The sequence below is a fragment of the Ammospiza nelsoni genome, chromosome 3, assembly GCF_027579445.1.
Source record: "Ammospiza nelsoni isolate bAmmNel1 chromosome 3, bAmmNel1.pri, whole genome shotgun sequence".
NCBI lineage: Eukaryota > Metazoa > Chordata > Aves > Passeriformes > Passerellidae > Ammospiza > Ammospiza nelsoni.
In genome coordinates, this window is record NC_080635.1 from 27,918,879 (window position 1) to 28,063,057 (window position 144,179).

Below are 144,179 nucleotides of genomic sequence, written 5' to 3' on the forward strand. Positions count from 1 at the left end.
CCATGAAATGATGGTCTGATAACACAGCCTGGGCACACTCACAGTTTGATGATTTATTCTCAATCCTGTAACTTGCAGCAATCCACCCAATCACTGCTCCCAAAGTTCCAGAGGCTTCAGCAGTTTCCACAGCAGGCAGTCAGTGAGATACATTTTTCAGGAAAAGATTTTTGAAAGTAACAGCAGTGACGATAATTGCTGTTGGAACCTCAGCTATTGCATTTCTTACCTTATAGTTTCCTTTAAAATTATCTACTAATCCTTTCCAGGGCTTCATCCCACCAACTAGCTTCTACATTCATCTTAGAAGTGGTCAGGGTATGCACTTTTAAAAATTTGAAATGCTCTTCTTAAATGTAGATATCTTAATTCCTATCTTCTAGCAAGTACACTCTCTCACACAGGAGCATGCAAGAAAAGCTTTGAATGAAGCTCCTCACTCCAAATGAATCTTTAGTGTGTTTTTCTGGCAGAAAGGGAAGCTGCTGCCCTGTGAAAGGATGTCACGTGGTGGTGAAGCATTCAGGGCACTGGTTGCTTCAGCTGCATGCACAACTTGACACGGAATCCGAGATCTTAGAATTCTAGTGCTACTGCTTATATGGTTAACTACTCTTATAAAAACATAATTATTGAAAATAGTAATAATTATTATTGAAAGAGGGCTGAATATGCCATTTTGTATTGCTCCCTCTTTAAAACAAAGACTGTTTTTTCTTTGCCTAAAAGTGTTTCTTTTTAAATACGTCATGAATCAGAGCAAGACTTTCTTAAAACTAGAGGTAGAAGAGAATGGGAAATTACTTTTTCCAATAATGAAAAAACAGGTTTTTTTACAATTTCCCTTTGCTTAAGAAATATCTTTAGAGAAATGAGTTGGAAATTAAGGATCCAGCCAAGTGCAAGCACTGAAGTGCACACTTGTGTTCAAGCAGGAGTCATTATGGGAATTGCTCATGTACTTTAGATGGAGCATTGTGCTTTATGCTGCAGAGCAAAGTGAGCCTGCCTTTCTAAATTCAAGACCATATTTACTTTATTTATTCATTTCTTGTGGTGTTTTTTTCTCCTCTTATAATGTGAAATAGCTGCTTATGAACCTGACTTAACTAGCGCAGCCTTATGTACTGATGCAGGCACATGCACAAGCTCCTACGTGCAGATGACCCTGAATCTTCTTGTGAAAATGAGGACTAGGTCTACCCAAAATGCAACCTTTACCCAAATGCTCCATATATTGCCCCTTACTTGCTCTGTTCATGGAAGGATAAAGAAGGTATCACCTCTTCATGTCTGGCCAATGATCTGGCTTAAAGTGAATATTGACCCCATGACAGGAATGCAAAGGACTGAGATGCTGCTGGCATGTGTTCAGGAGCAAACCTCCTCTGTAGCTGCCCCACCAAGTCTTGCCAGTCCCATAGGGCTCTGCCAGCGGGGTTCATGTGTGCTCCCTGAAAAGCAGCAAAACTACCTTGCTGGGGTAAGATTTAGGGCCTCATGGAAAGCCTGGAAGCTGATGGCAGCTCTTCCATCAAAAGTACTGTGAAGTGGGCTGGTTTGCCTTGCTGCTGCTCTTAAGAGGCCTATGGTAGGAGCTCTCTCTTTGCTGAGAAATGTGGGTGATGTCAGGATGGACAGAACTCTTTTCATTCCTTACACTATTATACATGCATATTCCTTGTTCTGTTGTTTCTGCTGTGTGCAATGATAGGTACTTCCAAAGAGGCAAAAGGGGGCTTCTTTTCTTATGGATGTGATGACTTAAGTTTCAGCTTTCCTATTTTCCAGATTCTGTACACCATTAGTACATAACTCTGAACTTCATATGAAGTGTTAGCGAGTTCTCTTCACAGTTTAGTTAGAGAAAACAGCCCTCTTCCAGCCTGAGAAACAAGGACACTGTTGCAGCCTCAGGCCCAAAAACCATAAACAACAGTGAATTGAGGAGAGCAATCTAGAAGGATGGGACTTCATAACCTGAAGCTGTAATTGAACAATTAACCCCAATACGTAAATAGATGAAAACTTACAGAAGTGTGAAAACTCATGACCAATGGTCCGTCTTGGGCGTAGCCTCAGCTGGGCTCTTGTACTGCCCAAGGTGTATCCTTGCCCAAGATGTATCCTTTGGAGGCCTTTTTAACAAATACCTACTTTATTCCTTTAACACTGTCTAGCCTCTGATCTAGGCATCAGCTGAGTGAGAGACACTCCAACATAAAAAAACCCCGTGTGGTGTGGTACAAATAGTTAACAGTAGTCAATACTCCTACCTAGTCACAAACATATTGGTTATCCCACATCAGAACTATCAAACCTCTTCTTCTGACAGCCTCACACCAGAGCTCTTCTTTAATGCCTGGTAGTCCATTTCTTAAACTGTTGATGAATAGCTACATGTCATAAACCCTTAACTAACATTTTAAAAAGTAATAATTAAAAAAACTCATAGATTTCTTGAGTCTTTTGATCTGCTGTAGGCACGTGTCCTAAAGGGACATTCCCTTGACCAACGTGGTTGTATTAAGATTCTTTAAAAAGTCTTAATTGACAATTTTTCCATGCATTGAGTTTTGAGGGTAAAGTGAATCAAATCTTGGTTTTCTGCAGAAAACGGATTCATGAGACAGAAGACAGCAATTCTAGGAGATGGATTTTTGTTGGAGAATGTGTGTGCACTTCCTATTTTTATAACGGTGCTGTCTTCTTATTCTTTACCATGTATTCACAAGATTTAAACAAAATAATAACAGCAACAAAAGGCAACCAAACAAAAAAACCCCACAATCAGTCTTTTACTGTATCAGTGTAGTTGTAACAACTCTCATATTTTGGTGCTCTTGGAGTTAGTTGATATAAATTACTACTGGTGGGAATACGACTTTAAATATTTTCTAAACAAGAGAGGCATCTGTCTCTAAGGATGTGGGTGCACAGATGGTGAACACAGAAGGCCAAGATGTGAGCACTGGGAGACTCCTGTGCATCCACAGGCCTCAATCCAGAGAAGTGCTCAATGTTAGTGTCTCTTTTTCATGGCCTCAGCCAAAATACCCCAAGCTTTGGGGTAAACTATAGAAGTTACCAAATCTGCTAATCTTCTGCCTGATGTATCTTTGTGTGACTCCATGCTAACAATGCTTTAGACTTGTGCATTTTAAAAAGCAGAAAGTTTGGCATTTCGGTGGCAGGCAGGCTTGTAATGCTTTTTTTGGAATTGCTAAAAGTAAGCCAAGGTTAGTATGTCTAACACAGGGCAAAAATAAAGTTATGGGTACATAAAATAAATAAATAATGTTGAGGCATACTTGTGGGATTTCCATTGATTCCTTGGGTTACATATCAAACTGGAAAAGTAGGTTTAGATTAGATATTAGGAAGAAATTCTTCCCTGTGATGGTCATGCGGCAGAGGAATGTGTTGCCCAGTGAAGCTGTGGATGCCCCATCCCTGGGAGTGTTTGAGGTCAGGTTGGATGGGGCTTTGAGCAACCTGGTCTAGGGGAAGGTGTCCCTGCCCATGGCAGGGGTGTTGGAACAAGAAGATCCTTAAGGTCCCTTCCAACCCAAACCATCCTGTGACACCACAAACAGGTGAAAATCATGGTATCTGTTCAAAGAGGTGTGGAGGAAGCAGATGCATATTTGTAGTGCGGTCTTACTTACTGAGCTAGAAGTATCTATATTGAATTCTTCCACAGCAGGAAATTCTGACCTATGGTAAGTGAATTGAGTTCATTTATTGTGAGGTTGCTGAATTTAAAGGAGGCACTGGATCTACAGCAATTGGGTAGCTGCATGTATTCAGCCTTCCTCTGCCTCTGGCAAAGGAGACTTGTGCAAATAAATAAAGAAGAAAATGCCTTCTTGTACTGTAGCCACACACACTGGACACCTTAGAAGAAAGTTAAGAAAACTTAATTTCTACCTTTGTTTTAATGCTTTACATGAACAAAGGGTTAGTCTGTATTGCTATTGGAAGCCATTGCTTTTAGACAGAGCCTCTGCATTCATAGTATTTATAAAGTTGGAAATAAAGTGCTATGAAGGAATTAATCCATACCTCTGTCAGAATTTCTCAAAGTAATAAAAATCTTGTGTAAAACTGTACCTGCTGCCTGCTTGTGGAATTTGTGCCCCTGCAATGTAGTACTTAGGTTTGAGCTAATTCCTACTGCAGTCAACAAGAATGTTCTGACCTATTATTTTTATTTGATAAGCGGTTAAAGCTGCACTCCCTTCGTCTTACCATGATAACTGGGTGATTGCGTAAGGAAACAAACTCGGAGATAATCCTAAACTAGAAAAATCAAAAGAACAAAGGATTATTGTGATAAAGCATCAGTTTAATTTTTTTTTTCCCATCTAGCTGGGCTTTTTTAACCTAAAATAAAATTAGATTTTAAAAAAGGTGATAGGGTGACGAAGAGCATTTTAGAAGCTGAGGATTACAAGAGAAGTTGCAGAGACTGAGGGCCAGTTCCTGAGGCAGAGTAACTGGTGTAATGTCTCTGAAGATTTCACCTGTTGCATCTTAACATTAGCTATGTTGATGACATGTAAGCATGGGTAACTCTGTAGAAATCTATTTTTCCCTTATGTTGAATGGGAGGATGTGTGTGACAGATGTGCAACATGAAGCATATTAATGCAATGTAAAAGTTGACAGGAAATAGTTAATAATTCATGAGTTCTGCAAACTGTGGTACCAAGTATTTAGATGCCTGTTTGTCTCTGTTTCAGTGCCTAAAAGACAGTACCAAAATGTACTGTAAACAAGAGATAACCTTCCATGAGACACCTGTGTTAAACTCCTCCTGGGAATTTGTCTTATTACCAAAAGAATTACAAACAATATTCTAAGTGACAATCTGTCCTTCTAGGAAAATGCCAAATAATAAAGAAGTCTCTCCTTTCCCCCTCTCCTTTTTTTTTTTTTTTACTGATTAAAAAATACTTCCTGGTGCAGTTGGAGAACTTGGCAGGCAGTCTGCATTTCAATTGAGCACAACTGCTGCCTTTTCTTCCCTTGGATTCTCCTCTCAGCCCAGCTGTAGGAGCTTCCTCCCTCCTCTGGCTCTGCTCCTTGTGCATCCAGGACCAGGTGGAGTCTGGGGCTGTGGTTATTTACATCAAAGCTTTAATGTTCTTCTGGCAAAATGTTATGGAATTTTTGCTTCCCAGATCTGAAGTCTTTTACATTTGAGAGCTGAAATGTTTATTAAGAGGCAGTAATAATTATTAGGAGACTTTAATAGTATAAATACAAAATACAGTGAATTTAAACAGAAATAATAAATTATAGCCTGAATGGAAACCAGAACATGCCACATTACAATTGTACAGACAGATGTGCTCCCTGCTGCGTTGGCTGGTAATGGGATTAGTCATAGCTAGAAAGTTATCATTGGGATAAGTTTTGTGGCAAAGGCACTCTGAAACCAGTTGTGAAGTCTCAAAGGCTGGTGCTCTATCACCAGGAGGCAAGGTCCCCTCGTGGTGTTGACATTACACCTACATAAATAAGTCCACTGACACATGCTGCTCTCCTTGGAAACCGGTTTTTCAGTACCGCGTTCTAAGGAAGAGTAAGCAATAAAGTAGGCAGGCACCAGACTGACAGTCCTAGCTAAGCAAACCAGGCAATTTCAACTTGGTTATTCCTGGGTTGTTATAATTTCAAGGTTAGGTTATCTCAAGCAGTTATTTCTAGCATTGTTCTCTCTTTGAAATATGCCTTCCTGCCCACTCCAACACACACACACCAGATTCCTTGGTAAGGCTGCAAAGAACACTGACAGATCCTCCTGTCTGTGTGTACAGTTCTCCACCACACAGCTCACTTGAAGAGAAGCTACAAGTTGTTAAGCCCCTGTTTCAACATGGACAAAAAAGCACAAAGGAGCACAGCTCTTCTGATCCAGCACCAGTTCAGTGCCTCAGAAACCTCTTTTTATAACAGCCTCCATACAATTGTGCATTTCATGTAGTAAAAATAGGCTGAATTATATTTACATTATTTTTACATTCCATAGGTCTGTAGCCCAATAAATTCTCCCCATAAATTGCTGCTTGTAAAACAATAAGGGGAAAAGGCTTCCTTCAATATATTTGCTTGCTTTCAGAAAAACACAGGACAGTTTTTGCCAGTATGTGTGTGAAGATCCATAATAATTGATTCAATTGCCCTGAAGTGTATAAGGCTCCCTTCTTGTTTCTTATTTTGCTGTTTATTGGGATTTTTTTTCGTCTCTCCTCTCTGCTTTTTTTTTTTTTTTTGATCTGTGATATTTTATTTGTGTCATCTTTGCAAGTTTTTCTCTGGAACAGAGAGGTTTAGAAATCTGTTTTAATGAACAGATTAAATCTGAGATTTTATATCACTTCTAAAGCAAAAATTATCAACAGTAATGATATGAACAGTAGAAGTAAACATTTCAGTGTTCTCAGCTCATAGGGGCATAGACTAAAAGAGACCTCCTGACTCGCCTAAACTGCTCTTTGTTACTGCACACGAATGTCATAAAATCTTTTTGAAAACATACCAAGTGATATGTAAACTGTTTAGATGTTTCTTGCCAAATCCTTTTGCTATACAGCTATTTATGTTGTTACTCCATCAGGGACTGAGCTCATTCTTCCAGGTGTATACCTAACACTAGGGAGAGGAGATGATGCATGTTTGAAAATAGGTTCTGTAATTCCTCTTTTTTATAAGATTAATAGAGGGGGGAAAGTTTGTTTTAACTCTATAACATTCACACAAGTTTGTGAGCAGTCTCTTGCCAGTCTCATACTGCTGAATCTCTGCCTTCCCATGCCAGCTGCAGGGGGAAAACCAGGATCAGGACCAAAGGCAGAACCCCAAGAAAGGAGCTCTCTCCTCCTATTAGTCATTACTAAAATCGAAGTCTATATAATTTAAGTCTCACAGAATTATAGAATTATTCAGACTGGAAAGGACAATTATGACTGAGTCCAGCCATAAATCTAACACTGCCAAGTCCACCAACCATTAAACCATGTCAACCAAGTGCCACATCTGAATGATTTTCCAATACCTCCAGGGATGACGACTCCACCTCTACCCTGGGCAACACTGGGCAACCTCTACCTCTGTTCCACTGCTTGGCAACACTTTTGACAAAGAATTTTTTCCTTATATTCAATCTAAACCTTCCCTGCTGCAGCTTGAGGCCATTTGCTCTCGCCCTATTGCGTCTTGCTTGGGAGAAGACATTAATCCCTGTCTGGCTACACCCTCCCTTTAGATAGTTGTAGAGAGTGATAAGGCCTCTCCTGAGCCTCCTTTTCTCCAGACTAAACAGCCCCAGCTCCCTCGGCCACTCTTTGGAAGACCTGTGTTCTAGAAATCTTAGTCTCAGTTTTGCCCTTTGCCCAGCAGATGATGATTACCAGGTGATTACTTTTATTTTTGCAGAAGCTTTCTGGTGTTTAGGCACTTTGACCTCCTTGGCATTTGAGGAGTTGATTGATGATCTGAAGTCATCACTTGTTTTTTTTCTTCAGACTTTCTTACAAGAAGTTTTGATAGGTGCTCAAAGTCTACTCAAGGTAGCTGCAGTAAGGAAGCTGCCCAAGCAGGCAGAATTAATGACTGATGCAGATGAGGCTGTCAATGACAGAGAACATGAAACAAAAGGAAATAAATGAAAATGGCCATTGGTGGAGCTGTGAATGGAAAAGCATAGGAAGCCTAGGGATTTAAAAATATGAATGAAGAAAATGTTATTAGTTCACTTGAATGTAAAAAGAGAAGTGGTGATGTTAAAGGGCTAAACATTTACATTTGTGCTTTGCATTGAGAGCAACCTAGTAATGTAGAAACTGCAGGATGAAATAAAGTGTTTCAGTATCTCTCATAAGAGAGCAGCATACTAAAGAGGAGTTTCTTGACTTGTATATTGACAGGCTGAGATGACTTGCAGCTAAGAGTTTCAGAATGGATGGGTCTCTCAGACAGTGACTTCCTCCACAAATAGGTATCTGAAATCATGGAAGAGATTAAGAGATTTGACACAAACTTAACATTGCAGCGGCATTTTTAGAAAGATAAATTATAGTCTAATTCTGGAGAAGAGAATGGAGCAACTAATATAAAAACTGGTAAAGAATGAACAGGGGAAGTTGGTACCACACAATAGTTCTCACTAGCCAATACCTTTCTGGAAGTTTTCTTCCAGAAACCAGGAGTGTTCAAGCAATATGTTCTGAACATCATTTCAATTGATGCCACACACAGTTTACATTGGGACCTAGAATAACCTAATTTAATGCAAAATATGCTGAGTGTATTAAAACCATGTATCTGACGGGTCTCAAACCAGACCTCAGTATCAGGTATGTTTGTAACTTCAAATACTAATGTGATCCTTAAATTTATGAAGTAAAGAGTTTCAGGCAATATCAATAGAACCTACCTTGCCTTGTATTTTACACAGGAGATGCTTTTATGGTACTTTCCAGTTGGTCCAAGAGATCCACCTGGGAATAATTAAAAGAGCCAAAAACTGCTTGTAGTGTGCCATAGGGAGAAAATACCTGCCTGAAGAGTAAGAAGCTGACTACACTGCAGGTCATTAATATCTCCCAGGCAAAAGGAAATAAAATTGAAAAAGATTCCTCTTGATTTTGAAAAATGTGTAGCATGTTATAGGATGTAGAAGTCAGGACATTTCATGTTTACTATAGGCTTTTAACTGGGAGGATAAGATGTGAGAGCTTTTAATGAGTTGTGATGGATTCTCGCCAAGAAATATCTTAAAGATACTATAAAACTTCTCTGTGACATGCTGGTTTATTGGCTTATATCTACAGATTTATGACAACCAGATTTAATGATGCTGTTTAAATGGAGCATTTTGAGAAAAAGTGAACTGTCAGTTTCAGAAATGGATGAAGAGTGACATGGGGAAAAGCTGTGAATGGGGAGTCTTGGGTGGGTCTGTGGGAGAAAACGGAGGGAAGGAGGAGAACCAGGGAGGACTGGAAGTCAGAAAGGAGCTGGAATTTCATCATCAGACTCCTGCAGAACAACAAGCAGTTAGGAAACAACGCTGACAGTGTCAGACAGCAGACAAAAACATAGGAGCCTTTCAGTTTCACTGAAAGGAAGAAGTGCTGTGGTAATTCCTAAAGAGCACTTTGCTTCCTCCCAGCTTGCGTACAACCCCAAACTGCTGAAAATCCCACTTGCTTCTCTGTTACTCCAGAATGGACATGTCAGACTCTTCCCAGAATTGCAGAATTAAGTCTTTTGAAGGATGCTTTCATGGACATCTTCTAAAGCATGAAGATTAAAATTAACTCTGACTTCACAGGGCAAAAAAGGGAAATCCCAAGAGAAAAAATAATCCCAAACCCATTTATAAGGTATGGAATCTCTTGGTCAGCCTGAACAGTACTTTGTGTTTTTCTTTTCTTTTGCCCAGTCTTCTTCCTCCTGTGACTGAACTTTTCATATCACAAAACAAGTGTTTCACAGCCCACTTTCTGTTTGAAGCTAATAGGAACTAACCATTCCTGTTGTCGTTCACAGACCAAAAATCTCATCTAGAAAGTGAAAGTTATTCTAAGTGTGAGAGAAGACACAGAGTAACCTTTGAGCTCAGGATTTGCTAATCCTGCTTTGATCATGACACTTGCCTGTGACACTACATGCCTCATGACAGGAGCTGAGCAGCAGTTTCCAACCTCAGTACTTTCATATCATTGCTTCATAATCTGTCTCTGTTATTTATTGAAGAAATTTAGGGTAATGACATAAATGACTTCTCTCAGGAGATTAATTCCCTCTTTTGTTTGCCAGGTCTCACTGGAAAAGAATTCAAATCTTCCTTACAGAACTGATAGTTCAGGCTTGTCTCTGTTTTCATTCTTTAAAGTTGCATGGTAGGGATATTGGGTATTTTCTGCTAAGAATGACTTTTAAAAATATTCTGCATTTTTTAATGTGAACGAGCTTTTCATTTCAATAGAAGCTCCCGTTGAATTTGCATGTACTCAGACTGCAAAAATTACTATTTCCATCAAAAAGCATTCATTCACAAACACCTTTGCTTCCAGAATATTTTTAGGAGATAAAACTACAGAGCATAAACAGAGAAATGAAAAGTAAATAAAACTTGTAAACAGAAATATTTATGTACAAGGCAAATGCAGTATTAGTAATGTGGACACTGAGTTAATTTAGCTTGTTGGAGAACTCTGCTGAAATCATTTACGAGCCTGTATCTATGGAAATATACCAGCATCCTGTGTTAAGCCAAATCATGAGTATCCAGTCAATGAGGGACTTAGAAACTTAAGTTCTTTACTGTGTTCAGGACAAAACATGATTTATTTAAGTAGGACACTGAGTCCTTGTTGTTACATTGCCTTTGGGCATTGCTACAAATTATTAATGTCCGTTTATTTTGCTGACAACACAATATGTAAAGATTTTCCAATGTTTTGCTGAGGATCAGGTGCACTACATCACTCAGGTGGAAAGACTTTTAATAAAGCATACAACTGTGTAACTAGATGAGTCTCTGTGCAATCAGTCTTTGGAAATGGTTAGCTTCCAGGAAAAGCTTTAATATCCAAGAGGGTTTTGAGATGAATTGTTGTGATAACAGCAATTGGTGTGAGGATGATTTTATTGAAAACTGGTGTCATTGGGGACATTATGCTCAAGGATCACTGGTGGAAAATCCCATCTGTGATCATTAGGCATAATGAAAACAACTTGTGCTGATGGTGAGAAATATCTCAAATTGACTGATGCAGGTGCCTTTAGTGTTGATTGGGAGAGTGGGCAAGAGGGCCTGTTCTCAGTTTCACAATGTGCATGTGTGTTCTGCAGGACTCTTTCAGGAAAACTTCCACCTGCATCTCTGGAAATTTGAACGGGGTGCTCCTGTGTCATTCATTGCTGATGCAAGGCTTGTCTGGGACTCTGCTGTTCTTGTCTCTGAGTTGGTGACACAATTCAGGTAAAAACCTGCTGAGCCTGTCAGGCTGGCCAAGATTTTGGGCCTTACTGGTCTGACATGCTCCACTATTTGAAAAATGTAATTGGAGGTTTTAGCTGTGTTCCTGAAGCCTTGCTGTCAGAGGAGAAAAAGTTCTAAACACAGCTCTCTCCTTTTGGCTGCTGCCCTTACCTTGTCTATAGGACATGTCACATAAAACCAGTAAGTCAACAACTCACACAGCTTAAGCAAACACCATTTTACAGCTGTTCTGAAGTAGAGGGTAGATGTGGAGCTCTAATAAACTTGCTAGAGATGGGGATACAGAGGTTTTGGCACTTCCTGAAATTAATTTAGACTTTTGAAAGGCAGTGTGAAAGTTTGGACCAGTTCCTTTGTGACTAGTAATGAAAGAAGAAAAAAACCCCCAACTATCTATAACAGTGTCTCAGATTCCATGTTGCCAAACAGGATTTTCAGATATTTGTAATCTGACTGTAGCTATCTGTGGCAATGTAAAGAGTCATTTGGAATCAGTGACTGTATAAAGGTATTTATATAGTCCCCACGTGAAAATTTACCTACCCTTGTCAGTGCTCTGCTGCTTAATATTGGTTTTGAATATGCAAAAATAGGATGATGCACTCTTATTTGAATGTATGTGTTGTGAGCAAACTCACTACTAGATTAAATGATCTTGGGTTCATCATTAATGTTAATTTGGAGCAAGCTGTAATGGTCCTTTTAAATTCTTATGACTACTGAAACTCAAGGGTCAAGGGTTTGGAGAATATTAAACCATTCCCATATCAAAGCAACTTGCAATTAAATTAAATCTGTTTCTCCACATAAGCAAATGACTTGGGATGTAATAGTTGCAGTTTCTTCCTATTTTTCCTTTTTTCCCTTGGTGAAATGACATGTTATAAGTTATATATTACAGTATAGTGACAAGAAGTATCCCTTAGTGTGCACAGCCAGGGCCATTATGGATAACAGATGCCTCATGCAACACATAGACATGGAAGGGGAACACAAAACACAGCAATGGCTTTGAGGGAAAATGGGGGCTGACTCTCCAACTCCTTGTCTCTGTGTGAATCACTGTACTGTTACCAATATTTAATCTTTTCTCTACTCAAGAGCCTATAAATACTTCTAGGAGCTCATCTACTTGAGAAACCAGTGTTAGACCCCATGGCAAACAAATTTTGGACTAGTTCTCAGAAACAGAACATGTTTCAGGGCAAAGAGGGGGAAAGGTGACCTTTGCCAGCACTGTAGGTAGTGGTACACGAGGTTTTTGTGACTTTTCTCTGGGCCTTCGAGGAGGGCACTGGCGAGCATCAGGAGTGTGCTGGGTGGGTGGAGGCTGGCCCAGGTGTCTCTGAGGACTGAGTTAGACTCATTGCTACAGGTCTCACCCTCGGGGAAGTTTTGTTTCCATCCCTGACTCGGAGGGAGCACAGGAAGACTTGGTCACAGTTATTCCCTGTCGGTATCTGGGGCTGCCTCAGGTCAGCCAAGGTTTCTGAGCGCCGAGGATGCACTTGGGAGTGGTACACCAGTTCCTTTGGGCTGGGATTTCAGTTACCAAGAACTTCACCTATTAAAAAACTAACCTTCCTTCAGGAGAAAAAACCCAAGTATCTAGAAGTCAGAGAGCTTCAGCAGTAATGTGTGATTATTTCAAAGGATGCAGTGATAAGGAAGTTATCTTTTAATGAAAATTTTCTGTCCCCAGGAAAGGGATCCTTGGCAGGGATTTGGCATTTAGTATTGGAGTGGCTGAAGAATTTAGGATTGCTCTGCATATTTACAATAATTTGTCACCTTCTTTAAGGAGTGTCCACAGGGTTAATGGGTTCAGTGGCTTTGTTGAAGATCGGTAATTTAAGGACTGTTTAAACAAACACTTTTCAAAACCCTTTTAAAAGTAAATTAGTCTTTCCCTAAGAATAAAAACAAATCTTAAATCTATTTACCTGAATTAGGCTTAAATTAGAATTTAGTGTTGGGATTAAAAAGAGATCCCATTGCTTTAGTTTCGTCCTAAACTGAATTTTTATTGAGATTATGATGGGAATTCAGTGCTCTACAGAATGTTACCATAAGTTTGAGCATCACTCATGTGCCCTGCAAACGCTCTAGAGGTAATTGCTAGAGATTAAAAGATTTAACAGCTGTGCTGTAGTAGAAAGGGTTGTAAAATCAAATAAGAATTTTTAAAAACCCAAACACAAACCTAAAGCAAACAAAACATAAACAAACAAACACAGCAACAACAACAACAAAACAAAACGCAACAAAATTAAAAAAACAAACACACCCAAAAAAATCCCAAAACACAATCTCTTGGCTCTTTTTAAAAACTCAATGGCCTGTTCTGCAATGGCCTGTTACACTGCCTCCAAATAAATATTTGACAAGTGACTGCATGTTTACTACTAGGCATTGGTATCGGCTTCAGTATTGCAAAAATCTTCAATCACAAAATCCCTTCTCTCTCAACGTTCATCCAGCACTCAGTGCTTTTGCTCCTGTTGATAGGGTTCCTCTTCCTCCTCTGTGGTGATAACCTCCTTGGGGATAGGTGACAATGTGTGCTAACAATATTGCTACAAATTTTGGCTTTTAAAATCCACTTAGAGGAACCTTTACCCTTCCCACCCTTTAAATATTCCCGTTACTGTTGCTGGCTTTGAGAAAAACATTCCTCTTCTAATCTGGCATCCAGATTTCCTCCTCAGAGCTGCTGTCAGGGAGCAGCAAGAGGCTGCAGACCTCTTCTGCCCGGTGCTGGTGCTGACAGCTCCTGTGGGTGATACAGAGCGGGAGGCAAACAGGTGGAAAGGGAATAGGAGGCAATCATCAATATTACACCTGCAGGGTGCCTAACTTCCAGAAACATTGCAAAGGAATTTATGAAAATTAAGTGAAGGCTCCATCCACTTCACACTTCATTAACTTGGACTTTACTGCATTTTATACCAAAAGCATTCATTGATAGACTATATTCCTAGATCAACCTCATTCCTTTCAGGGTTTTTCTTAATATGGTGGAATCTTGTTTGCATTCTACATGATGAGACAGGGTCCTGCTTAGCAAATGTGTTCAGCTTTTACTGTGTATGGAACAATTTTTTAAAAAGTCCACCTTGGAACCATAGTATTTCTAATAATTAAGATATTGAAAGTCAAGAGGAAAACACAAAACAGAACTCTTCTCCATTTAATAAGCTGGATTGCATCAGTTTTGTCCCTGGTTTCTTGGTTGAACTTTCCTAAAATTTCAAAATTATATTTTCCAATATCATGACAGGAGCATTTCTGTGTACTTCATCTTGGGTTTTCTTTCTAATCTGATTGTATTGCAACACACTTCTGTGTGAATTAGACTTTGTTTGACCACCTTGCCTTGGGTTAGGCCTAAGATATCCTCAGTGTGTCATTTTGAAAAAGGTAAAGAGATAAGCAGAGTAATTTTAAGCTTTTTAATATTTACAGGTACATTTCCAACATTTTGGCCATCATGTCTTTTTTTTGCATGAGAGTGTGATGGCTGAAACCTCTGGAATGTGTCTGTAAGTAATCAATGCCTCAAAATGCTGGGGCTTATCTGGAAGCCTTGCTTGAAGGTGTGCACTCAGTATTTGGAAGCTCTCAAAAACATCTTGGTGTCTCATTCCCTCAAAACTACATTTTAGACTGGCTGGTCCAGGATATGTATAGACTGTGTATTGCTTTCTGCCTAGGGCAGTGCTGCTGTAAGATATTCTTAATATCTGTTTATGTGTAAGGGCAATCTACATGTCCTGTTTTATAATACATATATGTATATTTTTATTGTTATTATTATAACAATAATAATCTTGTTATATTATTCTTTCTTTTCCCCACAGTTCAGGCATATTTTTCTTATATTTCCACCTGAGTAGTCCCTCCTTTCTCTTGTAGATCTTCTTTATTCTATCTGTGTTTCTTAGGGATCCCTTTTTCCCTGCTAACAAATCAACCTGAAGTTTGAAATTTTACTGTCTCGCTTGCTATTGTGCTTAATAAATGTTCTGTGGCTTTAACTTACTCTGCTATGAGTAAGTAAAGAATTCTGTCTCCTTCCTCCAAGGCATCAGCTATGTTGAATAACAGGGCTCTCTTTTCTCCCCTTCCTTTCCCATCATGTCATTATTTGTTATTACAAGATTCAACTTTTTGCTTTTTCAGTATTGAGGAGCCAGAAAAAGAAAGAAATCAGACAGGGATTATCAATGAAGCTAAAACACTTTATCCTCTCAAAAAAAAATCTGGTTTTAAGAGCTGCTTTTAATTTTAAAAATTATGCCTCTCCTGCAAGAGATGGAGCACCCATGTTTTCTTCTGACTACTCTGGAGTATCAATTGCTGAGCAGTGTCAAACTTTTGTTTCACCATACTCTTCAGTCAGTACAGTGCCAGTAGCATGCATACATAAGTGGAGCACTGGAAGTGCTTTCACTTGGCTGATGAGGGCTATGCGCATCCAAACTGGTGTAAGTGCTGATTTGGATGGTGGATTACATCCATATGCATATCCTTGGGAAAAAACAATGCAGCATAACTGGTCCTAAATCACTGGTGTGTTTCAGAATAAGTGGCAGTAATCAGGAGCTTGCCAGCATCATGTTTGGGTGATGGGGTGCTCCCCATGAGCACCAGGGACCCTGTCACTACCCTGTGCAGATTTCCTAGCTTGTCAATGTAGTTCAGACTTCAGTGTGGGCTGTGAAAGTTGATCTCACACCACCCGGGTTTCTTCCTAAGTCTCTCTTTTCCCCCGAGTTTAGTCCAGACACAGCTGACATAAACTGGTCCCCTCTAGAATTGAAGGACCGTTCATGAACCCATTTGATACCAAGGCAGATGTCAATGACTTTTCAAATACATCACCTGAAGGCTGCCTTTAGAAATTAAAAACTTTGTGTTCCTATAGCATCTCCAGAATAATTCACATAGGAACAATGTGGGCCACCTTCTCTAATATTTTCCAGAATGGAATGGATAAGACACAGCAGCTTGTATTTTCTCTGACCAGCAAAAGTAAAGAAGTCCCATCTAGTATGTTGATCCTGCTGAAATCTTTGATGGGGGGAGAAAAAAGAGGAGTTAACACCTGTTAAGTTCAGTTCATGAAGTTTCCTGAGCACTTTTTCCTCTTACATGAGATTTTATCTGAGTTATATCTACTAAGCAAAGTGTAAAATGTAGCAAATACAAGGTAAAATGGAAGGAGTAACACAGGAATATGAAATGGAAAGAGCCATTACAACGGTGATAGTAATCAAGAGAACAAAGTGCACTTACTGTCAGTTTAAGGCTTTGTTTGGCTTTTCTGGTAGCTGTATCTTCTGTGGTTAAATAGAGCAGATTTGTAGAGTAAATGCGCTCACTAATGGTGCAGTTCCTATCGAAGCTTCTGAGCAGTATAAGGTTAGAGAAAGTCCACGTTATGGTGGGTGCTGCTGTTAATAAATACTGACTCATCATAAAGGAAATTAAAGTAGTAGTAGATGCATTTGAAAACACAATTATGTGATTCTCTCCACTGTTATCCAGCAAGGAGAAACTGCAGCAAGCCTCGCTGAAGGTGCTGTCGCTTGTCACCACAGAATGCATCTGTAAATTGACCGTGGTATTAAAGACACATTTGATCTTCCCCTCCCTGAACAGTCCTGGGAAAGAGAATGAATTAACAAATAAAGTAAACTCTAGAGGACAGGCCATTTTCCCCTTCATTTTCCCCTTCAAGATGGGGAGCTCATTTGCCAGAAATAATAGCAACAATAGACAACTTCAAGAACTGAAGCTGTGAGGGAGCTGTAAGAATCACTCAGTCTTTCTTGCTTCACCTTCCTGATGCAGCAGCACGATCCCTGTTTTTCTGGGCACTGGCCTGTGCTGAAGCCCACCAGCCTGTCTGTGCAGAGGACAGCACAGGTGCTTGAGTGGCACTCAGATGTGAATTCTCCCGTTGCCAAAGCACCCTCAGGCCCTGCTGGCCAAGAGATTTACACTGTTAATCAACTACACAGTATCCATGCAGGCAGAGCCAACAGGAGTCTGGCCAATGAGCTAGATGTGAAATAATTAAAATTTACTGAGTGGTTTAGATTTAGTCAGTTTGAATACTTTTCTTGTCTGATTTTTGAAGGCAAGTTGTTTATCCAAGTGAAGTGCTTTAAGATACAGCAAGGAGCACTGACATCAGCAGAGATCAATGAAGGACGAAGAGGTCTATTTTATCTAGGAAATGAGTGACTTGGGTCTTTGATCCTGTTGCATTCTCATATTCCCAGAAGGTTAAATTTAGTCCTGCATACACAAATTCTGTTTGACTAAGTTTACTTAGGTTTTAAATATTTGCGGGTTTCTTTTGTTTAGGTTCTCTTGTATAGCAAGAAAAAAACCCCAACTGTTACCACATAATTAGGCTGTTGCTGTGTAAGCATGTGTAGCTCCTTTCAGACTTGAGAGGAGAACATGCAAATTCAAACCCAAATGCATTTCTTTAAACTTTCATACTGTATAAAACACCCTCTGACCTATTGTATAGAAACCAGCCTCTGAAATGGCATGGGGGAAATGGCTCAAGTTTGAATTAGCAAGAAATAAGTATTGTTTGGCTCATGTTGCCTACATTACTTCCATTTTCCACATGTAAAGAAAACCTCGTGCAGCCTAATGCAAAGGTCTGCGTTTGGTTCAAGATATAAAAATGTAAGGTTAGCCTTAGAGACCATGAGGATAAGGCTGAAGTTTCTACCATGCTGAAAGACAAGATCAGGAAAAAAATTTCATAATCCCTTGTCTAGGAATGTTAGTTGCTTTGGTGTAAAGTAAACAGAAGTCAAAGCAAGTTGTTTTTTTTTTTATTATTTACATTTATCTTAACTGCAGCAAGCCATAGCAGGTGCTAGCATGAGATGAGCTTTGGCACTTCATGCCACAGACTCGCTTCACCGTGTGTCATCAACCACGAGTTTTAAAAGTGCCTGAATTGAAATATCCACTACGGCACAGAAAATAAAATCGAAAAAACAAGGAGAGGAAGGAAGTGCCATCAGGGAGGCAAAAGAAGAGCCCTTGTTTCCTTGCACATCCCTCCGCCCCGAGCCGCCGCCACACTCGCTCTGCTCCGTGCGGGACGCGGGCCGAGCTGAGCCGGGCCGGGGCAGGGCTGCCATGCCTCCTCGGCCTCTCCCCAGGCCCGCACCGTCCTTGCGACTTTTATTTTCGTCATTTTACATTTATTTTTTCAGCACCCCTGCCTGGGCTGAACGGGGGGACGCTCAGGGGGCGGGTGCGGGGCAGTTCCCGCTGGCGGGAGCGGCGCTCGGTGCCGGGGCAGCCCCGCAGCCGCTCCGCGCCCGCCGGGCAGGTGCTGCGGCGGGCCTCGGACCGCACCGAGGGGAGAAACCACTTCTGAGGGGAAAAAAAAAAAAGTTAAAAAAATAAGAAAGTTCAATAACCAAAAAGTTAAATAACTGGAAAACAGGACAGCAGCGGAGGGCCCGGTGCCGTGTGCGGGAGCGCGGAGCGGCGCCGGCGGGGCGGAGCGGCCCCGCTGACCCCCGGCCGGGCCGGTGCCGGGGGCGGGGAGCCCGGGGCGCCCCGCGGGCCCCCATTGGCGGGCGCGGCGGCGGCGGCGGGGCCGGGCCGTGCGGGCCGGGTCCCGGGCGGAGGGGGCCGGCCCTGCCCCCGCGGCCGGCGGCTGCCCGAGGTTTAAAGTGAGAACTTTCTGCGGGCGGCGCCGAGCTGCACAGCCCCGCCGCCGCGTCGCTCCTGTCCCGCCGCAGCAGTCGCCGCTACCACCGCCTCCCCCGGGCGGGCCGTACAATCCTCGGCAGTGTCCTGAGACTGTACGCCCGCCTCGGGGGCGACCCGGCCGAACCGGACCGCGCTCCCCGCCCGCCGGCGCCCGCGGAGCCCCGCGTCCCGCGGGCAGGTGCTAAGCGCGCCCCGGCCCGGGAGGCGGCGCAGGAGCCGGCAGCAGCCGCCGCCGCGATGACAGCTGACAAGGAGAAGAAGAGGTGAGGGGCCGCGGGCGAGGCGCCGCGCTGCTCGGGCCGCCGCGTCCTCCTTCTGCCGCTGCCCCCTTGGGCCGCGGGATCGCCGCCCCGGGGGCGCTGCCGGCGGGACGGCGCGGCCTCGGCTCCCCCCGCCACCGCTCCCGTGCGAGGGCTCGACCCGGAGCCTTTGCGGGGACCGGCTGCGGCGTGAATGAGTGTGAGTGAGTGAGTGAGTGAGTGAGTTAGTTCGGCCGGCCCGGGCGGGGACAGGGGCCGGGTAGCAGCGCCGGCCCCTCCGGGGTAACCCGCGCTCCGTCCGGGCCGCGCCGAGCCGGGCAGCGCCTGCCCGGAGCTGCCCCCGCCGGCGGCACCGCGGCCGCCGCGCACCCGGCCCGGTAAAGGCGGCCCCGGCTGCGGGCAGGTGCATCTGGCAGGCAGGGCCAGCCCGCCGGTGTGCGGCCACTGCCGTGGCAGGGCTTGGTGTCAGCGAGGGCAGGAGGAGTAGGAAACTATTTTTCAGTTGAGGATAGGGGTTTTGAAGGTAGCAGCACTCTTAGCAAAACGTGTTTTATAACTAAAGTCGCGTGGATGAAATTGCCAGGCTGTGTAAATATTTCGACACCTCCTCGCTCCGGTCCGAGGCGCTGGCCGCGGTGCATCTCCCGCGGTTCCCGGGGCTCCTCAGCTGTCAGCGGGCTTTCCCGGAGGGCCGAGAGCCCCAGCAGTGCCCAGCGCCTCGTTTGCTGCTGCCCTTTGCGGGGGATGTAAAGCCAGACATTCCCACACTGCCAGAGCTCCCTTCCAGAGGGAATCAGAGTAACGCACTGGTAGTTTTGTAGCTCATCAAAGAGTGTTTTCTTGTTGGTTCTTGAGAACAAACGTCAAAATAAAACTCAGCGGTTTTAAACAGAAATTACAGGTGGAGATAAAGAGAAGAATTATATACTTGTTGCTCCAAAGCTATAAACAATTCCTATGGATGAGAGAGGGTACGGACATGGGGAAAACTCAAACGAAGTGAATAAAGGTCTATGAAGAATTGTAGGATATGTATTCAGTCTGATTTCTGCAGCAGGCAGGATCCATCGATTATCAGGACAGGTTACTGTTCTGGCCGTAGATTCTTTTTATAAGCGATGTGGTTTATAGACTAAGAATTTTATGTTGTTATATGTCGTGTATACTATCCAGTTACCATGCAGTAAACTCTAAACCTTGGGTTTTTGTTTGTGTAATAGCTCCTTTTTTATTGAGTCACGCTATGACGATGTAGTAGGGGAGGTATAGCAGTGTAAATCATACCTTTTCCCTGTAGTTCTGTTTTCCTCAGTTTATCAAAAACTAACATATTAAGGTTAAACAGTTACTTCAAGTGTATTTTGTTCTAGGTAGAGTGCAGAGTAAAAAAATACATGTACGTTTTGTGTCTTATGTTGAAAAAGTAAAAAATTATAGTACAGTACAATGTAGTTAATGTGTTAGTTTATGAGGCAAGAGGATGAAATAGTGTATATATTGGAAATACACTGCTTTCATTGTATCACCTCTTTTTAACGGGGCACTCAATCTCTTCAGTTTTACCCTCTTGCTTTCAAGCAGAGTGAGGGATTGAGCGCTGTCTAATCTTGCAGGACAGCACACTGAAGTGGTTTGGGGAAACACTCTTCAGATACTACACAGGCTTCACAGGACTGAAGTCTGAACCCTGATCCTGACTCCCTCACTGCTTTTAAATATTGTGACATTCAGTGACAATTTTTCTGTTTCTCTCAGAAGTAGGCTAGTTGTTATCTGGTTCGTGGGTTTGTTGCGTAAATTAATGTTTGTGGAAGAGCTGGGAGAGTGTCATATGAGGGATTTCGGATAGCTGGCTTGTGCCTCTCTGTCAGTGTGCTGTGGATATCCCTACTGGGGATGTACCCTGTTGAAACAAGATCGTTTTGCTCTCTTAATTTTCCAGTACTGTTATAGAGTAGGTTTATTGCCTTGAGTTCGACAGTTAGTGTATTGTTTGCTTGATCTCTATCCAGATATGCAACTAGGATGTCTAACCTTACTTGCTGATAGCATTTATAAATCACTTTCATGGAGAAAAGGTGGGGCAATGTTACCAGATTTCCAGGCAGCTCTGAAACTATGTTGAGGAGCAGATCTCTTACTGTTAAATAAATGTTCTAAGGAAGATAATCTTTGATTCTCTTAATGGTCCCTTTAAGTTGAAGAACATCCTCAGGTCCTCATTTGAAGCTCTGTTTGCCAGCAGAAAAGAGCAGTTGCTTTATTTGGAACAAATGTTATGGCACTTTCAGTAGGCTGATTTAAAGTTAGTCCAAGATTCAGAGCTGAAATTAATATGATTATTCTTTTAACTTATTAAAAAAAAAAATCTACACAATATTAGATACTCTCCTAGAATGCTGGTAATTAGAAACTAGGAGAAGGAGGAATAAAAGGGCATAACACATTTTAGCATATTATGAAAGCTAAGGGGAAAGTATCTGATCTGTACAGCTGTGCAGTACAACAACAAGTAGTAGGTAATTCCCAATGCAATTAGAGCAGTCTGGTACAATATCTTGATGTGGTTTTTAATGATTTGCAAGACAGTTACTTTGTTAGGAGTGGATGTTGTGTTAAATGAACGGTTCTGGATGGACAACAGTGTCTGTTTGAGAAAAGTTTGAAGCCAGGCTCAGGACAAGTCAAGTACCACTGAGAAGGATGCATCATTTTGCTTCACCTTTTCAGTTGTGTTGTTACTTGGGGAATTCTGTGTTTGTTTTCCAGTTATATGAAAAATAAACCAGTTTTGCAGCTCAGGGTGTTTCTGTGCTAGTGGTCCCCATGTAATTACACAATAGGTTTTGTGACCATAACCGTGTAATGTTACATAAATCCGTTTAACAACTTCTGGCCCAGATAGTAAAGAAATGGGATTGCCCCCAGTTATTATCTAGGTAACAGGCTGCTTTCATTTACCCTTTTACTTTGGGCTTTATTTGATGTTGAGCCCCTCTAATGAGGTACTTTGTGCCTCAAATTTTGCTGACCTTTTTCCTTCAGGAGAGTGGTTTTGCCAAGCTGAGGTCACTCTTGGCTGTTCCTCCTCAGGATGAGGAAACTGTCCTGATGGCACAGCTCTCCAGAGCTCAGGTAGTTGCTCACTTGTAATGGATACAATTTGGATGTCAGGAAATGTGAGCATTTGGATGTGCCAAGGTGTTAAACTGCAGATTTCAACAAACACACAGTCTCAGTTTTGTTTTCCCCAGTACATTTTCTGTGTGTCACTGTTGCCAGGTATACTCCCTGTTGCCTGTTATTCTGTGATGGTGGTGACAGATCATCTTGTCCATTCTCTTGCCAACCCAAGTTTGTCCTTATATTCTTTTAAACCTCACTTTATGTACTTTAGCTGATGGAGGTTAGAAACTTTCCTTTGCGGACTATTTCATAGATTACTCAGCTCCATAAAAAAAAAATTTTTTTAAGTTTTATTGTTGCTCAACATCTCCCCATGCATAGCCCACATATTTTAGTTACTTCTGTTTGCTTCTGTGTTCACATCTGCTCTTGCAGTTTTTCTTATTTGGAGTTATCAAAAAGAAATGTGATCCCCTGAATTCCTGGTGAACAATCTGTTTAAATTGGCTGTTTAGCACATATTTATGGTGTGTTAACATTAAGCAATTCGTATTTCTGTTTCAGCACCACAAATTCAGACACTTCATAGCTTGCAGGTCATCTTGAATGATCCTGGCCGCGCATAGCCCTCCTACTTTAGTATTGCCCCTTCTGTTTCTGTACTCTCTGCCCCTTCTGATTTCTAGAGATGTCTGGCTTTTCTACCAGAGGGTGGCCCAAGGGTACAGGAGTGAGGAGGGACAGGCTCACGCCTGCCCTGGCTCTGCCTTTGCCTGCAGTGACATGGAGCAGAGGCTGGGCTGAGCTCTGGCTTGGGAACTCCTGACTTCTGCTGCCCACCTCTGTGGTTTCACCTCCACAGAGCCAAAGTATTTCAGCTTGGTGAGGACTGAAAGGCTTTTGCTGTGGGAATGGTGTGCAGTGTGAGTGCCTCCCAGTGTGCACCATCCTCCCAAAGTGATCTGAGCATCTGGGAATTTGTGTTTCACAGGGTTGCTCCAAGGGCTTGCTCTGCTTGTGCTTAGTGCTTGGCCCTAGAGCAATCTAAAAATCTGTCAGCCCTTCATAAACACAATCTTTGTGTCATGCCCTTATCTCTGCATCTCTGTCACATTTATCTTGTGTGAGTCATTAAGAATATCTTGCATATTAGAGATACTTTGCTAATAACCAGTTTTGCATTTATGCTGTGAATTCAGGAGATCCATCATGAGTATCAAAATGGATCTCTCTATATCTTTCTGTAATATTTTTAACTATGATGGATTCATAAACATTAAGTATTTTTGTTTTCAGGTTCCAAGCTGTTAGGTGTGGTGAGAGCAGTACTCTTCAAGCATTAAACTTTTTGCTATTCTTAGGATAAACATTAGAGTGAGGAAATGAGCAATACAAAGGCAGATTGTATTTAAAAATAATTTAAATACTTGGAATGGTTTTATTCTGCTAAAGCTATTTGTGAAATGCTATTTTGTTAATTACTCCAATATTCATAGTGACATGTGTATCTTAATAGTTATAAATAGTTCTGCTCCTAGTAGCTGGCACAAGGATGACAGAGCCCTTCTCTTAAATGCAGAGAAAGTGCAAGAATGAATATTAATGCATCTGGCAGATTTTTTCTCATTTATCTTTCTTGTGCTCAATTTGCTTAAAAGACAGTATAATAAAGTAGTTATTTGGTGAGGATAAAACCTTGACTGCTTATATGTAAAAAAAAACAAACTTCTTACATTTACAGAGCTGCTTTTTATGAGACGCTTTCTGAAGTGTGTAAAATGGGAAACTATTTTATTATGCATTTGGAAAGTAGCTTAATGAAGTACAGTAGGCCAATTGGCTGATAAATAAGTACTGTTCCAAAGTAACTCACTTAATTATGTTCTTGAGATCAAATCTAATTATGATTTTGTTTTTCCTCTGTGACTTTATTTAGGTCTAGAAAATTTTGCTGAAATAAAATCTGCCATAATAAATTTTGATTAAATGGGCATATTTGGGCCTGAAAACAGTTAGACTTGTAATTTAATTTACTTGACTGTTATTACAAAGCATTTGGATTTGGATAGCATCTCTATTATGCTTCTCTGTCCATTGCTGTATGTGACCCAGCAAATATTCAGTATTTATTTTATAGAAACTCATCAAATGTTTTGCCAGACAAGGAGCAAAGTTGCTCTAGTTGAATTTTTATGTCTGATCTTCAGTCAAAGAGGTGCCCTGGTCTTGACCCTTTCTCTGTGTGCTAATATGTGGAATCAGCAGTTTTCTTTGATTTAGGGGAATGTTTAGGGTGTTGCCTCCAAGAAGTTTGAAAAATTCAGAAACTTTACACATACTTCGTGTTAGCCTATGGCTGGACGATTAATACTGGCTTATTTCAGCTTTATAAACAAATTGTGTGCATTTGGGCAGGAGGAAGAAACACTTTTTTATTTTGTTTGTGCTCTCAAGTAGGACAAAACCAGAATAACACAGCTCCTCAGTGGTTTTTATTCCTGATGTAAATATGTTGAACCACCCCCCAAGTTACAAATGCTGCTTCGTTCTGCTGTGTATGTATTTATGCACTGATTTGCTTTCAAACAAACATTAAATAGCATTATTAAGTAGTGTTTTCATCTCAAGTATTTGTGGGGAATCTGTAGAACCAAAGTGACTGTTTGTTCAAAGAGATTTCAGCAGCATATTGTGTTTCCAACAAGAAACGTCTCTCAAACTGCATTTGCCTGTGCCTGGCTATTCCTCCAGTCCCTGCTTCTTGAGCATGTCCCTAAATCCCAGCTCTGCCCTGCGTGAATGAAACCTCTAGGCCAGAATTTGGACAGACTGTAAAGTAGGACTTTGATGGAGAGAACAACCGGACTTTGATGGGATTTGGCTGGGATTTGTTTGCTTGTTTTTGTCATATATATGAGTGAACAGTGATGAGTGCAGGTCCAACACTGCTCTCTGTTGCCTGCCTCGTTCTTTAAATCCTCTCCCCCAAACAAACAAAACAAAAAGAAAAAGAAGAGGGGGGAAAAAAGTAACTCCTGATTGTTTTCACCTCCTTCTCCATAGCACTGGCAGAACAGAAGGCTGAAGCACAGAAACATCCCTTTATATTTGAATATGAAATATTGTGTGCATTGAACTAATTCTACAAATAACAATATTTTTGCAATAACATTTTGGAGCTAGAAGAGTGTGAGCAGTCTCGTTTTGTTTCAGGAAATTGTGTTATCTAAGGAAAAGCTAAAATTAGAAGTGATATGGGGAGCGTTGTGCATGGCGAGTTTTTTTTGGGGAGGGTGGTGTGGTTTGGTTTTGTTTTTTTTTTTTAAACAGAGCAGCTCTCCTAACGGATGAATCATGTGGGTGTAACTTATGGCACTTGATAGCAGGCAGTCTGTCTGAAGGTATATGTGTAGTAAGATTACTGGGATCATTTAAAAATTATTTGGAGCTACTGAAACGTGAACTTAATCTATTGTAAATATTTGTTACTCATTATCTAATATATCAAACTATATGTGGTTGGAGTTGGGCAAATGAAGGTAAGAAATAAAGTGCAAATTTCAAACAATGGTACCAAGTGCTGGAAAAGCTGCAGATGCAGTTGGTGAATATTTTCTGTAAAAACAAATATTTTCTTGGAAAATAATTTTCCAGAGCACAAGGAAAGCAAGAGCTAGTGTTCTAGCTTGAGCTAGACTAAAATGAAGCAATTTGGGTTGAGAAATTGTCAAGACATGTGTAGACTGCTGAAACATTTTAGATCTGGGTTCATTTTTATAAGGTTTCCTGTGTTGCACTATGTTGTTAATTGAAAATCAGGTGTTCTAAATTCATTTGAATGAGACTTAAATAATTATTAATCACTTGTTAATTTAAATATTTTTCTTTTTTCTTTGTCCTTCTTTTCTGGTGTTAGACTTAATGGGGTTTTTTTTCCAGATCTTTACTGTACTGAAGTAGTGTACACATACATGTGTCTGGTTTGGTGGCTTGACCTCAATCAGATTCCTGTCCTTCTTTCAGGAGAAATCTTCACATTTATCTGCTAAACCAAAATATTAGGTATTCCTTTTACAGTATTTGCAAGGCCCTCATCACTTAAAGTCTTGAATTCAAAACAGTCCCAGTCTTTCAAAAACTGCAATTGCTTAGACAAGTTACCAGGTCTGATGAAAATACTTAGTCCTCTTTGGCTTGGGTTAGGCAGGAAGTGTGACTTGGCAATGACAAAGGTCTTCTCTAGCTTTGGTTGTGTGAACAGCTTTTTAAAGACTGTAGGATAATTGAAAACATAGCAGTGAAGGCTCGCCATAACCCCTCACTGGCTCCTGACACAACAGACAAGAAAGTCAAAATACGGGAGAGATGAAAACAGCATGTTTACAGAATTTCTAACTTGTTCTCAAGGGACTGATAATTTCAGAGCCATGTTCTCGAAAACCTGCCTGCATATGCTGAGAGATAGACATGTTTGCCTTTCCCAGGAAAGCTATTGCTTTAAGCAGCAGATATTATTATATCTTGAAATATAGTCATCCCAGGTGATATCAACCTTTGGCCTAGTACACGTGTTTTCTTTACATAGTCAGCTTCTGAATCCTTTATATATATATATTATTTTAGTACACAGAAGGTGGTTTGCTGAATGGTTTCAGTTTAAGAACCCAGTTCAGTAGCCTGAATAAGTTGCATGAAATCTTAAAAATGTGCCCTATTCTTCTCTTCTTAAAAGGCAAAACTGATGGTCATTTGTGGTGTGAGAGGCCTTATGAACTTTTTTTTAAACTGCATGGGAAAATATGCATTAAGGGCTCATAATTTTGGTGCAAGTTGTCTTATGGTGTTCAGAAATGACTGTATAATATTTTCACCTTAGTTCTATTCATGCTCTAGTAAGATAAATATTTGCTTAGGTAATAAGCTGAAGCAAGTATGAAGTGGGATGGTTATTAGGCAGCTTTTATAAAGGTGGTGGAAGTATACTTTAGAGAACATTCCTTGTATTTTGTTTCACCCTTAGCATATCTAACGTATTTACTGCCATAAAAAGGTGCTTAAACTGCTTAAGCTGGTGGTATCACAGCTGTAGTCATTTGCACTTGCATTTGTATGATAAACTACAAAGCAATCCTATTCAGCCATTGTGTTTGGGACATTCTCTGGCTGCTGTTGGTCTTCAGGCCCTGTCTGTTCATTCGCAATTGTGTCACCCTCTCTGCCAGTAAATTCTAGGTATTATTGGGTACTTATTGTCAAAATACTTCAGAGATCTCTCAGACGTTAAGAAACCATCCTCTCTGTATTTCTACACTTGTAAATGGGGAATGTTGCTAGGAATGTGCCCAGCTTTTGGCTGTCTGTGCAATTTGTATCCAAAAGTCGTTGCAAATAGCAGAGTATCTTCTGAGATGATAAGCATTGTTGCTCCTGGTTAGATTACTGTGTGGCATTATGATGAAATAAACTTGTTAGCTGATGGCAATGACAGTGTCTTCAGGCTCCCAGGTATTTATGGTGAGTATTGACTTAAAGCTGATAGGAAGTTTGCTTAGAACAAAAATGCCTTTTGTGTGATCTGTGGAATGCCAGCGTCACATGTGGATGTGTGAGAAGAAATTCAGCATTAAATGGCTGTATCGTGCCATGACTCCTTAGGCAGTTTTTCTCTGGAATATAAATGCAGTGACCAGTTAGAACTATACTAAACTCCAGGTTATTTTTTTTTACGGTCTCAGTTGCCTCCCCTGTGTTTCATAACCTGTGAGAGAAGATTGCAAGTTGGTGAAAGTGCTTTTGGTATTTTCCTATAGCTTTTGCCAGATGATTCTTCTGGAAAAGCTGCATTTGTCTAATTCAGTGAAGGTGGAGAGCCTTTGGGAAGGGGTAAGCATTTTGGAATAGCCTCTGCATATTGCCTTCAGCATATGGTCTTGGAAGAACAGCAAGGCTTTTCCTACTGCTGGCTGTTCCTGTTCCTCCTCTGTCACAAAGGAAAACCATAACAAATTGGCTCTTGGTTTGCTGCTTCCAGTTATCCCCATATTGGTCTGGGAGACAGTTCCTGTTGTCCTGTAAGGTTGTCTTGCACATTGAAGAGTGCAGACAGTTGGAGTTGGGCAGTTCTTGCACATGGGATGGCTGAGTTTTGCTTGCAGGGCAGGAAACCAATGCCTCAAGACAGATAATTATGCTTGGTCTTAACAAAACAGTGTTATTTATGCTTTTTAGGGAAGGTAGACATTTGGGGGTGTTGAACCCCCTTCATTGCTTAATGCAGCACTTTTACGTGGGTGGTTTGGTGGAAGATGCCGCATTTCACTGAGGGAACATAGCTTGCTTCAGCTGCGGGTGGGCTGTTTTTGTGCTGCAGCTGTAAGATTATCAGTTTGTGTTAATAAATCTGGTTCTTGGGTTTTCTCCCCTGTGAATGATTTGAAGGATGTGTTTATTGCCATTACTAATCAGAGGGACATTTTTACAGAAACATCCTTTCTGTGCTCAAGTTGCCTCAATGCTTCTACTGGTTTTTTTACGTAATAGCAAAGCAGTATTATGTTCCTAGTGATTCACAAAAGGGAACTATTCCATTCTCTTAGGCATGTGCTGGCTTGAAAATGAAATAGAAGCAAGTGCAGATATCTTCAGGGAAACTTTATGCTGGTGTTTCGAAACAGCCATTATTTCCCATTTAGGAAAAACCAACCCCCCAACCCTACTTTTGTTTGTCAGCTGCATGACTGGCCCGAACAAAGCCTCTCTGGCATGGGGACCTGGGCCAAAGTGCAGTGAAGCTGAATAAAATCATGTTTTAGATTCTGTTTCTTGAGCTTGCTCACCACTCTCAGTAGAGCTGGCTGTGAAAGTCGAGTCTGGTTGTTGACCTGGCTGCTGAACAACAGCTTTAGCAAGTGGGTCTGGCCTCTGCAGTTGCTTCTTCTGTCTCCTTTTCCCTCCACACCCTCTCTAAAAGCCCCTTGCTTGGCCCATGTCTTTGTTCTGCTGGGTACTCAGGGCATTGCATTGATAATGTAGCCTGGACGGTGTGGTGTGGCTGCTCACTGTAGTTATCCTAGCTCCCCAGTCTGGAAAACTGGGATGGTAGTACATCCTTCCTTCCACCCTTTGTGTGTCTTATTTATTTAAATTGTAAACTTCTTAAAATGGAGCCTTTCTATTTCTATGCCTAACACAATGCTGTAGATATGCTGGCAAGAAACTTGTAGAATAAACCTAACTTGAAAATGCTTTAATAGGAGGTTGTCAAGTGGAAGGAGCTTGGTTATCTCTCACTCCTATATTACCTGGTTAATTGCTCTCTTTACTGCAGCACTCCATATTATCCCTCAATATGTAGGTTACACCCACGTGCTGACGGGTGACCTCCGCCTTCGCTTGCTTCACCTTTGAATTTGTCCTCCTGTCATACAAGATCCGTGTGCAATTTAGACGCCCCAAGCAATTGAGAAGGTGGGGGTGTTGGTGGCGGCAGCAGGGGATTGCAACACCCTGAAAGCATCCCAGGGATGATAAACCCCTTATTCTTTCAGATTTCATCACGGAGCAGGCAGGTGAGCAACCCACGGGTCAGTAAGAGTGAAAAGGAGGGTTTGGCCATCACAACAAAACCGGTCTTTTCTGCAGATGGGCAGTTCAGCAGGGTTCCAGCAATCATTTGCTCTCAGTTTCTTTGAACTGTAAGAAAGTAGAAGAGTGCTGACACACAGGGTTATTGGGACATGGGTTTAGAGGTCAGCATACACAATCTCACTCACAGAGACTGAAGCCTGTGGATCTTCATTCAGTTAAGGCTTCTCTTGCGTACGGGTGCCAAGGTGGGCCAGAAGACGGAGCCCCTGCAGGGTTTGGTGTAAAGAGGAGACAGTGAGAAAAGCCTAATGTTTCAGACAGACTTGGCAGCTTTGCACGTTGTGTGCAGGCCCTGAAGAAGATAGTGCAAGAGGCTGTGTTATCTGTGTAACACTTCTTTCCCTTTGCCTACCAGATCTTAGGACAACATCTCCCTGCCCCTCAAACCTAAATGTCACTGTAAACATGGTGTTTAGTTTATACACTGTAAACTAAAAATTCCAGCTTCTCAAACAGCATATATGAAGCAATGAACCAACCAGAGTGACCAGCTCTATTGCTTTCTGACACTTTTAAAAAGAAGTATTTTAAAAGAAGCAGATGACAGCAAATGGTTATTCAAATAGGAACTTTTCAGAGCTCTTCTAACATGGGGAAGAAAATGAGCAGGGAGCAAAGTTGGCATTGCAGGTCACAGTAGGGATTTTGGGTGCAGTGATGGCTAATGTGGACCAGAAGTCCACTTAAAGGCAGAGCTGAAAGAGGAAGAGCGCCTGCCTTCTAAAACCTTTTAAGAAGAAACACTGCCAACGTGAAGTCATTGCAGAGCATTCCTTCAGAGGGAGTCATGTGATGAATACAGTGCAACTGTAAAATGATTTCATGTTATATTGCATTTTGAGTAGGTTACAGCCAGGGAAAGAGCCTACTGAGTCATTTGTTGAGCTATGTGCTCCTGTTGGTTTGCTAAGTTTCTCTTTGTACCTTAATTAACAGTTGGAGTGCTCTGGCTTTTGTACCAAAAAAACCCTCCATATCCATAATATCTATAACCTTTATCAAAATGGAGTTCAGTTCCTGCCTCAGACCTCTGGGTTCTGTTTTGTGAAAATGCCTTTGAGGAAAATAAAATGTCAGCTGTGTGTGATATAAACCTTCATCCCACTTGAAAGAGGTTTCATGATCATTTCACTTCTGGCCTTAGCTGGTGGATTAAGCAAATGAAATACCTTTGCAAGGTATGAGGAAAGTAAAACAAGCATCTGTTCTTATACTGTTACTTGTACAGGAAATCAGTTCTGATTTACACTTGTAAGAAGGAATATTTGGTGGGCAAATGTATTTCATTGTGCTGTGTTTGCCCACGTACCAGGAGATGTTTTAGTGAAGCTGTGGAATTTGAAATCAATATACTGAAGGAAAATAAAGAGGAGGCTTCAACCTAGAGACATACTTGCTCCTGAGAGTCAAGACAATCTCCCTTTCCACCTCAGAGGAAGTAAATACCTTCTTGTGCTTGTGGTTGGAGGTATATTATAGTTTGCTGTTGCTGAATATAGATTGCATATAGGAAGGCTGGAGAAGGATTATGGCTCAGTGAAGTACTTGGATATCAAAAGAAACTTTAATAGATGATGAGACAGTGATTAGATGAATTATCCCCTTCTAGCTTGTTTCCTTAAGGGATCAAGGTTTACACGGTTATAGTGTGTCTGCCTCTATTTCTGATAGAGCTGTAGAGATCTCAAGGATACTAAATAACTGGGAGCAGGTGTTGTAATGGCTACAGGGAAAAGTTGCATCCACAAGTCTATTTCCCTGTAGAGATGAAAGACTTGCTATGGCTGAAGAAGTCCAAGCGCCAGCCAGCTACATGCTTGCAGCTTGCTGTGCCACAGGTTCCAGGATCCACCAGGACCTGCAAAATCTGGAGGAGTGTGTTTTTGCTAGAGCCCTTGTTGGCACAACAGCTTGTTGCTTTTGCAGTGTAGTTCACTGGTTCACCCTTGTGGTGTTTTAAAAACTTTCTGTGAGCTATTTGCCTTGCTGTTTGGCAGAAATAGATACAGATAAAAGGCTGCTCCTTACTCTGGGTGTTTTCAGGTGTTTCAGTGTGCTTAGACCTTACTGGTTTTGGATGAAGAAACTGCTGTGCTACTATGATTAATACTTACCCTCAATACTGTGGGCTATGTAGACTGGCCACATTAAAACCACCGATGTATGCTTCACTCAGGCCTTGAGAAGTGCAGCTAGACTTGTTTCTGCTGGATGGGAATCTCTGACTTCAGCTGGAGAAACAACTGCACTTCTCAACAGCTTTAAGTCTGGATCTGGCTGTAGAAAGATCTGTTTTGGTTGGAGAGGCCCAACTGTGTGTGCGCTGGTGTTGATTGTTGGGGTTATGATTAATTTTGGGCATTGTTATACTGGCAGTAACAATGAAGGCATTGTCACCACTAACATTTTCACTTTCCTGTGTTGTTGCAGTGCTTGTTTAATTATTTTTGCAAGAGCAGCAGGCTATGGGAACCTTTTCATGTGCCAACCGCATTGAAGGCGGGAATCTCCTGTTAAGAGTTGCGTATTTTTGTTGTTCCCATAAGCAAAGGTAATGATGAAAACTTGTAAAATTGGTTCATTGGCTTTGGCTATCGGTATCTACTGAAGATCTTTTGTACTTCTCAGAATCACTTCCCCCAGTCAAGGCAGCATTACTGTTTGGTTTGTGTTTGCTGGAAGGAGAGTGCTATTGTGTGTTTTTGAGGGTGATTACAAACATAAAATAGATTCTCTTGAGAACACTTTGTCTACTCTCATCACAATTGGTAATTGTTTTGTGTTGTGTAAGACTCTGCGTGCTGTGCTTCTTATTTGGCACTATGTGTGTGTGAACCTAAAACTGGATTTCCACCCCCAACATTTTATCACTGATATTTTAAAGGTGAATCCTGGAACAAAGCATAAAACCTCTCTGAACTCATGTATTGCTAGATGATGAATGTTTACCGAATTAAGGCAAGTTTTTTCAGTCATTTCAGAAATCAAGTTTGCTACATTTTAATGGATGTCTTCTCCAATTAGGACCTGTGTGAGGTGGCTTTCAAAAATGAATAAAACCACCAAACCCCACTCCCAAAACAATTACTTTTGACGTTGACTAAAACAGACTAAAATAGTATAGTTATGTACAAGGTGGGTGTCATCCTTTTGCACCAAGTGTATTTTCCTAGGTCATTCCAAAATGCCAAAGGAAAAGGAATCCATAATCCTCATATATCCTATTAGCAGAGAGCCTTGAGGTAGAGATGGGCAAGATGTGTGGAAAAAATGAGGTTTCTGCTAAACATTTTCTTTGTAGGTCACTTATTGTAGTTGAAATTACAGGGAGCGTAAGAGCAAGTGATCTATTAGCAAAGCCATGAAAATAAACCATTTGCCACTTCTAAGAAGGGTTGGACCAAAATATGCCTCGAATTTTAAAAATAAGTGAAACCTTGGCCAAAAGTAAGACCCGGTTTTTATCTGCATTTCATCAGGTACATGGCGTCCTGGAACGCAGCCCACTGGCAAAAGCATGGGGAGTGTTATCCTTTGCAGCACTGGGAATGTTCTCTGCTGAATTTGGCGCCAATGACCGAGCTTTGCTTGTTAGCTGAAGTTCACACAGACTCCTTGCCAGGCCTGCCCAGAATGCTGTCTCCTCTGACTTCCTGTGGTCTTGCATAATATTTCCTTGCTCCTTGTATAACTGCGGCTCATTCTGGTCACTGCCCAGTTTATACGGCCGACTTTTTAAAAGGCCAGTCCTGCAAACGTGCGGCCGAGCCATGTCGGCGGCGGGAGGCGTCCCGGCGGTGACGCCAATGGAAGCACATGGAAGCTCCCTTCCACGGGGAACCACCGGCAGCGGGGGCGGGTGTCAGTGCCGACGGGGCTGGAGGCAATAAAGGTGCCTGCTGCGGCCTCGTGACGAGATAAGCGTGAGGCACGGCTTCAGATTGAGTGCACCTCTGAAATACGTGCCGCTGTGGCTCTGATTTCTGTGACAAGCACAGGCCTTTATTGAGGCTGGAGGAGGCAGCGTGCAATGAAATTGCATTTTCAGAACACTCTGAAATTGTTGGTATTGCTAATAGTCCCTCAGTTAAATGTCCTTATATCTGCCTTGAGAACATGCTCTGGGTATCCAGTGTGTTAATGACAATGATAGGAATTTCTGAAAACAGTATTTTAATGCTGATGGTTTTTAATGCTTCCACACAAGTTGTTTCTGCAATGGTCTGTGGTTAAAATATGCATTAGTTTTGCATTACTGTTGAAGCAAGTGTATTTAATAATGTTTACCATTTACTAGCCTAGATTGTGTGTGTTTTGAAAATGTATTTCACAGCAGCTTGTGCCATGTCACTGCGTTTATGCTGATTATTTTCTAAATATTTGTGTTTGCACATGTAGCTATATGTAGAACATTGTGTGTACTTACAGAGCTTTGTCCGTAATTCATTTTCAGAAAGATGTTTGTCTAACTTGACACTTTCTACACAGTTTAAACACAGTTTTCAAACTGTTACTCATATTCCTTGGCAGACCTGTTCCTGGCATGGCTTTGGAAAGCTGAAGAGTAGAGATGACAAAATAGTCACTTTAGTATGTTTGTAAACTTACTCAGTAGACTGTACTCATTTTTTTCTGTTCTAGTTCCTAGGTCATGTATGATCTTCCAGTTAAATACCATCTGCTTTGAAGAAACAGAAGAATCATTTTAAGGGAAAGCATTCACATTGACTTAGTCATCACAGTGATGATTGTGAGATTGTGTTTAAATTGTCTCATACTATCATCTTTTCTGTGAATCCAGGTTGTCATAGAAAATGTCACGTGACTTCTTGCATTACTGTCTTTTAATCTGATTAATTTATTGTGGAAAATGAACTTTTACTGGTTAATGTGTGTTGGGAGACAGCTTTTGTGGTCACTTCAAGGCTGTAGTCTGTAGTCTGGTTTGTTACCTTGTATTCTTAGGAAAAACATTTTAATGGCTACAGTCCAGCTAATGCCATACTTGGAGAATTGGTAGAGTAATAGAGTGGTGATACTACTGACATCTAGGAAACATTTTATAATATTGAGAGTACGAGCACTTCTTGGGTGTGTGTATAACATATATTGCATTTTTGACGGATGGATGCAAAGCCAGAAATCCTGGTTTACATGCTGTTGGCTTGACCAAACAGCTCTAGCAGCATGGTTGCCAAATAAACCAGGTTAACCTCAACATGTTTTGACCAATGATGGAGAAAAGCAGCAAGCTTGCTCCACAGCAATGGAGTTTGGAGTCCTGGAAAAGCCATCCAAATATGAATTGTATGGTAAAAGTAGACTGATGATGGAGTTGGCCCTAAGATTAGGGAAGACACATGAGAATTGCAAAAGGTGTTGGGCTGAGCAGTGTTCAACCAGCTGGAGAACACATTTCACTGTCAATAAAGATGGATTTTCTCTCCAAATGGAAGCAGTTAGAGAGATATTTTAGGACCTGACAGTCCATTTCTTTTAATAAGAAATATGTTCCTCTGATATACATCATTTTAAGTGATTTCAAAAAAATTGTTTTGCCTTATAAAGTCAGAGCTAGAAATCTACTCTGCATATAGAAGAAGAAAATTTAGAAACTCTTGCTCAAAAAACATGGGGTGATCCTTAGTCCTTTTTTTGGCAGTGTTAAAAAGACACACGTGCTCTCTGAATCCAAATGTAGCCAAGTGTTGGAGAGATCCACGGTCACGTGGGCATATTCGCTTTTCCTTTTTCTTTTATGAGATAGAAATGTGCACATGGGCACTGCAAAAGGTTTGAGGGTTTAATCCTCAGCTGTGCAGGCAGGCAGATACCCACTGCAGTCAGTGGGAGTTTTGTCCCAGTAAACAGCTCGGGATTGTTCACTTGTGTACATGTCCAAATGCGGGTCGCAGGCAGGTAAACGCGTGTGGCTGTAATCTGCTCTGGGAGCCGGGAACACCCTGTGTCCCTGGCGTCACCGGGGGCACGGCCACACCTGCAGCTTCGTGCAGCCTCGTGTTAAGGACACCCATGGCCCCTCCAACGCGTGTCCTGCCGCAGGACAGGAGTGATAGGCATCTCTGGGGGCACAGCAGCCTCCGTCACTCGGCTCTTGGCACACGGAGATACTGCTCTCCTTTGGAGGATGTGTGAGGGCAGATACTCGCCTCCAAAATGCCTGTGCTCACAGATAAAGCACAAGGGAGCAGCCCACCTCGCTCTGAGTGCTTCAGCCTGCATGCCTGCTCCTCCCTGAAGCTGAAGAGCTTACTTGGTGCTTCTCAGGCTGAACTTTTACACGAGCAGGAATAAAATTCTCATCTAGGGAAGAGCCTGTGTAAAGGCAGACTGGGAGCAGCAGAAATGCAGCTGTGCTCACAGTGCCAAAGAGTGTTACAGTGCTTCTCGTGAGCTGTATGCTGCAGCTGGCAGAGTGACAGCACCTGTCACAGGCAGTGTGCAGGGGGAATGAGAGACTTCTCATACAGGTGCTGCTGTGGAGAGAGAGGTGCTGATATTTATTTTAGCTTATTCTCATAATTTAGAGGTTTTTTAATGGCACTTGCCCAGAGGTTGTAGTCTGACAGCAGGGAAAGTAAACCCTGTGACATTACAGCAGAACACACCGTGTCTCATGCAGTGTGACTTGTATGCTGTCATTAGGGACCTGTGCACATGAGGGAATGCTGTAGGTGTGTAACAACAATTTCAATGCATATTACAAAATCCAGTCTCATTAAGTACTGAGGATCTCAGGAGTTTTGGAAGAGCTTCTCCTACTGCCTCATGTAGTAATTCAGAATATTAGAGGATAGGTCTAATAATAACAATTACTACATTTGTATGTTTAAGTATGCTTAAAAAGCTTAAATGAATGTGTTTTGAAAAAGTGAAATGACAGAACAGTAAAATTAACATTAAAATCTAGCATATGCTATGGTGAGGAAGTATAGTCTTAGCCATACTCACAGAATATAGAGATCTGAAAATGTTCCTGGTTGACAGATCTGTCAGAACAAGCAGAAGTGAATAGTAAATGTTTGCTGTTGCTTGTGGTGTATTGGGTTTTTTGTTTGAGTTTTTCAAAGTTTTCGTTAGGGATGTGGTGCTGTGCAATATTGCACAGTATTCACACTTCAGTTTCTCTAAATATGAAAAGAAAAAACCTTTTTTTTTTTGTTTGTTTGCTTTAGTAAGTAAGTATGGGAACATTTTTGAAAAGAGAGCTTAATGCAAAGGGAGCTTTAAGAGAGGACAGGAGGCACTTTCCTTTTGCTGTTACTGGAGCCCCTGTAGGCTTGGTGAGGTTGTGTTTTTGGGTGGGGGCGGCAGCCCCGATGCTGGGCTCTGCCCTTCCTGCGGAGGGAGCGCTGCTCAGCAGCAGGGCTCTCTCCTGAGGGGGCTGCTCAGGCTGCTGCCCCAAGGGAGGGCTGCAGGGAGCACCAGGAGCTGTGCAGGCTGTGAGCAGTTCCTGTCTCTGGAGGATCGTGCTGGCTTGCTGCAGCAGGAGTTTCAAAGGGTTCTGCTGAGGCTTGGGTGTGTGCTGCACTTCAGCCATCAAAAGCACCCACAGGCACCACTGGAGGTTTGACCACACTTTCCTGGGGTCCGTGCTCAGGGGAAGGCTGACAGGCACAGAGACTGGGAGAACATTCTGGGAAGCATCTCTGCTTTCTGTGTCCTCCTTGAAGTGGGCTGGTGGGAAGATGTTGGGCTACATCAGCCTTTCGCCTTGCCTGCCAGGGATATTGCTGTGTATTCCTCTGTAGGAAAGGGTACAGCAAGAGGACAGAAAGGGTTGATGAAGGGGAAAACCAGATTTACTTTCATTCTATCCAAATCAGCAACAAAACTCCCTCCCACTGATTTCAGTAGCCATACATGCTTTTTGACCAGATCTCATGGTTGTATATCTAATTTGTTGATACGTGTATGAACCAACTTTTAGTCTGATGTTTAATAGATAAGGGCTCTTACAAAATTCTGGTTTACCTTTTTTTTTTTTTTTTCCCCCCCAGGAAAACAAACATTTGGTACTAGAAACCGTAATTATTGCGTACCAATTATTCAGGCTTTTCACAAAGTTACATGTGGTTGTTTCCACAGCAAAGCACATTTTTACATGCCTGTAGTACAACACTAGCCTTGGCCTAACTCTGGGGGATTACAGAGATAAGATACCAACCATGGTTAGCATCATCATCTGATAAACTGGAGCATCAGTAGGGTGCAGAGCTATAGCCTTGAAGGCAGAGAAAATGGTATTTAGGGCTCTTTGAAAATCTTGGTTTAGGGATTGCATAGGAATGATAAACAGATTTTTGCAAGGTTTTGTGGGGACACAATTGTTAGCTTTTGCAATAATTACTGAACTGCTTTCTTGTTGCTTGAGAACTGGTACTCTCATTTGTTTGTCACTGCTCAATCATTGGAGTGAAGCACTTGGTAACAAATTGCAGCATGGGGAAGTACTAAGGTTGTCTATTTCAAGCAACATTTGAATACTGAAAACATAGGTAAAATGAAAGGCGAAGGTTAATGATTTAATAACAAGGTCCCCAGGACTGTGCCTTAAGTCTAGAAGGCAGTAATTTGCATTTGTTTCCTGTAGGGTGACTTTACTGAGGAACTGAAGGCACTTAGCATATGCAGATGCTGAAACTCTTCCATGCATCTATTACTATTTAAAAGGTACAAAGTTTGTGGTGGAGACTTTAGAGATCTCAAAGGAGAAGGAGTGAGGCACTGACAGACAGGAGGTTGCTGGTGTAGGCAGGGAGTGACAAAGAGAGGAGATGGTTATGTGCCCTCCAAAAAGCTGGGGGGACACCTGAATGGTTAATGAAGGCAGATAGGCTCTGTTTAGGGGAGGGATGTTTATGTGCTTGATAGAATTGCATATACAGCAAATTGCCTTAAATGCATTTCATGGTTACCACTACTTGTATACAAAGCAAAACAATAATTACAAAGCTGTTCTTGTTTTTGAAATGTCATGTGCCAAACAAGTTGCAGATATTTATAGGGCATGGTAATGTCAAAGATCACCTGAGTGTGAAAAAGATAGGTTTATGGGTGGCAGCTGTACTCACAAACCAGCTGAAGCTAAATTCTCATTTGTGTCACGTTGTGAAAACTCCACTTTCCCCAAGTATGTGACGCTGGCTTCTGCAGGACCTGCAGCGGGCGGTGGGTGGCTGAGGACAGGGCATCTGGTGGAGCAGGAGACTGGCAGGCTCAGGCTCTTCAACGCTTCTCTGATGCTGGTCGGGCTGTGCAGTACGTGCAGCAGCATCATTAATGTCCCTTTGTTCTTCCCCAGTGCTGTATGAACAGCTTGGGGCAGAAAAAAATCTCCTTATGTTGAGCTTGCTGCTGATGACAGTATCTTGTGAAACTCAGTAGTTTGTCTTTGCCTTTTTGATCATGCTGATAGCTTCTTCTGGAAACACCTCCATTATATTGACTCTTTTACTTTTTTAAAGCGTTTCAAACAGTTCAAGGAAAAGTGTTTTGTTGGGTTTTTGTTTGGGTTTTTAATTTTAATTTTACTTTATTGGTTGATTGGGAGGCAGTATTAGAAGAGTGAGTCCTAAGCGCAGTTGGAATGGCAGGTTCCTAGACAGTTCAGCACACACATCCAGCAGCCTTCCCTCTCCTACTGATTTCCCTGGTGTTGTTTGAAGATAAATTATAGGCATGAAATAGTGTACAGGTCAGACCCTAGCACGAGAGCCAAGGGCTTCAGCTGTGGCCGAGTGGCCAAGCTCCCGCCAGGCGTCCCCCAGGTTGGCTGCAGGGTGTTGAACTCGCTGCTCCAGTCCAGCTGGTAGAGCTCACAATCTTAAATTACTCAAAATTGTTCACTGCATCTCTGCTCAAAACAAACAAAAAAAAGTGAGCACACCCAAGTCCTTTTGTAAAGCTTAATAATAGTTCACAAATAATCCTAATACACTGGGGGAAAAATACACTATTTATAGCAAAATATGTCCAATGTCTGCAGTAAGGGATTGGTTTTGTCGTATTCTCAGCATGTTTTAAAGAGTGTAAGAGCACAAACTGGTGCAGACATGAGTACTAGGATTAGCTGAAAACATGGCCATTTTGCGCTTTTGCCTGCCCTGTGTATGCCCTGTTCAGTACTAATGGGACTGAATGGGATGTCACTGGCCACAGCACTTTTGCTGTTATATATAAACTAAATTTAGGGAACTTGTAGTGTTTGTTGTGCACAGTGAACCTCTGGGAAAGCTTCAGCCTTTGACCTCTGTAGTGGGTTGTGACAGGGAAGATTCGTAAGAGCTTGATTTAGACTCATCTCTGGAAGGCTGGTTAAAAATACTCAGCTGCCATGGTCTTCCTCCTCCCCCAACTCAGTAAAGGTCCTCTTAAAATACATACCCTGACACTTCATTTTTGTCATTTCTTTGGGAGCCCTGTAGGGAAGGCTGCTTGTAAGGAAATGATTAAATTATATTCATGTTTGTGCTTTAAAATTGCCTTGGTGGTAGTCCAAGAAGTATTTTCTTGCTCTTCCAAATTTCCATGTGCTTTAATATTAATCTATTTTCATCACTGTGACCTGCCCCAGCAGTAACATTTGTTCGTAACTGGGCATGTAATGATTGCTGAAGAGAGAGAAAAACTAAGCTAAGTTTATCTGAGACTTTAAAAAAATCTTATTCTGAGAAAAATGAGCAGTTTATTAGACAATATAAAGACATTTGACAGTATTGGGGTAATATGTCACAAAGCTGAATAGTCAATAAGAAATTATGGTAGCAGAACTCATTCATTTTGCTTCTACAAAGTAGAATATTCTTTTTTTTAAATACTTCGTTACCAGCTTTTAATTTTGTATTTATTGTTAATAAACGTTTATGCTTGGGTTATGGCAGCAATTTCAGACTGACCAACTGGTAATGGCATTATTTATTGCCTTTGAGAAATAGCCCTTTTATGTGCATTGTATATCACAAATTAGAACTATCCCAAATATCTAATATTAAAGAATATACGTATATATATATATATATAATAGTAACACAAGTAGTCTTCAGACCAAGCCAGAATATCTGGCTTTCAGTTCAGACTTTGAAATTCTGGTTTTCTAATATGGCTTTTTTGTTAAGTCCAAGTGAAAGGCTATTTCATAAAAGAAGTGACTGTATTATTTTGTTAGAATGGTTATTACTAATGACTAATTACTTGCACTTTTAGAGCAGTCAATAATATTTTGTTATTTTTCTTGCAAAGTTCGTTGTAATCAAAGCCATTTAACTATGGTTTAAATGGGGAGCCTGCTGTTTGCCCAGAACAGCTGGCTCCCTACATTAGCTTCTATAAATAAATTTATTATTTTAGATGAAAGTTATAAAGCAATCTGTTTACTTCTACTGAAGTAAGTAAAATAGCTGAAAACATTGGATGTTTTCAGCTAAAACATCCATCCTAAAAAAAGGATGAAGAGGAGCATTGGAAAAAATAAGTCCTCCAAGGGTTCTCTATGCTTATTTATTATTTTAATCAAGCACAATTTCTCTGTGGTTTTGTGGTCTTAAGAAAACTGGAAGGAGGGAAAGTGCTATTTCACTCTTCAGTTGACTGAAATGTAGTATTTTCCTTGTTTAAAATATTGATTCTCTCTGATTGTCCTGAGATGTTTTTGGAAGCACATAGAACTGAATGGAGAAACAATATGAAATACAAAAAAATACAGAAACTTGCATTAACTATGTGGAGAGAATAAAAGCATTAGCATGAAATCTGTTGTCCTTTAGAAACACATATTGGTTAGGAACAGAGACCTCAGTACTACGTATGCTGAAAATGTGGTCTAAGAGCTTTAATTTACCTTCGTCTGTCAGTGTTAATGGACAGAGCAAGTGCTGGAGCTGTTGTAAAACAAATCTGTTTTCCTTTTGTCTGCTGTGCCAGATAATAAAATAAAAGCTAAATTATCACTGATAAAAGTAATTTGCAGAAAAGCATTGATAAAAATATAACAACAGAGCTCGCCATTAGCAGTTTAACTGGATAATGTTTACTTGTAACCTACTTCTGTCCTCTGGTTTTTATTGTCTTCTCCCCCTTCCCCAGCGAGGAAGGGCCTTTTCAGTAGAGGCTTCAGGCAATAAAATCATGGGTATACTGAATGCTGGCATTGGTTTCTGAGGGATAGCTCCTACTTTTTCCTCTTCTTTTTCTGCACTAGGGTATTGCCAAGTCAAAGTTTGTGCACAATTTGTAGTGCAATAATTAGTATCATTTTATCCATCCCACCTTGAGGAATGTGTCTGCTAATGACAAAAACTGAGAAAATTATTTCTGTCATTGCAGCACTGGTAGCTCCTACCATGAGTTACACAAAGCAGTTACTGTGAAGGTCTTCATTCTTGACGTTCAGGTGTGAGACACATATTTCCTTTCTGTCTCTCTGTATGTCTCTGACTTTTTCTTTTTCTAAAATGTAATATTAAAAATGCAGAAGTTTGAAGTTGTGTCCCAGTTGCTCACAAAAATTCAGGAATGGGAAGGCAAGTACTTCTGAGCCCCCTTCTGAGTTTATGTGTGCATGGTGATTCTGATATGTACATATATGAATGTGCACACACATCTACAAACATTGAAATTTTACCATTTTCTTGTAAACCAGACTTACCTCTCATCATTTTTTAAACGCTTGGACTTCTTATTACATTGGTAATGGGTAGCCAGTGTCCAGGGTAAAGCATTAGCCACAGGGTATGTGAAGGATATTTAGTGTCTTGCAAAAGCTGGACATGCTCACTGGTACATTTGTAGTTTGTAAAAGTATTTATTTAAAGACATTGAGTTCTGAGTGACCAAATAGGGAACCACTGCTAAACTCTAGCTGCAGTACTTAAAGTATTTTATAGTTGCAGCCTGGACACTGCTGTACAGTGCTTGCCAGTTTGCAAATGTCAAGGACAGTTACCCTCTCACATGCCTAAATTATTTGCTCCTGACCATCCTTCAAAATACCTGCCCTTTCTCCAGCTCCTTCTCCAGCTATTGCTGCCAATTTCTGTTCCACTGTGTGACTGCAAGGACTGTAATCCTTGGGAAGGCTAGGACTTGTTGGCCCACACAATTGGTAAAGTATATTAACTCCCTCTCCTTACCCTAAAAATGAAGACAATGGCACCTAAAAAGGCGGGAAGAGTCTTTTCCTGTGTGTAGGTGTGCAGATTATTAGCTAGAGCACATAGTCTTGCTGGTCTTGGTCAGATAATTCTTTACAGGCCCAGGCTAATACAATGTGCAAAGATACTATTGTTTTAATATTTTATTATGCATTAATATCTTGATATTTTCATGTGTAATGTAGGAGAAAATATCACACGTATCAACTTTCGAAAGTACTTTTATCTGACAAAAACCTTTGTGTTAATCTTGTAAGCGATGTGGGTCTGTATTGTACTGTAGTGCCTTAGCATTTATTGTGGCTGAAGCTGTTTTTAGAAATCTGTAATGTTATAATACTTTGAGCATTGCTTCTTTATTGTGCCCATTCTCTGGGTAATCCTTTATTCCCACTGCAGCTTCAAAGTGTTTAGAAGAAAGGGTAGGGTGCTATTAAAAATGTGTTTATGGCAGAGCAAATTATTGAATTCTTTTTTGTCAATGCTGGTCAAATACATGAAAGTTGTCTTCAAAGGTGAACTTAGTGGCATAGTATTTAGATAGCAATACAATGGAGTAAAAACAATGCCATACTGTAAGAAACCCTAAGTTCTAGTTGACTGATATAAATGCAAATTTAGGGCAATAACCTGAAGGTATGGTGGCAGAGGTCTGTTTGCAGTGTAGAGCAACAGGCAGGCAGGATGTGATGCACAAGGTGATTCTGTTCATGGCATGTTAAACACAACTTCAGTCAAGTTAAACTTTGAGTAACATCAAAGCTGTATTACCATGGCTGGATAACAAAGCAGTGTAATGTGTTGGCACTGTGCTTACACCTGAGAGAGAACAAAATGGAGCAGCAAAACTGACAGAGTGTGAATGCCAATGTAGATACAGGGGAAACTCTGCTGTTTGTCATATTTACTTACTTATTTGTGATCTTGTAGGTATGATTGGATGTTGAACAAAGCAGGTTTCACTGCAGAAAATGCTCCCCAGTTCCATGCTGACAGAGTGAAATAGAGAGGTAGCTCCCCAAACTACTGAAACAGTAGCACGAAAGGAAATAGGAAAACAACACCTCTGGTGAAAACTCAGTGTAAAATACAGATGGAGATGCAGAATTAAATCCTCAGGACAGCTAGTCTTAGGCTAAGCTCTAGTTTGAACTTCCAATTCACCTTCAGGGAGGAGGACTCAAGGGCTCAACTCCTTCTGGCCTGTGATGCGAGTGCCAGAAGCACACTAGAAAATGAGCCCATTTAGGTTGTTTAGGTGAGCAGTTGGACCAGGGATAAAGCATGTAAGATCAGAGATATTTGGGCAGACAGCCATGAAAAGAAGTTTACTCAGGCCAAATTGGAAAAGGCTTTTCAATAAGTGAAATGGACTCTGCTTCACAGGGCAGGTGTTCTCGCTAGGGGAGCACTTAGGAGGGCTGGCAGTGGCCTTGCCAGAATAAGGGGTTGCATGGGGCTCACTGAGCAGGTAGCCATGGGTGCTTGCCATGGGTGAGGATACAGCAAGCTGTGAGCAGAAACATGGGACAAAAATACTTGAGCATACAGAAAATAGATCCTGACATAAGGTTTGTTTTAGTTTTTTGCATTGTATGGTTGGTTTAGTGTTTTTTTGAGGGCTGAGTTGTATCTGCATAGTTGCAGTCATGTATATTTTTATGAATGTACTGCTTAATAGAAGGTACATTTTCATCTTCCCTTTAAAGTTTTTATGCAGTATCTTTTCCTCTTCTTTACTGGATCCCTGTGGGAATAAGAAGTGTATCTTTCTTGATGAAGCTACTGTACAGGCTGAGCCCTTTTGTTCTTAAAAAGTGTTATTCATGGAGTTAAACAGAATTAATCTTTGTCCTCCTGAAAGTTCTCAAAGCCTGGTTAATTAAGATGATCAGTGCTTGCATAACTAGGACTTAACAAAGTCCAGATGTTCCTGTATTTCAGGCACACCTGCACCTTTTCCCCTTTGTGAAGCAAGACACTTAAGGTGAAAAGTTCTTGACTCCTCTCTTTATCTAATTCCAGGTCTGCACTTGGAAACGTTTTCCATATTCTTGAAGTCTTTCTGCACTCATGGGATTTTTTTTTTTTTTTTGGTTGTGTGCTTTCCCTTTCCTCTCCCTAAATCTGCTGACGGCACTCCCAAATCTTTATCCCATTTTCTGAATTGTGTTATCTACTTCCTCCAGAGATGGTTTGATAAAAATCTGGTTTCCAGTTCTCTCCATGTTTCAGGCTTCTGTGTGGAAGAGAACATAATTTAATGAACCTCTGTTTGTGGTCTTTCTTTGCTTTTTTTATATGGTTTTCATTTCAAATACTCCTCAATATTTTATTTCTTTTTCTCTACTGAAATAGATTTGTATTGAGGCATTGGAAATGCTATATCACAGACCAGTTACAGATTCATTCTCTCATGGCTCTGGAATTATGTGAAACTCCCATTGTTTTCTATAGTAGATTTATAGGAAAAGTTACTTTTTTTCCTTGCGGAGCCCTTGTTTTGTTTAAATTTTTTCCAAAACTGTTGTTTCTACCTACTTTCTCTTTTAAATTTTTATCCCTCTTTCTTGGTAGCCAAGTAACTGATGTGGATACCTAGATGTTACTTCCCATGCTGAACACTCACTGCCTCTTAGTAGCTGATGTGGTGTAAGGAGTGTGACATATCCCAGGAGAGTCTGAGAGAAAAGTGTTTCCTGTTTATTGGCATTAAAACAACACAAGAAAACATAAAACTTACTTTGAAGAGTTGCATTCCAATCTCCCATTGGTGCAAGTCGGGATAACTCCATTGAAGTAAGTGTGATAAAGCAAGAATTGATCCCAGGACAGGTGTGATGTGATTCCTCAAAGAAACACTTGGGAGGGGAAACCTGGCCTTTGTAGTATCACAGGCTAGTCCTTCGTCCTGAACTCTGTTGTATCCCCCCTGTGTCCTCTTCCTTTGTTCCACAAGTATCATTGTTTGGATGGAGTTTCAGGTGTTTTTTGCTGTTCCTCCTCTCCTTGGGTCCCCTGTTAGGGGGGAGCAGTGTCAGTATTGGATCCCTGCTCTGAGTGGGAGTCAGATGGGTCAGACATGGGACATCTCATGTCAAGTATGTTTTTCCCAGTGTTTTTGTTGCTGTTTTGTTTTTAATGCTAAAATGAGGAAGTGAGGAGTTTAATACTTTTAAGATGATAATTTAAATAAATGTAGCTCCCAAAAATGTGGGAAAGACATGTTTTGAGATTGGCTTTGCAAAGCCGTTTTAGTCAACTGTACCTCAGAGGGTATGCTCTATGGCACTCCATCCTTCCCATGTAAACACTGGGGAGGGGAGAGGTCACAGAAACAGGCTTTGCAGCTGCTGCCTGTAGCCACTCTTTGGGCTTTACTGTTCAGAGCAATGGGTCTGTAGACATGTTTGTGCCTGGCCCAGCAAGCGCTGATGGTGTGTGACAGCGAGTCCAAGTGACAGCAGCGACTCTGGAAGCACCTGAGCAGTGACTGGCTGCGTATTCTGGAAGCACCTGAGCAGTGACTGGCTGCGTATTCTGGAAGCACCTGAGCAGTGACTGGCTGTGTATTCTGGAAGCACCTGAGGAATAACTTGCTGTGTAGAGCTGCTGCCTGGAGAAGGCAGAAGGGGAAACAGCATTACCAGAGGCAAACACTGCTTTTTCTGGGAACTGGGGTGGGGAGTGTTTGCGTGTGTGGGGGTTTTTTTCTCCCAAAACCCCACAGCTTATCTTGCTCGTTTCTCTGTCTCTCCTCTCCCCTCTGGCCAAAATCGACTTTGTAATTCTTTGCTCTTTCCTGCTTGGCCTGATGTTTTCTCATGTTAAATACTGGGTTTGAATTTGCACCTAGTTTCTGCGCAGAACATAGGAGTGATGCAAGACCTGTTGGTTATGAAGTTTTTCACAGTATGAACAGAGACTGAGAGTGGAGTGGTATTGGGTTGCTACACCAGTGTGCTCAAAATAACTTAAGGCCTTTAAAAATAGGCAGTAAGAAATAAATTATAATGGAGGAAAAAGAAAATCTATACAAATATTTTGACAGTGAAGGTGACTGACCAGTAGAGCAAGTTTCTTAATGCTGCAGTGGGTTGGCTTTGGTTCTCCATCCTTGAAAGCCGCTTAAGTTGGTCAGACTGTTGTTTTAAAGAAATCTTCAGATTCAAATTGTATTAATTTAAGTGAATCGTGCCACCTCTGATCTACAGGTTAGACAAGTTGTTGGCATTCTTAATTTCTGGGCTGATGAGGTTTGACGCTGTCATTCATCCTTTTTCCAGAGCTGTTAGCAAGCTAGAGCTTCAGGGAAACAAATCTTCATTCAGGTTTTTAATAAAACCTGCTGTAATCACGATGAACAAAATCCCTGTGTCTGCAGAGGCACAGGCCTACGCCCTACCTCACTGTGAGTTGGAGTTGAATTGAAAATATAGCAAATAGAGGAGAGCCTCTTTCTTCTTACATCCACTTCTTACATGGTGGATTGGTTTTGTTCACTGTGTTTTTAGAAAGGTTTTGCCAGGCTTTGTTGGTTAAAGCTAAATAACCTGTTCTCAGCTGTGGTGAACATTTATTAGTAGATAACGAAACTTTGTTTAGTATCGGTCATGAAAATCACCTGTTTGATTCTTAGTGATCTGAGAGATTGGTTTCCTCTTAAGTGGAGAAACTGTGGTTAAAATATTCATCCATATGTGATTGTTCTGGTAATGGCTGTTGTCTTACAGTCCTTGAAGATTTTCCCAATGTTTTCTTGAAAATCAACAGAAATTGAAGTCCATTATCTGTATGAGGAAATGGTAATAAGAACAAGGGAGAAAAGTTTATATAGATAATTTTTATATACAGTCATTAATAAAATGACTTTTAAAATTTTTAGAATGTGTAATAAAATCAGTAGTATGTTCATGAAGTGTATTTCTCCGAGGCTTGTTGCTTTATAAATGTACCATTGACTAAAAACTGTGTTAAATCAAGTCATATTTGTACAACTTAGATTGTCTCCATAAGATGTTACTATGCCTTGCTCTTTAATTATGACTTGTTTTCCATATGTCACAGTCTTAAATATGTTTCACAGTAGCATAAAGCTGTTGCAGTAAAAGAGTTAAATATTTATTCATGTTCTGTATTCTGTACTAAAGGACCTTTTTTCCCCTTTCTCTGAAGGGTAAATATATTTTTATAACTCCCCTTGGCCACAGCAGCATGTTCTGTACAGAGGTAGCTAACTGCACTGGCAGACCCACACAGTTCAAAAGAATACATTAGCACAAGAAGCGCCGTTCCCTTTTGGATTCAGCTTCCATCAACATGCCTATGTGGGGCTCTCTCTGCGCCTGCCTCAGCCCTCCCCTGCCCTTCTGCTGCTGGTGGTGCAGTTGTTTCTCAGGCTACCTCAGCTTTGGCCTCTATACCATCCCAGTTGTGTTTTCTAACAACAAAACCATGATTTTTCACAGTGAGTGCAGCTTCTTTTCTTTTTTTTCTTAATATTTTTCCTTCTCTTTTTTCCATTTTCTGAGAAAGTGGTTAGGTTTTGGGAAATTATGCAGTTCAGTTGATTAAGTTATATAATTTAGGGAAAAGATGAGAAGAATAAAAATTTTATTTTCCCAGAACCACTGTAAGGAGCTACAAAGTATGTTTACAAAACAGTGTTGGCAGTTACTGGGTTGAGAGCACCCTCACTCCTGACTTGGGAGATGCCATCTGTTTTGTGTAACTCCTGTAGCCACTTCTGTGTGTACTGATTCAGTTGCAAGCATTTCAGCATGTGCATCTTGGACATTCTCATCAGAAATGTGGTTGCTGCATAGTTAGAATCAAAACAGTGAATATTGAGGTACCACACCCTGACAGACCTCCAGGACCTGCCTAGTTGTGATGTGTTGTTAAGCTTACAATTGTGGATGGCATCGTATGAAACAAAAAGTCTTGTTTCTTTTCTGGATGAACTGAGTTCTTCCTACCTATGTTTTTCATAAACAGAATTTCTTACAGCTGATTCCTGCCTCCTGCCCTCTTGGGATGATGGGGCTGTGATGGAGATGAGAATCAGGCCTGGTATATGCATATGTGCCTTGTTTGCTTAAACTTAAGGAGTGCAAAAGCTCCAACAGGAATAACACCAAAATACTGGTATGTTAATTTATAGTTCTGAAGTAAAACCCAGAAAATAGAAAAAAATGTGTCCATGTGAATTGACTTTTGTATATGTACATAATTTCTTCCTAGCTTTACTGCTTCTTGTGTTCATTTTTGTTTTCCTTTTCCCAGAGTAACCATTTTATAATTGTAGCTACATAGAGGTTTAGGAGTTAGTATACAGTAGGAGCAGGGAAGCAATAAAGCAAGAAACACCAGAAGAGAAAGACTGCATCCAGTTATTTACTTTGTGTTACAACACAGACTGCCTTTATATCAGTTCCCTTTGAAAGTTAGTGTTTAGTGAGTAATTCAGGGTGATGTGTCAGAGGAGCTAGCGGCCAATTCTCAACAGAACCAAGCCTTAATTTTTAAAATATTTTAAATACTGCAGTAGAGTGTTGAGGGGCCACAACTGTTTCCTCCTCAGGTAGTGGAGTTTCGATGTCCCTTATGGGTGCAGAGGGGCAGGTCAGCAGTGAGAAGGCTCCTCAGGACTTTGCCAGGAGCTGAAGGTGTGTGTTTTGGGGTTACTGATTGCCCCCAGGTTACATCACTGCAGGCTCTGATTTTAGCTGTAAATTTACAGGAATTGCCTAACTTGGCTGAAGTGACTGCTGCTTTTCTGGCCAGCTGATGTGGTCTTACCCTTTGGTATCAATCCTTTTACGTTGTAGTAAGCAAGGAAGAAAATTTACCCCAGCTCAAGCTGCTAAATTTCAATTTTTATTGACTTAAACTAGTGGCAGACTTTTGAATGTTAATGAGAACTCAAAATCACAGCACACAAAGTTATCACTGCTCCAGTTTATCCTGGTGACTTAGTTAGGAGGTGAGAGACAATGAAAGAGCTACAGCCCTCTGAAGAGAAAGCAGGGGCTGAGAATGAGCTGTGTCCCAGGATGTTTGTACAGACCAAACCCACACCCCAGAGGGCAAAAAATGTAGCCTGGCCCTCAAAATCTGCGCTTGATCATTGTTGCAGGAAGTGGAGGAAGCTGTATTACAAGGAATGATCAAAATTTAGAGCATCTGTATTGTTACTTTCAGGAATTATTATTCCCTGCTTGCCAAAGAAATGGCTGTTTAATCTGTCTGTCTGGATATCCATCATCTTACCGTGGATGGCCAAGAGATAGAGACGGAGAAATCATTAACTTCCATCATTGCTGAGTGCACGCTAACATGGTTAAAACCCAGAAAGTAAAGAAGGGTCAGCATTATTTAATACAGATTTTATTGAAAGATCTATTTTCTTAACTTTAGTATTAGAAGATTTGACACTTTAGAAGGAGGACAAAGCATGACATTAACAGACAATGCTGCAAAATAATTTTAGTGAGTGTTTTGAATGTTCTCTAAAGGAGACAAAACATTTTCACTGAGAGTTGGCGTGTGCCCCCGCTGCAGTCTTTAGAGCATCCATCACAGAGCCCTCATGCTTGAAACAAGGTGACTCAAAGTGGGGGAATTTCTGTTGTGGGTGCTCTGCTGCCTTTCTATACAGAACTTATGAGTAAGGGTGCTGTAGTGAGCATCATCAGAGAGCAGCACAAAGCCTCAGGAGAAGGAGCTATTTCTGTGCTCCCGAGGCTGGGGCTTCACCTGCTCAATCATTGCTCAGTTGGAAACCTCCCTGACTGTGATGGAGACAAGCCTCTGTGAGACTGGCTGCCAGTTTACAGCTGTCTGCTGGTTTCAGAGACCCATTTAATTATGGATTGTTTATTGCTTCTTTCTCTCTGGCTGCTGTTTTACCTGCAATATTTTATTAGTTCTAGCTGAAATTGGTAGGAAAAAAAATCACAGCTGAAATACATTGTAGTGGACTGTTTAGCAATTTTTTCAATTGTGTCAATATAGTTACTTTTCAATCCCTATAAATGCTTGTTATCATGTCTTTACTACTCAATACACTTTTAAATTTCATTTTACTGTAAAAATTAGGATGTCTATTTCTGTCAGCTTACATAGAGAGCCTGGAGATGCATAAGAGAAGAAAGATGGCATGGAGAGGTTTTGGTGGATGGCCTCTTACATGGCTCTTTTTGGTGAAGATTTCTACATCTTCATGGCTTGCTGATTTCTTTTCAGAGGTTGGAGAACCTACAACATATTGAAGGGTGGGCTGTTTATTTTCCCTATGTTGTTTTTATGTACTGAAATATTGTAGTGAAAATAGCTGGGTGGGGTGAAATGAATGTTTTCAAAGACCTTCCTTTGAAAGAGGCTTTTTTTCAGCCTTTGGTGGTCACCACCCATTTTCCTGTGCTGTGCAGGCCTCTCTCATTGTTCCTACCCACAAAGGCCCCTTGTGTGAACCTGTCAGCAAATGTGCCCGCACAACAGCTAAAATGTCATGAGATAGTGGTCCAAGCCTGCTGAAGCCCCAGGGTTAGCCCCCACAAATGTTGGTGGGTATTGCCCAAGAAACAAGACAGAGTTAGATCATAAAACTTGGGATTTGTCAACAGTGCTCTGTGTGACTCTCTGAACTGTTTACAGTTAAGTGGGTTTGGGGCTGAAGCTTAGGTACGCATGCCACTGATAGCAAAGTCATGCCATGCCAATGTTTGTCCCTTAGGCTTGAAGTCAAGCTTAATTGAAAAATTGTCCCTGTTTACCTGCAGTTGTGCCATCTTGTTAAATAATGCCCTTTGTGGTTTGGTATGGGCTGGGGATGTTGTCAGTGCCCCATTGAAAAATGAGGCTGGTTTTGAATTTAACTATGGGGCCCACCTCCCTCACCCCCCACCCCCAGCCTGCAAATTGCACTTCATTCACCTTTAGCTTTAACCTGCTGGTGAAGAGATAAAGCACATCCTTTCATATGTGTTTTTTAGAGTAGGTAAATAGTTGGGTTATCTGAAAACAGATCTTAGCAATACCTGCTGAGCCTTTGAGCAACAATGTGTATGGACCTCTAGATTAGCTGTCAAAATTGACTGATTACTACAAGTAATGCCCCAAGATAAGAATCTGTAATCTCTCAAACACAAATAATTGATAGCCATCTGGGGTTGTGCATTGTCATAACCTACCTTATCCCCACTGCTGCAGTGCCATTCCAGGAGAGAAAAGCAGAGTGATGCATTTATCACCCATAAAAAAAAAAAAAATTGGGTGATTTAAAAGGAAGTTCAGTTTTGGCCAGTGTTGGATCAGTCATTTCTGTTGAGTTGTTTTGAGTGGTTGGTGCTGGGCCTTCTTCAGTCTGCAGGTCATCTCTGAAGCCTGTCTTGTCTTGGCTGATTGCCACAGGGAAGGAATCCATGATCTTGATGGAGCAGAGCAGTGCAAAACCAGTCTGGAGAGAGAAGCCCTGAGCTGAGACAAATGGCTGGCCCACTGAGATTTGACTGTATGCTGTCCTCCTGGTTTCTCTCCAAATGTCTCTAATATTTTTGAGAAGATGGCGGATGTGTTTCACTGATCTGTTTTAAATGTGGGCTGCAGCACCTTTACAAAGGTGACCCAGAGCAGTTTTGACCCTCTATGAGCAGCATTGGTGCTTTCTGAGCATGCAGTGACTTGGAGCGGGATACTGCACTTCCTGAAAGCTAAGCCAGAGTAAAGTCATCTAGCCCAAATATAGGCAAAAGGCAGTGCCACTATCTGCCCCAATAGCTGATCAGCAGCCTGGCATCCTCTCTGCACACTGTGGGCCTGAGGTGGTTCCATGGGCTGTGCCTTGCCCTGACCACAAAGCATTTGGCACATCCTCTGAGGTACCAGGCCTGTGCTGGCGTGGCAGCTGCGGGACAGGCTGGCACTCTCAGCATCGTAAAATAATCCAGGAAGAGATTAATGGCTGCCAAAATCCTAATACTTATCTTTCTGGTCAAGGTACTCATAAAACCAGAGGAAAAAAGGAAGAACATAAATCCTTAGACATTGTTTTGCTTACTATGATTAAATTTATCAGACTCTGTTGACATATTTCAACCTAAATGCTTTTAAAAATGTCAGTGCTCCTGCAGCCTCTGTGAGGTTGCAGCAAGAAGGTTTGCAACATTCAACTTCCAAAGTGCTACGTAGTTGTTATGATAACTTTAGTATTTACAGTGATACCTTAAATTGCACTTGCAAAGTGTTTTTCTTTTTGTGGCTGCATTAAATGCAGTTAGTGTTATAAAAAAGATACCAGTGCTATAAGCATTTCAAAACTGTATAGGTATAATGCTTTTTCTTTTAGTAGCATGGTTTTTTTTCTTTTTTTCTTTTTTTTTTTTTTCAAAAATCAGTGCTAAGAATGTTAATGAAAATAAATAAAACACAAACCAAATACATTTCAATTATTATTACAAAAGGTACAATCAGAGCTTCAGACACTACAGAAATTATAGTCTTATGTGTGCTTTTGAGGTACATATAAATTTATCCCCTGAAAAGAAAGCCTATTTCTGGCTGTGTTACTGTCAGCTGCGAAGGTCTTGGAGTGATATGGACTTAGTGAATCATAAACATGTTTGAAGGCACCAAAACTTTGGTATTAATTTAGGCCTCATCTCTTGATACTGTAATTGTAGTAGCCAAATCCTCTTATTAATTAAAGTGCCAAACATCCTAATGAGAATGGAAATTATCTATTGCTATGGGAGTGGGTGCCAAGCTTTGCTGAACTAGCAGGAATTTGTTATTTAATGAGAATGTAAAGAAACACAAGAAATTCCTCAAACAAGCCAAGGAACTCATGGTGAGTTACTGTAAGTTAGGGCAGCTTTAAAGGAAGGGTGGAAGATACTTCATTTCCTTTTTTTTGTAATAGCCCTTTCTGTTAGTAGCCTTTCTTGTTACCTTCGAACTTTCATTTCCTTTATTAACAAATCCCCCTTTTGGCGTCCTTTGAGTTTATTTTGTCTGTGTACTGGGTACTGTATCCCAGTGGGCAGCAATGCTGCTTTAGCACTTGCCCTCCATGAGCACTCCACGAATTTCCAACTGGTTTTAGGGTTTTTTTTTCATCTACCTGAAAATAGCTCTGTGTCCTTTCCCTTTCTTTTGCTCTTCTGGTGTGCTGAAGCTGGGCACCTGGTGTCTTGTCTGGCCTTGGAAATAGTGATTTTCACTGGAAAGGGCTATAAAGAGGGATCTGCATGGCACTGTGTATGGGTTTCCTTCACAGTTTTCATAGTTTGGCCTGAGTTCATGGGGAGTGAGTAAATTGCTGCTTCTAGCACTTTTTATTTACTGAGGGTCACTTTTATTACTTTCACTGAGGGAGCTTTCAAAAGCACAGCATGCCCTCCAGAATAAACTGCTTGTCAGGTAAAATGGTTACAAATACTTTTTAAAGGAATTTTAAGGCTAAGTAAGCATGACTGCTGGCTGCTTGGTGTCTGCAAGCACATCTCTGGAGCAGTCAAGTGGTTTGGTTGTGAGATAGCTATGGAGTGCCTCACAGTCAGCTAAACTCCATTTTTATTATTCTGGTTCAAATCAATTAGGGATTTGCCAAGCAGAAAGTAATGCACAATATAAACTCAGCAAAAAATATATTTGCAAGTTTGAAATAAATCTTTTTTGTTATCTAAGGTAGTACTGCCTGTTCAAATACTTTTATTGAGTTTTTACAGGTTTTAGTTTGTATTTTTTTATGCTAAGCATCTGATTTTTCATTTATCTGTACTGTAAAGTATTTTCTTATCTTTGCATGTGCAGAATGTATTTTTCTTGTTCTGCAAGTTAGCATTTGATGCTTTAACTCAAAACCATTCAAAATGGAGCATTTGCTAGAGAAATTACATGTGACAACTTCATTAACTGTGGATTCTTGACCTTTAAAGTGCTGAAGCTAGAAACATTTAATAACCAGCCATTGGATATAAAGTAATATGCTTGTTGTTTTACTAGCTTGCATACATGGCAGTTTGAAGCAAAGTCCAAGGGTCATCAAAATCATGAAGTAAACTCAAGCGGGTCTGTCTGAACTGCACAATTCAAAGTGCTGTCTCGATGTATCACACAGAATGTGGGTATGAGTGAAGGCTACTGGCTTACTTAGGAGATATTTTTCTGCAAGGTGTGCATTTTTCTCTGAAAGCTTCTGTGATCTGGAGCCTGCACAGTGGGAGCGTAATTCAGTGCAGTTGCTGCACTGCTGAATCTTAAACAAGTGTGTGTGTGTACAACCTGAGTATCGGCCCACATGGACTCATGAAGAGCAGCGAAACCCCGAGCAGAAGACTGCTGTCCTGGCAAGTCTCCTTGCCACCAAGGCCACCAATGTCCTTGAGAGAAGGAAGGACCCCTGACGCTGACTGCCTGGCACCCTCATCAGCTGCGTGGGTACCGAGGGCTTTGAGGGGGTTGGGACAGCCTGGGGGAAGGCCCAGCAAATGGATGGGTGGAGGTGGTGGGCAGGGGTTACTGGTGGAGATGAAGTACTGGTGGGATTTAAAATGCAGAGAGCAAATGCACTCACAGGCAGTGGAAACAGGACTGAAACCTCAGCTCAGTCCCTGGCTGCTGAGCTGAGGGGGACTGTGTAGGCGCCTAACCAAACTTTGGATCAGTGAGTGACGCCCTGTGCCGAAGCTCCCTGGTGGGGGACAGTCTGTGTGCCTCACTGTTTGAGGGGCTGATCCTTCCTGTCTCTGGTCACAGGTACCTGCTGAGGATATGCTGCAGCAGGACAGTGGCAGCAGTGCAGCCTCTGGCTGAGGCAGGCTCCCTCAGCAGTTTTCCTGGCAGCTGGAGCCTGAAGCTGTCACAGCAGTGGGCAATGGGAAGGCAACTCCTAAGCTGACATGGTAGTTTTGCAAGATAGTTTAAAGCAGATGGGTTATGTGGGGCTTCAGGTTTTGCCAATAAGTTGCTGTCCCTGACATTTCCAGTCCTGCAGTAAGAGAGGCTTCAGAAAGTCAGATTATGATCTTCACCCCGGGTGTGCAAGACCTTTGTCTGCAGGCATTCCTGCTGATTTCAGTGAAGTTGTGTTGCAAGGGCCTGCAATGAGCAAAAGAGATAGGAATCTGGCTCCTGGGATCCATGCAAGGCATTTCTACATCACCTGGGGTGTTTTCACTCAGTGGTATCAAGAGGTCTGTTCCTGGGCATGGGTGTACCCTTGGGATCAGTTTGGTGTTTGGATTCTAGGAAGAAGCATGGAAAACTGCTTATGAAAATTTGGAAGCTTCACCTTGGGAGCACAAACAGTTGCGAGTTGTTTGTCATCTTTTCTCATGTGCATTGGCCCATAAATTCTATTTTCAGAGTGCAAACTAAATCCACCAGGAAGGAGTGGGAAATCATGTAAACAGCTGTCCTGAGGATACAGTGCTGTACTTGTGTTCTGTGTCACAGAACTGCCTGCACCTCTGGAACTCTTCCATTCTCAATGGCTTGCACACCCATAAGCAGTGCAGCACTGGCACATCATCCAGCAGCCCTGGGAGAGTCCTTGCTGGGAACCAGCACCTCCCCGTTCCTTCTCAAGTCTCCTGACCACCATTAATGTAGCCAAGTCCTGAATGGAGTCACCAGACCCATTCCTCAGCTTGGCTTCCCCATTTCCAAAAGAAATTTGAGCTTCTCCATTCCTTTCTTGGTTTATTGGGACCAGTTATGCTGTGATTGCAGTGAGAGTTCATGTGCAGTGGAATCTTATCCTGCCCTGATTCTAGGACTCCTGAAGGAGCAAGTGTCCAGGAGCTCTCTGGAGGCTTACCTTGGAATACCCTGGGCTTTGGACCAGTGTAGGGTGGCTTGATTGCTGGTGGCTTTCTCTGCTCTTCCCTCTGCACTTTTAGAAATCTGTCAGAGCGAGCAAGGTTTCTGCTTGCGTTGCTTTCTCCAAGTGGTGACGCACGCGTGTGCTCTTTTTCTGCCACACAAGTGGGTGGTTTATGTGCTAGGAGGGAATGATTCATAAATTAGCTAGAGCCCAGGCCTTTTCTCTATTGCCTGGGTGATGTGTAAAGGGGATTCAGCGTCAGCCTTTCTTTCCTCCTGGCCTTCAGTCGTGCAGGTCGCAGTCACTTTACCGCTCTCCAGCTATGGGTGGTCCAGCCTCTCCCAGGCTGAAATGCTAATCGTGTGGGGGTAACTGCAGAGAGAATTACTAATGCTCTGCAAACAAAAATAATGAAAATACTACTTTTTGCAGAATTCTGTAACTCAACTGCAGTTTTGGGAGTCTTTTGCAACCAGGACAAGTAAGCGCAGAATGACCATTTTGACGTGGACATCCCTGGGAGGCACAGCAAGCAAGCTTAGATGGAGGTCTTGACTGGGGAAGTGGCATGAGGGTGTTTTGGGTCTTGGTGGGTTTATGCTACAACAGCAACACGACTCGAGGGTGTCCAGTGAGAGGGGAGATGGGGAGGAAAGTTGAGGTGCCACAAGGGGAAAATGCTTAATAGGCAAGTTGTTTGTTTATTTAAAATTATAGTGGAAAATGCTTAATAGGCAAGTTATTTGTTTATTTAAAATTATAATGGATGAGCAGAAAAGTTTTTTGAAAGCAACCAGGCAGGCTGATTCCTCCCTGTTTTCTGATGTGAGAAAGCTCTTGTGTGGTGTGTAAAGAACAGAGATGTCTCTCTGCAGAGGACCTTAGCAGAAGCAGTGTTGAGGGAAAGCATCTATAACAGAGAGAGGGAAAATCTTTCTCTGCTTATAGTGTTAATTATTAGAAACTGTGAGCAACCCATGGTTATTGAAACCAGCTTGTCTCATTAGCCACACTTCAAAATTATATTTACAGAGGTTAGACAAGTAAATATTTTTCTTTGTGGCTGCAGTGGTGTCATGAGAGACCCTGTCTTATACAACCTGTTTTTACTGTATAAATTGTGACCTGACTTTGGCCTTGTTTCCCAAAGTTTCATAATTAAATGAGGAGGGAATGGATCTTGTTTTGCCCAAGTTGGTAGTAATGTGAAAATTGTGGCCTCTAGATTTAGAACAGAGCTCAAACATTTATGGTTGAAGTTATATTTTTCCAGTGGCAATTGGAAATGCTCACAAATACTGCTACATAGTTTTTGTTCTGTTTGGTTTTGTTTTGCTTCTACTCTTTTATTTTCTTGGTATAATTAGAAACTGAGATTTGTTCCCAGTCTAGTGTCTGTATAGGCACATTTTTCTTTAGCAAGCAAGATGTTTCTGAATGTACCACCAGTACATGTATTATACCTGACTCTCCTGTAGCCAGCACCTGCCCCAGGAGAACATGAGACATTTTTTGCTGTATCTTCTCAGATAGTTGTAAGAAGGGACTTTTTTTTCACATGGATGTAGCATGACTCTTACTTAGCAAGGAGAAAAGTATTAAGTTAGTGTCACCCTGTGAATTTCCTTTAGATTCAAACTCTATGGGTTGGTGTTTGCTTCAGCAATACCCTTGAAGTAATTACTGAAGTTGGATCCTGCCATTATGTACTGAAATGTGTGTAGGTCTCCTCCAGCACACGCCTCCTGTAACAGAGACCATGTTACAGAACATTCACCTTAGGCAAAGTGATTGTGAAAGAGGTTTGCTGAGAGCTGATCATGGATCTTGAGAAGATACTGTAAGAATTTGAGCCCCCTTGCTCTGTTAGCACACTCACTAGTGAGCACCTGTCTGATCCCACATATGTGCCCAACTTCTTGTGTTTTGCAGCACAAGGGCTCTGCTGATGTGTTGTGAGCTCCCTCCTGCTTTGAATGATGATGTTGAGTGTCCAGCCTTGTTGAGCCCCAGCAAACACCTTATTGTGACTTTAGCATTGGCATTTAATGCATGTCCTGGCTGGTTTTCCTTCTTACTAATTTATGAAGCCTCCTGTGGTTTCAGTGCTAGAAGCTTTTGGAGACTTTCTAGGTCTTCAAGAAGAAGTAATCTTCTTTAGAATACTCTGCTATGGATTAATAATCCTTTACTATTTTAGGCAGTTTAGCATGAGACCAATCATGATTGAAACAGTTTCTAGAATTAAGTACTGCGATTAATACTTGTTTTCCTCATAATCTTCGTGTAACAGAATATATTTATTTGAACTCCTGGTTTTGATAGGGGTTTTTTGGCTGGTCCATTTTTAGTTTACTGGCTCATTATTTTATATTGTTGTTGGAAAAAACAAGTTATAAGCAGCTTCATTTTGGAAGCCTTGCTAGCGGAGAGAGGTGCTGCTGGTGATTCTAGAAATTAATGTGCAGCCAAAACAGCAAGAACAGTGGAACTGTTCTGCTTATCACCCTGTTCTGTGCTCAGTCAAGTGGCACTGGTGGACTGTTGCAAGAGTCAGCTTGAAAAGAAATGTATTTTGTGTTGGTGTGACTGTGATCCTCAACTGCAAAACCTCAAGTCATGCAAGTGTAGGAACTTGGAGTATCAGCAGAGCTATGTGGGGTTGAAATAGCTCATGGTTTTAAATGGATTCAGATGCTTCATGTTCTGAAATTTAATGAAATTGTACTTCATTAAAGAACCTTAGAGTCATTAAGGTTCTTTAAGTCACTAACCCAGAACCATTATAAATTTATTCCTTGTGCTTCTCACATGTTCAATTTAGTTTTATGTCCCTTGGTGGTTTAAATTTGCATACTTGCTTCATAAAATGTCTTCCCCTTTGTTATTTCCCGCTCCTTTGTTTTACATGGAGCTCTACTGGTTATGTTATTTTACTCAAGAAGGAATCTATTTTCATAGACAGTGGAGAAATGGTGATTTAATTAGAACAGCTTCTCCAAAGAAGGGCTATCTTGCAAGCAGCAGTATTTTCCATTTTGTGCCTTTCATGGTTCAAGAAAAATGGCTTTCTGGACAACTTTGGATTAAGAGCTGAGACAGTTCTACAGACCAACACAATTCAATACTCTACTACTACTTTTATTTTAACGTGGAGTGCAGCCATTGAAAAACTCCACAACATCATCGTATTTATGTCACAGCCATATTCACTGTAATTATTCTAGCTTTAAAAATGGATTACCACCCTGTCCCACAGTAAGTAAATTTAGACTGAACAAACAAAAAAATTATTTGTAATGTTTCCTGAGTCCAGAAGTAATACTTTGCTATTTCATTATGAATCTCTTGCCTAAGGCAGATCTCAATTCTGTTGTACTGCGTGGGGATTCAGGGCATTCAAAGGCTGACTCATGTACAGTCTGAGTCCTTTCCAGCTGTGGCAGTCCTCTCCTAATTCCCATTCAAAGGGCACAAATAGGTATTAAAGCTCGGCCAATTGATTTCGAACACTCGACAGAATGGATTCATTGCTGAGAAGATACACTTGTAAATGCCTCACAAGTTGTGAATTGCATTTCAATAAACACTTTTTCCTTTCTCTTCTTTCCCTATCAGGAGCAGTTCCGAACGGAGGAAGGAGAAATCAAGAGATGCAGCAAGATGCAGAAGAAGCAAAGAGACCGAGGTGTTCTATGAGCTGGCACATGAGCTGCCCCTGCCCCACAACATCAGTTCCCACCTGGACAAGGCATCCATAATGCGCCTGGCAATCAGTTTCCTACGGACTCATAAGCTTTTGTCTTCAGGTAAGATCTGTCTAAAAGAACTTAGGTGTCCGGGCTGGCTGATGGCAGCTTGATAAGATTATGCATGCTCTTCTCTGACTACAGGGTTACCAAAATTACAGTTAGTGCAGGTTTTTTGCCTCTCTAAATAAAACCTCTGAGAACTCTTGAATGTGGTTTATTAATCTCAGTTATGAGATTTTGAGCTTTTAGGAGTTTAATCAGAATTCAAACATATGCCTTAAGCTCCATGCTGAAACAAATAATTTTCAGTTTAGTGTGACAAGCATGTTTGTGCCTGCACATTCAAACAGCAGCTGGGACGCTCTGAAGGTCCAGTACGGTGTTTGAAAGGAGTAATTGTGCTATCCACTGGCAAAGAGTAGTAGGTAGGTTGCTTAAAACAAGCTGTACTAAGGTAGCTGAAACAACTGCTAAATACTTGATGTGAGTGGATTCTGCGCAATCAGTTTTGCTCATGTTGGACTAGTAGGAAACATGAACAAGCATAATTTTTATAGCCTGTTAGAACTGATAAAATTAGGAATACTCTTATTTTGCCCCCTATACTTGAATAAACACTTAGATAGAAACATGCAGCTTGAGTAGCCTGTAAGATCAATGAAAACATCTGATGTTTTCCAGAACTTTCACATGGTGACCTATGAGTTTCAGAATACGTTAAGAAAACAATGCCTGCATTGTTTGTGAATGGTAACCCCAGAATTTTGTCTTTTCCTTCATTAATGGCAAGACTCCCATTAAGGTCACGATTGCACTTCCTCTACTCAGAAAAGTTGAGTCATACAACAGCAATTACTTTAATAAATGCTATTAGGAAGCATCCCATTTTGTGGTCAAATTTGCTGTTGGTTTGTTGTTGGTTAGTCTGAAAGATAGAGCAAATTCAATTCTTCTTTGTGCTCTGTAATTTCTTGTAGCACTTTTGGCTTTTGCTGAAGCCTACTGTATAACATGTAGGTATTTTTATCTTAGCTTATAGAATGTGGTTTTATCATGTACTCCCTGTGAAAAGAAAAGTTTATGTGCTGAACAGTTTTTGGAAATCATCTCTGATTTTGTCATGTAACTAATACTTGAAGAAGTTGCGTAAATAGGTAAATGTTCTTAAACAAAGCCAATTTGTTATAATTTTCTCATAAAAACACAGCCTCAGCTTTTCAAATATTTATATGGCAGGAACTGAAGACTGACACACCATAGGAAAAATAAACTTCTGAGAGGCTGTAACCGATAATATAAGTAATGTGCGTGCCTGTCTGTAAAAATTGACATGAAATAGTTGGATGCAGTCATCATCAGAAGGAAACATTTGGTCAACTGCTAAGATAAAAGTGAACTTTTCAAATGAATTTACATTTCTCTGTAAGAAAAAAAATTTACTGACTACATTTATTTTGATGCTTCTATAGCGTTAAGGCTTAGACTCATTATTTAATAGTGATGACAATTCAGTATATGTGTGTAATATTCATACATACACACAAAGATATTATATTTCTGAGACATATTTCTGTGACAGTGTTTGAAAAATTATGTGATTCATGTAGAAAATTTACATTTTCTTGAAGCTTCACCAGTACCCAGCAGCAGAAAAGAATCTGGGAATAAAATGTTACAGTAGTGACAGGCTGTGCTTTAATATTTCATGCTTTGTCTATATTTGCTTATTTCTTTATTTGCTTAGCCTTAAATCTGTTGGAGTTCCTCAGTCCAAGTATTAACTTGGAGTAAATCCTCTCATTAAAATTTGTGTTGTTAGTCAAATGCAGATTTGTCCATGGCTGCATCTTTAAGCACCAGAGCTGTAGATAAGGGTTTCAAAATGCTTCTATTCTGAGGAGCTGAACTTAAGAGACTTTAAAAGGATGGATTTTCTGGAAATTTTGGGTATTCTTTTCTGATAATGAAAATACATTATAATTAAAGAACTCAAGTCAGAAAACCTTGTCTGTTGCTCATCTCCTAGTCTGAGTATAGCCAACATATAAATTAAATTTCCTATCTTTATAGACCTCTGAATAATGTCAGAACATTGGCTTTCACTAGAAGGCCATCCAGTTTAATTCAGAGTGGTAGGATTTTGATCTGGAGGCTCACAGATCAAGATGTTTGCTGCCTATCCTGTTTTGGTGAGTGTGAAGGAAGATGGAAAATGGGCTTGGGTGATGTTTGTGCTCATTCTGTTCTTGCTTTTGCTTTGGACCCTTTCTAAGCCCCAAGCAAGCTGCAGCAAAGGTTTCAGGTGCATGTTTAGCAGCCTAGAATTTGACCATAAACATACTGTTGCATTTGAGAAGTCTGATTTGACTGACAGGGAGCATGAGAAACCCTGTGTCATCTCTTGATGGATGAACTGGGAAATGGGGAGGTGGAAGTGCATAGAAGCAAATGCCCACCCCAGCCTGCAAACCCCTCTTTTCTTTGTGTTGTCTTTATTGAAATGGTTTGGATTATTTGGGCTGGACAGCTACTGTAAACTGGAGTTAAGTGAGTATATTTGTTCTGTCAGTCATTTGGACATTGAAATAACATTTGCTGCAGCTTGAATAAAAGCTTCAAAATGGGATAGAGATAGAACTACTGCTTGATTACCATTTTTCTTGTTTCTAATTTTGTCCATCAAAACCTACTAGCACACCATATTTCATTTTGTGTTACTGTTTGTGGGCACGTTTCTCAAACACATCTCTCTGTTTTAAGGCAATTTTGCCTGAAGCAAAGAGAACAAGGCCTTTCCCAGGACTGTACCCTCATCCTGCTGCAAGCTGATGCGCCAGGTGGGATTTTGGAGATGGCCGTAGGCAGCTTGCCAGTCTCACTCCACTGGCATTGAGTGTCTCATGCCCTTTCCTATTATTCCCCAAGTCGGAATAGGGCTTTTCACTTGTGTAACTCAGGCTGGTTTATTAGCTGTGTCTGCATAATGATCATTTATCTGTCGGGAAGCCAAGACCTAGGGAAATCTATGCCCACATTCTTTCAGCAGGTGAATGGCAGAGTCCCTGAATCTGAGCCCCCATTGAGAGCTCTCCCAGTACGTGCCTCGAAAAATCCCGACTTCTGGATTGCAGAGTGCACGTCTCCTGCAGGCCTTGTAGGGCCCTTGTATCCTATCATAATAGGAAATAGCTGGTTGTAGATCTCAGAGTTCAAAAGGGTAAAAAATACCAGGTTTGGCTTTATAAAAGTTGCTGCTTTACTTAGTAACACGTTTCCCTTTGATTTTCACAGTAGGCAATTCTGTGTGGGAATGTTGGAGAGGAAGCCTTTAACATTTAGAAATGCAGGCTGTTCGTCTGACGGCCTGATTGAGATTAGTATCACAGGAAGCAAACTGAAACAATGGCTTTATAATACTGTTTCCATGTTGTGCTCAGAACAGTACAGGGTATAATTGGAATGCTTAGTAGAAATATTTAATTATTATCATCTTAAATATTTTTCAAGATGTCTCCTAATTCTGCTGGCATAATACATTTTTACCATCGTCGCATTCAAATGTTTGGGATAAATTTAGAACTGATCTTTGTTCGTTTCAACTAAAGGTTTTGATCCCATAAAGTTGCTGCTGAAAATAGGCATTCTGATGGTTATCAGTAGTGGAGCTTTTGGATTTGGGATCTTATGTCCTTTACTGTGGTCAGAAAAGCTGTTAGCAGTGTTTTTCCCATATTATTTTCTAGTATAGCTAGTAAGTAAGGCTAATGCTTTTGGGGGAGCTAATAGATGGCAAAAAAGAAAAAATGACTTTTTCTAAAGAATGGCTGCCTTGGTTAACAGCTAACATGGTGATAGTTGCTATGATTGCCTCAGATATTCTCTTTTTGTCTGAATATGAGGAGGAGAGTCCATTTTAGGAAGACTGTATGCACACTGCCAATAATTTTAAGTGTTTATTTGAACCATGCTGGTGCTAAAGGTGTTACAGGAACCAAAACTCTTTAGTACAGTGAGTTTCTCTGTGCCAGGACGACAGACTTTTTAATCAGGCTAATCAGGCAAACACAATTTTATTGGCTTGCCTTAATCCCATCCCAATTATGTGATCACCCGGGTGTCTTTTCTGTGCAGAAATCCAGCAAAGGAAACTGGCTGGGAGTTGTTCTTGTCCAGGCAGACAGCAGCAGCAATGGGGAGGGAGCAGGGATACAGACAGGAAGTTGTTTGGGAGAAGGGAGGCCACAAGGAAGCCAGTGTGAAGGTTTCAAGGGAGGGAGACAACAGAGCCGGAAAGCCAGCAGGGAGCAGAAGGGGAAAAAATAGCTTTTCTCTAGGCTTTTAAGGGAGAGGACAGACTGGAGAGAGAACTGATGTGGGCATTGTTTTTGAATGTCTGGACAAGCTGCATCTAATGTCAGACCATTGTGGCATAAAACAGTGCTTTAAAAATAGCATGTCTACTCGATTGCTTTTATTACATTGGGAAAATAGTTTTATGCCAGCCATGCTGCTAGGAATGAGAGTGGATCGGGTGCTGAGTGCTTCAGCTGCTTGAAGTGATGTCCCCTTTCAGGGAAGGTGCACCCAAAGGTCCTATGGGACTCAAAGCCTGGTCTGATGGAGTGCTGTATTCCCAATATTCAACACTGATGGCTACAGGACTCCAAGCAAGTTCCTGGGAGCAGCATCTGAATGATCTGGCTAGATACAAACTCTGCAATCCAAACAACACTAACATAAGTGTTTTCTTTATCCAAGATTGCTTGTGCACTTGGAGATAAGATCCCTTCAGGAAGCTTCAAGTTTAAGAGTAGCTTTTTCTTGATGTATCTAAATTGAAAGCTTTTATTGAACACATTGAAAATATCCCCTTGAACAGGATGTACTGCTCTGTCAAGACAGAAAAAAAGGGGGGGAAAATCTCTTTCCTTTGATGGAAAACAAGAAACCAGGAAGAGACAAGTCACTCAAAGCTGCTGTCTCTGATGCAGGATGAAGCTGCTGTTAGATCTTCCCTAACTTTTGCCTGCTGGTGTCAGGCAGGTTTTGCAGCCCTCCTGTGGAGTGGCAGCTGCAGCCTGGTATCAGTTATGCACCATATGTAAGCAACTTACTGGTACTTATAGGAACCAGGATGAGACAAAGCCAGGAAAATTCTGTGCAGGTGATGAAGTGACCTCCAGTAGAAACACATTTTATCATTGTCTACCTTGAACCAACCAGAAAGACCCCTTTGAGTCAGATCAAAGGTGTTGAGAGGAATTATAGGCTGTTTGCTAGGAGGTTGTTTATACCTGCACAGTTATTTCTTTTAGGGAGAAGCCTGATTTTTGAGCCTTCAGACTCGTTCCAAGAGGTTGGACTGAAGGAAATGAGCAAGCATCTACGGAAAAAGTGTTCTTAAACTTGGGAACAGTGCACATCCTGGCAGTGAGAATTAATCAAAGCTTGTTTACAAAAGTTATTTTTAGCATAAAAGGTTATCATAAACACTGCAATAAGCATTTGCCATTACAGTTCAAAGTTTCTTGTCAATGAATAAATTCTATTTGGCAGTTAGAAAATTTGTCAAAATAAATACTTACCAAAATTTAATATAGACTGAGACATGGACTGAAAAATACTGTATCAAAATTCAAGAAGTACTGCTTTGGGGTAAAGTCAGCAGTGGATGACCCATCAAATGTTGGGACATGGGACACCACTGCTCTGTTCCTGGTTCCCCTGTAGCTCTGACAGTCATCCCAGGAAGGCCACAGCAGCAGTTTTACAAGGCTTTTTGACATGTTTCAACATCTCCCAGTCTCTCCTAGACAGGGATTCTCCTCCTGTATAGGCTTTCCAGAGTTACATGAACACAACATTGGCTGGGCTCCATCAAGTAGCTATAATATGAACAGCAATATTACAGCACTTCATTCTGCTGAATGTGCTGTTAATTTAAACTGGAACATTTGCAGCCCAGTCTCCCTGCTATGTCGCGGTGTCTGAACTGAGGTACTCCCCATAGTTGAGGGGAGGTAGAAAATGTTGTAGGGAAAAAACCAGAAACACATCCTTATTTCAAAATTTACCTTGCAGCTATTTTGAAATAAACAAAAAAAAAACAAAAAAACAAAAAAAAACCCAATCAAAAAAAAAACCCCACCCCCTAAAAATCATTATAAACTGAGTCTCACTGTTCCCAAAGACCTGCAAAAACCGGGCAAGTCTACATGAGGTGCTGCTCTCTGGATAAAGTGACCTCAGACCTACTGGAAACACAAGGCTGAAGTTCTGCTCTCACCTCCTCATGCTAACTTCCCACTTCCCTTTGGTCCCTTAAATATTTTCCATCTGAAGCTGTTTTCTTACACTAATGCTCCAGTTCAGCACCAAGGTAAATTAATGAAGACAATTTGAGGCAAAGTGAAAGACAGTAGGGATTTCAGGGAGGAGCTTGCAGTAGCCATGCCATTTTTTGTTTTGCATCTGCCAAATAGATTCTTTCTGAAGCAAACCAGCTTTTTGCTAGTGGCAATGACTGAACTGCTTCTGATGTATCACTCTCCTAAAGTGTGTGTATCCTCTGTGTATTAGTAGCTGGTGTTTTTCTCAGGAGAAAGGGAACGTGCTCGAATGCTGACACTGCAGCCATAGGAGGGACTCCTATTTATTATTTATATTACTATAATTATACCAAGTTACCTGATACAGGGCATACCAGGGCACCACAGTGCAGCCCAGCATATTTCTTTGCTGCAGACTTGGGATCCTCAGGTAGCTGTAGCTGATCTGCTGTAGCGGGTGGGCACAGATGACCCCTTCTGGGGCTGTGTTTGCAGAGGACCTGGAAACATTCGAAGACATGAGCACCTTTGGTGTGTTCCCCAGTGCTGGAGCTGCTGTGCAGGCTGCTGTGGGGACAGGCAAGGGATAGATGGGCCACAGCAGCAGAGTGGCTTTGGAGGTACTTGGCCCCCACCTTTCTGTGCCTGATAGCACCTGCAGGTTCCTCACCTTTGAAACGTGAGCACGCCCTATTAAGTACTACCAGAAACCCCTATCTGCCAGCTCCCCTTTCCTGCTGCAGCCAGACTGCTGAGGAGAAAGGGGGTGCAGTGGGGTTTATTGAGTTACCAGGGAGGCTGGAGCGAGTCTGCAAAACACCTTGGTCGTGCTTTTGGGTTAGATTAGACAGGGTGCGCAGCAGCACAAACAATCTTCTCTCCCTCCTCTCTGTCCACATCACAGATGCCTCCAGCTGGACAAAGATAATTTTAATAAAAACAGTGTACTCTGATCCCACAAACCCCTGTGACTACACGCTTTAAAGCTGACTATATCTTTAAGTGCTGTGCTCAGCTTGGACCTTAAGGGTTTGAACCTGCAGCCCTGATGTGAGTGATCCATGTCCTCTGTGTGTGTTTGTATAAGTAATATAATTTATATACAGGGAAAAGCAAACTTAATCATCTGATAATACAAGTAAAGTGTTTGTCTTTCACTGTTGGAGGCATTTAAGAATACAAATGCTTTGAATAGCCTTCCTGCCTTTGAATGGTCATGTTTTGTTAATGCAAACTTAATGAGCTGGGAAAAAAAAATGGAAAGGAGGGTCTGGGGTTAGAGCTGAAAAGTCATTTTTTTCTCTGAACCCACACTTGGCTGATTGTCTTGGGCTATAGCCATGATCCCTGCTGAATAAACCATTTGTTTGCTTCCGGAAAAGTAAAAAAAGACCCTTGACATTCTTTACACAGCAGAAACAAGCTTGGGAGCAGATGGTCACTTACCTCTTTTTTTTTTTTTTCTTTTTCCTTTCCTAAATGTCATTTTGGTCAAAGTGCGTACTATTCAAATATATTATTGTGTATTTTCTGTATTTTAAATACTAGTCCTGATGCAATTTCCTGAAGTCATTGGCTTTGTACTGAGAAGGAACTGGTCCCTGCATGTGTAGCCTGAATTGCAGTGCAAGGATGTGAAATGAAAATCCCCAGCCTGTGCTGGCCATCCCCAGAGAGTGTCCTCTCTTCCCTGCTGCCAGTCTCGTTGAGAGGCAAAGGGTGATAAACCAAGAGCTCTCCATAGCTCTGGGGCTGGGCAGAAAGGGCACCCTTTCTTCCCTTGTGTGCACAATGCGTGATGGGCTGCTGCCAGGTGGGGAAACCCCTGGCACCCGGAGTATTTCTGTCTGTTCTGGGGTGCCCTGACACCCAGGAGAGCACTGACTTTGACCCTCATTCATGGGGGTTTCCTAGACTTCAGTTTCCTAGGCTTCAGCAAAGACTAGAATCCACAAAAATGTGAAATAGATTATAGAGAGTAGTGTAGATGTATCACTTAGGTGGGAAATTTAGGTTTTGGGATTTTTAGTATGTTGTGGATGGAAGGAAGATGGAGGGCACAGGGTGTCATCCTGGGTTTCTTCCTCATATTTTTTCCTTCTTCTTCATGGGTTTGAGTGGCATTTTGTAATTGGGCAGAAAAGTCCACATTGCAGGCTCTTTGGGATCAGTTATTGAGTTAAAAGGGAACATAATCTAGATGTCAGTTCTTAATTGGATAGTTTAGTCTTAAAAGACCTTGTAACAAGAGATTGTTGGCCATTTTGTGCCTTCTAATGAAAAGCTGCCGAAATCACAGTAGTGAGACTGTTTTACTGATAAGAAATAATAAACACCTGAGTCCGAACATGAACTACTGTCTCAAGTGCATTCAGCCCCAGAGAAACTGACAACTGGTACCCCCACAGCCAGGGAGGGATATTGAGGAATAGGAGGATGCAGCAGCAGCAGTCAGCATCGTTTTTGTCACCACTTACCTGTTCCAAACAGTGCTTGCTGGGTCTCCATTGCGACTGCTCATCCCTCTTGGTTTGCTTGCAGTCCATCCTCAGGCACTAGCAGCTGCAGTTCCAGGAGCTGTACAGATCAAACTTACCCTTTAATTATCACTCATTAGTGCTTCAAAGTAAAAACTGCATTAGTTTGGCTCAGCCTCTTCCCTATTCAAAAAAGCAACAAACCCAAACCATGTCATGTTTTACAAAGCAATGCCCTATTCCTGCTTCTAGACTTCTTGCAAAATGAGTATTTCAACAAGAAACATGAAGGAATATGATCAATGTGCTGTTTCATGGAGGAAAAGAACAAAAATTAATGACTTTTCTCAAGTGCTAACAATATGTGTACTACAGAACAAGCTGTAAGCTGAAATTGCAACATTGAACCATCAAAGGAGAGCAACTTCTCCAAGGAATTTGTTTGTGTCCCACTGTTCTTGCAAGTAAGGCTGATGCAATTATGGTTGGAGCCTCTGGACGGCAAAATTGGTGGTGGGCCCAGCCTGGAGCACTCTTGTGCCACGAAGAAGGATTACAGAGAACAGAATTGCTTCAGCTCTTCTCTCATCATCCTCGCTGCCATGGGCTCTAGGGCACCTTTGATCTAGAGGGAACTTATCCATGGCCCTATATCTTGGAGTTGCTTATTCCTTATTCTAAGACAATAAGGTGGAGGTTTTTTCTTCTTTTACTTGCTTTATTCCTTCAAAATCAGAGCCTTACCATGACATTGGCCATGACTGATCACAAATGTGCAGGCTAACTTACAAAACTGTAAAGATAAGCTTACCACAGTGTGTCTGAGGTACACAGACCAGATACAATATCTGCAAGTGGTTTTGTAAATCATAATTCCAGAAGTTTCACATGAAACACATCAGGAAATTAATGGGCCAGTTCCTACATAGAAATTTTTCGATACTAGCTGTCTGCATGTCATTCCCTGACAGCTTCTTATTCATGGAGCTCAGACATGGTTAAAAGAATAGAAGGGAAGATTTGTGACTGGCATCAGGAGGAGCAGTTTTGCCATGTGCTGCTCCCACAGCACTGGATGGGCCGTGCGGAGCGCACACGTCAAGGGCATCACGGTGCCATCGATTGTCACTACACTGCAGCCAGAAGGTACCAGGAATAACGTGAATAACCAAAAGAAAAATAGCTGTAATAAATATTCCAGCACAGCTTCAGGTTTCAGCTGCGCCGTGGCATGTCTTTCCCAGAATTTAGTAAGGTGCACTGGGTTCATGAATCTGTGCAGGCAAGCATCTAGGACGTAAGCAGAGTCTCAGGCTCTCCTTGCAGGACAGGGGAAGTGTGGGTGAGTGATGAAACTTGTCAGTTTTGTGGAGTGAGGCATAGGAAGTCCTGAGGTCTGCAGATGAAAAAGCAGGTATCAGTGAGATGGATCTGTGGTTTTCCAAGGAATACTGAGATTTATGGCGTGACAAAGAGATTCACCCAGAATGACTTCAAGGGAGCAATTTTCTACTTTTTCTATCCAAAGCAGTGTTAACAGATGTATCTGTACTGAGTGAAGAGGTCTATTTAGGCATGTCTTGTAGGAGCTGTATTTCAACGTTTTAGAAAGCCGGACCTGATGGAAGAGTCCTGCTAGGTGTTTGTTAGGGATGCACAGATTTATGTACCCTCTATAAAGCTTGCCCTCTACCTTGTGCCTGTTAGGAGGTACAAATGTTGCAAGTGGCCAAGAGAACATACGCAAAGAAGATTCACTTCAGTCATCTGCATCTGCAGGTGTTAGTGACTGAAAACATGTCTTGCAGAAACGTGCTAAAGGTGAAGAGACGGTCTTGTATTTCCCAAAACATTTAGAAAAGTATCTCCTGCCTTTCTAGTGATAAGGGCATCCTTTTAATATGCTGTTCTGAAGGCCCTACCAGAAGAGATTTGTTGGAAAATTTTAAAAGCAGAAAAATATTTTGTTGCCTTGTAACCTGATGTACTTGCACTTAAAAAGGCTGGCTGGGGTGCTGAAGTCTTTAAATGCTTTTTTTTCTTTTTTCTTTTTTCTCAGTATGTGCTGACAATGAGAATGAAGTAGAGGCAGACCAGCAGATGGACAACTTGTACCTGAAAGCTTTGGAGGGATTTATTGCTGTGGTGACACAGGATGGAGATATGATCTTTTTGTCTGAGAATGTCAACAAATATATGGGACTTACCCAGGTAACTTGTTCCCTTATGTTTTCCTCTCTTTGTAATACAGTTCATAGAAAGAACTCTTATGTCTAAATGCAGAAAACCCAGCTCTGTGCTGCTGCAAGAAAGATTGGAAATAAAATGTCTTATCTCTCAGGCAGGTACCCTGCACAGCAGACTACACGGGTCACAGGTTCCCTCTCCCTTCCTATCTAGTTGTAGTGTCTTTGGTGACTGCAGAGTTGCCTTCCTACATCTTACTAGGCAAATGAGAAGGCATTTATTCTACTTGTGCCTTAGACTATGGGACAAAGGGGATAGAGCTGCTCTTTTGGGTCCCCCCTTTTCTGCTTTGTGGATTGGGAGTTTTGTCCTGTGTTGAAAATAACAAGAGGTATTGACTGTTAAATGCACTGTGCAAATTCATAGATAAGAGAATCATTCTGGGAAGAAAATGAGGAGTTATGCAGAGGATAAACAAAGGGAGGGTCATGGGATTTGTGTCTGTGAGCATCCTGTTGATGCACTTAGTTCTAGTGACCAATTTCATTTCAACTGTATTTAAAAACAGATAAACACTTTCAGGTGCTTTGATTTGCTATTTAGTTCTTACTTTCACACAGGTGGAACTCACTGGACACAGCATTTTTGACTTCACTCATCCATGTGACCATGAGGAAATTCGAGAGAATCTGAGTCTGAAAAATGGTAATAATGAAAATACAAAAGTCCTTGTTTGTTTTTGAAATAAGCAAATGAAGTAAATGGCTAGCAAAAGAGATCTCTTCATCATGGTAAAAGGAATTTTCATTCCTACAGTAATCATTAACTGCTATTCAGTGCTTTACAGATTCATTTTGTTTTGCCAAATACTGCTTAAATATGATAGTACCAAGAAACTGTTTGTTTAGTATTTTCCTTTCATCAAGTTTAGACAGGTATCATGTTTTCAGTTGTAACACTGGAAAAATTCATGTGCAGCAAGCTAAAACATAGGTTTAAAATGCACAAAGTCCTATTTCAGTTCCACTTAAAGCTTTAGGTCTGAGCTCTACAAATTGCTCTGCAATGGTCCAGGCATGTTTGATGGTCTCTGCAGGTAAATGATCTGAGAATAAGTCTGTTATTTCAGTTGAATCCTTCATGCTTATAAGTAGAAGAAATCAAGAAGGAAAATGAGAAAATTAATTTGCCTTTTCCTTATACAGGGCCAGGCTTTGGAAAGAAAAGCAAGGAGATGTCAACTGAACGTGACTTCTTCATGAGGATGAAATGCACTGTTACCAACAGAGGCAGAACTGTTAACCTCAAGTCTGCCACATGGAAGGTACAATATTTGAGCCAAATTAAGTGGGCTTGATTTTATTAGACATTTTGATGTGGAGAGATAATACATCCTAAGTTTGTTTCTTGTTATTTCAGGTTTTGCACTGCACTGGACAAGTTAAAGTGTATAACACTTGCCCTCCTCACTCTCTGTGTGGGTATAAGGAGCCTCTTCTCACGTGCCTTATAATAATGTGTGAGCCTATTCAGCACCCTTCAAACATCGATATCCCCCTGGACAGCAAGACCTTCCTGAGTCGCCACAGCATGGACATGAAATTCACCTACTGTGATGACAGGTATGCTCCACTGGCTTTTCCTTGCCAGAGGTGTTTTTATCTTCTTGAACAAAACAAGCAGTTCTTCCAAATGTCTTGTGTGGAGCTGGTAAGCAAGGACCAGAAGAAAATTCAGCCTGTTACCAAAACGGCTATTTAGCGGCTCACTTAATCCGCCTCAAAAATTTCAGTTTGGGCGAAACTGTTCTCCTGCTGTATTTCCTCATCCTGACAAGTGAGGAATTCAGTTTTACTGGCAGAAGATGAGGCAACTTGGAGCCACAAATGTCAGCTTCTTGGGCTTTAACAAACCGAAGGGTATGCAGGATTCCTGTTCCTGTGTTTTAGAGCGCATGTCCCAGGGCATGCCGTACGGACCTTAGTCAAGGACTGTTCTATGGTTGGTTTGGCCCAAGATGCTGTTCTCAGTTAGCTGGCAAGTGCTTTGTGCTCTACATTAACCAAGAATTGCCAAGGCATCCAGAGTACCTGCTGCCCTGAAATGGAGTTGCAGCCTCTTGCTCAATGAAAAGCAAACAGCCTTTATGGGTTATCTCCCTGCACCTTTTAGTGACAAAGTGAAGGGGAGGGGAGGACCTTGGATCAGGCAAGGGGCTTGTCCTCTGCTCCCCACACTTCACTCTTGAGGGGAAAAAAATGGACATTCTTCTAGTTTCCACCTGCCTCACTTGTCCTGGGAACTCCATGGCATTTCATGCCATCACCTTGTCTGCGTGCTGTGATAACCATCTTCCATGCATGCGAGTGAGCCAGAGATCCCTTCCTATGAAAGTGTCTTCCTGTCCCCCATTTGCCCAGAAGGTCCTGTCTTTACTGCTGTGGATTTGGGTTTTGTATGGGGTTTTTTAAGTTTATGAGTTAATCTCTGAATTTAGGATTAACTTTTCTGCCTAACGAAATTTCTCTTCTGAAATTCAGAGATGCTAGGAACCTCTGAGGCCTGGAGGGTTATCAGTGAGATTATAAACATGCTTGCAACTCACGCAGAAACTCACAGGACCAACATCTTTGTTGATTTCTTCAACCTTCGAAGGTTTTTTTAACTTTGCTAAGTAAGATTATTTTTTAACAATGTGATGAAGCAGCCATATAAACTTGCAGTGTTAGCAGCTGGGGATGAAAGCAAGATTACAAGAGTGAAACTTGTGACTGACCTTCTGAACTCTCAGAGAACTGTGCAGCAAGTAACTAGAAATGGTCTCTGATGTAATCACAATGAGACTTTTTCCTTTGTTAATATTTTCAGCATCAAAATATTGAGATATCAATAGGATTTTGCTGCTGGAGGGAGTGACTCAATATGATAGTGACTCATTAAAAGCAATGTGCTCAGAATTACTGGGGCCATTCAGTGGCAGGCTGCAGAAGCGTAGCAGAGGATTTTACTTTATTGCAGCATTCACGTCTCTGCAAGACTTAATGCATAAGCCATTATAAATGAGAATCAGAGGGACTGATGCTATCCCATTAAAGATACACATGCTTATTTTAAAAATAATGATATATTAAGCCTTGTCTTAAATAGTGTGCATTTCATTTACAGGGAAGATGTTTCACATGGCAGTGAAATACAACAGCTTCCTCTGGAGGACTGAACTTGTAGGGATTGTAAAGATTTTTTTCTCCAAAACCAGACTATAAAGTAGCGCATCTTTTACTATATAGTTTTGATTGGATGTTTCATTTTGGTAAAGCTGCAAAAAGATAGGCAGGGCAGAGAAGGAGGAGACATCCCAAACCTTTTGGGTTTTTTGCAGCAGATCCCCCTGCCCCCCGCTTCCCTCCCAGAGGGATGCTGATGTCTCTCTAGCAGGCGACACATCTCTAGACACATAAAAATGCAAAACACTCAGCTGTTCTTATCAAATTCAGTGCTGCTACACAGATTGCATTGAAGGAGCAGCTTATGCCAAGAATGTAAATCCAGGCTGGGGAGGGGAGGAGGGAAGGCAGCATGTGCCAGTCAGGTGCCTGAACTCTTTTCTATGTACTCTGTCCTTTCTGCAGCGGCGCGGCGGGGCTGACACAGCTCATTGCTCCATGAGGGAGGGACAGTGTGCTTCCAGTTTAGGGCTGCTATCATGGAGGGCAGTGTGCCTCCCCTACCAGGCTTCTGCAGCGCTCCTGGTGTCCTCCTTGCAGCTCATCTGGTGTGGACAGGTCTGCTTCCTGAGAGAGCATTAAGTTTTTATTTTCAAAGCACTCAGTCAAAGAAACTCTCAGATTTCTGAGTATAATCTCCTTAGGAAAGCTCATTGTCTGTCTGTCACAAAGCACCCTAAAATATAGGCTGGCTACCTTACAGCATTTTGTGACAAAAACTAGTTGGCTTTTCCTTAGGAGGGTATAGATTAGATGTAATATGAAGCAGGCAAGACTGGCCATCATTTAAAACATATGAGACAGTAGCCCATAAAATTTGCCTTCCAAAAATAAATTATGTATGTGGGCCTATGACTTCCCAGTGGTTAGGTGGGATATGTTTGTATTCTTAAAAGAGTTTTTGCAAGGTGATGAGCCTGTAGAGAAAGGTTCATGGATATGAATAATAAATAAGGGTTGTTCTCTTAAATGCTTGCTTCAGCCATTCCTGGAGAGTGATTTAAAGCTGTTCCCTTGCTCCACTTATCTTGGCTAAGTGGTTTACAGGAAGGATTATTTTAGCTGTAATATAGAAATGCTGATCAGTGGTACAATTTAATAATCCAAGTGAGGGTTTAGTTCAGCTGCACAATGCTTTTGTGTCAGGAGGGATTGCCAGTGAGGGTGTTTTAGTCAGAAGAAAAGGCATGCCTTTGTACAAAGCCAATTTTGTTACCTTGGTGGCATTGGCACTTACTTTGAAGGCATGGCTTGCTGTGGGGCATCGTATGTCCCTGATTACTAGAAACCAAGTTATTATATAACCTTTTCTTCTTTTTCTGGACTGGGACATTTTAATGGTAGAGTTGAAGAAGAGAAAAGGAGCAGTGGAGGATATGTGGTGATTCAGAGTAGGATGGTGCAGGAAGATGCCATGCCATAGCATTGCCATCCCATATCAGTATTCATGTGGGATCCAGGCTGTGCCCACCTGAGAGGAAACTGAGATTTATTGTGTTTCCAGTTATGTCCCAGTAACTAAGAAATACACAGGCACAGGACTTGGATGAGGATTTAAGTTAATTTGCCATTTGACCTCTACTAGGGGAATATTTTTAAGTTAAATGGGAATGCAGGGAAGCATTTGAATGGACATCCTGTTCTTTCATTCCTGCTCAGGGGAAAATGCAGTATGGAGATGATTGAAGTGGTGATAAGTGAACCCAAAGATCCACATTTGACAAAACTGACTTCTGGTATATGTCATGTTTAAATGTAAAATGTGATCTACTTATATGTTAATAACACAACCTTGATTCAGGTAGACAAAATGAGTGGTCCTGACAGTCCTGGTGAAGATTTTCATGTTCACGTGTAGGTTTTTTACCCTCACAGAGCAGATACACCTGACCAGGCCATCCATCCTGCTCAGTAGTGGCCAGGGGTCCCAGGATTTTGCATTTTGGGGTTTTTTTTCCCCATTGGCTAGGGTTAGACTAGAAGCAGCCATGAATATTTTTGAGAGGAAATGTGGTTAGCAAGCAGCCATGAATATTTTTGAGAGGAAATGTGGTTAGGTTGGCAAGACTGCCCCATTGCCTGCTCTAGGAGGCTGACAGAGTGCTTTACCCCAGGCACAGTGTCTGTGTTGGGCTTTATTATTTTTTCCCTCCTTTTTTTTAAACTCATTCTGCTTTAAGTATAACTTTGTTTTGTTTGTTCCTCTCAAGACCAATTTAACTTCAATAACTTGGTAACAAGTTTGAATACAGAAAGACTTTGTTAAGAGATCCACACCCTCACACACCCAGTCTGCACAGGGCCCACTGAATATACACCCAGCTATTTTTTATAAGCAGTAAACATTAGAGCAGTCTTTCACAGAGCTTGACTTCTCAGGCCTGATGGTTCTTACCATACTATTTTAACTCAAGAAATGGTGTACAATAAAAAGCTCTGTGCTCCTTCCTATAAAGGGACAGAAAAGCACAGTTTTAGGAAAAACAAAAATACTTGAACTAGCTCATCTTGTAGGAAATGCAGCCTTGAAGCAGTGGGTTTTGATTGCTTTGCCATGTTTCAAAGAGATAAAATTGGGCAAAGTTGTACAAACCTAGAAATACGAGTCAGATCATTTGTTTCTTAATTGTGTACCCTAAGCACAAGATTTGCCCTTATTCCATGTCCCAAGAATTCAATATTAAGATACTTATATATATTGTATATTTAAGGAGAACTGAAATAGTGCTCAAAACACACTTGAGTAGTGGCAGCTGGGACAGCTCTCCTACTCCAGATGGCTATTGCCCACCTCTTCACTGTGTTTTCAGAGATTTTGACCTCTGTACATCAAGATGACAAGTTTAGCTCAGAAAACTGAAGTGCCAGTCTGGCAAAAAATTAAGATTCCCCCAAAGGTATTTGTGTTCTCAGAAACAAGTTGGTAACAGGAAAATAAACAACCTCACAGCCCACCTGTCATCTTCAACAAAAAATCATTATTATCTTACTAATGAGCATTCTACGGATGCAATGGAAACACAAAGCCTACCATGACAGGAATGCCATCCAAAACACCATACAGTTTGCTTTCTAATTTTGTCATTCCACAGCTTGCACAAGGAGCAATTTTCTGGCTGGCGTCTAAACAAAAGTGGAAGTCTTGTGCCTGAACTCAGTTGTGTAAATGATCCTTTGGTATTATGGGATGTAGACATTTTCCTGATTTTCTTAGCTGTGTACTGCTCCTTCCCATAGCTCCGTGGGAAGCCTTTTCCTTTGCACTTAGTCCTCTCTGTGTTCACTTGGCATTTTGTGTTGCTAAGAGGTTCCTGTGGAGAGTACACAAAGTTTAGAGGGTGCACCTCCCTGGCAAACCTCAAAGTAAGCACAGGTGAAGTTTACAAGGATCTGTGCCAAAGCACTCGCTGCCTCCTGGCCCAGGGGCTGCTCGGGCTCTTGGCTTTGCCCATCTTCTTCCACACGCATCTTGGGAGAGCCACAGGATGGGAGTGATGGATAAAAGGACAGATGCCCACTTCAACCCTGGTGCATAATGCGGCATGAAATACACTAACCTGATTTCCAGCCCTGCACAGCCTGCAGCCTACAAGATTTTTTTTAAGCTTTTCAGGGTCAGCAGTACTGTGGGAGGAATAAAGGAGGGTGTGAACTGCCAATTTATGCACCCAAAACTAACAGAGATAACAACTATTGGAGAGAGAGTGTTTTTTATAAAATAGTGGTATTTAAAACACTATTTTTTTTTATTTTATAAAATAGTGGTATTATGAAACACTGCCAGCCAATTTTAGGGGGGTTTGGTAAGTGGGGAAAATGGAACATTCTACAATTTTTTTAAAATCATGTCAATTGAAGGAGTCTTCAGAGAGAAGTGGAATGAATCTGAATAGTGTTAACAGATGAACAGAGCAGTTCAATGAGAGCATAGGGGCTGTTAAGCCACTTATTATTATTTTTTAAAGTAACTTTCAAAACAATTACTCTTCATTAGTATTTCACTGTTACCAGGCATGGGTTTAGAACTTATGTGGGATTGTGGGTAACTTTTTAATATCTTATTTTTATCTTTTTATGTAATATGAAGTTGCTTGTAGTAGAAAGATACTGCCACTACTTGCTTACTTCCATCCAAGATTACATTAGATCTAATTAGATTTGACATTGGCACAGCAGGATTGCACCATAAGTCATTCTGTGCCATGGAATGACAAGAAGAGTCATTTTATAGTGAGGGTGCTCATTATGGACAGCAAGGAGCAGTTTGAGAAGGGAAATTACAGGACTGGAATACATGAATTTTGCATAGAGTTTACCATTCCCATATGAGTAGAGTCCCTCAGCCTGCTGTAATGTGTATTCTTTGTTAGCTATCTCAATTCCACTGCTGACTTCCATGAAGGCTGTAATGTGGGTTTGGATTTGCACTGGTGCTGCTGGGTACATGGTGCTTCTGTTTTTTCCCCATTATCTTCATTTTGTTTTCCTTCTCCCTGCTCAACCCCCACTTGGCTCTCAGCTCCCAGTGACTACATTAAGAGTAAATACTCAACTTCTTGAATTTCAAAATCCTTCCCCTTGAAGTGAGCTCCAAACTAACTGGAATAGCTTTGTGGTATTGAGCCATTATATAGTCAAAGGCCAGAGTTTCTGATATTAAAGACCATGTACTTACATTGGTCCTGGCAAAAGCCTCTGGCCACTTACACCAGTGTGTCCCAGCTGGTTGTGTAAAGACAAGCAGCAACTGTATTTTGTAAGCCTTAATTTTATTAGGACTCTTTCAGTATTTGCTGTTTTCTCATGATGATTCAGCTTTGATGACCAATTCAATGTGAGAAGTACTTTTCAATAGGAAAGAAAAAACAATTGTGGTTTCAGAAAAAAGGTTAGATTTGAGTGGGATGCAATTTAAAAGCTCAGAAGCTTGTCAGTGAAGAGAGTAAAAAAAAGTCTTTGAAATCTGGATTCAAACATTTCCCCTTTGTTGGTCTAATTTTAAATGTAAATAAAACTGGAAACACAAACAGAAGAGTAAGTTTTTGAGGGGAACGTAATGCAAGCTACAGCTTTTGCTCATCTGAAGTATTGTAAACCCAGGTTCATTCCATGGAAATCAGGACAGAGGATAGTTTTCAGAGTGACAAAACCAAGGTGTCCTGGGGCTATGAGCTGTAGAGTTCTGTGGAGGTGGAGGCAGGGAAAAGCTGACTCAATACCTTGGCGTTCAAGCCATACACAAAATAGTCCCATCTTATGTGCATTCCTTGCTGCAGGGGGATCCAGGAGATGAATGCCATGCTCTTGCTCTGTTTGTTTTACAGTACTTACATGTCTGTCTTGTAAAGACATGCTTGTGTCTAGAGGACTGGGCCAAAGCTGTCCTTCCAGGGAGTACACAAACCTGAGGATGTCTCTTAAAAGTAGCAACAGCACAAATCAAATGTGGTGGTGGCACATAAAGCCATTCTGAGAAAGTGGCATAAAACCTGGGCTCTGCCACTGACAGCTGTGAGGTGCTCCAGGATGTGACCATTCCTTGCAAACCTCCCGGATTTTAAAGGTTTATGAAAGTGTCACAATTAGTTTGTGTGCTGCTGTTCTCTGTATTACAGGTTATTATAAGAACTTCAGAGGTAGGAAGATGCAGCCAAGACTGTCAATGTCTTGTAAACCAGAAGATAATCTTTGCTTTTGAATTATTTTATGTACTTTATTTTTAACTTACCGTGTTTCCTGTAAAGCTGTGTGTGATGGTATTTCCAGTTGAAATAAACCATTTTTCTTCCACCTCCTCATTAGAGAAAATCATCTGCACAATTTGATGACCTATTTTCATTGATTCAGGAACTTGTAAAAAATCCAGCCTTGCCTCAAAAAGATTCTGAAAAAAAGCTCTAGTTTTTGAGATCATAGCTTTCTTTGTGTAAAATCCTACTTAGTTTGTGGTTACTTAGTCACCCAAGTAACCTAATCCATATGTCAGAGTTTTCAAATGATTGAGAAAAGACTAAATAGATGAACTTTTTTTTTTTTTCCTTTTAACTGCCCATAATTTCTCACCTGGCCTTTTTATTTGTTAAAAGCAGTGCCCAAACCTTTTTGTGTATTTTTTTAAAGTGTACACATACTTTTAAACCTGGTGGCACCAACCACTACCCCCCTCACATGTATTTGATTTTCAGTGGTGGTTGTTGGGAGTTTCTGCATGTAAGTGGGCAGCTTGAAAACTTTGTCAGTAACTAAAGTTGATACCTTCTATTAGAGATAGCATGCAATAGGCATAGGAGAATTTGCAGTGCACACACTGACATCCTTAGGAATTTTTGTTCCAGTAGTAGGACAAGGCAGTTTATTCTGAACATGGAGATATTTCAGAATGTGATCAGAAGTCCTCTATAGCTCCTCATGTGTTTGGAAGCTTAGAATTTCTCATTTTGCTTTTTTAATTCTGTTAGTTTGAAGACTTGAGCTGATACTGCCCTGCACATGTGAGCACAAGACTACAGTGATCTGAATTTTAAATATTTGCTTTTTTTTCTTGAACAAGAATAACAGAGTTGATTGGATATCATCCAGAGGAGCTGTTGGGTCGTTCAGCGTATGAGTTCTACCATGCCTTGGACTCGGAAAGTATGACCAAGAGCCATCAGAACTGTAAGTCACTTTCTTATTTTTCTTTGTTGTTTGCATGTCAGGCATAAATTATGGATCTCTCAATACATAGTTGAAAATACAAGTGCATCTTGTGTGCAGATACTCTCCAAGAGCAGTATTTACACCAGGTAACTGCGCTTGTCTAGCTGAAATCTGCTGCTGGTCCTTCCAGAGGGTCTGGGTTCTGCCATAATTAAAACTAAATTTGGATGTTAGAGGGAAGAATCACTGTCTCTCTAAGGTACAGTGCAAGGTTCAGCTGAAAAGCTGAGTTAGGCAATTCTAGCCTGGTGAGAAGGCCAAGAAAATTGGGATTGTTCAAAAAGAAAAGAGAAGGTATTGGTTGGGTTGACCCAAATGTGCCCTTCCAGTACCTGGAGGGAGCCTACAGGAAAAATGGAGAGGGACTGTTTACAAGAGCATGTCATGACAGGAAAGGTGGAATGACTCCAAACCAACAGAGAGTGGGTTTACATGAGATATTAGCAATAAAGTCTTTAGTATCAAGGTGATGAGGCACCAGAACAGGTTGCCCAGAGAGGCTGTGGCTGCCCCATCCCTGGAAGAGCTCGAGGCCAGGTTGGATGGGGCTCAGAGCAACCTGGTCTAGTGAAGGTGTCCCTGCCCATGGCAGGGCTGGAACTAGATGATCTCTAAGGTTCCTTAAAGATCCTATGATTATCTTTCTCATGTGCTCTTGGACACAGCAGACAGAGCAAAAGGGAAATAGGAAGAGCTTATTGCAGTGGTTTTTTGAATGTCTCTCTTTTGCTACCAAACAACAACTATCTTCTCCATCCAGAGTAGATGTGCAAGAAGATTTCTTAAAGAGATATTTATTATACAAATAATTCCTACTGCCAGAAACAGATGCTTCTTGTTACGCCTATGGGAACTGCCAGTTTTAGCTATTCTTCAAGTAAAGTATCTGAATTATTCTGGGAGCAGAAATCAGATCCAAGATCCCTCCCTTCAGCAGCAGGCCACACAATTTCCATCTCTTTCACATCAACTGTCTTAAGATAATTGGATTTAAATCTTCAGTCTCTGTCCTTAAGAGTTAGTGCTTTGGCTGGAGACAAGGTATTGCATTAATGAACAAATGACATTTCCCACCCTTGGCTGTTATGGCCCCCAAACCAGTTTATTGGAGAGTTCTAAGCAGCTCATCACTAAAACCTCTGCAGAAACAAAGCAAAGCAGCTAGACTGGAAGATCAAAAAACAAACCCCACACACCTTGGAGTTGCTGTGATGAAGGCCTCTGTCCTCAGGAAACAGCCCATGACTTAGGTCACGTCTATGGGGAATTGGCCACCAAACAGACTTACAGAAAGTATTTCTGTACTTCCCAGAAAAAAAATTGCAGCAAAGAATAGTTGTCTGACCTTAAGGGGTTAACTCCAATGGCAAAGATTCAGGACAGCTTTAAGCTGAAATGTTTCTTGAAAAACTGTTTGGCAGTGATGAAAGTTGTGTGCTGTAAACCAGTGCTGATATGAATCATCCTGTTTCCAAAGCTGCTTAAAAGAAAAAAATAGATCAGCCCATACTCAGTGAGAGTTATCTGGGCATGTAATTTTTTTAATTGTTTCTTAGGTAATATGTTAGTGTTTTTACAAATAAAAATATTAATAAATTATAGATAGGATGTTAATATCCATATCCTGTGCTGGGCTATTGAAATTCATCCTGTGAAATGGGGGTGTGCTACACTGGTGCTTTTGAATCATTGAGCTGGATTTCTAAGAATGGGACACTGCTGGGAGGGAATAAAATGGGAGCTGGCAATCCATTTGGTAGTGGGAAAGGGAGGGTGAGCAAACCCATCCAGTTAATGAAATGGGAGCACTGAGTTACTTGTCCATGTAAAGATTTCTGGAGAGTTTCTAGTACCCACTGTGACCAGGCATTAACAGATGTTGCTTCTCACTCCAGCAATTCAGTTACCCTCACATAGTGCAGAGTGTGTGTCCAGATGCCATTTGTGCCTGCTGAAAATGGCCATGTCCTACAAACCTGCTGCAGGGTACAAGGTCTGATCAAGAAGCAGAATGAGGGCAAGAGGAATTCTTGGAGAGGTGGTGTTAGACCAGCAAAAGTCCTCAAGGCACTGCACAGGTTATAAGTGTTTAGGATCAAATTGTTCTATAGGATTTATGATAGCACAGGATCAGCATGGATTATCTTTTTGCTGTTGGACCAAAGTCTATTGCTGTGATAAATGTGATTTCCCACAACAGAATCATGAGTTTAAATCACCAGCAAATCTGACCCCTTTAGTTTTTCTAAGATAAATAGTTCCCACATCTTCGGGGACCATCAAGTCAGAGAACAACCACAAAGACAAAGTGACAGCAAGCTGTGACTTGACAAAACGCACATAAACCCTTCAAATAGGAAATGCCTGGGTTCCATTATGTGTGCCATTGAGATGCTGTGTAATGCAGGGTAACCAAGCAGGTATAGAGCTTATACAGCTTGCTCTTCCAAGCATGTGGCTATACAGAACTTACTAATTTTCCCTGGCCACATTCTTTTGTACCTGGAAATAGCCACCTCAAAATTCATGTTCAGCAGACTTGTATTTATTAAACAATAACTTTTATTAGAAGTCTGCTATGTGTAGAGTATATCTCCTTGCAATTATGCAGTCATCAATTCTGACAGTGCCCACCAGTTAGCAGAAGTTCAGCAAGCCTTGCAAGAGAATCATGGTTTTGTGTTCTATTAAATTTGTCCTTGCCTTCCCCCACTCTCTCCACACAAAGATAAGGAATATAATTGGAGACTATTTCATTGACATGTAACTAGTTCTGTAATGTATATATACAGGTAACGTATACTTTTTAAAAAGTAAAAAAAATAGAGAAGTGAGAAGTTCACTCTGAAGGCAGAACCTTAAATGTAGCATTGATAACAAAGTCAGCAGTTACAAGTGTATTAGTAATTTATGAGATTACCCCCTGGAGGGATTCTGCTGTACTTTATTATATCAGAACATGACATGCTTTGAATAATAATAATAAAAAAGATTAAAGCAGTAAAAAGCTTCTTTGTAATGTAACAGGCGCCTACACTGTGACTCTTATTGATGAGCTGATGATTAGGAAACAGTGTAATTATGTTTCACAAGCAGAGCAGAACAGTCCAGTCACTAAAACACTTTGAAATGAAAGCCTTTTGATTTTGTTCCACCAGAAGTATTTAATCAATAAAAGTAATGTTCTACTTTGTCTAAATAAATTAAATGAAGGATGATTAAATACTCCTAGGAAGAAAACAAACAAACTTCAGAAACAGAAGGATAAACACAGCAACAATTATCTGCAAAACAGTTGTTGTATTTCACAGGCCTGGAGTTGTACATTTGTATGGTGGCAGTGTAGGAGAGGCTGACAATAGCTAGCTTCTTTTAATGGCCACTCTCACTAGGAATTTTTCTGTAAAAAGACCACAGTATCAATTTTCCAGTCCTCCTGAGTCAAATTGCATTATTTCTAGGGCATTAGTTTGATGGCATAGTTCTTTTGGATGTAAAAGCTGTTTAAAAGGAAAGGTTGCCAATGTGTGGTCAAAGGTTTTGTTCAGCCAGTTCCCACTTCTGCTGCTACTCAGTGTGAGTATGTCTGCTTACAAGTACAAGGTTTTATTAGTGCAAGTACTGCTTGTCTACTCCAGCCCAGATTTTTTTGCCATTGATTGACATTTTCCCTTCACTGACAGCTTTGAATTACAACAGGCAGGACATCATAAAACCTTACATCTCAGAAGTCCAAATCTCTGCACTGAAAACTTGTTATCTGCAAATATTGCAAAATATTGGGGGATAGCAGGGCGACAGATTTCACCCTTCAAACATTTAGAAGCTTTAAACCCAAGTTGTACTATTGTCAGTTTATAGTTTGAGAAACCCAGGAGAGTTCAAAAAAACAGAGTTAAAAGAGCATTACTTGATTTGGTCATGTGGATCTTGGTTTCTTCTAGGCTGCTAATTCCAAGCACTTGCTTGGAACAGCACAGTTCAACCAGAGGGAAAAGTACTGTAGTTCAGCTTTTTCTTTTCTCTAGACAAAGCAGTTCTCTTTACTATTCTTATTTATTCTTATTCTTTGGATACCTTTTTAAGACTGATAGTAAGATATACTACCATAAGGTCTTAATTTTTTAAAAAATCTTAATATAGCTTTTAAACCACTTGATTTTTGTATTTATTGATTAGCTAAATAAGGAAACTGTAGTTCCCTCAACAAATTCACTTTTCTACAGATCAATTACCAAGACACTCCTACAATGGGAAATCAAGAAACATGCAGTCAGCAGGCATTATTTTGGGAGTTGAGATATTATATTAATTTTGTTTCATTCCACATTCTGATCTGAAAATTCAGACCATCTCAAAACTCAAATGCCAGAATTCAAATTTTCAATCTTCAGCAGAAGCCTCAAATGAACAGCCCCCTTCATGTTTCAAATGGATGAATTTTCCCAAAGTTAAGCACATCCCTTGTCCGTAAATGCTTCGGTGCACATCTGCGTAATGAAAGCTCAGAAGTGGGCGTATTTAAAACAAGTGTTACACGTTGTGTATTCCTGTCCTGATGCATTATTTCTATCTCTGCCCCCTTTTCTCAGTGTGTACAAAAGGTCAAGTAGTGACGGGCCAGTACCGTATGCTGGCCAAGCACGGGGGATACGTATGGCTGGAGACCCAGGGAACGGTGATTTACAATACCCGAAACCTGCAGCCCCAGTGCATCGTCTGCGTCAACTACGTGCTCAGGTGGGTTCAGGGCACACACGTGTGCATTCACGTGCTGCAGAAACGCAATGTTTGGAGGAACTTTTCAAGGGTCTATTTATTCAACGTTGTTGTTCCAAAATCAGTTTAGTCATGTTTGTTCAGTCTTGTTTACTGATGTTAGACATCGATGAAAAATGTGGCGTGCCTGTTCCCATACACGCTGTTGAAATACACCACCGCTTTTCTGCTTTGCAGAGTGGCTGCTGTGCTCGTACAGCAGAGTGTACGGTCTGCACTGAAGATTTTATTGTGCAACACAACTGCTCATGTGTTTTGTTTTTCTAATGCTGTGACCAAGAGATAAAACTAAGTAGTAACTCTATCGTATGTTGCTAGGAGAAGCTGTTTACAGCCTTAAAAATCAGGACCAATCAGAAGTTTTGCCTTCATTTGGCAAAACTCAAGATTTTTTGCTCCTAGTTGGGGCCAAAATAGGAAATACTTATTTGAGTGATAGTCTGGGTCATTACAGCCTCAACTACATCCCTTTAAAAAGCAGAGCAACAAAGCCCTGAGTATTCCCACAGAAGTCCTGACCACACTCTCTGCGTTATCCGAAATGGTGGTGCTCAGCAACGCTGGAACTGTGCCTCGCCTGTCGAGAGCCTGGCACGCAACTGAGCGGCCAAAGTGCTCCTATAGCCCCAGCTTGTGCTGCCTACTTTATCCACATCTTCCATCTTTATGGTACAAAATGCCTGAAAGCTGTTCTCTCCTTAGTGAAATTGAGAAGAACGATGTTGTGTTCTCCATGGACCAAACAGAATCACTCTTCAAGCCTCACCTGTTGACAATGAACACTGCCTATGACAGCGGCATCCCTGCGACAGAGAAGAGTGACTTCTTGTTTACTAAGCTGAAGGAAGAACCAGAGGAACTTGCTCAGCTGGCACCAACACCTGGTGATGCCATTATTTCCCTGGATTTTGGTTAGTATTTGTATAAATTATTTTTGTCCAACAAAGAGCCACATGTGAGCCTGCATTTAGAAACTTAATAGACAAAGTCTGTTTGCTGTGTGTACAAATTGTGAGTAATGGCTAAAAGAGCCCACATGCTCACACCAGTGGAAAATTTCTGTGAATGAGAGCAGGAGTCTTGCTTTCTTGCTGACTAAATAACGTGCATTAAGTCTATGCCAACTTATTGTCATGGCAACTAGGAGCAGTGTTTACTTTAATGAATAGCTGCAGTTACATCATAACACTGCACCAGCTAAAAGTACTTATTAATATTGTTAAAACCCCATCCAGGAACACAGAAGTTTGAGGAAGCCCCTGCCTTCACCAATGCTGTTTTGACACCAAACAAAACGTGGCCAGTGGAAGTGAAAAGCCACCCTGCTCAAGGTGAAACACTGACGATACCATCCTTTACAATGCCTCAGATTGCACCTGGCAGCAGTACTCCAAGTGCAAGCAGCAACAGTAGCTGTTCCACGGTAAGAAGAGCTTAAAAAACATTAAAAGCATTATATGTTTTGTATCCAAATCCCATCAATATATATAGACAACATTTTTGTGTTGGCAGTCCTGCCTCACTTCTTATTAGCAAGGCCCAGAGTATCTCTATTCTTCCTATACTGCATCATGCCTTAAGAATTAATAGCAAAACTATGAAATGGGAACAATATCCTGGCTTCACACTGCAGTCCTCATTGTCGCCCAGCTGTCCCTCTAGTAATTACTGTACCATATAAAACAACTAGTAGGAGAACATGCTACCACCTTTCATGGAGTTAGCCTTATATAAAAAACCAATATACAATTGTGTGGCCACTGGGATCATTGCCCCAGAGCCAGCCTCCTTCTGTTAAGTAGAAGCTGTAGCTTTTAGGAAGCTTACCCAAGTCAGGCTTTTGAGAGCAGCTCCTTGGAGTTTCCCACTGAAGAAATGAATCTGCTTCTGTGGCACTGCCCCCAGGAGCTGGAGCCACTCTTACCAGAGGGCAGCCAGTCTTAAGAAAATCACAGAGGTATTGCTAAGCATCTTCTTTCTTGATAAAAGTATTTAATTTCTTGTTGCTGGTCTGAGCTGCCAAAAAACATTTAAAATAGGATGATCGCTATATTCCTGTAATGGGTGCCTATGTTTTGCACTGACACTCTTGTGTCAGAAAAGCTTCTGATAGAAGTGGACAGTTTTGGGTTCTGAGCCCACTAAATACACCATCTGCCCATTCACTTTTCATAGGAAAGATCTGTTACTGAATAACAGCATGGCATAAATGACATGATGCTAAGCCAGCATTGTGGTTGTCTTCCTGCTTAGAACAAATTATTATTTCCATGCAGCCCAGCAGCCCAGGAGATTATTACTGTTCTGTGGATGAAGATCTTAAGATCGAGGTGATTGAAAAGCTTTTTGCCATGGACACAGAATCAAAAAGTCAGTGCACCTCCCAGGTAATGAACTCTCTCTTCTAAAAGCCACCAAGATCAGTCTCCTACTAGAAGTAGACAGTGCAGCTGCTACTTGTGTTGTGCATGCAGATATTGGGATACAGCATTTAAACTGCATTTGCACATGCACACCAAATCTTTGATGCACATTAACAAAACAGTGCACTTCCAAAAGCTGCCATGTCAATCTCTGTCCCTAACACTCTGAAACATGAGGTTTGGAGTGTCACTGTGGTGGCACTGCTAATCACCAGAGATTGCAAAATGTGGAGGCTTCTGTAGATAGGATAAGGAATATAAGAAGCAGCAATTCGTTTTTAAATGCAGCCAAATGACTATGAGCAAACATCCTTTCTAGGACAAAATATAAATAAACTAATTCTTGAAAAACACCCAAAGGAGACAGGGGTCCCCTCATAGCACACATCTCCTTTAACTACAATAATGAAAACTCATTTTAGATATATGCTTCCTCTTTTGCCTCTTGGAGGTTTTCAGAGAGACCAGAAAATTACTTACACATAAAGTAACACACAGTCTCCATCTCCTGCATTCTAATAATGATGTAAGTGTAGAAATTTTCCCTATAAATAAATAAACCCACTATTACAACATTACAGCAAGTGAGCTAGTGAATAAAAGGTGTGGGCCTGATTCAGCTTGCTGAACTTTAAATACTTCATTGAAATGCTTTGTGAAGAGCTTCTGCTTTATAGTTGAGAGAAAGGAACAGGCACCACTGATTGGTAGCACAGACCTCACACTCATCTCTATTTATTAATCCTACAGAAAGTTTGGGATGCTGCTGCCCAAATTAGGTACTTCAATTTGCTAAAACAACTTGCAGGCTTAGGTAGGCTGTAATCCATGTTCTGAAGAAATTTTGTCTAAGTCTGGACGTAGAAATGAAAGCAAGAGAAAGAGCAGACAGATAGAAGTGTGGAGTAGGATGAAACTCACTGCAAGACTTTACATGTGCAAACTTCAGTATTGTCAGATTCAGTATCTGCTTGCTCAGGTGTGTCCCACCACATCAGCTGCTTTTGGTGGGAAAAAGAAGTATTATAAAAGTGCTGCAGGGGTGTTATGAGCTGACTGGGGAGCCAACATTGATTATCCTCTCTGTTCGGCTCTGGTCAAATGCCAAGAGAAGTGAATGTGGGTGTGACTAGTCCTCCTAGGGAGAAAAGAATACAGATTTAAGTGTGATAATGTCCTTCTGGCTAAATTTTTTCAACCCTTGCATTTTTAGACACCTTTTTTAGTGTAGCTGAATTGTGAGAAAGCTGTGGTTTTTATTTTAACATGAAAAAGCCTGAGGTTGAACTACATGCCACATATTGTAGAGTCTTGGCAGACAAGTTATTCAAAGCTTAGTGAAACAGCATCTACTTCAGATCACAGGAGGATCTGGAGGCTGCATGCAAGCTGCTTTAACAAATATTGCTCCTCTGAGAGGTTTTTTCCTTCAGTTTGTTGTCTTAATTTTGCTGCTGATGATAATACAATGAACATGTATGCTAGCATAGAAATAAGACATCTTTAAAGAGGAGTTGGCCAGTTTCATTAGGTAAATTTGGCATACAGTGATTTTTCAACTTTGCATCTGTTAGTATTCCATATCACACTAACTGCCACAACTATTACTAATTTATAGTTTCTTTATGAACTTCATCTTTCCACAGACTGACTTTAATGAACTGGACCTTGAAACCTTGGCTCCTTACATTCCTATGGATGGAGAAGATTTCCAGCTCAGCCCCATCTGCCAAGAAGAAAGTCCTCTCTGTGAAAGTGCACAAAATACCCAGCAGCATCTAAGTAGCATGAGTACCATCTTCCAACCCCTCGCTCCTACTTCACAGAATCAGTTCCTCCCAGAGAAATATTGCCCACAGCTATCAAATGAAAAAATTAACTCTGGTCATGGGTCCCTGTCATCGGTGTTCTTCAACAATATGAATAGGTCATCATTGCCACCATACCATGACCAAGCCAGCACTCCCCTGTCTTCAATGGGAGGAAGATCAAACACCCAGTGGCCACCTGATCCCCCATTAGAATATGTTCCAGCAAAATGGAGACTCATGGATAAATACTCAGGATCCCTATCAAGTTCCCCCTCGGGCCCACCAATAACTTCTCAGAGAGTGCCCATATACAAAAAAAGGTATGTGTTGCTGTGGTAAAACTATGTATATTTACCAAAAAATATTTTGAGGAATGAGAAGGGTCATAATCTTGAAAATTAATTTTTCTCAATTCAGCTGAAACAATTTGTTGTGATAGGCATCAGACTGCAGCTCTGGGGAAATTAATGTGGTGCTCTCCCAGTGGCAGTGAGTCTGGAGGAAGCAGAAGTGGGCTAATTTTTCATTGCCTGTAAGGATAGGCAAATGAATTTCCTGCTGGTCCAGTTAAAATTACACCAGTAATTTTGCAAAGCATGCTTGACTTTATTTAAGAGCAGTACCAAAAAGACTTACTGGTGCAGCAGTAGCAGGGATGGACACACACATACTTTCTTACCTTGCATATATTTTCTGCACAACAGAAAATGGGGAAGAGAGAAGAATGAAAGTACATTATTGCTGGCATATGTAAATACTACAGCCAAGACTTAAATTGCAGGCTCTATTTCTACAACCTTTTTGTTTGCTTTCTTACACATGTGAACAGTATGTGATGCAATGTAGATCAGAGGGCACAGTCCTAGAAGTTGCCTTATAGCTAGAAGTTTCTCTGTAGCTCTTGACTTTTCAGTGTTGCTCATACTGACATGTTCAGGAGGTACATAAAATAGCAATGGTCATTTTTAAACACGAAGCTGTGCAGTTTGCTTTTTGGGATTTCTTGTTGGCAGAAATACCAGTGTCTGAATATGCATCTGGAAAGAAAGGGTTTGTCCCCAGTCAACAACTTGTGTGTTCATACTTAGTATGTAAAACAAGGGAACATGCATGGCTCTCAAATCCAGCTCTTAAGAATTACATTACTTTCTTTTTCTCAGCATTTTTTGTCTGCCTGGAGATCCCTAGAGGGTGTTTATGCTAAACTTTCATAAGTCTTTGATCCCAAACGTCAAAAGTTTCTAAAGATGGTAGGATGACTAATAACAGGAAATGAAAACATTTGATGTTTGAGATTTGTCCACTGGCAAGTCTCAGACACTTTAGATGTCTTTAAATGAAAGAAGAATCTGTATAAGTGAACCAGATTATTTTGATTTGCCTTCCTGTGCACTCACAAAGATGTCCTCTCCACAGGCCCCTGGATGCTTTTGGACAACGAGGCATAGATATAAACCCAGCAAGACTTGCTCTGTCTAACAGTTTGAAACTGAAGCGACAACTGGATTATGAAGAACAAGCCTTGCAACAACTGAGTGGGGTAATCATAAGAAATGCATCCCCTTCACAACTTTGGACTCATCATGGTCATCAGTGTAATTGTTTGTTTTGCTTCCCTTCTCATTCTAGGGAGATCCATCTGTCATTAACCCATCTCACTTAATGTGGAAGAGAATGAAATTTCTCAAGGGGGAAAACTGTTCCTTGGTTACAGAAAAGAAGTCTCTCAGCACAAGTGTTCTTACTGGTAAGACAAAAGAAAGTGGTTTTGCAATGTTACATATTGAAATACCATTTTAAGACAGGTTGAATAGGGAAAAAAGCTCTTTCAAAAGGAAATGTAAATAAACTCTGTAAATATTACACCAAGCTAAAATTAAAGACCAAGTTGTATCGCTAAGAGCTGAACAATTTAAAGGTACATTTGATAAGTACCGTTTAGTTGGTTTCTCGGATGTTCACACACTTGCTTGGGAGGGAACAGAAAACAGCTTGATGGAGCTGTGTTTACCTCCTGCTGATCCAAGGTGTGAATATCTCACACCTCATCTGAGATGTGAATATCTCACATCTGAGAGATAGAACAGATACTGCTTCTCTACAACACTGTGTTTCCTTACACAAGCGTATCTTGACTGCAATACTACTGCTAGAGCTGGGGCTATTTCTAGATTTCCTTTGTCATAACATGCAGATTTGCCTATGCTGTAACACCACCACACTGATGTTCACTTTGCTTTGGATCAATATTATCTACTATAATTATTGCACTGGCTTCATTTAGCTTTTTCTTTTTCTCTACTATTTAAATAACAGATGAATTTTTCTGTAACTCGAGAGGTCTGAGCCAACCAATGAATCAACTGCAGCAACAGCAGCAGCAGCATCAACTCCCCTGTGACAGTCCGGGTGAGAATTTGAAAGCAGGAGCGTTTCCCCCTCTGTTTTACAGTTCCCATTGTCAGGACTACAGTGTCCAGCCAGCTCATAAAGCATCAGGTAAGAGCTGTCAAACACAGAGATTGGAAAATGTTGGTATTTTGTTCCAATACTGATTCCATGAAAAAAAAAACAAACCAAAAATGTGGAGGAGAAGGATGATAAAAATCAAAATACAGCACAAAAAATCAGTTTTGTGGTTTAGTGTGAAACTGTAATGTTTACATTTGTAATACATGAGAAAAATATTTTTACCCTCCATTTCAGTTAAAGTTAATACCTTTTGACCTTGGAGGACCCATCATCCTCCATCCACACTCGGGTCTTGTGATAGAATTGATTATTATATGGTACTAAAGAACTTTGCTGCAGCATTGATATGGAGGTTTGAAGGTTGGACTCTTAACATGTGCCTTCTAAATGTTGAAATAAGTAATAAAAGGGGACATGTGTCTGTCCCTTTTAATACATGAGAGGAGTGGCGTCAATTCAGAAACCATGTCTTTTACTACAGCTTTTCTCATCTACACCAATGGAGTTTTTCTCAGAACAATCTCAGTTTGGGGGTGGAGGTGAAAAACTGCCCTTGTTTGTGTGACACCCTTGCAGCAGTTTAAGGAGGGGCAGAGCACAGGTTTGCTCTGACACCTGGAACTGCCGGTGGTTTGAGGCGTATTGACGTAAAAACAGAATGAAACTGCCGTAAACAGAAGAGGTGGGAGGAAACAAGTGCCCTTTCTAGTCTCAGCACCTTCGCTGCTGTGTTCCAGGTCTGACCAGCCGCCTGCTGGGGCCCTCCTTTGAGCCCTACCTGCTGCCTGAGCTGACGAGATACGACTGTGAGGTGAACGTGCCGGTGCTGGGCAGCTCCACGCTGCTGCAGGGCAGCGAGCTGCTGCGGGCGCTGGACCAGGCCACCTGAGCGAGCCCGCCAGCGCCACGGCCGCACTGCTCAAACAGCTTCTGGTTCAAATATATTTCTGCAGGTAGACAATTTCTAATACCAGTACACTTTCACAGGATTTTAGTTAGATATTGAACCTGTCCACATTACCAAATAGTGGCCTTTTGAAGTTACTCACTTTATTATTCATATTAAAGAAATACATCTACTGTATTTTCTCTATTGCAATTAAACTGGTGTTTAGAGAGTTTGATTACCCTCCCCTTATCTCATTACCTGTAATTTATAGTCTGAATATTTTTTTTTTCAAATTTCATGCTAATAAAAAGCTGTGGTATAAATGCCTCATCATGTGATACTTTGGCTGCAGTACTGCAAAGATATATTTTATTGCCAAAGATGAATGAAACAAATTTGATCTCCAACCACAGTTTTTTGTTGATCTGCCAAATTAAAATCCTTCGAGTCTTTCTGTTTTCCAGCATTTATTTTATTATAACTTTAATAACTTTTGGAAAAGCATACTAAGGAAAAATCCCAGCCTTCTGCCTCCCATCCCTTTCCTTCATTTTTATATACTTTGTTGAAAGAAATGTGAATGGTGAAATGCAATGTTTGTGGGTATCTGTGAAAGTTGCACGTTTTAAGCTTTTTTCCTCAGAAGCAAGCCACATTCTCAGCTGCCTTAACCAGGCTTAGCTCTACAGCCAAGGGAATCCTACAGATTTGTCCCAGTGGAGGATTTAGGCCTGTGTTTTTGTTTGTTTTGAGGTTTCTTGTTTTGTTCTTTGTTGTTGCATTTATTTTTTACACAAAACAGATTTTTTTTTAATTATTATCTCTCTCTGGGTCAGTTGTTAATCATCTCTTGGTACTTTTGCTATATCTATGACAACTATTTTAAGAGCTGTTTCTGCTAGGAACTTGTAGCATTTGTTATGCTGTTGCTGATATTTCAGGAATCAGAGCAGTGGCCAGTACTAACACCTCTGATTAATGTTACCCTTTTCCATTTTATATGCCAGCTAGCAATATAATTGCAATATTGAATAAAAAAATCTCAAAATAGTATTTTCCAGAGTATTAGGTTGGCTCAGTTGTAATTAGACAAAAAGAATTAGGGATTACATAGTGAGATGACTATCCAGCAGGGAGGTCCCTCATTTTTACTTGCCTTACATTTATCAGTAGCTAGAAAGTCATTAAAAGGCACCCAGACATTTTCAGAGCTCCTTTTCAACTATCATTAATTGTCATGCACATATTTTAAAAATAGGGCTTTGAATGCTTTCAAAGGGTTTTGAAAATTTAAATTACAGCATCTCTAAACAGCAAAAAATAATACAATAAAAGGCACGTGAGCAGTTCTGACTTAAAAATACATAAAAACTTAGATCTGTGTTGAGATCTATCTTGTTTCCTCCACTGGTATAAATCACTGTAGATTCACTGAAGAAAATGAAACAGTGGCAAAGTATAAAAGGTAAAAATCTGGCCCAGAAACTTAGAACAAAAATATGTTTTTGAGACTTCTGAGTCTGCTGAAGCCTGGTGTATAAAATTGCTTTATTTCATGCACCGACACTTGCATAGAGAGAGCCTTGGGTTCATAGAGCACTTCAGAGTTCGCTGTGCTAAGCAAGTCTTAACCACACATACTTAGAAAAGCTGAAGACCTTTTGTTATGGGTACATAATGTAAAAAAAATATACTTCCTATTGTAGGCAATCTTTCAAGAGTTTATTACCAAAAATAATCTACTCGTAAAGTGAAGTAATTACTGTGTGAAAAAATTTATTGTAAGCATCAACCTCTGATGAAAATTGGCCATCCACATTTGACAAATTTGCAGTGGCACAGACTTAAGGCTTCAAGGATTAAAGACACTTGAATACTGCTCTTCTGTTCCTTATTTGTGTAGTTTCAGCATTAAAAATGTTATACCTTAACAGTTTACTAAAACACTCTGAAAAAATATTCTATGTCTTAATATTAATCATACTTTTTATCATAATTATTTCATAATCTATATTGCTGAATTCTTATTGACAATATTATAACTGTATGGGAACTTTAACTTGATAAGGAAATGTATTTTGACACTGATACCTTATTAAAGTATACTGATCCTAAATTCTTTGTGACTCATTTGCTATGAAATTGTTATTTGTTGTATCATTGTAAAACAAAAGTATTTATTAAATTATTTATAGAAAATAAAGGTTTGCATTGATCTTTGAAGACTGAGAGAACAATCAAATGTTACCCATGTTTGAGAGCTGGGAAGGAGCCTGCCAAAGGTCCATACTATCAACTGCTTTGTAGAGTTTACCTGGCTTCCCTCAAATGAAGAAGCAATGCCCTGGAACCAGACCACTGCCCTTCTGGAACTTGTCCTGTGGCTCAGACTGTTGCTTCTACTTCAAAACTGAGGAACTGAGGGTACCTTTTGTAATGCTACCCTTACAAAAAAAAAAAAAAAAAAAAAAAAAAAAAAAAAAAAAAAAAGAGGGAAAATTAACTCCACCAAGTCACAGTTTAGAGGCTGAATTTCCACAGTTCCCAACCTGAGTTTTGGTGGAGAAACAGAAGCCATCATATTCTAGCAGTCTTGGCAAGCCCCTGACTTATGAGCTTTCCCCATCAAATCCTTCCAAGCCTCTGCTTCACCCTGACAGTAGTCATTAATCCCAATGCTGCTGTTAAACAGGTCAGTCCTTTTCCATATAGAAAATGCCAGTTTTGCCTGTGCAAAACACATAGTAGGAGGACAGACACATTAAAAAATTAATTTCCAAACATGCATCTAAACTTCAGTGCTGTGTGGAAGCTGTTAATGCTTGATCCTTCTGATAACTGCCTTTGAAACATGCTGTGCCTACACAGCCAGTGAGCTGCTCAAGCAGCAGCAATTCTTGTGAAGAGCCTGCAAAAGTGGGCTATTGTTACCTCCTTTCTCAGACAGGACACTCTGTAGGAGTAGAAACCAAATCCTTGCCTCTAAATCTGTTGTAATTAACATTAACTATACAAAACTCTCCCTTTTAAAGTATCCACTTAGTCTTTGTCTAAGCGTCCCTTGGAGTAACTCAGATCCTAATCCAATTGAGTTCTGAAAAAAGTAATAGGAAAATTAATTGAAAAAACCAAAAAACAATCTCTGAAATAGAGATTAACCTGTTGAGATCAACTACTATCTTTTGAAGAGTGCAGTAGTTAACTGTTAATATGAATTAGTGCTGTCAGGCATTATTTTTGGGGTGTCCAAACAGCTGATTGCTCACACACTCATACTTTAAGGGTCCTGCAGTCACCATTCCCACGTTCAAATAGCTGAAGGAACATATTTGTAGTACCTTGAGCTGCCTATTTTCTTTCCTCCTCTAAACACTTCCCCCAGCTAAACACTTCTCATGTTAATTAGTTTTAGTGGGTTTTCCTTATGTATATGAACATTCTGGGCAGCTAAACTCTGACAGTACAATTTACATACCCCAAGGACCCAAAGCCTGGTCAGAAACAGGATGCAACCTATGAATTAATAGCTGAGTTTTCTTCTGCTGAACAGGGATTTATGGCAGCTTCTTAATTTTCTTTTCTCCCCAGTAGGCCAGCAGAAGTGCTTAAAATTCAGCGTACATCATCTTTCACTGCCTAAAAGCACCATTTCTTGGCATCAGACTTTGTATCTCTAACAGCACAGCACTGATCCCAATGATGTTGTTCAACACTCATTACATTCTACTGAAAAATTGGCCTGTTTTGCCAAGCTCTCATGACTTGGGCTGATCTCAGCCTCTGGCTGATTATCAAGTCTATCATCCTTTTAAAATGATCAAGCAATCATTTTTCCTGGAACACAGAATTCACTCAGGTAAGATTCATGATGTTTATCAAGGAAATACTTATAACAAAATACAATAGGAAATTCTCAACGTGTGATTACTAATAAAAATACAAGAAAGCCCAGAGAACTTGGATAACCAAGTCCAATTGTCCTTTCACTGGAGACACAGGCTCCTAAGCCATACTGAAATCTGCAGACACTACGTGATTCATCACACTCACTTGGAGCAGCAGGCAGAGCACACAGAAGACTAACACACAGATGCTCTAGTTCTAGGTGGTGAAGGTTTCATCTGTTACTTCTACCTGAGGAGCTTTATAAAGTTATTCACAGACATGCCACATACCTATGTGTGTGTATATATACACTTTAATTTTTTTTAAAGAGCTACAGTGGAGAACAGGAAACATTCTTCTACATCTAAATAAACAGCCTATTTTTAATTTCCCCTCCAACTCCTAATTATAGGCTTCCCAAGGGAGGAAGAAATAATTTCTAAGAAAAAATCAAGTCCTTAACAATATTTTATTAGGAAAAAGTCTGTCACACATCCCTGTCCTGCTCCCTTAGCACAAGCCAACACACAGCACAAAGGCTGCCTTTTGGTTTCCAGGGACTGCATCTGAGCCCACTGTTGCCTGCGGGGAAGGCAGGGTGGATTCTTTTTGCTCCAGGCTCAGTTCATTGATATTTCCTTCATTAACTGACACAACAAAAGCACCATCAGAAGGCTCCAGTAATTGGGACATAGCCCAGTTTTGGGTGTTTGCATTAAAAATGTATTTGAATATACATTTTTTTTTTTTTTTAAGTGAGAAACACCTTAGCCACATTTTGCTGTTATTTGACTGAAAGCCAGCCTGAAGTTTTGTAAGCTTGTGATATGCCACAGGTCTCACATGGAACATTTCCTTGAAGAAGTCCTAAGTTCCTGTAATCAAGGAATTTAGGAGTTACTTAATTCTCTTCAGTCATGCCTCCCAGTTAGGAATGTGGTTAGGATGTCTCATTAGGGAACAGCAGCGCATTCCTGGGCCTGGCTTACAAGGACTAGCTGCAAGCCAGCCAACACCAGCATTGACATGCTGCAGGCAGCAGCAGCTGTGTCACACCTTGGGTACTATCTGATGTAGAAATTCCTGCATCTTAACTTCACTTGTGTTGCATCTCAAAAAAACCCAACTCCCCCAGACTCCTCACTTGAAAAGTCTGTGTTTAGGCCTTGGAATTAAAAACAAAACCAGTAAGCTAGATCTTCAAAGGCACCAGCACCAGAAACCAGAGTGACTTTGTTGCAGGCATATGTTAATATTTGGGATGTGGCTGTTGATCTTTGAAGGACTGACACTAGCTCTAGGGACTGAAGCTGTCTCCCCACAGCACTGGCAAAGGCAAACCAGAAGACAATACCTCAAGCATTGCCTCCTCCAAGCTTATTGGTGTCCCCCTCTAGTGCATAGTTCCAGAACCAAAGCTCCTAGATAAAACACAGCAGCACCACCTTGATGGCTTGTTCATCCATCAAACATCAAATATCCTCTAGTCTCTCAACAGCTGAATGTGTTTCTTAGCTGCAGCAAGCACCTGCAGACAATTGCTTAGTCTTGACTCCTGTCCTTTCCTCTAACCTCGATGTGTTCCTTCCACCAGCCCCCAGTCCATGCACAGGTCTATGGTTTCAGCATTCTGATATCTGCCTCATGGTGCCTTCCCTTGCCCAGCTCACCTTCCCCTCCTGACAAACCTGTCCCATCTCTCACAGCCCTCATTGCAGACAGCAGTTTTCAGCAAGGATTTTGGAACTTGCAGTGTGGGTTCTTTCTCTTCATGCCCTTGCCTTGGCTGCCTGTTGGATACAATGGTCAGACAGACTCACAGCCATTTTCACCCAAACCTCAGCCTCTCTCCCTCTTGGGCTGAGCTCATGTTAAAACGCCCAAACCCCATTCCCTCTCTAACCACTGGGCATAACAGACCACAGTCCCTTCCCTGACATGAACGCAGATTTTATGCTCCAACTTACAAGAAGTTAGAGGCATCCTCCCAGGAACTGCAATACTACCCCTGAGTCATTTCAGACATTCTTCCCAGCCTGTTTCTATTTGCTATTCAAGCAAGCAGTGGTAGGGTAAGAATGAAAAATGCTCTGCTGGCTCACAGAAAATATACTCTTTTATCAGCCCCTTGACACAGTGCTTCAGGAAAAATCCCAACAAATTTCAGATGCACACATAATTTATCTTTAAGTTTTCAAAATGAGAGCGGAATTGAGCAAGTTCCCCAGATGGCTGAACTCTGATCTGTAAAACAAGAACAATTTCCCAGCCATAAGAGGAGCAGGATGGGTTTACTCTTTTAGTCCTATCAGCACCACAGAACTAACACTAGTGGGAAGAGAATCCATATTTGTGGCTCCCCAAACCTTCCCATACAAATACTCGCTTGTTCAGGACAAGAATTCACCCTGAGACAGAGAGAGAGGTGCACACACTCATTAGACTGCTGCCAAATGCTGCCCTGCACTTCACAGACACCAACAAGCTCACAACGGGTTTGATTTCAAGGTTCAACTTATCCATCAGTATTTTCAGCCCCGAGAAATCCTTATACACTCACTCCAGAATTTGGCTGCCCAAAGTTTGGAGAACCCTGAGATGCCCCAGAGGACAGTGATCCATGGGGATCTCTCTCTGTCTAGTTATAACCTGTAAGTTGGAAAAATCAAAGGTTAAGACTCACGCAGGCAAACTAAAAACCACTTTATGTCCACCAGAGAGAATGACAGGAAAGTGATTACAGCACCAATTCAGCAGAATTTTCCAGAACAAAGCTCTTTTTAAAGACATTGGCAGGAATGTATTTTCCCAGTTACAACTGTTTATGCAATTGAATTATATTTTATATTCTCTAGTGGGAAAAGAACATCAAACAAACCCAGCAGCCTGAAAGTCTTGCTCTCCTTTTCTCAAGATGTTGGTAAACACCAAATTTGAGATAGAAGAGGAAAGCAGCAATACAAAAAACCCACAACTGTCAAACCCCCAGACCAAAGCACACAGCTCTCGGACATTATTTTGTAGCAGAAGTTGTGCGAACTTCTAAGTGGCAAACCACAGAAGTTGCCTCATAGAATGAGCCTTATGATCACTACAAATACATATTATTTTAGTTCAGCCCTTCCTCCACACAGCAGCCCACAACAGTATTACACTGGATCAAACGAAGCATAAAATGGGTGTTGTCACCATCCATTTTTAGATCCGTTGCATGACGTCCATTGGCTTTTTTCCTGGAAGAGCAGGCAATACTAATTGTGTCTATCACTTTATGCTAACACAGATAGTGCTGTCCTTAACTGCAGCCCCCAGAACACACTGGAGTTCACAGAAATCAAACCAGTGGAAGTTTACTGGGAAAACAGGTTGCTCTTTATTTTAACTTCAGCTGCAAACACCATGAGTTTTCCTGTGCCTTGCTCAACTACAGAGATGCTATTTTTTAACATACTGACACCTTCTAACACAGCTTGTTGTCCACAAATTCCATTTTAATCTTTAGTCAGTTTTTGGAGTGCATGATCTATTTCAGAACCATTCTGATCTGCACAGAAATCTCAAAGATAAAAGTGACACCAACACTGAATAATTCTTGGTAAAATTCCCTCTTTTCTCTTAAAACCTCTCTTCTGCAGAAGAGATTGTTTAATGACCTTGAAAAACTACATGGTGTGTTTGCTTTTATCCAGCACCCTTTTTTGCCTTCCCCAGATCCACAGCAAAGAGTCACCCAAGCACTCTGAAAAGTAGACATAAATCTGGCTATTTTAACCATCAATTGCATCTTAATATACTTAATAAACATTTTAACTTCTACTTTTCATTTTTAGAGGCACTTCTTCAAACTCCCCCTAAACTCCTTCTCCTCCTCCATTCAAAACAAATTAAAAAATCATCTTATAGTCACTGAAATATTTGTCTGGTTAACCAGCAGAGGAACCATGAAGTATCTGGAACTCAATGGAAAGACAGGAAACAGGGAATATTCAAGTCAACAGTACTCTCATTCTTCCTTCTGCAACAGTCCCTGCTGGGCAGGGTTTGTTTGCACTGAGGTTTGTATTAGAAACACACACACTTAGCTAAATTACACAAATTCCACAAACCTATGCTAAAAATAATAAACTGAGTGAACAGTGCCTGTGCCCAGCACTTAAAAGCCACAACAGGTGCCTCTGGATGGCAGACTGCCATGATGGCCATACTCAAAACACTTGTCCCAAAACCTGCTGAAAGAAGTGGTCCTCCTTCTTCTCCCCTTCCCTTTTTCCCATATAGTCCCCCCTTCCCATGGAAACATCTCAAAAGAGTATTTTGATTCTTATAGGCAAAATCACATCCTGACTCATGCCTAGGAAATAAATTCCACGTGCCTACAAAATCTATGGTACAAAGTGGTTGCTAAGGTGCCACCATCCACAAGACCCTGAAAAATGTCCAACAGCATTCAGAAATCCATTTTTTAAGATGCTCTTACTGGAAATGCAGATCCCACAATTACAAAAGGAGTTCTGGGATCTTAACTGTGCTGGTGTGACTAATCTTTGAAAGCAGTATTTCGAAATATTTCTTCGAAATACACTGAAACATTCAAATTACTTTTTTTTTTTAAGTGAGCTACAGAAGAAAAAGGACATGGACAGTCACACAGTCACGTGCAGCACTAACACTGCAGTTGGACAGACCTAGTTTTGACAGCACAAGACGCATGCAAAAATAAATCAGTTCACACCCAAAGAGGAAGGGGCTTGTGGGACTAATCTCTGTTAAGAAAACTAGGCATTCAAACTCCAATTTTCAATATAATATGTTGTAGCTGTACAGCAACCCCAGAAACAGGAGACTGCTGTACCTGTATCACACAGTGTCAGTAACTGAACTAATGCTGAAAGAGTGAAATCCTTCCCTTTCAGGATCTTCCATCAAGATCCAAACAACCAAGATCCAAACAAACAAAATCCAAACAAACAAGATCCAAACAAACAAAATCCAAACAAACAAAATCCAAACAAACAAGATCCTTGGTTATTGTATTTTTACAATAACCAAGGCAACAGGACAGAGTGTATTTGAAGGCAGAACTCAGCAGGATGCCAAGAGGCCTTTCTGAAAATAATGCTGAGTATTCTCTCAGATTTTAAAATGGAAACATCTAGTAGCCCATCATCAATTTCCATGTAGTTATAACATGTTCCTGCCCAACATATCTTTCTACTGATAACTTATTATATCTTCTTGTTTCTCTGTTCTATTAAAAAAACCACAACCAATCAACCAACAAAAAAAATCACCTGACAGGCTGATTTGGATTTTTTAGCTTCTTAGTGTCTCCTGTTAAGAGCTACAGAAATGTAAGTTACATGCTCTAAAAAAATGAGCTACTTTGAAAACTTAACTTTTTAAACAGCTCAGAGAAGATGTCCGTCATCCTTTCATTTCCATGCAGCAGTTTGTGTAGATTTTAGTACAATCAATTCATGTCCATGTCATGTTTCATTTTCATGCTTCATTTTACAAGCCCACTAATCAGACTAATGAGGTTGAATGTGAAGAAATCCCTTTGTTTCAAACTGAACAGCTTCTGAAACCACAGTTAGAATGGTCTTTCTTTGCTTATTCATTTCCTGTTTGCAAGTAATAGCAAAAAAAAAAAAAGCATTACAAAATTTTTCTGCTAAGCCCTAAAGGCAGAAAGCCATCTCAGTACAACATCCCCTGTAATTTCCAGGAGCTCAGGCCGTATATTCCTGTAAGGGAGTTACAGTGCTTTCCACTTTGTGAGTATGCTTAAATGAAAGTAAAATCTTATTAACTGCTTTGGTAGGGTCACAAATATGCTCCATATGTTCCAAAGCAGGGGCTTAAGATGCTCCTGGAGCAAATGCCTGTCTGCAGGCAGCAGGGAATTTGTGCTGTGCTGGGCACACTCCCACATGGAGTCATCGAGTACAACATGTCTAGGGCCTGCCTGGAGCTTCCTGGGAGCTTCCTGGCTCCTTGGCACACCTAAACCATCAAGCACACATACACAGATAACCCAGGGCATGAGACAGAAGCCAGAGGTGAGGAATGGAAATTCCTACTTGGAGATTCATCCCAGGCTGCAATACAAACCCACCAGTGCTCCTCAGAGCTTTTCGTCATGCGTCAGTGGGAACACAGAGAGATGCACCAAGAGACTTAGAAGGGAATACACTCAATTTTGGGACAATATCACAAAAGGCAACACTGTCTACCCTCCAACAACACTGATAAGTTTGAAATCACAATCTAAACTATCTTGGCTTTAATTTGTTCATTCTGAAGTTGGGCTATGTTTTTCTTTAACATCACATACAAGCAAGGCTTGTTTCTGATCCTCTAAGTGCTTGAGGAGCTGCCCAGACCACATGCTGAACAAGTGACAAGTACATTGCAGAGTTAGAGCATCAGGGGGCATTCCACCAAGCTTACTGTGAGTGCCACCAGACCTGCTCAGAATTAATATATAAGGTTCAACTCTAGTTCAGATTTCTCTGAAAGAATCTGGATACACCTGTAAAGGGGCACGGAAACAGAGAGGGGCAAGTTTCTCTTTTTAACCTGTAGCTTGATGACAGCACGAGCAGCACAGTGCCATGGTTTACATCTGACTATGGTCCCACTCAAAGCACAAAGTATCTCTAGACAAAATCCAGGCAATCCATTTCCTCCTAAACCTGTAAGTCGAACATAGAAACACACTCCTGCTACAATACATCCCAGGCTATAACAGAAGCTGTAAGTCCTTCACATATCACCCAGAACATCAGTGTGGCTTTAGGGAATTGACTGGTACCAATTATTAACCCTCCTGTCCCCAAGTAGTCCATAGAGAAGGGATGAAGATGTCAGAAGACAGATTTACAACAGCACAGCAGGAGCCAACACTACTCCATGTGGTCTCTGCCTAACCTTCAGCACATTCCCTGGGGAAAGGATGAACACCACTGGTGAGAACACAAAAAAGGCTTTGCACCTCCTGCTCATTCCCACTCCTGGAACAAAAACACCTATGAAGTAGAGGCATCCTCCATATCAGCTGGACCTTGGCTGCAGAAACAAATGTGGAAGGACTGGGGCGGAGTCCATGGTGGGTTACAGTACCAGTCTGATGGCTGCTGCCACCACAGCATGTGTGTGTGACCATTAGCCAGAGCCTACAACCACCCAGAGCTACCAGATATTTGAAAGTGTTTTTGTTTCCCACCTTCATAGGAAACAAACCTGAGCCCTCATTAGCAGTACCTTGGCAGGAAAATAACTGAGAGCTGACAGATCTGAAGAATTCTGCGCAGAAAAATAATTTTAGCTTTCAACTATCTCAAATGATTCTCTGATGTTTAAATTAGGAATAATTAAAGAGCAAACAAAAAGCCTGAATCCTTTCATGAATACTTCATAGGTATATGCTAGTTATTTCAAACAGGAGCTGAGTTTTAGCATGGCAGACTCCTTTAGAACAGGAGCTGAAGAAAAGCAAATGAATCTGTTAAAGAAATAGAGCAAAAAGGCATCAGATTTCTTCCAAAACAGTTGTAATTTTTGTCAACAAACTGGTTAGGAAGCTTGAACAAGATACCTGACTAATGACAGACAGTGATCCCCCACAACCAGCCTCAAGACACAGGTGTCATTAAAAATCAACGTGAAGCTTTACTGAAGTCTTTAAACACTGTACTGCCTCCCAGACATGGGAAAAGAATAAAACTGCCTGAGCAGCTTGGGTTTGGCATAGAAAAAGAGCGTTAATTAAGGAGTTGGGTTATTCCCAAATTGTGCTGCTTAAGAAGCCCCATTAAACCTGCTGCACAATAGGTGGGATCCATTTTCTTTCAGCAGCGCAGATGTCAGATGTTAATTGAAGATCCTGTAAGAAATATTCCCCTAAGCCAAACTACCTTCTGCTGAAAAGATACCAGTCGTGCTGCTGGGAGCACTGCAAGGGAAGCTCATTGAGTGTGTGCCTGAAGAGCAGGAGATATGGCAATGCACGCTTAAGAAACTTTAAATCTGGAGGATGTAATATGGTGTAGAGCCATCAGGGACACAGGAAGAGCAATGGAAAAGGATGATGGCACTCCTCAAGGCAAGGGAGTGCACCTCTACCGTCTTACTGCACCTCCTGACTTCTCTCTGGTTTTTGGCACGATCTGTGTTTTACCAACCTAAAGAATGTCCCTTCTGTGCTGCTGGCTGCTGTCCCCACCCTGGGCAGAGCAGGAGACAGTCACCACCTCGTGAGCATCCTCAGGCACGCTCACCCTCCCACTGGGGCACAGTGGGGAGGACAGGACAGAGCCCCCGGCCTGGGCACAGCTGTAGGGCAGAGAGCCACACGCCAGGGTGAAGCAGCAGCCACGTGGCCTCTCCAGCAGATGTGGGACCAGCCTGTGGAGACCTCCCTGTGTGAGGGCGCAGCTGGCACGGGGGCTGCCCCCACATCCTGCCCCCACCATTCCAGCTGCACGGCCCAGCTGGGCACTGCTCCGGCCAGCGGGGAGTGGCACGCGCTGGCACGGGAGGGACGGCGGGCACCGCAGGGAGCGCCAAAAAGAGCACAGAGAGATGGAGAAGTGAACAACAGCACCCCCACCACAGCACTGCACCCCTTCACAGAGAGCCTGTGCCCCAGAGTGACTCAGGGGCTCACCTTCCCTCTCCATGGCCACAAGAGCCTCCTGGGTGCACCAAAAGTCACCATGGCAAGTGACAGGAACATCATTTGTAGCAGCAGGACTGAGAAATGGTGACCAGACCAAATAACCTCCAACAGCAGCTTTTGCTTTATTTTAGCACTGGGTCTGCAGCTGCAGACCTTCTGAGGGTGCTGAGGAAGATCCTGGAGGTGAGTCTGGAGGCTACACTCAGAAATTGACCACGTGTGCTGCATGGGGAAGAGCAGGTTCCTGGCTGCTGACTGTGGGAAGGAAGGAGGCTCTGCAGCCACACTGGGAGGCATCCGAGGTGTGGAAGGATGATGGGCCTGGGGACTCTGTCTTCCTTGCTTCACTGGTCCCTTCAAGATGGGAAGATCTCTGGTGCAGCGATTTTTCTCTCCATGCCTCCAAGAATGGTACCTTGAAGGCATTTGTGGCTCTACAGATTTCCATTGATATATATTATACTGAGCAAGAAAGTGGAATTTTAGTCATAGGATGACAGTGTAAAGGAGATATTTAAATCAGCCTCCATCTCTAAGCACTTACCACTCACCAGTAATGCTTTCACCATACTGGTGTGCACTTCTTTTTGGCTCAGCAATGTGTTACACCAACATTACACATGAATCCCACAAGCAATTTCTGGTTACCTCTTTGTGCCCAGCCCATCTTTCCTTGCATCTACAAAACCAGCATTTTGCCAGAAGTCTGCTGACGAGAGCACTTCCTAACTGGAGGGAAAGCATCAGAGCTTCACCCTCCTCCCCTGCATCTCCAAGGGCAGAGGGCTCTTCCTGTTGGATGGACAGCCTTTCTATCTACAGCACTTGTGTCACTGTAGCTAAGCAATTACTCACAGCCAAGCTCCCAAATCTAATCATAAAGAGTGGCAGGGCTGAGTGCCTGAGCACCAGTTTGAATGAGAGGTTTTGGGATAATTTAAACCACACAAACTACAGCCTGGTGCACTGACCACCCCGGACACACGAGGAGGTCCAAGGCAGACAGCAGACACTCTGCCCATTGCCCCAGGCAAGTTAAAATCCTGAATTTCATCTAGAATCCCAGTCTTGTAGATGTTCCTTCAACATCTCCCAGCCCAGCTGCTGGTCTTGCAGTTTTTTAAATACTCTGGTGGAACCACAGTATCTTTCTGAAGGCAGTTCAGCTGCACAGAGTGAGCAAAACTAAGTAACAGTGCCTTAATTCCATTTCAAAACTAACGACCCTACAGAGCTTGGACTAGCAAAATCATTTACAGAACAAATGATAGTCAACAACTCACCAGCAGCAAAGGTCACATTGTTATGGCTTGTTTTCACACTTAACCCTTCCAATCTCATTTGTTTTTCCCATCCATTTCCTCAGATACTGTAGTCTGACCTCAACACAGACACTTCAGAATTTAATCAAAAAACATGAAAGACTGAAAAACTGTTTCACTGATTTAAACATAAAACATTGACCTTAAAACCATCCTGAATTGTTATCCACCTCAGAAAAGCAAGAAACAAGAGATACTGTACTACAATAGGGTTTTCAGCTACAGCTGTTAAATAAATTTTAAATTTTATTTCACTTTTTTTTTTCAATATCTTCTGCAGAGAAACTCTCAAGAAATGCTACAGAATATCATAAAGGGTACACACTTGGAAACAAAAGAAAAATAATCTGAAACTCCCAGATTACCATCTCCTCCCTCAAATGCTTTAGATCTAAAACAACATGCTTAAAGGCAGAATACTTGTGCAGTGGGAAATATACAGAGTAATATGCTTTAGTGATTATAACTGGAGGAGGGGAGAAAAGACAGGTTGCCCCTTTCCTCCCATATATTTCAGGTGAAATTTTGGACCTGAAAAAGTTTACACAGGCCAAAATTAGTAACTTTTTGGGGAAGAGAACAACACAAATACACTATGAAACAGACCAGTAACGTTTAACACCAAGAATTATAACAGAACATCATAATGTTATCTCATTTATTCCTGGACTTTTTGGTACATGTTCTCACCCATCCACTCTTCATACTTATGCCAGGGAAACACACAGCAATAACTTGTGTATATTTCCATTTACAATCTTTGCTCAATATAAAAACACTTTTTTGCTACTAAAGTGTTCTTACTCATTCCTCCAGGAAACATTGACATCAGCAGATCTGATCAGGGACAAAGTCTCCCCAATGGTTACACAGTGTTTATACTTTCAGTAAAAAAAAAAATCAAGAGACTAAGCCCTCTGGGATGAGTAAGCAGAAAAGAACATCTAGACCAGTGCAGCTATGCCATATGTTTCTTCATTAAAACAACTGTGCAACACTGAGTCAAAAACACAAACTCTGTGCCTCTCCAGTAAGCAGTGGGGAAAATGACCTTATTTTTCTACAACACTTGCCCTTTAGCAATTGTCGTTTGAAGGACAGCAAACCACAGGCAAACGAACTCAATCAACCCCCAAGGATCCCTGAAATAGTTTAGCCCTGATAAAAAGTTCTTAAGGGGCTCTTCCCAGAAGCACGCATATTTTTTCATAAGCATTTACCTAAGAAAAGTGAAGCAATGCAGCACACAAATGCCGGTTTATGTAAGCCCATTCATGTGCAAACACGCACATAAATACCAAAGGCTGAAACGTGGGATCTCATTCGAAGGTACTTAGAGTGCAAACAAGATCTTAACACCTGAGGTTCTGGGGACTGGAACTTAAAACTCCCACGGTGAGAAATCGCTCTTGGTCATGATGACATAGGGCTATAGTCAATATTTGTCTTCTGAAGGCATTGAGCGTTTTGCATATATAAATGATGACAATTTAATAAAGTAAATCTCAAACGCGCATAAAGCAAAATTCTATTGAATTCAGTTACAGATACATCGCACAATATGTAAAGCTTGTCCACTTTCAGTTTTATATATTTAAAACATTTTAAAACCTTTATTCCTTTTTTCCCCCTCTTTGGTCTGTGCTTCTCGATTTTCCTAGACCCCACAGGAAAGATGCATTTCACTGACAGAGTGAATTGTTTACCCTTCTCAGTGATGACCAAACACAAATGGATTCTGCTCTGGAGACCGAATTATCTGTGCAAATGTAGATTAAGACAATATGGCCTTTTGAGCTAACTTACAGATGCAAAACCATCCCATTCAGAACATTTTCAGTCATAGTATGAAATGCAAAGAAAACAAAACCTCATTATATTTTGCTATCCATAAATGCGAGTTTTTAAATCTCACTTCTGAATCCATTGGAGAGAACAGAGCTCTAAAGCCCCTCCAAAACATTTTCCTGCGTGGCTTACTTATCTACGGGAAATTAACAAAATCCTCATTGTGATAACAGCTGATCATCATTGCGACTGCTCCCACAATCACCAAGACATTTTCTCTGGGCTGTTTTTGAAGGAGAATCATGAATTACAGAAGTGTGTGAGGGTTGAAGAAATGTTAGACCCAACATTACTGTACCTTTCCACTCCACTCTACCTTGAGTGAAGTACCTGTGACCTTCCACTGTAACCTTTTATTTCATTTCCTCAACAACACTTGCTAGCAAAGAAATCTCAGATCCCCGAATCTCGAGTACCTGTGATGAAAGAAAAGCCTCTAGGTCACATTCCCACAATCCAGACCTAGACTATTTGAAACGGATCCATATGTCACTCCTGAAAGTGATTTTGATGAGCAGAAATCACTGACTAATGATGGCCAGGAGGTGTTTACCTACCCTCTGCAAAGCCATTAGCATCATTTTCAAGATTCATTACCCACTACTGATAGACCTTTCCATCACCATAGCATTTTGCTGCAACTTACACCCAGTCTCATTTCCCCTCAATTTTATGCTCTTGCTCCCTAGAAGGGTGCCAAAAATCACTGCACCATACCACAAAGAAACTAAACTTGCCAGCAGGTCGACAGCAGCTGCTTCTGAACATCTGGCTTAACCTGTTGCCAGAAGCATAATTATCACCCATAATGCTTAACTTCCTGAGATGTTGGCAAGAATCACAATTTCTGGTGTGTTTTCTTACCCATATAATGGACAGCAATCATCAGACATGAAAAGACACCAGAAAAATTCCTCCCTACTAGACCTAGGTGGCAAAAGCCTCCTTTCATACCATCTCAAGGTATGACTCAATACGCATTTTGGGCACAGTATATTAAAAAACTCAAACCAGCAAATTCTTGGTATTTATAATTCAAATACCTTGAATTGGTATTCAAATTATTCTTTGAATACCAATCTTTCTCCTGGTTCATTCTGCTGGCAGTGACAAGAGACAGAAGACAGATTATTACACAGGGCTACTCAAAGCCACCACTGAAATGTCCTGAGAAAGGGCCTGTCTTTAACTGGTAGTATGTACAAGGGCCTGATAAAACGCACAGTCACAATGAAAAAAAGATCAAAGATCCTTGGTCTAGTTAATTTATTGGTAATTTTTCTTATTTGGTTTCATGCTGTCATCCTTTGCATACCAGAACAAAACCTCTCTGCTATCTCAAAATTTTCACACTCCACATGAGTTTGACTTTGATTGTCCCATGGGTTTTGAGGGCATACTAGTACCAATATTCCTCCTGAAATCAGAATCAGGGTTTCTCCTGTCTGGAATATGTTCTTAGTGTAACATTTGGTATAGTTTAGATAATTTCTTCATCTGAAAGCAAATTTATTATAGATAAAGAACCTAAGAAGGGAAAGGAGGAAATGAACCTCTAATACTGCTAAGAAGCTGCCAGACAGGCAATAACTGCATGTTACATTATTTAACACTTATTGGCAAATAAAGAAGGTAGAAATTATTCCACTCTTTCACATGTCCTTCTGTCCAGTAAGCAGGTTTCTGCCCAAGTTCTTCCCATCTTTTCTGAACATGAGCCCTTCTTTATCAAAAGTGATCCTTCACCAGGCTTAAACATTACTCACAGTTCATGGCCAAAAGCTTGCCTGTCTTGAATTCACAGGCACCGTGGTGTCTCCATAAACCATCTTTGTTTTTACTCATTAGGTCATCCACTTAACTTGATACTGGGGGACAAAAGGATGTAAAATTATTGCCAGAACAATTCTTTTACCTCTTTCCCACTCCAAATCAACTCTCTCCTATGTATGCTGTGAAAAATGCAGAGTTGAGACCTACTAGCCACATTTTAAAACTGTACTCTTTCTTATTAAGTATGACCATTAGCCTTCTCTCTTGAGTTCAGGATTTTTTGCAAAGTTGAAGTATTCACCTCCTGTGTTTTGGTTATGTTCCAGACTTTTTAAGCTTGAATTCTTTAACCATGGTATGCTAGGAATGGGAAGTGAGCATGCCCAAGAGTAACCTCCTTCACCCCTTTGCCCATTGGGGATTCTCATACCTTACAAGGTGTTTCAACACTATAAACCACTTAAATTAGTCTAGCCATTCTTCTTTTGCTTACTGATCCTAGAATGTCTTTATATGCAATGACTTTTCTAAGTGTTGCCAAACAATTGTGGAGACTTTATTAGTAATCCTATCTGCTTTGTCATAAATGGAAAAATTGAACAAAGAGTTATTCAGTTCCAGCCAAAGTAACATTCAAGCAATTTTTAATTTTATTTAATCCACAGCTGAAATATAAGCTGAAACCTAAAATGTATTAATGCAGACTTCTGCTTCTGTGAATGAAATTTGTCCCTTACACCAATATGTAGCTCCAAGGTAGCCTCAAAGAGGAAATTACATAGCCTGTCTTTGCTTTAGCTTTTCAGGGAGTAAAGTGAAAATAACCATTGGTTGTTATTGAATAAGATAAAGTATTTAGAGACAAAAGTGCTCTATGTAATAATTCTCATTACAAAGTGTACAACTGTTGTCCTACCTTTGATATTCACAGCAAGCATTTAAAGGCCATGAACTTGAAGAGCACACTGTTAAAGTCTTCTCCCACATGCAGCTGTCAGTGTGGAATAAGAAAAATACTTCTCAAGCTGTTTTGATTGCGCATATCTACAAGACACAGGCGAATACCCATGTGACTTACTATTGATTTAAACACAAAATAAGTGTGAATGTGAGCAGCACACCCAGATTCCAGTTTACAGTCAACTTGTACAACCTCTTTCTAAGTCAGGTATTTCAGAGTGTTCTGGCTCTTTACCTATCTAGTTATTTCCAAGCACAGAGCCCATCTCAAGGAAGTTCAGTATTTTACACAAGAAATAACTCTTTTTTTCCCCCAGAAGATAAATATTTTACTGGGCAATGCCAATAAAATAGCAGCTCTACAGGACCAAGAACATCAGATACTGATCTTGTAAACCTATGGCTTTCAATTCTGCCTCTAATTACAGAATAGCATAGATTCAGTAGAGCACAAAGGCATTTTCTTGTGTCAACAGGACCATAGCAATGTTCAAATACTTCTTGTGCTTTGGATTAGTATCTTACCATATATCTGTTGCTTTTTGCATTCATGTCTCAATCCTGATTCATCTTCAGTGAACCAGGTGAACTTGATTCATGCCTATGCAGACAGCCACATTCAGGCTCATTGGCACATCACACACATCTAAGAGATCACCTGTCCCCTTCCTCTTGGCTCACACATGTTGCTTAACCAAGCTGTATTGTGCACCATGTAACAAAATATCTTCCCTTTCCAGGAGGCCAAATACATTATCTGCCCTTCACTGTTCATATTGACTTTTCTGTATTAGCACAGTGTCTCGGTCAGCAAGGAACAGCAGGGACCTCAGCACTGTGTTCAGGCGGGCAAGAGCACAACAGGCGTTCTCATTTTTAACCTCTGCTCTGCCTCCGCAGGGCTGCAGTGGTGGCAGGCAGAGAGCTGTACAAATCTCCAAACACACGGTGTTAGCCCTGCAACAGACTGAACCACAGCTCATTTGTCCCTTCTCCAACTCTCCAAGGGCTTCCTTTTCACAAGAAGAAAGACTAATACCACTGGTGGGAAGATCCAAGCTGGGAAGAAAAGGAGAAGTACAAAAGCTGTATATTCAGGAAACGCTGTTCACCAAGGTGCTCAGTCTCTTGGTGAGAAGATCAGGAATGACAAACTGAGATGGGGAGGAGAGAGTGATAAAGAGAACACAGCAGGTGAAAAGGAGGGCTGAGATCTGCTAAATCACTGGGGTGTGCTCCAAACCCACGTAGAAAGTGCAATCTCTTTTTCATCTAAGTTGAATCCTGGATTTCTATTGTGCTTACTGGCAACCTGCATGCAAATTCCAGAAGTTCATACCAAGTACTGCGCCTGATGGTTGTCTGTACTGGAGTGACGGGAATAGACACTCAAAGCCATCAACAGGCTAATCAAGAGCTTCCAGGAAAACACAGCACTGACTTTGACTCAACAATAACAGCTCTGCTGTTATTCACAGGCTTCTTGTGCCTCCTCACACATGGACAAGTATTTAGAAACAAAGGCTCTAGTTCAGCCCACTGCAAGTGATATACGCACGCTCTGTAATTTCCATATCTTGTATCAACAGGTCTTTTGATAAAGCTGCCTTGAAAGGTGCAGTGTGATTGCCACAGATTAGTGGGTTTTGGTATAGTCAGCCTCAAAGCCTCCCTCAAGCTATCAACAAGAGCTTTGTATCTCTGGGATGTAAGGTTTCCTCACTGAGGCACAGAATAGATCAGGCTATGCAAGATGAGCAACAGTAGGATGCTGTTTTAAAGCTGATATAGGAGCAAAAAGCAATGTTGAAATGCAAACAGAATTAAGTCTTTTTGCTCCTTTCAAGACTTGTCACTAACTAAAAAAAGGTGGCTTCCTCCTTTCTGGGGAGGAACAGATTTGATGTTGCTGCATCTGTTGTGGTTTTATTCAACACTGTTCTGAGCAGGACAGAACTGTGCACTTTTGCAATGCAAATTTTCTTCACCTCTCAGTTGCCTCGGCCACATTTCCAGCTCATGATATAATATTCCAACAACTCCCTTACTTTCTGCTAACAAAAAAACCCCCAAAAATCCAAAACAAACAAACCCCAAATGAACAAACAAACAAAAACCCAAAGCAGAACAAAAAAACCCCACCATCATTGACGTAATATTTAGCTCAAAATGCTGTTTATTTTAGCTTTTTCTAAAATGCAGAGCCTTTCAGAATACTTTCTCCAGTCATGTATGGTAATGGAAATGAGACCACAGCGGAATAAGCTGCAATAGTATTAAGCCACCCTTCTGCCCACTTCCCTCTACAGTTTCTTCTAATGCTACACCATTAGAATATATGTAACCAGGAGTGGGTGGTGCTTTGCAGCTTCAAGTAGACACACAAAGTATGGAGAATCCAGAGAAGCAAACATGCTGCTCTAATCTCCAAGGAACATTCAGGAGACACAGGTGGTTTGAGCATGGTGCTAATACCACCAGGTTGTGCATTTGATCCCCTTCCAGACCATTCACTTAAGACTTGAACTCGATTATCCTTGTGGGTCCCTTCCAATTCAGAATATCCTGTGACAGTCTACCTTAGACATGTTTTTCACCTTAGGTAAAAAACACAGCCATCACATTGGAAAAATGGTTATATACACTGAAATCTTAAAAATAATCAAGTAAGCAAATCAAGCTCATGCAAATATGAACATTTGCAATATATTGATGTGAACATTTGCAAATGTGAACATTTGCTATTATTCCTTCCTTATATTGCACATAAGCAATATAAGGAAGGAATAATTAGGTGAATAAGAGCAACTGCTTACTAAAGCAGGAATAAAAATTTTATTTTTGTGGAAGCAGTTGTATAATATAGGGTTGGGTTATCCATGACACAGATGAGTTCCTGAGATTTCAGTGGGTGACAAATCAGGTAGGAAGAACCAGAGACTACCTGACTACAAGGCAGGAGTTTCTCATATCATCCTTATCTTTTAAGATATCTTGCTAGGGAAGGAGGATGTGCTCTAAAGCCAAACGGTCTAACATGTTGAAGCCTGAGAAGAAATTTGTAGCAGAACAAATTTCAATCTCTTAATCATTGGGTCATCACTGCTTACCAACACCTACAATATAAAGATTTTATGTGGCAGTTTAAACAGGAAGCCCAGCTAGTGGATGAAGAGAGGTTAGTTGCATACTGCAGCATGGGATTTTATACCAAGGGAAATGGTCTATAATGAAAGATCCCAAGATTCTTCTTGCATTAGAGAAGTGGGGTTCACATTCTCCCACCTTGCAAGTAAGAAGCCTCAAGCAGAAGCATGAAAATCTACACATTTGCCACTTAAGTCTAGATTATGTCTTTTCTTACTAATTTCACCTCATCATCAATTTTCCACCATAATACTGAAAGAAATGGAACAGTTACAACCTTAAGGGAAACTCACAGCAATTCTATCTCCTGTACAGTTCCAAAGTGTGGACAGCAGCACAAGCTGACTAATGAAGCAAGGCATTTGGACTGCAACTGCAAATTTCAGTCCCAAGATCAAGGGTACACTGGCACAGGCCAGACAGGGATGAATTCACCTCACCATGTCAGAAGGCATCTTGGAAAATGAAAATCTTACTCATCACATCATCTTGCTCTGCTGGGCATGAGGGAAGATGAGCACAGTAAGAAGCCTTCTAACCTTCTCATTTGCCTTTTTTTTTTTTTTTTCCTTTTGTAGGACAGAATCCCCTGTACCACCTTGTTTGTTGCTGGAAGACTATCCCTGCCACACAGGCTTGCTTGACCTATCCTCTGAGAGCACTGCCTTTGCTATAGGCAGGCAGATGTTCTTCCTGTCCCAGAAAGAATGGATACTGGAGAATGCTGCCGGGATTTTTCCCTAAACATCCTTAGGAAGTAGACCTCAAACAGAAATGTTGCAACTCTAAGCACCAGATGTAGCTACATGCTGCACAAACATGTTTTAATGATTCCAAATTAGGATGGCACCAACAAACTTTGAGGCAATTTACATCATCTTAAAAGTAATGAATGGTGGATACAAAGTAAGAGTGAAATGATAACCTGCACTTTGAACACTCAAGCAGCAAGCACAACAATATCAAACATGGGAAAAGCTTTGGAACACAGCTAAGGATGAATCTCCAGGTTTCATCTGCCTACAGAAATCTGTGATGCAAAAAGCTAACAGATTTTACTCAATTGATACTGAGCTTTGACATGGGCTATATGTACTTACATGTCCAGACTGCAGACCTGATAGACCAGGTTGTATAGAAGAGGGCCTCTTCATATTAATACTGGAATCCCCCCCAAAGATATTTTTTGTCTGTGTGCTCTCTCCTTACAATGAGAAAGAAACTTAGTCCTAGCTCTGGAAACCAAACCCAAATGGTGCCTTACATAAGATCTCTAGCTTCATATTTTTCACAATATATCTTCAAGAGCTTTATTTTTGCAGTACGTAGAAAGTACTTGAAAAGCTGTGACCTGAAAGAGCACAGAAGTTCACTGTGACGCTGACATCTGCTTAACCTCACACCTCTATTTCTGTTCCTACTACAGCTATGACTGTCTCTGATTTTAATCAGTGTCACAACCTTTCATATTAGCTCTAGAACACAGAAACACAGAACAGAGAGGGGAGGAAGAAAAAATATGGCAAAAAAAATTACCTTCTCTATTTAATTATCAGCATGACCCGTCTTTAACCCAAACACTATGGTTAATAGGTTTCCTGTAGCCATCATGTGATTTGCAGCTCTTGCACCTGTTGGCATTTTAGGCATATATTTTTGAGTTAACAGCCAGTGTCTCCTTCTAAATAAGCCGTGACTACATTTTAAATTGCTTAAGTCAACTTCCTCAAGCAACCACAAAGCAAGACGTTCTCGTGGGAAAAAAAAAGAAAAGAAAAAAGTGCTAGACATCAGTTTTCAGCCCAGCAAACCTCAACTAAACCCACCAATTATTTTATCAGAAGAATGGAAAAGCAATTAGAATCAACCTGGTCAAAATAGAGAATAAGAAATATAGAGTGGAATAATAGGGTCACAGGTGGAAAAATATCTTTATCTGTATCTTTATCTTCACTTTGAAGTGCTGTTGCTTTACCCCGATTATCATAGATAACAAGTTCTCTAAGGGCAAACATTGTAGTATTCTTCTAATAACACTCAGAACAATATAACTAATTCCCATTCAGGAAGAGAACAGAAGGTTTCTGGCACAGGGCACCTCTCAGAGCTGTTCTAACAACTGTCTTACATGTTTGCACTTGGAAAATAATATCACCCAAAAAATACAAGTTGGGGGTTTTTGGTTTGTTGGGTTTTTTATGAAACAGCAGTCATTTACCTTATTCCTCCTTGCCCTTGTGCCTCAAAGCATTGTTATTAAAATAGTTTTTATCTTCCAGGTTATGTTTCAGGATCAAATTTTGTGATCATAGTTTATGTGACTCCCCAAATAACACATTTTGATCTCATCCTCACTCATTCCTTTCGCAGACCTCCTTGATGAGGCAGAGCTGGATTTCCACTCCCTGCCCAAGCAGCACACCCAGCTCTTTTCCCACCAAAGGGGCAGGGGCATGACTGTGTCTGGGGGGGTTTCACTCAAAGGCTTTGTAGGTACCCTGTAAGTAGTGCCACCACACAGGGTGGTTACCAGGCAGTCACTGTGACTGGGTGACTGCATTTGTTTGAGACCATTGCTACAAGGACATGTACCAAGCTTCATTTGTGTGTCTTCCACTAGCATTCATTCATAGTTTCATACACAGAAATGAATGGGAAAGATACCCTTATACCAAATACCATGACACTGGCACTACCAGTTCAGCTGTATTTGTGAGTTGTGTAAAATACAATCCTTTGGGACAGTTAAGGCAGTGTGGGGTTTTTTTTGTTTGGTTTTTTTTGGTTTTTTTTTTTTTTTTTTTTTTTTTTTTTTGTCATGTACAAGACCCAAGATACCGACTGTCATTATTAGATTCTGGCTTGCAGTCAACTGATCCCTTTGTATGTCCACACCAAGCTTTTGCACGAGCTCTGACTGGGCACACCCCTCAGCTCAGGCTGCTCAAATTGAAGCAAGCACATCTTCACAAAAGGCTGCTCTGTGCTAAACACGCAACCACTGCCCAGCATCACATGAAAGAGAAAGAAACAAACTGTGAGTCTTTCCTCCAGCTCAGTTTTTTTATTTGGAAAAGAAGCCATCTCTGCAAAAGCTGAGGTTGAAAAAGCAAACTTGTTGTCAGGTCTGACTTCTGCCCAGGCCAACAAGGTAGCTTCTAGAAGAATTTGGTAACTAGATGATACAGAATCTACAGCTTTCACCTTACTACAGAAAAGAGCCTGACAAAGAGCTAGCAGGATATGCAACCTAACTCACCACAAGGACAAACCTGGGAGTTTGCCATCACCATCAGATAAAGCCCTTCAATTTTTGTGCAGAAATTGGGTTAACTTCATAAATGCCTCCTATCTCATCTCCACATGAAGCCATACACTTCCGTATATCGTTACTGCCTCTATAACATGCTAGTGACAACCAAGATGTGGTTATGTTGCCCCAGGGTTTATTGCTTGATTGCTGTTTTTGAAGTTGCTGTATCTGCTCTGAGTACTAATTATGGTTTTGTACTTATGGTTTCAAGAATGATGTTAAAAAAAAACAAGCGAGCAAGAGCAGAATTGCTAATACAGAAAAGAAGTTACGCTGGTTTGCCATGGGTTTCACTATACAGTTTTGACAAGGATGATACATATGTTTCTCAGGCACTAGGCACATTAGGTAGCCATGAATTAAACAGCTACAGATTTGGGGTTTTCTTGCTTACTCATATTTTTTCCTGTAGTTGTTTAAGAAGTGGAAAACCTCAGGAGCATTAGGTAATGTGATAAAAAATCCTTTGCAAATGAGCATAGAGAGATGGTGGCAGGAGGGGAAGCCCAAATAATACCCAGCCCTGGCTACTCACAGGAGCCATGAGCTCACCACAGTCTGATCTTCACAACCCTAAAGGAATACAGAGGCACTAGGGCAGGAACCCAAATTAAGAAGAAGAGATCCTACCTAGACCCCTCCTGGGGCTGTCCCAGCAGGGCTTCAGGCCCAGTGTGCAGGCATGAAACCCATCAGGCTGGATCAACACTAGAATGCCTTTTGGATGGAGGGCAGTTGCTGCGCAGGGGTATGGGCATTGTGAAATACAGGGGCAGAGCAATTGGGACTGCAGACAACTTTCTACAGGATGTTAAGGAAGGCATCAGAGGTGGAGAAAGGAGTGGATTTAGGTGATTTGAGATGAACAGATGGGGGGAAAATAGAGAGAAAAAGGAATATAAAAGATTGGTCACACATAACCAGTTTACAGGAGCAGTGTGCAGCCTTTACTAATGCCTGTTAGCATTAACTAATTGTTAGCCTCACTGCAGGCTGGGCCTGGAAATGCAGCTGCCTCACCTATCCCAGGCTGCTGGTGATGTATCTTCCCCTAACACAGTATTCTTTCCTGGATTATTATGACTTTCACATAAACTGTTGGCACTATTCCATATCATAGGAAGGTTTCATAATAACCTTTCCCTCTAATAATCAAGAGGGACCTACATGCTACAAATTATTGTTTCAGCATCTTGCCTTCTCAAATTCACTCTGACTTAAAAAAAAATATGCAATGGCTACTATATTAATAATCCTCTGAAACTTAGATTGAGGCAATTCAGCTGGGGAAAAGAAGAGTCATGAGAGAGTGAACCATCTATTATTCACAGGAAAGAGTAAATGTGTTCATTGTTCACAGGCGAATCCCTGACTAGGATCATGAAGGACCTCCATATCTCTATTTATCCATTATCACATATTAAGGATCATAGCCCTTAATAGACATACCCATAGCCCTCCTTCAGTGATGAGGAAAAGTAGACTTTCAGTACTGAAAGCAGTTGGAGAAGACTCTGCCTGAAGGGTGTGCAGGCTATATAAACAGGAAAGGAAACACAGGCAGGGAGACGCTGAGTGCCTTTCCCCAGGTCATGCACCAGAGCCTTGAGGGAGCCAGAAATAGCACTCAGGCTTCCTGAGCCCCTCCATCCCACGGCACACCTGGTCTCCCACGCAGTTAGCCTGCAGACATCAGTCTCGGCTGGAGACACCCTTTCAGACATCAGTGCTTCTGGAGAACAGAGCAGCAGCAGCCTCACAGGAGCAGCATCTTTACGCTTTTCAGGAACTGAAGTTTTAGGAGAAAGTATTGGCACAGGACATATTACACAAAATTGATGATATTTTAATATTCTTCACTCCAGATCAGTTGTCTGTCCTTTCCTAGATAGCATTTAAAGGATTTGTTCTTCACTGCAAACTCCTAGTTTCTCTTCCCATGTACAAGGCTATTTTTAATCACTGGACAACATCACCACAAAGTCTAGTTATTTGTCTGCTAAAAAAGAGCTCCCATTTTAAGCACTAATAAAGCAAAAATCACAGCACAAAAAGAAATCACTCTGCTAGACAAGCATCAAACACAATACACAGCATTATTGTTTGCCCTTCCGTGCGAACAGTGGAGAGATGTCACCCTGGAAGTCATTCTTAGTTAAGCAACTGAAGTACAGAAATACTCATTCTCCTCATATCCCAGTGATAACAACTGCATTGTCTGAAATGAGTGCTTGGGGTCCCGGGCCTGTTTACCCACAAGCAAAATTCATCAGGTGAGAATGAGATGTGTATTCACTCTTGACCCTTTTCTACCAGATGCAGGGCAGTGCTTGGGTTCCTTAAGCAGCTCAGGAAATCAAGAGTGCAGGCAGTGGTGCACTTCAAGAGCAGTGTCTGCATCACTCCCACCCAGCAGTGTATGCACTCAGTGCTCTATTTCATACCCCCAGGACTGTCTGGCTGTGTTAATGCTATAAGTAGGCGTTTCAGTTTCCTTGTTTCCACTATAGCAGGATTTGGGGGAGGGTTTCAGTTTTAACCCAGGGAAATTGTATATAAAATTTGTTCTTGAGCCTCTGGGCTGCTTTCTCTTCCAGAAGGAGTATACCTCAGCTAAACAGAATGCCTCCTCCCTCTCTTCCACGTTTGAGCTAATTACACATCCATATTATTCAGTATTCACAGGCTATTACCTCTCTTTTCAGTAACAATAGTCATGTAAGAACCAAAAAATGTAACCTTTGTGAATTCACCCTGCCTTGGTGCATGCAGCCATGCAGCGCCACAACAGTGCTACTGGGAACATGTCCTGCCTCATGCCATCTCATGCTATTCTGCTTCTGCCTCCACCCTGTACATTTCCACCCTATGGCTGAAGCTAATCCACTTGTAAAGCCTCCAGTCCAGGGAGCAAGCTGCTGTCACCTGCTTCCCATGGCCTTTCAGCTCCTTTGTCCTTGAGTTTTAATTGTCAAAGCTGAGCTCTCCTCGGCATGTAGCAAAAGTGGCACAGCCTGGGTTATCGCCTCCCCAGGAGAGTGGGGCTGGGGTAGAGGACAGCAAAGCACAGCTCTGTGCCCAGCTCCAGCCTTGCACCAGGCAAGGGAGAAGGCAACAGGCCAAGGAGAAGGGCACCAGGCCAGGGAGAAGGGCACCAGGAATGCCAGACAGGCGGCAGCCTGGGCAGGAGCAGGGGAAAGGCTCCTCTCATCCCATTTCTGTTTAGAGACGCGTTACTCTTATTTAGCAAAACCTTGCCATTCTCCTCTAACACCAGGCTCCTCTGGGGCTGAAGAAGGAAGGGCCAAGTGTTTTGATGATGCATGTAGGGCCTGGAGTAAAGCAAAGTGAATTAACAACGCTACACCTGGGCACTGAGTGCACACGCCGCCCATTACTCGGAGGCTGCGAGCCAAATGCCATTAACCTCCGAGGCAGATCATTATTAGACCATAACACCCAACCTGTCATGTATCATTGTTTCATTAACACAGTTCTGGAAAGCCTCTAATAAAGTCAGGGAAACTGTTGCCTCAAAATTAGCAGAGATTAAAAGATCTTCCATGTGGATACTAAAGAGAAGAAAAGGAAGTTTATGATAATAATTTTAAGGGCATTAGAGATAACTGTGATAATTTTGCCTCTGATCTAAAGCCCACTGAAGGCAGTAAACAGGCTCCTATCCTTTTCTTCTGAAACAGTGATTTTATTATTATAAATATGATTCTCCCCCACTCATTTCTTATATTAAATTAGACGTTGCCCAGCCCAGAAGAAACCTGTAATGCATATGCCAAAATATTTGCATGGCTGACAAGCTCTGTCTTTGAATCTTCATGAAAGGCATATAATTGTGTTTAATGCAATTTATTTGTCATTAAAGAAAAAAGCTTTGATCCAAACGTCTTTGCAACAGAGATCCAAAGAAACTAAGACTCCAGGTCTATTTTAAAGCAATGTGTATTTAACATTCATTCCTTTCCTTATCTGATTAGGAAATTTATTCCCTAGTAGATTATAAAAATATAACAACAACAACAAAAGGTTATACTTACGTAAGTCTATTAATGTCTTATGCCTGGGCTAGTTTGCTGTTGGATTATTTATTGTTTTAAGAAGGGTCATTTTCATCCAATTTACACAAAAAAATCTTCAGAACAAAGATTATTGACTACTCCACCCTCCTAGAAAGTTTAGATAGCATCTAACCAAGTAGGTTTCCAGTGTTTCAATGGGGCTCCCAATGGCAGCTGACAGAAACCCCCAGAAATTTAACTGAGGAAAGAAGGACAATGAGAGTTCTGAAAAACTTTAACTGAAATACTTTTATGAATTATTTTAATTACAGTGGCAGCTTGTCTGCATTTAAGCATCTATGCAACATGTGCAGGGCCAATGTGGTCATGTTACTTCTGTCCGCAGGGGAACAAGCTACTGGTTTGGATGTTTTCTCTGTCGATTTCTTTTTTTCCTCATTTTTGGTGTAATCCAGATATGAACAAAGCAAATGATCCAGAATGTGATCAGTTAAAACAAAAAAAAAAGAGAGTGAGGAAGAAAAACCTCACAACAGCCTCCCGTCCAAAAACCAAAAAAACCCCAAACAACAAAAAAAACCCCACCAAAAACAAACCACCAAAAAAGGCCAAAAAAATCAACAAACAAACAAATTTAAAACTACCAAAAAAAGATAAAAAATAACAAACCCATCTCTAACAGAAAAAAATCCTGAGGTTTTTGTCCTCTGCCAAATGCCTCCAGGAAACTTTCTGTGGAAGTTAGAATATTCACCTCCCAGAATCTGGCCCCTAGTGAGAAACTGCAGTGTGCCAAGCCAAGAGGGGAAAGGGTAAAAAAATGGAAGGAAATTCTACATCAATTGTGAAATAATCCAGGTCATCCAACTTCTTTCTACATCTGTGAAAGATTTCTTTGAAAGGAGAAAAGTTACTTAGAAGTCATGATTGCCTAAATACAAAGAGGCAAACTTTCAAACTGATTCTTATTCACATGAAATTTAGTCATTGAAGCATTTAAAAATCACTGACACACACAGTAGATGGGCCCATCTTCTGTCCACATCACTCTCTGCAGCCTGAGTTAATCTGTTTCCAACTCTGACAAATACCAGATGATGGGGGAGAAAAGCAAGACTAGTGCAAGCATGTGGTGACACCTCACTGTGCCAGGATCAGCACAATTCACAGGTCTCCTGAGAGCCTCCTCAATCCCACACTCCTGAACCCATGTGAAGTTCTCATCCCTCCAGCTTTTGCACAACTGCTTAGATGACATTACAAACCATGTCCCCTTGCTTTAAATCCCAAACCCACTAATTTTTTTCACATTCCCTGGATCTCTGATTATAAGCAGCAGCAAGAAAATCCCTTTTTATCTTCTCCTTCCTTGGGCATCAAAAGACTGTTGTCCACCCTTTCTCAGTAGCTTCTTTCCCAAGAACAGAAGTCCCAAGCCTATTTGCTGTCCATAATGTGTTAGGTGCCTTAGACAATTACTGTTTCTGTGATCTGAATCTTCTCTAGCTCTGTCCTACCTACCCTGATGTGGATCAGATGCCCTTAGACATTTTCTGTGCTGATGGCTTTTGACTACTTATCCCATTTTGTGAAGCCTTAACACAGGCAACAGTGAAACCAAAAGCCCTCCCAAAGATCAGTAGTGAGACAAGCTGGGTTTTACACTCATCACTTCCATAGGGTCTGGCAAACAAATAAATGCATTCTTAGAAACAAACTAGTACCACACTCCCAAATTCTCTCCGCACCAAAAAAATTCCAGGAATTCCAGATTTTCATTCCAAGTCATATAATTTTTTAGAGAGGGTGAGTCAGATATTTTAATCAAGCATTTTTTTTTTAAAAGAAGAGAAGACAATCTGAGAGTAGGCCCAATGACAAACAGATTAGTTTAATCCAATTTCTAATGGTATCATGCTAGTTTGAATTATTATTATTACTATTATTATGAAGATTCTTTTAGTCCAATCAAAGTGGCATAAAAATTGTCATGCTGTAAAGACAAAGCTATTTTAGAGTGCCTGCACAGTAGAAAGCTCAGTCCCAGTGAAACTGTCTCTAGAATACACTTGTTAGTTTAACCGTACATTACAAAGGGCCTAAAATAAAATGTCAGGCCTCTAAGTGTAAAAGATCCATTCTGGAATGTCTGTTTTTCCATATGTTTTTAAGGAATAACCAGCACATGACTTTGAGTGTCCCAAGAGGTAAACTTGGGTTTCTGTCCCCAATTGGAAGGACAGAATTATCTCCTTCTGCAGACATTTTCCATTCCATTCCCTAGGTTCACTGAGCTCTTCAATCATGTGTGTAAGGAAGTGGAAACATCAGAGTAGGAAATGCATTCACCCTTGTCCCATAATGACCACTGGCTGGATGTTGCAGGAAGATCCAAAGGCTTGTTGCTGCTGTCAGACCCAGCAGTGGTTCAGGAACAGCTGTGCTTGTGGAGAAGGAAAGCCCAGGCTGGCAAGTAAACACAGCTCCACTAGAAAAACATCATGAAGGAGAGTCCCAGATCCACAGGGTCTAAGTTTCAACACAGGGACAGCTTCAAGTCCTTCAGGTCTCAGCCCAAGCTCAGCAAACACTGCATAAACCAGGGAGCTTTCCTTATAACTGAAGAGTACAGGTCCAGGCCTTTGCCATGTTTTTTAGGGAATGGTTGTAGCTGTGATGACATTTTAAAAAGCTGTGGAAGCCCAGTCACAGATGCAGAGATGAAGCATTCATAGCATGCATTCTAATAATTTTTGTTTACACAGCTTAGGGAAAAAAACCCTAACTATAACTAATTCCTTTTCGTGTGGGAATCTGCTCTGGTTTAACTCAAAGGTCATTTTTAAGTCTGTGTGCATTTACAGTGCTAGACAAATATTTGTCAAATATACAGGCTGCTGGTCTCGTTCGAAAGATAAAGGTTATGGAGGGAGGAGGGGAAGGGAAAAAACCCAACTAATGCAGAACATTGAACTGAATGAACCTTAAGGAAAAGCATCCATCTGCCAGCGAGACACACATTCCTGCTAGCAGAGACTGCCACCTTTTGGGGAACAGCCTCAGAGGCCGAGCAAAGAGGCTGCTTCACCTTTCCCATAAATTTCCAAGCTTGGTTCTGCATTTGCATGTATGTCAGAGTCAAATGGCTTTAATTTCTCAACTTCCGGTAAAACGAAAAAAAGAACATTTACAAGAGGATGTCTGAGCTCTGCTAGTTTTTTCTTTGTTTCTAAGAAAGCATGGTATATCTTGTTAAGTCTGTTCATCTCTGCTGCTACTATTTTCAAATCTCAAAATTACTAATGATACCATTTGAGCTAGCAGATCTCAATCAAATTTCACAGAAGGGGAAATACCTCCAATACCAAAATCTCAACTCACTTCCTGAGAATTAGCAGTTGAGAAAATGAGGTGCATTCAGATTCATGCTTCATTTGGAGATAGTTAAGGAGGAACTTTAGCTAGGACTCTTTTTGGCTGGAAGCAGCCAATCAGCCTGGATGTGGCTTTCCAACAGCCACTGCAAATACTCTTTTACCCCAGTGCTGACCCCAGCCACACAAACACTGGGGTCACTACAGTAGGTGAGCAAGAAGCAAATTAGATCACAGATCAATTGGATTAAAATGTCATTGACTCTGCTATTCTTTGGTGATTGACTTGTTCATGCACAGGGACAGAGCCCACAGGGAGAAAACTAAATACTTTCCACTCTTCACATGTGTTTTTATGGGTGCTTTTGGAGCATGTGTGAAATGTCATTGTTAAAGACACTGCCTTAGAATTTTTGGATATGTTTTATCTACAGTCTGACATTAAAAAAGGTCACTGTTTTAAAAAATGAGAAAAAAGAGGTGTTTTCAAGGAAAATAATCTTACTACATCTTTGAAGTAGAAGTAGATTATTCAGTAATTTCTGCTGCCCTTCTTGCCTCAATTAACAGAGAGGCTTTGGGTTTTATTTTCCTTTTTAAAATAAATATCTGCCCACTTCCAATCCCAATTTGACAGAGACCTCAGGGATAGTAGGCTCTTGTAAGAGTCCTGACAATATGCAGGAAAAGGAAAGAGCCTGAATACCTCACAGAGGGACAGACTGCAGCCAGAGCTAAACCAGACCATTAGATACCTGGGGCTGTGCAGGAAACAATGTGTCACATTTTATCTCACAGCACAATATGTGGCTGTGCCCCACTCCAATCCCTCTCCTGACCTGCCTTTTTCTGGTTTTATAAGAAACAGTCTTTGCACTGACACTGCCTCTCCCTCACTTGTTCTGTCTTATAGGGAACCATGCAGTCTCAAATCACAGCAGGAATCTTCTGTACAGCCCCTGGGGGCAGTGATGCCAAGGAGTACACTTCACAGGAGTCTGCCCTCCAACCAAACTACCTTCCAACCCTCTGAAACCCTGTCTTCTATCACCATTCTCCACTCAGGAGAATGAAAGGGCATTGTCTTTCAAAAGGTCAAAAGCACCTACGTGCTGTCCTTGTACTACCAAAGGGAATAAGGCACAGTACTGTGCCTTCATCTGCTGTATCTCCCAGAGCAACCTTTCCCAGCTGCTTCCCTTCCTGTCCTCTCCATCCTGCCCCTTGTCCCCAAGTGGAAGAGGGCAAAGGAGGAAAAAGAACTTGAATGCAACTTTACCAGCCCCAGCACATCAGTGGAGTGGGAGCTAAAAGACACTCTGGTCTTCCTGTGTTGATGATTTTCCTTTCCAGCAAGAAAGGGGAGACAAGACAAAAAATTTAAACCCTTGTCTCACATGAAACATGCTGAAAGCTCACTGGTTAGAAGCCACAAGCCCCAGATCTGGAAACATCAGAAGAACACAAGAGATCTCTATATAAACCATTACAAGATCTCCTAGTCTTCAAAATGCAGTGAGATGTGTTAAATCCTACCAAAAACTGGCTGACTACTTATTTCCATTTTCTGTGCTGAAATACCACGGTGGCTACAAGCAACTGAAGCCCACATAAATTAGAAACCCAAGCCAAATTTTCCAGCAGCTATTCTAGATTGCATCCAACCAGAACAGCACTTGCTCCAATTTTGCTGTTAGCCAGAGTTCAGGAGAACAACTGAACTTAAAGGATTTGTTCCACCATGGCTGAAAGTTTAAAGCATCTTAGGGAAGTATGCTCTTAAAACTCCGGCTATTAGAGCAGCTACTTATTCAGCACCTCTGAATTAAGGTTTGAGGCCAAAATGATCTTCCACCCCCTACAGGCTCTGGAAGGAACATGCTCCCACCACCATGGCAAAAGGTTCTCAGACATCCATTTGTAGGGGTAAAAAAAAACAAAAAAAAAAAAAACACGGGCATTTTCTTGTCTTAATAGACAGAGGAATTATTAATTTCACATGAAGAAGACAGAAGATACTTATTTCACCCTTGAAAAGTCAGTCTTCACAGAGACAGACATTCAGAATACTCTTTCTAAAGCTGGAAAGCTTTGAAGGCTGCTGTGACCTTGGTGAGGCAACAAGTATTAATCAATTAATTTCCTTTTTCTCCTGGGAAAAGATAAAGAGTTTTCTACATTGGAATTGCTGTAGCAAAACCAACTATACACACAAATCCAGAGACCTGAAGAACAGTGTTGGGAATATGTGACAGCTAAAGGCTTGAGTGAATCTTTGTTCAGCAAAGACACAAGGTCTGGAGTAATCCCAAACTTCCAAGATTTTATTATGAAGTGCCCAATAATGTGACTGCAGACAAACTAAAAAACTAATTTGGCTCCTTGAAGTCTTCAACCTGAAAGCAGGTAGGCTCACCCTGAGAAGATGCCCCTGAAAACAAGTGAAGTAAAAATAATTGGAGCTGTTGTGGCCTCCTTGAGCTGCCTTCAGCCCTGTCTGGACTGCATCCCTCTTACAAGTCTGATTATCTTCTGATTTTGGTTTACTCTCAATGTCAAGGACATGTTGGTTTGCTCAGGAATATGGACCAGAATATCAAGAATCTCTCCTCTGATCTCAGGATATCCCATGAAATTAAGTAAAAATCAGACTTCAGGGGAGTGTTATAGTAAAGTAAAATAGATTTGCTCCTAAGCCAGCAGAAACATTCAAATTTTTCTTCTCCCTGAAACAAATTATAAGCTACTCACCAAAATTTGTCAAGTCAGGCTTTAACAGCAGGACAGCAGAGTATTCACACCCACACCAAGTTTGTGTCATGTTAAATCACCTGGGAAAAATATTTTTTTAAAAACTTGATAGATGAATAATATTTTTTTTGTTTAGACGCCAGAATGAGGCTGGATAAACAGGTCTGAACCAATTTGTCAATCTAGCTAAATTTAAACAAATATTTAAGCATTATTTTAGCTAAAGAAAACTTTCAGTCCTTAAACTTCTTGTTGCCCTGGTCATATTGCTAAAAATATGTTACTTGAAACATTTAAGCAGAATCAAATTCAAAACCCTCATACAGGATCAGCTAGAAGATTTAGGACACTGCATACTAACACAGAGTAAGATTTCCTATGGCATTGACATCCTATGACATTGAGATCCCTCCCAAAGTTCAGCAAAGTTTGGTTATCTATATCCCTTTGGCTCCTTGGAACTCTACCCTGTTTTGACAGATTCAAAACAAATGCTTCAAAAGGTTGATTTATTTCTTGTCTTCCAGCAATTTCCCTTGTTTCTAAAGGAGGAGAAAAAATTAAAGAAAAAACCCCAACACCTAGAAGACAGTTGTCTACCCCGGGTGAATATAGCAGCAGGTATCTTGAATTATTTTGAAACTTTCTAGTGATTTCTCCAGAAGGAAAACCAAGCCCTCACTCCGGGGAAGGAAAGAAGCAGGGGAAAAAAAAGAAAGCAACTGATGGCCTCCAAGAGAGGGCAGTGTCAGACTAGGGATGATTCACAGAAAGCATTGCAGTTCCACCTGTTTTCTGCCACATTTTACTGTATGCATCTAAGAATTTGATGTTTAAATACCACCACCCATCCAAAAATTTTGGGTAAAAGTCCTGCAGCTTACAAGCTGGCCTGCTGCAAGTTTCAAAGGAAGGAAAATATTTCCATTTTACAAATGCTGTAACATAAGGAAAGGTGCTCCACACAGGGATTTAGTCCAAAAAATATGGCTCATAAATACTGCTCACCTTTAAACACACCATCAATTTTATAAAAGCCAACTCACTTTGCTTCCAAGTTCACCAATAGCAAGGTCATAGTGAGATACAAACACACAGATTCTGCAATATCAAATACCAGCACAGCAAAAATTATTTCAAAATTTGTAATTTATGTAACATATCTCCTCAAAGACAAAGGTTCTCTAAGACTTTTTTGTTTGGTTGCTTTTAAGTCACTAGAAGCTAGCGAGTGGCTATGTCAGCCCTACTGTCCATTTGTCCTTCTGAGCAGAGGCTGAACTACCTAAACAACTGGAGAGAGAAAACTACACCAGACCAGAGCCTTTTCTACTTTTCACCAAAGCCATGGTGTCAGCCCCCAAATACTGACCAGTATCTTCTTTCTTGCCAGTGAACAGACTGGCTTCTAGAAAAATGCAAACCTTTCCACTAATTCCCACCACTTCACACACCTCCAAAGCTTTATTCCCATCCTTTTAATACTGATACTTCAGCCAAAGCACCAACTGACTGATGGCGCTCTCCATGCCCTGTGGAGACACCACATGTTGGGTGATCACACTCAGGAGACAAAAATAATAATACCTAGCTGGAAATGACCCAAGTTGTATAAGCCATTTACCTCTGCTCACAGCAAGGTTGAAGGCAGAGCCAGCTGCTGGCACGCAGGAAGCAGCACCCAGAGGTCTGGGCACCAGAGGCAGTGCTGCTTGTGTTGGAGCCATGCAGAGCAGCAGTGCACTGGGGACAGACACAGGCTATCCCTCAGGAGCACTGCAGAAGTGCTTACCAAACTAGGGATGGAGGCACAGCTGCGAGCATGGCACTACTTCAAATTATTTAAGTAACAAGATCCCGATTCACGTCCACAAACCTCCTGGTAAGACCCTTAGTCTGGCTGCACACCATCCATCACATAACACCTGAGAGTTTCATCTGCTGCTGCCCTGCAAGTGGCAAAGCCCACAGACAGGTTCACCAGTCAGAGAAACTGGAGTCCAGTCAATTTTGTCCCTTCAACCAGAATCACCCTCATCATCTCAGAGATGCACCTCATACTTTTCTTATACCTCTCTCCCTAAAGCATTAACAAATTTGTTCATGTTAGTGAATTTCAATGAAGTTCAATTTCATTAATTTCACTAAGATGGTGAAAAAAGTCATACACCCATATTTTTTCTCTAGTGAGGTTGACCCATGTGGAGTCAGGAGTTTTAGACAGCAGTGAAACTTTCAGGGACAGAATACAAAAAAAATGAATGCAGGGGGGAGATATCTTAATGAAAATTTAATTTCTTTAGTGTGATTTCAAGGTTGCATAAGAAAACACACAAGGACCTATTTTCCTGCTTCTCTCACTGAAGAGGTAAAAATCCTCCAAACAATCAATTACCCCTTTGCTGCAACAAACTCCACTTTTGCTGCAAGAGAATTCCACCATGGGAAACCCCAAACAACTTTTATCTAAGGTGGTGCCCAGTATGCAGACCCAAAAGGTTTTGGGTCTGAAATGAGACTTTTACAGCTACAATATGCCACTGGTCTCTACAGTGATAATCCTCTTGAGTGCTTTTACAAGCCAGAAGAGCTAAGCCAGCTACACCTGAGGTTAACAGAATGATTTTCACTGGTTTCAGTGAAAGTTAGCCTCAGTGCTACATGGTAAGGTCGTTGGATAAAAGCATCAAGGGTGGATTTTAAAATTCTCTGTGCAGTAATAAAGTAACAACATATCTCAGGATATCACAGCTTTTAAGGAGCCAAATCCCCATTTGAAAACCACACATCCAAAGTTTGGTATTTTAAGTCAGTTGAAAAGATTTGAGTCCATGAAGTGCTAAGCAATTTGAGTTCCTAAGCTCCAAACAAGTAGGGAATCCCAGAAGTGCAGTTAATTACCCTAACCACAGCACCACAAACACCTTATTTTTAAGTGAAAATCCAGGAGCACAGATGTTTATGCAGACAGGTACATTTTTGCAGAAAGGTAGTATCCTGCTTTTAAACATGCAACACCTGTTGAAGCCAGCAGTTATTCAACCAAGCACATACAAAAGGATAATTCAAAAACCTTACTGTAATTTAGGTTAAACGGATCTTGGCAAAGGAAATGGAAGATGACAGAGAGCACTAGAATTTAAGGTGTGAGGCTCTTTGGAGGAGCCTGAGTCCAAACCTGGCTATGATCAGTGGCATCCCAGGTTCAAACACTTACCCAGTCAGGCCCCAGTTCCCATCACTGAGAAGAAGCAACTTGCATACACAAACCCACACTTTTTACACATTAATATTGTATTTTGGAGAGTCTTCCTCAGAACTGTAATGCAAGTGGGGACCTACCTCATTCTCTGAGACCTACAAAGGAGTTTATAAAGCAGAAGGCAGCGGCAGGATCCAAAATATTTATTGCTGCAAAATATAGCAGCAGCCTATGTCTCAGAGGACCTGAAAGCCTCTTCTCCCCACTCCCCCAAACACAGAGTACATACATTACACCTAGAGCTGGCTACTCATGTCTGCTCACAAGTGTTGTACTGGCCTTTAAGCCAGTCTCAAATGGCCTTGGAGCAAAAGCATCCAACTGAGACCAACAGGAGCTCTATAATCAACTAGCAGAACTGCACCAAACTCTGCCACAGACAAATTACTCCATAAAACCAGTGGGGCAGGAGTCCTGGCAGCTGCCATTACTGACAGCCTCTTTCCTCAGCTGTTCCTACAATGCCCAGGGTGACAAGGGGCACACCTGAGCACCCAGGCTCTGCTGAGCACCTGGGACACTGCTGCAGCTCGCCAGAAACAATTTCTTCTCTTCCTATCTCACCTCACCCCTCAGAACGGCAATCTGAAAATCATTCTTAGCAAGTTAGTACAGGTTTTCTATCTGAGCAGCACTTCTGGAATTGCATTGGCGAAAATAAGCAAAATTAACATTACACTCTCCAGAACATGCAAACGCACCCACAGCATCCTCCTCCCTGTTACAGGAGAGTTGAAATCACTCACCCTTGCCCGGCACTGAAGGTCTCCAAAGTTTCTTTGTGCCTCGCTGCCAGGGCCAGCCGCCGCTTTCCCCTCACGGTCACTGCGATGTCTCAGCCCACCCCCGGAGGCGCAGCCGGCCCTGCCCTGCCCTGCCCCGCTCCGCTCCGCATTGCCGGGCCGGGCCGGGGCGGGGCTCCCGCCGCGCCTGTCCCAGGGCACTCCCGGGGCACCGGGACCGCCCGAGCCGGCAGCTCCCGAGCTGGGCCAGCGAGCCCCGGTGCTGTCCCGCCTTCCCGGAGCGCCCGCAGCCGCCGGCTGCCCGTGGCTGCGCTTGGGGCACGGCGGGAGCCAAAGCTCCGCTGCAGCCCCGGCCGGCCGAGCGCTGCCCCGGGGACTGAACGCCGTGAGCCATCTCCTGGAACCATCCTCCCTCCCTTCTGCTGCACTGCCCCGGCCTCGTCCCCTTTCCTTAGCCTTCCACTGCAGAATTAAAAAAAAAAAAAAACAGGAAGGTTTTGATCAGGTTTGTTAAGCCTGTGTAGGGGTAGGAGCTCACCTTGGGCTCCGAACGTCCATCCGAGCTCTGCTGTCGTCTGTGGAAACTTTTGGCCACAAACCCTAAAGCCCCCTGCAGCTCTGAGTTCAGAGAAATTTCTGGCTAGAGGGTCCCAGAATGAAGTTGCTAGATTCGAAAAAAGTTTCAATTAACTAGTGAGTCAGTGCTTTCCTTCTGCTTCCACATTTGCCCTTTGATTTGCTGCAGCCTTTGGGAGAATGCCAAATAAAATATGTGAAATGTAGCCTTGACTGAATTAACAAACTTTTTGTTTTGCCAAGGTCAGTAATTCCTAACTTGGGTACTAATAAATCACAAATTAGCTGCCAAAAATGTGGGAATTATTATTACTGTCAATCATGAATCTGGGGCTCTTCATGTGGCTTATGATATTTTAGCTTAAGGTACAACCCTGATAGTAAAAAAGCTTTTTTTACCTGCTGTGGTCTCTTGAAATCAAGCCAGCTGTAAAATACTGCCCACTTTCAGGCTTAAAATAGCTGAAACCACCATGTCCTGTGGTTTCACATGAAACCATACATTTGGTGATGAGTGTGCCTACTGTTATAAAATAAGGGCACAGGGCATGGCCAGGCAACTCAAAGGGGGTGTTTGTCAGCCCAGAGAAGGGCAAGAACTGATCACAGGCCAGAAGGGCCTGAAGCAGAGAGGGAGGATATTGGGTTTTTATGTCCTTTGCTCTATTGCTACTTCTCATGACTTTAATAACAATTATTTCCAACAGCTTTTTGATCTGCAGGTCCCAGAAGCTAGGCAGCTACACAGAAATTGCCACTTAAAAAAAAAAAATCTTGCTTTCATCATTATGGGAATAACTTTGGAAGTATAGCATGGGTACCCACAATGGCTCAGAAAGAACCTATCAAGGGAAGGCAAACCGATTTTGCTCCTTGATTTTATGATTTGAGGATATATTTAAGACTATTTGGTGTTACTTCCTGTGTAACTAAACTGAAATGTTACTAAAATGCAAAAGATTAATTCTTCCCCAAAAGTTAGCATTGAACAAGTGTTAAAGTCATGCTTTTGTGCAAACTCTCTATTCTGAAATTTTCAGTGGTCTTACATCCGTGCCTGTGAATTTGAATTAATATTGGATACAAATGGTTATCACCTCTGCTGCTGATGAAAACCCAGGGGTTACCAACGATGAAAATAAGTATTCAAAGTTGATCATGGTATTATAAATCATATTTCTATACAGGTTATGTACAGAAAATGTTGTCAGATTCAGCAGAAAACAAGACCAGCTTTGCGACCCAGTTGTCCGGGTAACATTCTTATTATTTCAGTGAGAGAAGAACAGAGATTTGAAAGCAGCTTATTTACAAGTCTTACTCTTGAGTAATTTTAAAAAATAAAGTCAAATCACCACCTCCCACAGAAAAATTAAAGCAGTGATTTTCCTGTTTAAACCACAGTGCAAAGAGAATGCAGACTGAGACAATGCTTATTTAAATAGAAAACAGTAAGGGATGTACATGAGGATATACGGATGAATTATGCTCTGATCCTAACAACCCCGAAAGTTTGATAAGACTGTACCTACTTTAACCTGACATACCATATGGTAGATGACTCTTTACCTTTTCTCAGCTGGAAATATCCTCTACTGAATGACTAAAGGTGTATGGAAAGGGTCCAGTCATATTCTCGCTAGACAAAAGACCTTTTATTTGGGTTGTATTTGATATCTTTCCTTATCAGTATGGAAACTTCAGAAGTCACAATACTTCAGCTACAAAGAAGGTATGTGGTCCCTGGTCTATTGATGACAGAAACTGCCTGTAACTGCAGAGGGTGGCACAGCACAGAGGACAATGCTTCTGTCCCAGGGGCACAGACAGCCCCGAGGCAATGCAAGGTGCCTGCCCTTGCAAGGGAGTGAAAATACAGCACAAAATTAAATTCTCCTGAGCACCTCCTTTCAGGCTAAGAAACTCGGCTCTGAAATCTCTCCATGATAATTTTTTTAAAAGGTGAGCCCAAGTCACTGTGTTAATCTAAAGAGATAAAATAGAACACATTCCAAAATGATTTCTTATTGGGCATGACTTTATTTGGATAGATGAATGCCCTTGCATGATGCCAAACATGTTGGTGATATGATGTCAAATCAGTCACAGTTTTCTTGAGGAAATCAGTTCATTTTCCATAATTGGGCTCCTGTGTGTATGACAGCTGAAATCTTCTATGTATGTTTGGTGTAGTGAGGGAAAAAATAATTAAAAAGCAGGAAAAAAAAGGGCCAAGACAGTATAATAAACTGCATTTTTAAAGAACACTTTTTCTTATTTTTGTAATAATGCTAAAGCATCTTCAAGGATGTTCTGGAACAGAATGGGGATATCTATGTGCTGACAGAGATGTAGGTTAAGGAAAGGAGTGACTGAAGATAATGTAGGCACAGACTTACAAGGCAGACTGGAGCCCATAGGAAAGTGGCTAGGAGCTTAATTCTCATTTATGGTTATCACGTTCCTTGCCTGGATATGAATTTAAAAATGGATACTGAATATGGGCCTGTAGGTAAATCTTCCAAAAATCTCACCTGTAGGCTTTTGAAGAGAGAATTTGTCAGCAATCCCTTGTACAGTACTCCCTGTGGAGTTGGCTAGGGGCCACTAGGCAGCAAGAACAGTGTATCACACTTCTTTAAAATGTAACATAACCAATATCCTTTTTGTAGCTCAGACAAGGAAATTTTTCATGGAAATCTACCTTAGATAGGGGGGTTCTTACTGCCTCGAGTACAGCCAGAGCACAAATTTTAGGGTATTGTCTAGTCCTTAGCTAGGAGCCAGTCCCATCCTTTTAACTGACCAGAACTAGGCTGACATTTCAGCATGTGAACTGAAAGTCAAACCTCTTGTTTCCAGGTTTGTAGGACTTGCTGCAATATATAGAAGTGGGTATAAGACATAGATTTCATATCTTAGAAAATATTTGGGTTTATAATAAGTCAATCAAATTGTTCATTATTGAGTTTGATGAAGAGGAGCAGAAGAGGAAGCAAATAAAGCCAGTTATTATGGTGGCTAACTAATGTCCAAGGACAGGGTAGGCAGGAGGTAACAGACTCTTCTTTCCAGGTTTTCCATACAGAAAATGTGAAACCAGCTGTCCCAGTTCAAGGGCCAGGACACAACCACCACAGAGATTCTGTCCTTGGCTGACTTCATGACTGGTGTGTTACCACAACAAACTGATGCTTATTGTTGGCAAGGTAATGTTCTGTCACATTTCTGTTTTGACTGCTGGGGCAGTATCCAGGCTCCTTGAGGGGACAGAGCTTACCACCTCCATCACAGACCACCCTACTCAGGCACTGTTTTCTCCCCTATAAATATATCTACATGTTGTAGGGAAGCTTTTTGCCAGAATTTATGTACTCCCAGACTCTCCTTGTGCACAAGCAAATGAGCTTTTTTCTGAGAGGCAGGTTTATTGGATCAGAAAAAGCAACATGAAAATGGCTATCCCATTTCAGTGTTCCTGAAGAGTTTCTCATCTAGGTGTTGCACTGAATCTCATAGATAAAATTATTACAGCGGCCTGAGTGGGTCGCTGCTGGTGAGAGAGAGACGGTGAATCTTGTATCTTGATCAGAAGGCTGAATTTATTAATATATGATATAATACATTATAATTATACTAAAAAGAATATAGAGAGAGGTTTGCAGAGCTGCTAGCTAAGCTAAGAATAGATAGAAAAGAACCCACAACAAAGTTGTGGCCAAGGATTCAGTCCCCTGGCTTGAACTGATGATTGGCCCTTAATTATAAACATAGAAAATGAGCCAATCAAGGTGAATCCTATTGCATTCCACAGCAGCTGATAATAATTGTTTACCTTCTCTTCGGGGGCCTCTGGCTCCCGAAGAGACAGAAATGTGAAATAAAGGATTTCTGTGGAGAAATGTCTGCGACATAAAATAAACCCAGGAATCTCAGCACTGTTCTCTATTCCCTACTGTAGATATACCAGCATTACCATTCCCCAGCTGTAAACTGGAATTCCTTGCAGGAACTGGTCACAAGTTCACAGTGACTTTGTGATACAGCACAAATGTCTGTAGTAAGGTAACGTGAGGCCTTTCACAATCTTACAGAAGACTTTCTTCTTTGTTAGTCAGGCATAGGGAGACAAAGTTCTTCTACTGTTATTAGTCTATATAAACTTTCAGAAAAGGATCTATCAATTACAGTTTATAACATATAAATAAACACAGCACCTCAGTTGCTTTTTGCCCTGTTCACTCTATCATACACACTAGTGCAAAGCAAGTATATTTGCTCAGTAGGTGATGTGTGGAGAGCTGCATGACAGATACAGTGAAGATAAGAAAGACTAATGGAGTTACTGAGACCACTTCCTGTTGAATCATTTATCAAGTGTTCTGTCAGTTTACAGTTTTTTCAAATCCCAGAGCACACTGAAGACAGAATGATACACAGTTCTCCAGAATTCCATTCATTAGTTCTAGTTGACTATATTAGTTTTTAATTGCTTTTGGTGCCAGCGATCCAATTACCTAGTTAAACTATTATTCTAGTTACTGAATAATCAGTAAAAGAGCAAGAAGGGATAGAGGGTACATGTGTATTTGCATATTTACCTTATGCTTTCCATATGTGTATTTTCTAAGAAGACACTGAAATGGGGCTATGGCAGTCTCTTTGCTTTAATTAGTTAGCTTCCCTGAATTCCTTATGGAGAATGCAGATATCATAATGCCTTAAATGCTTTCTAATTATGTATTTGTTCAGCAAGTCTCAAGACGTCCTCATGAATTTCTTTCCTCATAAATCTTCAAGAACTGCAAAAAGGATTTTCATCTTTGTCCAGGGATCAAATCTTGCAGTGCAATCAGGAAATCAATTTGGTTTTGCTGAATGACTTAATTGGCAAATGGGAGGCATAGGATACTGTTTGGCAGACATTACAGTAAACCTCCTACAGTAAATAGGTACATACAATATCCCTCATTCTCCATGTACCCAAGACTTTTCAATTTTAAACATGCTCTTGGTTTACTGATTTAAAATATGTCTTCATATTCAAACCAGAGAAGAAGCTAATATCACTTCTTCTTTCGCCCAAAGATGAGGCTGCTACTTCCACTTACAAGTTATGGTCTCTCTTGCTCTGTTTTACTTTTCTTTTCTCTCTCCAAACTTCCTGTGGCTTTGCCAGCAGAGCTGAAGTTAACTCATAGCAGGACAGTATATTGTTTTCATCACTTCTGCTGCAGTTATTGCCAGTATTTACTTTGATTTTCTTTTTTCTATAAATTTTCCATAGTTGCAAGGGCCCAGTAGGGTACATAACTGCATATGTTTCAAGAGTTAGAGATGTTCATGCCTGAGTAGCAATTGTCTCTTCACTATGTATTTCAATATCTGAAGATAATTTCTCTGTAAAGCCCGATGCATCTCATACCAGCATCTATGCTGAAGGCCAAATTTAGAGTAGGATGTCAGTAATAAGGGATTGTGAGTAGGTGCAAAGAATTCCAAAGGAATTCCAGAAGTTGAATTTTTGCTAGTCAGCCACTGAAAAATTTCTACAAAATATTTAATAAATGGGCAAATCAGCAAATGGTGTTGTATGTAGACACCAGCTGTTTCAGAACACTCAGGTTAGACAACCTTCCAATATACTGGATCAAAGCACTGTTATTTGGAAAAAATGGGATAGGGCTGGCAAAATATTTCCTTACATTGCAGCTTTTAGGCTGTTAAAGTAGCCAGGTTGTCTTCCTTAGATGCCTGTCAGGAAATAATACATTAGCTGCTCTGCAGGACACACACTATTGCTATAGATTGTTTTGCAGTTGGGTTAATTTGTGGTTAAAAAATTAATCAATAACATTGTTAATGGTACAGTAAGAGGAGTTATCTCCTCTTTATATATGGGGAATTGAGCCACTGGCTAAAGCAAATGATATATCTAAGCCTATTCTTTGATCTTACACCCTACATGTGCAACCATCCTTCTTTGCTCGTATTTTCTCCTTCCAACTGCAGCAGTAGATAAAATAAAATTCCTCTTAGAAAGGAAACAAATATCAAAATTCTCATATGTGCATTGCTTTTTAAAAGCAGACAAAGGCTAAAGTGCCTCCTCTATTAAGTTTTTGATCAATCTCCATGAACTTTTAAAAATTATACTAGCCAGCTGTGCTTCACTGTTCCTTTTAGTGAATTTTGATGACCACTCAGAATATACATTTGAATTTCCTGAAGATAAGCACAAATGTATGTACATACACCCTGGCTGTACATAGATAACAAAGACAATACTACTTAAAGTGTACTGAGAGAAAGTAATCCAATTTTACCATGAAACACATCCTTTTGTTTTTTCTACAGCTTATCTGATAAACTCAGGATCTGTTCCTTTGCCAGCACTGGCATACTTCACTTTCATAAGTTAATTTATTACAGCTTCTTTTCTTTGTGCACCAAGAAAAGAGCTCTTCAATTTTGTACAAATAGTTAAAAACTATTTACCTGTAAAATCTGATTACCACATACAAACCTACTTACATATCTACATATATGACTATTTTAAGATGTTTGTTTGTCATGAAGGACAGAACAGGAAATATATATAATCCTGTGACCCATTAGGGCACATTAATTTTCTGAATGATAGTTTGGTTGAATGATATTGGTGTTTTAGTGATTTGTGAAGATATTAAAACCCTCCAGGGATCAGATTACCATCTAGACTAGTTTAGCAAACTTCATTTTCTTCCATGAGATTCCACTGTTTTTCATCATCCAGGAATTTCAGCTAGAATATTTCACAAAAATTCTCTGTAGGCACTGTAGACAAAGCAGTGTTCTTTTGCCCAAAAGATAAAGACATACCCAAATCCAAGTAACTTCTTATATCAGTTGTTTAGGGAATGACAGAATTGTTTCATTAGGCCTATATTTTGGAGCTTCCTTAATTTCACACTTTACTCTGTACTCATTAAAATTCTAACTACACTTCTGTAAAGCTAATTTCTTGAAGCCTGGGACCAACCCTACTTACTTTGGTGAAAAGGTACAGCATGGCTTCTCCCATGACAGGTATTGAAACAATACTGTCAAGCTATCTAAGCTTGAAAGAGACTTGAAAGATGAGTAGAAGGCTGTGCATGTCATGTCTGACTCCTCTGAGAAAGCAAACAAAACCAACATGTGCCAACAGCCAGCTCAAAAGCCTCACCAGTTTGTTTTTCATGAAATTCTACATTAACTTCTGCAGTTTTCCCAGGTAATATTAGAAATTACCTCTGGAAAAACCATAAAATTATTTGCAAAACCTGAGCTACATTTGCTGCATGTTTCACTGCAGTGAGTGTATCAATCACTGAAGCATTACAGAAATTTTTGCTTCCAAGTCTATTGCTCCATGCCCTAAGCCCCAAGTTTTGTTTAGGTTCTGGATCATTGCTAGAGTCTGAGCCAAGAAAAAGCCAATCCTGAAAGATGAACACATCCTTTCTTCTGTTGGCTGTTCCAGTGCTATGGAAATTATTTCTCCCATTGCTTACCTACATGAGTTTCACAAGTGCCTGCAGCTCTGCTGGAACATGGGATTCCTTCAGAGAATGGTAGCTGACAAAATGTCATTTTTTCCTGTGTAAATGTTGGTTGGGTGTTTCACATTTGAGATACTTTCTACTTTTCTCTCTAGAACCAAATCTTACTGCATTTGTCATAGGCATAGAAGCTGGCAAATCTCATTTTTTTGAATATTCAGGATATGTGTGTTCAGATGAAACAATTCACTAAAATTAGAGTTTTTAGAAAACTTAGCATCTACAATGTAGCTACTTGAGAAGCCATCTCCAGCATTCTGAGAACAGAGAGGTGCCACACATGCTGTTAGCAACTGGACCCTTGCTCAAGCCTCATATCACCACAGAGCTGGTGGATTTACTTGGATACCTGCTCTTATTATCCTCCTACTCTGGGAACTGGCTCACGATGACAGCTGTACTTAGAAGAGCCCCCACACTAATACTACTCACATTAAATGTCAGCCTAGTTACTCAGCCTGCTCCAGCTCATACTATGTGGTCAGAACTGCCTCAGAACGACATTAACATTTGAGATGTGCTTCTGAGTTATCAGCAATCCTTCTCCAAAAAAAGAGTTGTTACTTTAAAGAGAAAAAAATCACTTCTCAAGCCATCAAAAGTACAACATCCCTTTATATTTGGATATGAAATACTGTGAACATTCTCCATTTCTTCTCTTTTTTCTAATATATATTTATATACACATCTGTCATTTCTATAAGCTTTTGGGGTGGTGCTTTCCTCTTTATGACTAACTTTACTGAACACTAATATATCTGTCTTGATACACATATGTCCCTTCTCCCAGAACATTACCATATAAACCAAGGTCAGATGATTCAGTTAAAAGCCAGATTGTTCCTGGCACAGCTCTACTTCTGTAAACAGAGTACATTACTTATTTATCTAACTTTTTTTTTTTAAACAAAGCAGAATTCCAATAAGAGCAATGGAAGCACAAAGTACTTCTCAGTCCACTGGTTAGAAGTTGATAATTCAAGACACACATATAAATAGCAATTTGGGAGATGACGCTTGGCATTTTAGAGAAGATAGGCAAAAAAAGAAGGCATGAAAATCCATGTAGGACAAAGATACAAAAGTAGAAACAAGTCAAATACTTGGACTGAATAAAGAAAGCAAGCTAACAAATAGCTTTAAATGGCACTTGCTCCCAAAAAACAGAAAAAAAAATTTATATCACCGAGACTCAACTCCCTCCCAGAGAAGCTCAGAGAAACAAAGAACAATGGATGACTCAGAGAGGAGCAAAAGAGCAATGAAATATTAACTGAACATAGACACTCTTGATGTGAAAGGCAGTCTCTGTCCTCAGTCTGCATTTGTGTTTATTGCACAGAGATGAAAGGCAGCACTGCACCATCCCAGGGCACGCATCCCCTTGGCAGAACGTAACCCTGCTAACATCATGTCTTGCAGCTCCCTTTACATTGTCCCAGCAAGTTAGACAGGTCCTAGACAGCATCTGCCTTCTGGGGATTTTCATTTACTGAAAAATGTAATAAGCAACACAAGATTACCCACCCAGCCTTTCCAGATGGCTCGAGATCTTCCTTCTTAGTCCTGAGTGTAATTCCTACCAGCACAACTCATCTTTGTCACTGAGGCTATCAGCCTCCTGTTTCCTTATGTATTTTCTGTCAGCTAAAATGTCTAGAGAAACTTCCTAAGCATCTCCCTTTTTCAAGGAGCAGATCACAGTTTGCCCTTCAATACTTCTCTGAGACAACTAACAGATGTTCTTTTAATGTTAACTGGGACATCTCCACCTGGTAAGCACATGGCCCCATTCCGCAGCTTCTCTGCCGCTGTCCCAAGCAGCCATCTCTTTAAATGGCAATTGTGGGCTAGTGCAGAGGGAAAGGCTGTAACACAACCTGCACAGCATAAATCAAAGAATGGTGCTGGCCATCCAATACCATCAAGCTCCTTTACACCCGGTTTAAAAGACAATACTTATAAGCAATGACAGCCTTATATAATGAAGAAGCAGAGTGCTGTATGACCTCAAAGTGACCTGCTGCAGTTGTCATTCCTGCTGCCAGATAAACTACTGTGGCAACATAATAACAGCAAAGAAAATGCATCAGTCTCTAAGGCTTGGCAAACCATTCTGGAGTGAGTCCAGGAATGACAAATGGGTTTGCAGAGCCAGATGTAGCAGCATGAAGTGACTAGGCTGTATGGACAAAGACAGAACAAACTTGAGGGAAGTGTCCATCACCAATACAGTTATAATAATTGTCATGTTGGGAGATGGAGCACGCATGCTGAATATTGTCATGATCTGTGTCTCTAGTTAAATAGCAACTAGGCAGCCTTGGAGTAGATATGGATATGTAACTGGACAGGAACAGCCTATAGGAGACTTTCCTCTGTTACTGAGCTTGCTGCAAAAGCACTCTACGTTGAAAAAGTTCTGGTGCTCTGTGTGAGTGAATTTTATGCCTAATTATTGCCTATATTGTCTAGATGACCACATAACATATAATCAGTACCCAGAAACAAGCAACAGCATCGCTAACTTACTCTTGGACACAATTTATCCTGCCTTACCCCACTTCCAGTGGAGAAGCTAAAAGAGCAGTATCTCATCTAGATAATGAAAAGGAAACCAAGAAATAAACAGCTGTGGTGAGAAAGCAGAGAATACCTGCTGCAGCCCTGCATTGCACGACCACAAACTCTTGCTGCAATTTGTGTTTGCAGAGAAGCTGAACATGAGTCAGCAGTATACTTTAACGGGGGAGGAGGGTCAATGGTGTGCTAGGCTGCATAGTGAAAGTGTAGACAGCAGGTCAAGGGAAGTGCTTATTCTCTCTCTTCAGGACTTTTGAGATGACATCCAGAGTACTGTACCCAGTCTGAGCTCCCCAGGGCACAAAAAGACACTCTGAAACTGAAGGAGGTCCAGTGGAGGTATCCTAAGATCACTTGAGAACTGCAATACATGAATTAAATACCTGTATTTGTTCAGCCTACAGAAGAAACGTCTGATTTGGTGGTGCAAATTCACATATTGCACTGAGAAGACAATCTATGGGTGTGAAGAGTACCCCAAGC

The 144,179-nt window shown here is 41.1% G+C and overlaps 1 protein-coding gene across 2 annotated transcripts; it reads left to right on the forward strand.

Annotated features, from left to right (window-relative positions):
• Positions 1 to 18,749: 18,749 nt before the first annotated feature.
• EPAS1 (endothelial PAS domain protein 1) lies at positions 18,750 to 96,059 on the forward strand. Of its 2 annotated transcripts, XM_059468004.1 has the most exons (16): positions 18,750 to 19,044; positions 60,433 to 60,623; positions 71,432 to 71,583; positions 72,180 to 72,264; positions 72,765 to 72,883; positions 72,979 to 73,181; positions 81,334 to 81,440; positions 86,075 to 86,222; positions 86,964 to 87,172; positions 87,497 to 87,684; positions 88,538 to 88,648; positions 90,331 to 90,815; positions 91,912 to 92,035; positions 92,125 to 92,242; positions 92,812 to 92,994; positions 93,705 to 96,059. In XM_059468004.1, the coding sequence occupies exons 1-16, from the start codon at positions 19,019 to 19,021 to the stop codon at positions 93,854 to 93,856; spliced, it is 2,601 nt and encodes an 866-aa protein (XP_059323987.1). In that variant the 5' UTR covers positions 18,750 to 19,018; the 3' UTR covers positions 93,857 to 96,059. The 2 variants fall into 2 exon arrangements, with proteins under 2 accessions (XP_059323987.1, XP_059323986.1); XM_059468003.1 differs by lacking the exon at positions 88,538 to 88,648 and having other exon boundaries at positions 18,763 to 19,044.
• Positions 96,060 to 144,179: the final 48,120 nt, after the last annotated feature.

Excerpts from the sequence above, each read along its gene's own strand:
- EPAS1 (XM_059468004.1), top strand. The coding sequence starts at position 19,019 with ATGACAGCTGACAAGGAGAAGAAGAG. Across the intron at positions 71,584-72,179 it reads AATATATGGGACTTACCCAG|GTGGAACTCACTGGACACAG; the intron begins GTAACTTGTTCC and ends ACTTTCACACAG. Across the intron at positions 72,884-72,978 it reads TCAAGTCTGCCACATGGAAG|GTTTTGCACTGCACTGGACA; the intron begins GTACAATATTTG and ends TTGTTATTTCAG.